Source organism: Homo sapiens, chromosome 22, assembly GCF_000001405.40.
Source record: "Homo sapiens chromosome 22, GRCh38.p14 Primary Assembly".
Classification (NCBI taxonomy): domain Eukaryota; kingdom Metazoa; phylum Chordata; class Mammalia; order Primates; family Hominidae; genus Homo; species Homo sapiens.
The window spans coordinates 44,239,218-44,378,819 of NC_000022.11; the positions used below are offsets into that span (position 1 = coordinate 44,239,218).

Below are 139,602 nucleotides of genomic sequence, written 5' to 3' on the forward strand. Positions count from 1 at the left end.
AAGACTCACACTTCCCAGTTTTAAAACTTACGACAAAGCTATGCTAATAAAGAGAATGGTACTGGCATAAGAATAGACATATTAAAGGAACAGAATTTAAAGTACAAAAAAAAAAAACCCCTCACATTTATGGTCAGTTGGTTTTTGATAGTGGTGCCAGAACAATTACAAATTGTACTGAGACAATTAGATATCCACATGAAAAAGAATGAAGTTGGACCTCTACCTCACCATATACAAAATTAACTCAAAGTGGATCAAAGACCTAAATGTAAGAGCTAAAACTATGACGTTCTTAGAAGAGAACATATGGGTAATTCTTGATGACTTTGGATTAGGCAGTGGTTTCTTAGATATGAAACCAAAGGCACAAGCAACAATATAAAAAAATAGATAAATTGGACTTCATCAGAATTATTTGCCCTTTGTATATCCTCTTTAGTAAAATGTCTCTTTGTGTCTACTTTGTTTTTGTCTTTTACTATTTACTTTTGAGTGTTTTCTTGTGTCTAGCTACTAGTCCTTTGTTGGATATGTGGTTTGAATTTTTTTTTTTTACTGTCTGTAGCTTGTCTGTTCCTCCCTTTAACAGGGTCTCTCACAGAGCAAAACATTTTAATTGTGATTAAGCCCAATTAGTCAATTTTTATTTTAAAGAATATTTTCCCCAAATTTTATAGTTTTACATTTAACATTTAAATTTATATTCTACCTTAATATTATTTTTACTTTGTATATAAGACTTAGGTACTTATCTCAAGGGTCTATTTTATCTTTTTCATATGAATGTCCAATTGCTCCAGCACCATTTGTTGGAAAGCCTATCTTTCCCTTATCAAACTGCTTTTGCACCTTAGCCAAAAACCAATTTGGCAAATATGTGTGGGTCTATTTAAGTTCTCTATTCTGTTCCATTCATCTGTGTGTCTGTCCTTCTAACAAAACCACGTAGTCTTGATTGCTATAGCTATATAAGTAGTAAAATTAGGTTGAGTGATTACTCCCATTTCTCCCACTTTATTCTGTTTCAAAATTATCTTAAGCTATTCTTGTCCTTTGCTTTTCTGTATAAATTTTAGAATAATTTTGTCTGTCTTCAAAAAATCTTCCTGGGATTTTGGCAGGAATTGGAGATAATTGACATCAATCTGATTTGGGGAGAATTGACGTCTTTACTTTGTTGAGTATTTCAGTCTATGAATATGTCACATCTCTTCATTTATTTAGATTTCCTTTGATTTCCTTCAGCAGTGCTTTCTCTTTGTATAAAAATAATTCATTTACTTATTTATTTATTTTTTTCTTTTTTTAAGCAGTGTTTTGTAGTTTTCAGGATACAAGTGTGAACCCAAAAGTCTCTGAGACAGATCTCAATCAATTTAGAAAGATTATTTTGCCAAGATTAAGGACACACCCATGACACAGCTTCAGGAGATCCTCACGACACGTGTCCAGGGTGGTTGGGGCACGGCTTGGTTTTATACATTTTAGGGAGACATGAGACATTATAATCAATATGTGTAAGGTGTACATTGGTTCGGTCCGGAAAGGTGGGACAACTCAAAGTGGGGGAAGGGACTTCTGGGTCATAGGTAGGTAAGAGACAAATGTTTGCATTCTTTTGAGTCTCTGATCAGCCAGCCTTTCACCAAAAACACAATCTACATGTGGGGTGGTGTAGAGGAATAGCCACTTCTACCTTAGTTTGGCTTAGTGAAACAGTAGGTCAGAGGAAGCAGATCAGACATGCATTTGTCTCACGTGAGCAGAAGGAGGATTTTGAGTTCTGTCTGTCCTTTGTCCACAAGGAATTTCCTTGTAGGAAAATCACAATTTCAGATTGGCTTCTTTCACTTAGTAATATGCATCTGTGTTTCCTCCATGTCTTTTCATGGCTTGATACCTCATTTCTTTTTAGCATTGAATAATCTTGTATTGTCTGGATGTACCACAGTTTATATCTATCCACCTACTGAAGGACATCTTGGTTTCTTCCAAGTTTCGGCAATTATGAATAAAGCTATAAACACCCATGTGCAGGTTTTGTGTGGACATAAGTTGTCAACTCCTTTGGGTAAATACAAAGAAGTGTGAATGCTGGGTCGGATGGTAAAAATATGTTTTGTTTTGTAAGAAACTGCCAAACTGTCTTCCAAAGCGGGTACCATTTTGCATTCCCACAGCAGTGAATGAGAGCTCCTGTTTCTCCACATTCTCATCAGCATTTGTTGGTGGTGGTGTTCTGGATTTTGGCCATTCTAATAGGTGTGTCATGGTATCTCATTGTTTTAATTTGCATTTCTGATGGCATATGAGGTGGAGCGTCTTTTCAGATGCTTATTTGCTGCCTGTGTATCTTCTTTGGTGAGGTGCCTCTTAAGGTCTTTGGCTTATTTTGTAATCATGTTGTTTGTTTTCTTTTCTTTTCCTTTTTTTTTTTTTTTTTTTTTTTGAGACAGAGTCTAGCTGTGTCACCCAGGCTGGAGTGCAATGGCGCATTCTCGGCCTACTACAACCTCTGTCTCCTGGGTTCAAGCGATTCTCCTGCCTCAGCCTCCCAAGTAGCTGGGATTGCAGGCATGTGCCACCACACCTGGCTAATATATATATATAATTTTTTTTTTTCGTATTTTCAGTAGAGATGGGGTTTCACCATGTTGGTCAGACTGGTCTCGAACTCCTGACCTCAGGTGATCCACGCGCCTCAGCCTCCCAAAGTACTGGGATTACAGGCATGAGCTACCATGCCCAGCTTGTTTTCTTTTTTGAGACAGGGTCTCACTGTAGCTACCAGGCTGGTCTTAAACTTCTGGGATGAAGTGACCCTCCTGCCTCAGCCTCGCAAATGGCTGGAATGACAGGTGCAAGCCACTGTGCCTGGCTCTGTTTTCTTATGGTTGAGTTTTAAGAATTCTTTGTATATTTTGGCTAATGATCCTTTATCAGATGTGTCTTTTTGCAAATATTTTCTCCCGTTCTTTGGCTTGTCTCTTCATTCTCTTGGTAGTGTTTCACAGAACAGAAATGTTTAATTTTAATGAAGTCCAACTTATCAATTCTTTCTTTCATAGATCGTGTCTTTGGTATTGCATCTAAAAAGTCATTGCCAAACCAAGGTCATCTAGATTTTCTCCTATATTATCTTCTAGGAGTTCTGCAGTTTTTTTTTTTTTCCACTTAGGTCTATGATCCATTTTGAGTTAATTTTGTGGAGTGTAAAGTCTCTGTCCAGATTTGTATTTTTCCACGTGAATGTCCAGTTGTTCCAGCACCATTTTTTGAAAAGACTATTTTTTCCTCCATTCTATTGCTTTTGCTCCTTTGTCAAAGATCAGGTCACTATTTTATGTGGGTCTATTTCTGAGCTGTCTGTTCTGTTCATTGGTCTGTCTGTTCTTTTGCCAATACCACGTTGTCTTATATAATCTGCTTTTAAACTCATTTACTGAGACCTTAATTTGGGTTATTATGTACTTTAAAAAAAAATTCTACAGTTTCTAATCGGCTCTTTAAAAAATTTCCTGTATCTTTTTTTTTTTTTTATGGGTTTCAGATGTGATTTTATGTATTTGGAGCACAGTAAGTGTGGCTGTGTGAAGACACGTGTCTGACTGCTCCCGGGCTTGTAGCCTCTCTGCCTGTCTCCTAATCCTTGTGCCTCCCTTGCTTCTTCACATTGCTGCCTTGTGTACCTGGTGATCTCTGATTGTGTGCCAGGAAAGATACATTTGATACATTGTTGGCAGAAATATTCTGAAGCATCGGACGATGAGACCTCTCTGGAGGAAAATAGCATTTGCCACCATCCATTGTCTGGGGGTGCCAGCAGTCTGGTATCCCCACCATCAGATTTCAGGTGTTGGGGGCCTCTGGGCCCCAGGTGAAGTGGGACTGGGTTGCAAGACCTGGTGCGGCTTTTCTCCACGGTGCAGCCTGTCCCTTCTCCTGCATCCTCACTCCTCCTGCTGGCAGGTGGGGCCAGAATTGACTCTGTGTCCAGCGTGAAGGACACACGGTCCCAGTGTGAGGGATGGTAGCTTTTCAGGAGCACAGTGCTCGTTAAAGGAGCTTACTCTGTCCCCTCGCCAATGAGATGACAAACAAGAGGCACCTGGCATGTCACACCAGGGGCCACGGATGGCATGCCATCTGCAGTGATGCCCGCCCCCCCCACCCTCCACGTGCTTTCAGCTCTGTCTTGTTGGGTGCTAGTGCCAGATTCAGGGCTCTGTCACTCCTCTCTGACCTTGCCCCTGCCCCTTTGGAGGTGGCGTCCACCTGCCATTGGCATTGAGTGTTCAGGATGGACTCGTGTGTCCAGCTCCCCCTAACACCACGTTGGCTGGGACCCCAGCCCCTGGTCCTCCACCCGCCCCAAAAGAGTGACAAATTATGCGGGCACAGGTTCCCTTGAGCTCATTTTGAAACACTGAAGCAAACGTCAATCTAGGGAACAGTTGACATGACACTCCTTTATTAAAACCTAGGGACATTGTTATAAAAACTACTGTATATAAAGACAAAAGCAGAGCAACAGCGGTCAGTGAAAAACACATGATTATTCTTACATTCTAGTATTATTATTAGGAATATTATTGGTTTTGGTTTTCCCGGTTATCAGCTCTCAGGGAGACCCCATGCCTGCTCACATGAAGTCAGAGTTTACGGGAGAGAAAATATTTCCATCCCCCTACCCCTGCGCTGCATGCCCTTGTCCAGCTGGCCCTGGGGACGACACATCAGCCTTTTGTGGGAGGTCTCCTGCCTTGTTAAGGTGACTGAGCCCCTCACCCTTGCAGCCCCCACCTCGTTACTGCACATTGTCGAGACACTGACCACTTGGTTATTTGACTGTGAGGTATGCCACTAGCTTTAAAACGGGAAATGGGAAAAATAGGAAGAAACTGCGTATGAGAAACTGACATGCAATTCCAAGAAGAGGCTCTCTCTTGGGCCACCAGCTTGGTTCCAGCTGTGGCCAGGGTGGCCATATCATCTATAGTTTTAGATCCTGTGCTCAGGGTTGGCGCTGACCAATGTGGGATCCTGCACATTTTGGAGGCTGGTTTAGGGTCATTCAACAGGGTACCTCATTGTACAAACCTAAGGGTCACCGTTCTCAGTGCAGTCTATGTAAACAGTATCCCTGGGAGCCCATTACCATTTATGGGACAGTGTCGTGAATGGTGCCTCCTGGAGGTGAACCCTGCAGCAGCCCCGGATTTCAGTCTGTCAAGGGCAAATCTGTCAGGGCTTTGATGTAAAGATAGGAGTTTTAGGTACAGAGTAACTAACAGTCAAATCTGCTCATTCATCAAGCATCTATCTAGCACCAGCTGTTGGCTTGGACTAGAAACTGGGGTGGTGGGGGGCAATGACACCTCCAAGGTCACTTTCACGGGTGGGACAGGTAAGTGTTCTGAATTCATTTTGTGAATCTGAGCATGTCTGTTAGGCACAACTAGCCGTTTCACAAGTGGTCCCAGCTATAGCAGGAATGGCTCCCAGATGGGCCCTGGGTACAGGGCCAGGCAAGTGGCAGGCACTCGGCAAGTATCTGAATAGGTGAGGGAAGCGCGTGTCATCGAATGAGTTTTCTAGGAGGCTCCTCACCTCTTCTAGCTTGCCTGACTGCTTAACTTTAACATTTGAGCTTTTCGGGCCACAACCACCAAAGTTGTTTGCGTGCATTTAAGCACCAGCGTGGGACGTGTTGGTGCTACAGCAAGGAACTAGGGCACTGTGCATGGCATCTGGCACATAGTAAGTGCGCAGGCTTGTCTTCCAGAGGGCACAGGGTATGGCCCCAGCCCAGTGAGGTATTCCTGGACTGCAAAGGGCAGTGATCAGGGCGTCATCCACTCATGGCCTCTCTGACTGTCCCAGTGCTGTGGGGGCCAAGCAGACACCCTCTGATGCCCACCACGTGAGCAGGATGATTAAGAATTCCTGCAGTTTGCTTCCATGATTCCAACCCTAGATTTTCACAGCAGACGAAAACAACCCACGTGGATGTCTCCCTACAGTGATAGGGGGCCCTTCAACATTGATAAGACATGTTCCCAATAACTCCATCCAGGTCTGTTCTTCCTTCCTTCCTTCTTACCTACCTACCTAGACAGAGTCTCACTCTGTTGCCCAGGCTGGAGTGCACTGGTGCGATCTCAGCTCACTGCAAGCTCTGCCTTCTGGGTTCATGTTATGTTAATTTCAAACATGGGAGAAATCTGTAAATTCACTTCCGAAGGCTTTTCCTGTTGATGGGGACCAGTTCAGCCAAGTTGAAAAATTAAAAAATTTTACAAGTCTGCACCCCCGGGGACCCCGTCTCCTTGAATGGCACAGTCTCTAATAGACAGACATGGTGATTGTGAAAGCAGCCGAGCCAGCGGAGGGGCCTGCCTGGGGATGGCAGCTGGAATCCTGAGCCAACCTGGACAGCGGCCTGTGGGGGAGTCAGTGCCAAGCACAGCCACACCCACAGCCCTGGTCTGTTTGCCATGACCTGAAGAGAGCTTTTGGGTTGACGGTGAACTGGAAACCATCTCCTGGCCAAAGAAGCCTGTTAACCCCTAGCCCTGTCATGTTTTCCCTGACATTCCCAAGTCCTCCTCTTCAGCTCTGGGCCAAAATTTGACTGAATCTTTCTGATGATGAGGGGAGATGCCACTCACCCTGGGAACACTGTCAGCTGCCTACTTGCTGCTTTCTAGAGCATTGGAGACAGCAAGAGGGACCAGATCTACCTGTGAAATCACCTGTGTGTGTGCGCGCATGTGCATGTATGTACTTGTGTGTTTTTTCAATTAAGGCCTGTTGCACATCAGCAATGGTCATGGTCAGGTGGCTGGCCTGGCCGCTGGAGCAGCCAGGTGAGGCGGGTGAGAAGGCTGCTTCTCTAGGTGCAGGGCACGTTCAGAGGCTAACTTGAGGGCAGCGAGCCAGCAGGCATTACCAGCTATTGGTTCTGAATAGAGATTCTGAAACACACAACAATCACACCGTACACAGACGAGAGGGAAAGCATAAAACTGCTCATTAATTACACACAGTTCCCAGTGGGAAACAGTCCTTACAAACGCGGTAGTTCTGCAAACAGCCTCGAATGCAGATTCCTCTGTGGACATCTTGTCCTCTTCTCTCTCTCGTTTTTCTTTTTGTATTATTATTATTACAAATTACATGGTGATGGACAGAAGCTCACAGTAAAAAGTAAAAGTAGGCAGCTTAAAAAATCAGGTTGAGTTGCTAAAAAACAGTAACTCTAGCTATGCTTGAACTCGTCACTACCCTGCATCCATCTTGTTCTCAGGGACAGTCTACTCCTTGAGGGACCTTCCAGCCACAACCACAGCAGGATGGGGACAGTGTTTATCACAATGACCTGGGGACCCATGGCATTTTGAGGAGCCCTTGACACCATTGGGGGATTGAATACACACACACCTGCTTTCCACACTGAGTGTTCACACCCACATGCACACTGTTCTCACCTGTCGGCTCCTCTGTGAGACAGCAAGTACCGTGACTAACTGGTACCCTACCTCACACACTTGACAGGTGAGAAGCAGAGGCTCTGAGAGGTTAAGTGGCTCGTGGGGGTGACCTGCAGGAAGGAGGATGCCGTGGCTGTCTGCACCAGGTGTGCTGGGTCTTGGTGATCTCTGCTGAGGCCTCCTGCTTGCCACAGAATGTTCCAGTCCTCAGCCCAGCTGCCCAAGAGGGACTTGGCAGAGCAGCAGGACCACAAACCCCATGGGTTTTTCAGTTATTCCTGAAAAGACCTCTTGCGGGGAGGGGGGCAGGCAGGAGGAATGTCCTCCTAGAAGGTTGTACATCTCAAGGGATGCTTAGGTGAACCCCAGTTCTAGCTGTCTATTTGGCAGTGACCTTTGACCCCAGGTGTCCAGGAGAGGGAGGCAAGGCCACCAGTTCCTTTTTGGCAGAGGAAGCACCTACAGAGCATTGTCCAGGACAGCAGGACACGAGGGTTGCAAACTCCTTAAATACCCATCTGACTCCTTCCTCTTACCGATGGGGAAACTGAGGTAACAGACCTTGCCTGAGGTCACGCTGTTCTCAGTGGCAGAGCTGATGTCAGAATCTGGGTCTTGGGCCCCCACCTCAAGGCTTCCTCTGCCTTCTGAGGCACTGCACGTGGGACACAGCTGTGGCTTCCGCAGCTGGGCTAGTGGACAGGCTGTGCACCCCCTTACGGCAACATGGCCCTGGGACGGCTCACATCAGGGGAGAGGAAGCCATTCCTTTCTCCAATCGAGACCCCAAGCAGAGGTTCTCCCACTTTGCCAAGCCATATGCCTGGACACTGGCAGCACTGCCTGGAGGAGACAGCTGGACCCAAAGACTGAAGCCAGGGGCCTGGGTCTTCCACAGCTGACCTGTGTGATCCTGGGCAAGCCACTTGACCCAGCTGAGTCTGTCTTCTTGTCCATAAAATGGGGAGAGCCCCTTCTTCATGGGGCTGTTGAGAGGATGGACAGCCAGGCAGAATGGAGGATGCTTTATACCCTAGCAAGTTTGTTCTGCTTTTCCAAAGGCAGGACATTGTGTTTGCACAGCTTGACTCACAGCAGAGCCCAGAGCTGGGCACTATCACCCTCATCTCCTTCTGCCTTCCCTCTGGGTCCCCAGCCACCTGGCTTTCTTGTGCCACCTGGCTTTCTTGTGCTTCCTTGAAACCACCAAGCCTGTGGCTGCCGCAGGATCTTTGCACTAGCCGTTCCTTCTGCCTGGAATGCTCTTTTCCTATCTTTAACGCCCATTACTGGCTCCTGTGTGTCATTCAAATCTGGGCTTCAATCATCTGCTCAAGGCGGCCTTCCCAGACCACCCCAGGTCCACAAGGGTCTCACTCACGTGTCCCTCGAACTGAGTTCCTGGCACTGAGTTCCCGGCAGAGCACTCACTGCCTTCGCCACCTTCCTTCTTCACTGTCTTCCTGCCCCAGCTAGAAAGCTAGCACAGTGAGCAGGGACCTGCCTTGCTCACTGTCGTGTCTGGTGAATGGATGGGTGGTCAGTGTGAGAACACTAGGTCTGATGAAATGAGGAAACTGCGTCAGAGGACACACACATTGATCAAGCAGGGCCTCCCGAGCTAAGAGCTGGGGGAGATTTGGTATCACTAACACCCATGGAATGAGTGTGTCTACACTGGCAGCATGGCCTTTGGAGATGTTTGTGATGATTTAGGTGATGCCATCTCATAGGTGTCCCAGGGCAGCGGGGCAGGAGTGGGGGTGATTAGCTCGGTGGGTGGATGTTACGGGCATGGAAGTCCTACTTGAAAGTGGATGGATTTCTAGAACGCTCCTGCCTGGGTTTCCATGGCCTTGTTACCCTTTCCAGCAAAGATCCACGTGTCTGTGTCTCCCACCAGATGGGAGGCTCCCCGGGGGCAGAGATGAGATCTAACTCATCTTTCATTCCCATCACTGCCCAGCACGGGGCCTGGCACACAGCAGATGCTTAGCCAGAATGTGCTGAGTGGATCAGCGCTCCAGGCGGTGATGGTGGAGGCATCAAGGAGATGCTCCCAGCATTGTGCAGGGTGTACCCCGGCTGGCGAGCATGTCACGTCCAGGGAGTTGGAGCCTGGACTTTGGGTTCCGGCACCGCTTCCCCACTGTGAGTTTTTCTGCAGGGGGTTAATCATACCTGCCTCCCAGGTGGTGAGAGAGGGAGTGCATGAAAACACTTAACTTGGCACCTGCCCTGTGGTCAGCCTGAGATGCAGCCCTTAGTATTACTATTGTTACAGGAACGAATTCTGTAAGAAACAACCCTGACTGGCATTTTCAAATCCCCAGTGCTCCCCGAGACACAGAGGGGCCGTACCCTGTGCTTAGCAATAAGCTTGCGGCTCGGACATTGACACGGATGAGAACCCCCAGCCGGAGGGTGACTCATGCCCATCAGAGAACTTGAGGGGGGAAGCCCCAATAAAAACCAACCAACCAAGCAAACAAAAAGAACACCCCAAATCACACACACGCACACACACACGCACATTCAATATTCTGACACAAATAGCCCCAAGGGGCCACTACTGGAGGGAGCAGGGGCAAGGGAAGCTTCGGTTTTCAACCACAGGTATAACTCACAGGCCTCAATCCTCCTGGCTGGAATCAGCCAGAGTTGCTTTGTCTTGGTCATCCTGAGTCCACAATGAGTCACCTCTCAGAAGCCACCAGCCCAAAATAGGACTATTGCTTGCGGACAGGTGGCTCAGAATCCCCTCCCCTGCACCCCCAGCCCCTACCCCTGAGTTTGCTCCTAATCTTAGAAGTCCGCGGAAGGGGGCTTTGGGCACAGGCAGCATTTCCTCCTGTGCCACCGCCGCTACCTCGGCTGTCCCTGGCATCTCTGTAGAAGTTGTTCTTCTCGGAGGCTGCACCGGGTGCTTCAGATCTCATCTCCCCCATCCTGAGGCACAGCAAAAGCGTTTTCTGGAGGAAATACAAGGAAAAAAAGTATCACATGGTGTCTCCTCCATGGGGACATTTCTCTCTGGCCTCAGTGCCGGAAGAAGCCAGGTTTTCTCTGAGCATGTGGGTTTTGTCTTCTGAACATTGCGAACCATGTGACTTTAAGACTGGAAGAAAGAAAAAAAATGTCTGCTATCATTATAGCTCCATATAGTACTAGAGCTCTGGCCCATGCAATAAGACAAGAAAAATAAGCATAGAATAGGACTGGAATAGAAGAACCAAAATTACAGTTAATTGTGGATAACTTACATAGAAAATTTAACAGAATCAACAGGTTAATTAGTAGAATGGAGAGTGCAGACATAGACGTATAATAGTCAACCTATAAGACATCAGATCAATTTATAAAATGCAACAGTGTGCACTGACCTCAGCAATTACTAGGGTAATTATATGTCATGGCTTGGGACAGTCTCAGTTAACACTTGTTCTGACATAATTTTTAATGTTGTTCCCCTTTTATCCTCAAAAGTATTCTGATTTGGCTGATAAATTATATGGTCACCATTGCCATAACAAACTAAATATTAAACACAGATACAGATACCATTCATATTGACAAAAACCATTATGTATTTTGGAATGGCACTAATATATGACCATGTCATACAAAGCTATAAAGAAGAGACCAAGGTGCTCCTGGAATAGGGAAAAGCCAGGAGACCAGTGGAACAAGATCTACAGTGTGGAAACAGATCTGCGGGGCACTTACTTATAGCTTTGATTGGCAGAGTCAAGTTGCAAACAAGACAATGAGGAAAAGAAATACAGACTCCATCTGTGGAAAGCAGCATGAACCCCACTGCCCTGTGTCTATTATAAGAGCAATTGCCCAGTCACAAATACTTACCTTCCCCGACTCCCTTGCAAGCAGGGGTGGTCACATGACCCAGTCTGGCTAACGCTGTGTAAGTGGGAGTCTATTGGGAAGGGGACATGAATCCAGGGGGAAATGAACTATCTTGCATGCATGAGAATGAAAGACGCTCACTAACACAGGTGGAGTAGAAAGCAGGCAGAAACTTGGTTCTGGTGGCAGCCCTGAACTACCCCCTTCATACCATTGCAGTTGAATTTCTTTTACTTGCGTAAATTGCATCTGGTGAGTGTTCTTAAATGATAAACCATCTTCAACTAAATGGAGAAGTCAAGGGAGTGGCTCCGACCAAGCCAGCAAAGCCCACCTCCCCAGAGTGAGTGATACGCCAAGAGGCAGAACCTACTCTCCACCCTTTGCATTAGTGGGAATGTGTACAGGGGCTAAGGGTGAGAGATTCTGTGGGGCCATCTCCTCTGCTTCATAGAACTAAGCCAGGTCCAGGTACTCTCCATCACCCACTTTGTTTTTCTCCATAGCACACACCTCCATCCAGCATACCACCTATTGTACTTACTTGAATAGTTTATTGTTTGTCTTCCCCAAATAGAAAGTTAGCTAAAAGAGGGTTAAGGTGATTGTGTGTTTTACACATCGCTGCATTGCCAGGGCCTAGAACAGTAACTGGCATACTGTAGGGGCTTAATAAATATTTGTCAAATGAATGAATAAACCAAGAATTTAAAGCCCAATGAACCATCTGTCAAGAATAAAGTCAACAGAAAAACATGTTGAACAGATTTTTGAATTAAAGTTCCCATGACCCCTTCTTAAAAAAATTATTAAGGATACGCTTAGGCAAATCAAGAATGATTCAGAAAGGTTTACTATAAAAGGATGGGCAGATGATTTTTTAAAAGTTCTGTGGATGGATGGCAGTGATGGCTGCTGTATTAGTCCATTTTCACGCTGCTAATAGACATACCCAAGGCTGGGCAACTTACAAAAGAGGTTTAATTGGACTTACAGTTCCACATGTCTGGGGAGGCCTCACAATCATGGCAAAAGGCAAGGAGGAGCAAGTCACATCTTATGTGGATGGTGGCAGGCAAAGAGAGCGAGCAAGCTTGTGCAGGAAAATTCCCATTTGTAAAGCCATCAGATTCGGTGAGATTCATTCACCATGAGAACAGCATGGGAAAGACCTGCCCCCATGATTCAATTACCTCCCACCAGGTTCCTCCCATGCCACATGGAAATTGTGGGAGTTACAATTCAAGATGAGATTTGGGTGGGGACACAGCCAAACCATATCAGTTGCCTTACAGTGAGAAGGTACTTATTGCCCCTGAACCGTATACTTAAAAATGGTTAAAATGGTAAATGTTATGTTATGCGCACTTTACCACAATTCATAAAAAGGATGAGCAGAAGCATAACAAATGCAATGAAGAGAAATTATAAATGGAGCCCTGCCAAGAGTGCCAGCAATGAGCGTAGAATTTGTGTAACTGTAGGACTATTGCAGCCAATCTAAAGATTATGACCATCACAGAGAAGAATGAAACAAAACAGAGAACTGGCATAAATAATAAAAAGTTGGAGGGGTGGAGATGAGAAGCAGGGAGGTGATATAAGTAAACTATGACATATTCATGTATAGTTGGGGGTCTAAAGAATTGCTTAGAAGTTTAAAATTAGAGGCATCAAGGTAAACAAAAAATATAGTCAACTAAAATAACTTGATAGCAGGGAGACAAGAGGAGGGGAAGTAGAAATATTCTAATTTTGATACTTTTCACAGTAGGGAGAAAATAAATGTTGTCTAGAGAAATAAAAGGATTAAAGATATCATGTCATGTTATAATTATGAAGATAACCATGGGATCAAAAACGCAGCTTTCCAAATTATCTAGAAGACATACACACAGAAAATAAAACAAAGACAACAGAGACCATATGGTAAAAATTGACAACCCCCACAAAACTATAAAAGCAGAAAGCCTATCAAACAATGATGACAGAACTAAGACCAAATGCATCTGCCATATCAGTAAATGTTAATGAGCCATACACACTTGCTTAAAAAAAAAAAAAAAAGACTGATCACAAACAAAGGCACTGAAGGTAGAATGATTCAGCAAGGTTTCATAGAAAAGGATGGGCAGGGCCGGGCGTGGTGGCTCACACCTGTAATCTCAGCACTCTGGGAGGCTGAGGCAGGTAGATCACGAGGTCAGGAGTTCAAGACCAGCCTGACCAACATGATGAAATCCCGTCTCTACTAAAAATACAAAAAAATTATCCGGGCGTGGTGGTGGGTGCCTGCAGTCCCAGCTACTCAAGAGGCTGAGGCAAGAGAATCGCTCAAACCCCGGGAGGCAGAGGTTGCAGTGAGCCGAGATCACGCCACTGCACTCCAGCCTGGGTGACAGAGTGAGACTCCATCTTAAAAAAAATAAAAAAAATAAAAAAAAAGGGCAGATGATTTTTACAAAGTTCTACAGAGGGATGATGGTGATGGTTGCACTATAGTGAGAAGTACTTAATACCCCTGAACTGTATACTTTAAAAATGGTTAAAATGATAAACGTTATGTGCATTTTACCATAATTTTTAAAAAGGATGAACAGAAGCATAACAAACAAATGCAAATGAAGATAAATCAGGGGTCATAATCTTAATATCAGAAAAAGCTGAAGTCAGGGCAAAAAATACTGAATGAGAAAAAAGAAGGGCACTGTGTGAGGGTGAAGGATGAGAGTCACCATGAAGATCTAACAGTAATGAATGTTCATGTACCAAATAGCATAGCCTCAATATTCATAGAGCAAGACTGGAAATTTAGGGAGAAAAAGCAGAGTATGCTAGTATTAGTGCATGTTTTTTTTTTTTTTTTTTTTTGAGACAGTGTCACTCTGTCGCCCAGGCTGGAGTGCAATGGTATGATCTCAGCTCACTGCAACCTCCATCTCTTGGGTTCAAGCGTTTCTCCTGCCTCAGCCTCCTGAGTAGCTGGGATAACAGGTGCTCAACCACCATGTCTGGCTAATTTTTTTTTTTTTTTTTGTATTTTTGGTAGAAATGAGATTTCACCATGTTGGCCAGTCTGGTCTTGAACTCCTGACCACATGTGATCTGCCCACCTCGGCCTCCCAAAGGCCTGGGATTACAGGCATGAGCCACCATGCCCGGCCTAGTGCATTTCAATTCACCTTTCTCAATCCATTCCATATGCAGTTGGCAAAAACTAAAGTAAGGATATACGGAGCCAAATAATCTAACAACTGTGTGTGTGTGTGTGTGTGTGTAAAACACAGTCTACCTTCATTCTATTCAAATGCTCTTGAAAGTGCATACACCAAAAGTGACTATCAGGCCACAAAGAAAGTAAATTCCAAAAAACAGAAATAAGACAACATTCTCTAATCACAATATACTAGAATTTGAAAATACTAATAATGAAACCACAGACCAAACCAAACTTTGCCACCAAGAGGTCTATAAACACTTAGATAACCTTGAGTTAGAGCAAAAAATAAAAACTGCAGAATATCTAGACAATAACAAAATATATATTTAAGGACCTGTGGGATGCAGCCGAGCCAATGCTAAGAGGAACATACATAGCCTTAAAACACTGATCTTATTAATAAATGAGAAAGAATGAATTGCCCAACTCAAAAAGTTAGAAAAGAAAGACAAAATAAACCTAAGAAAGACATACAGTAGCAATAAGTAAATGAAAACAGAAATGGAGTTAACAGCAAAAGAAAGGAACTCATAAATAACTCCATGTTCTTTTTTTAATGTTTAAATTATTATTTTTTTTTAGAGACAGGCTCTTGCTCTGTCACTCTAGCTGGAGTGCAATGGTGCAATCATAGTTCACTGCAACCTCAAACTCCTGGGCTAAAGTGATTCCCCTGCCCTAGCCTCCTGTGTAGCTAAGACTACAGGTGTGCACCACCACACCTAGCTAATTAAAAAAAATTTTTGCAGGGATGGGGTCTTGCTGTGTTGCCCAGGCTGATCTTGATCTCCTGGCCTCAAGCAATCCTCCTGCCTTGGCCTCCCAAAATGCTGGAATTACAGGCATTAGCCACCATAACTGGCCCCAACTACTTGTTCTTTGAAACACAATGAGACATGTTCACTGCTGAGGAATCTAATGAAGCAGGAGATATAATATGTAGAAGGTGGAGGTGACAGCTTGGGAGGAATCTAATGAAGCAGGAGATATAATATGTAGAAGGTGGAGGTGACAGCTTGGAATGATTCTCTGCACTTTTGCTCTCCAGTTTCACTTCTCACCATCACTTAGCCCCTTCCCAACAGGCTTTTCTTCCAACTTCCCTGCAGAATTTGCCCTTGTCAGGGTCACCAAAGACCTCTCTGTTAATAAACCCAGTGGTCAATTCTCAGTCCCCCTTTCACTCATCCTCCCAGCAGCACTGACTCAAGTGATCACCTGCTTCCAGGACACTGCAGTCCCCTCTCCTGATCCTCCTCCTCCTCCCACCGCTCCTGCTCCAGCCCTTTGCTGGTCTGCCCACATCTTCCTGACCTTCTCTTCTCCACAATTTCTACTCACTCATGGATCTCTCCTTCCAAGAATCTAAACACTGTATGTTGATATATATATATTTTTTTTGAGATGGAGTCGGAGTTTCACTCTGTTGCCCAGGCTGGAGATATGTTGATGACTTTTGACCCTCAAACTCTCACCTAAACTCCATTCTGATGGCCAACGTGTCTACTCGATGTCACCAAATGGATATTTAATAGATACCTCAAACTTAATATACCCCAAACCAAAATCCCAACCTTCCTCCTCCACCTAGCTTTTCCCACAATTTTCCTGACCTCAGGAAATACAACTCCATCCTGCCAGTTGCTCTCCTCAGAGGCCTGGAGTCATCTTTGACCCCTCTTCTTCCTTTCATACCCCATATCCAACTCAGGAGCAAATCCCGTTGGACCTTCCTTCAGAATCTCAATAAGCCTTACACTTCCCTGCTGCCTCCACTGCTCCTACTGTGGTCCAGGCTGGCAGGATTCTTGCAGTGGTGTCTGCGCTGGTCAGCGCTGGTCAGCCCCTTCCATCTGCTCTCAACACAGCAGCCAGAGGAGCCCTGAGAAAACCTAAGTCCAATTACATCACCCCTTTCCTCAAAACTCTCAGTGGCTCCCAGATTCACTCAGAGCAGAAGCTAAAGCCCTTCCCACCCCATCACCTCCCTGTCCTATTCCTCACTCTTTTCATTTTCATTCTCTCCACTCCAATGGTAATGGTTTGTTTTGTATCAACCTGACTGGGCCACAGGGTGCCCTGATATTTGGTGAGACATTTTTCTGGGTGTGTCATGAAGGTGTTTCATGATGAGATGAACATGTGACCTAGCAGATGGAGGAAAACTGTGTCCTCCCCTGTGCAGGTGGCTTCATCCAACCCGCTGGAGGCCTAAACAGAACCAACAAGTAAGGGGGAATTCATGCTATCTCTGCCTGCCTTTAAGTGGGGACATTGTTCTTCTCCTGCCTTTAGACTCAGGCTGGGACGAATTCACACCATTGGCTCTCCTGGGTCTCAGGCCCTTGACTCATAGTGGAACTCACACCATCGGCTCTCCTGGGTCTCAGGACTGGAACTCACACCATCAGCTCTCCTGGGTCTCAGGCCCTCGACTCACACCATCAGCTCTCCTGGGTCTCAGGCTCTCGACTCAAAGTGGAACTCACACCATTGGCTCTCCTGGGTCTCAGGCCCTCGACTCACACTGGAACTCACACCATTGGCTCCCCTGGGTCTCCAGCTTGCTAACCCAGACCTTTGGAATTCCTCAACCTGCATAGCTGCAGGAGCCAACTCCCTACAGTGTGTGCCTTCATGTGTGTCTATATGCGACTGGTTCTGTTTCTCTGGAACACATTGACTAATACACCATCCATACCAGCATGTTCCTGTCTCTTCTCCCAGATAAACCCAAGGCTGAATCCCTGATCTCCTTTAAGTCACCTTTTTAGTGATCCCTTTGGCCACCTGTTTAAAATTATCCTCTATCTCAAACGCATTATCACCATCTGACAGTCCACATATTTAACATATACATTTTAAAAATTGTCTGCAGTCTCCATAAAAGCAGGCTTGTTGCTGCTTTTGGCCCATGACTGTATCCCCAGGGCCAATAACGATGCCTGGCACAGGGTCTACACTCAATTAAGATGAACTGAACAAACAGAAGAACAAAAGCGACTGCCTGCTCAACTCTACAGAAATCAGGAAGCCTCCAAGAAATGGATCAATTTCCAAGAAAAGAGAAATTACCCAAAGGATCTGGGAAGGTAGAATCTAAACAGACCAATTGCCAAGAAGAGAAAGAGAAACTGTCAAATAGCAAATCCAAAGTCTAAAATAAGAGAAATGCAAATTAAAGCCACAATGAGAGAGGATTTCAGAGCGCAGACAAAAGGGAGCATCTGCATTCCTTCACTTGCCACCCTGACACAGATCAAAAAGGCTGAGCGCCCGACGCGTGTGCTGGTTTGGGTTTCTGCTTCACTGCTAGTTGGGGAGATGCTGGGGTCATTTCTGTGGAAGGCAATTTGACACATGCCTATGGTACAGATGCCCACATCCTCTGACCCAGTGGTCTCACGTAACGATTATCCTACAGACATGCTCACAAGGGCAACATAGGTACAAGCACATTAATCACAGAAAGGTGGTTAACAGCAGAAGATTCGGATCACTGAAGTGTCTATCAGCAGGATGCCAGGTCAAAAACAACAGCTCCCACACAATGGAGAGTCACACAGAGACCAATCAGGCTCAGACAGCTGTCCTCAGCCACCTCCCATACCGTGCTTTCCTTCCCTGGGCATTGGTCATTGAGATTCGAAATTCATGATTTGTGGCATTAATGCCACTTACACATTGAGCCCTCTGCCCTGAACTTTAGTCTTGAATTTCCACCTTCCTCCCCTGGGCAATTTCTGTACTTTCCACTCAATTTTTCTGTAAACCTAAAACTGCTTTAAAAAAATAAAATCTATTCATTACCTAGATAACAAAATTTGTAAGACAGTGAGATGTCACTTTAAAGCCATCAAATCAGCCAAACTTAGATCAGATGATTTGAAAGGTAAGTGAACACCTGTGAAAGGGACTCGCCACCGTGCTCAGCAGACGATCCAGCAACCTCTCTCTGCATGCACTTCCCGAAGAAGCTCTGGAGCTGGTCTTCAGGGGCAACCCATCACCTTCCTAGGGAACTGCATTAGCGTGAGCTGCTTCTTTTTAAAAAACTTTTAAGGCCAGGCACGGTGGCTCACGCCTGTAATCCCAGCACTTTGGGAGGCCGAGGTGGGCGGATCACCAGGTCAGGAGTTCGAAACCAGCCTGACCAACATGGTGAAATCCCATCTCTACTAAAAATACAAAAATAAGCTGGGCATGGTGGCACACACCTGTAATCACAGCTACTCGGGAGGCTGAGGCAGGAGAATTGCTTGAACCCAGGAGGCGGAGGTTGCGGTGAGCTGAGATCATGCCATTGCACTCCAGCCTGGGCAACAAGAATGAAACTCCGTCTCTAAATAAATACAAAAATTAGCCAGGTGTGGTGATGGGCACCTGTAGTCCCAGCTACTTGGGAGGCTGAGGCAGGAGAATCACTCGAATCCAGTGGGGTAGAGATTGCAGTGAGCCAAGATCGCACCACTGCACTCCAGCCTGGGTGGCAGAGCGAGACTCTGTCTCAAAAACAAACAAACTTTTAAGTTCAGGGGTAAATATGCAGGACGTGCAGGTTTGTGACACAGCTAAACGTGTGTCATGGGGGTTTGTTGTACAGGTTATTTCATCACCTAGACATGAAGCCTAGTACCCATTAGTTATTTTTCCTGGTCCTCTCCCTTCTCCCACCTTCCGGCCTCCAGTGGGCCCTAGTGTGTATCGTTCCCCTCTATGTATCCATGTGTTCTCATCATTTAGCCCCCACTTATAAGTGAGAGCATGTGGTATTGGGTTTTCTGTTCCTGTGTTAGTTTGCTAAGGATAATGGCCTCCAGCTCCATCCATGTCCCTGCAAAGAACATGATCTTGTTCTTTTTTATGGCTGCGTTGTAGTCCATGGTGTATACATAGGCTTCCATACAGTTCTCAGAAGTGAGGGTGCAAGAGCCCCTATGGCAAATGCAGAGGTCTTGCACATATAATGTTGGGTCAAAGGTAAGAAATACTATACATGAAAAGTGAAAACACTTCCATGTTCCCAGCATTGTGCATAATTTGAGCATCACACTCAATTAACATGTAAGAGTGGGGTGGATGGAGTAGGCGTGGAGGGTTGGGGGGTCAGGGGGCAGGTACAGTAAGGGGCCCATCACAGCCACTGATGTGGGAGCTATGGACCAGAAGGTGTGACCAGCTCAACATTCTGGACCCAAGGGTTGGAAACCAGAATGAAGCCTGGCTGACTCGACCATGAGGCTGAAAACCTGAGAACATCACACAAGGCTCGTGAAAAAGGGAAGTGCATCCTCACCCGCCCTGCTATGTTCTTAGGTGGAAATTTGCAACAGGGTGGCCACATGGTAGAAACGGCCAGAAGCGGGCCAGGTGCGGTGGCTCATGCCTGTAATCCCAGCACTTTGGGAGGCCGAGGCGGGCGGATCACGAGGTCAGGAGTTTGAGACCAGCTCAAACATGGTGAAACCCCGTCTACTAAAAATACAAAAAATTAGCTGGGTGCAGTGGCACACACCTGTAATCCCAGCTACTCAGGAGGCTGAGGCAGGAGAATCACTTAAACCTGGGAGGCGGAGGTTGCAGTGAGCCGATATCGCGCCACTGCACTCCAGCTCGGGCGACAGTGCAAGACTCTGTCTAAAAATAGAATAGAATAAAAATAAAATAAAAATTATTAAAAAAAAAAAAAGAAACAGCCAAAGCCCAGGGGAGCTGGGAAACAGCAGGATGGGGGCTGCTTCCTGGGTGGAGCCCTCGGTTGCACAAATGGGTTCCGAGAAGCACTTCCTGCCCCTGGGCTTGTGCATGGCATGGCTGCATGTGGGGATGGGCAGACATTCTCACATGCCAAGGGGAGCTGAGAAGGAAAAGGACTTTGGGTTGCATTAATAGAAGTATATGCGCCAGAATAGAGGAGATGACCCAAGGTTCTGCTGATCTTTGTGGTGGCTGGACCACAATGTCAGAATTTCAGCTTAGGGGGGCTTGCAATCGAGCGTCCAATTTTCCTAGAACTTATCTTTACCTTTCTTCTTTTTCCCTGTGTGTTCACCTCTTAGCTCTTCAGGAGTGCAATTATAACGTTTACCTCCTCTCCACCAGGCGCTCCCTGCACTGCAAGCATATCTAACTACAGGTCGATTTGTTTAGAAATTCTCAGGACAAAATGTTGAACCAAACCAGGCACCCTCTGGGATTCTCCCCCACCAGGAGATTACTTCAAGACAACGGTGAGTTTACAGCCTAGCTCTGTCCACCACGGCGCCCTCCAGACTACCCGACTGAGAAGACATACAAGCAAGTCAGGTGGACCCTGCACCTCCTCACTCCCTCCCCTGCATGCCTTTCACACCAAGTTCCCCTTTAAAGACCCCACTTTCCTCCTCGAAAGCTGAAGTGATTCCCTTAAGTCAGGAGCCTGTACTGTTTCCTCTTAACCAAGCTCTGGAATAAAGTCACTTTCTTTCTACTAGACCTCGTTCTGTTCATTGGATTCTGCAAGAGGCTGGACTTGTGTTCGGTTACGGCCTGATTTGAGAGCCCATCTCGAACCTCCGTGCTGCACAGGAAGGGAAGAATGTGACATGGACTCATTCTCAGCCCAGGACCTGGTGACAATTCAGTCTCTGGCCTTGGAGACGCTGTCTGCAGGTGCGGACAGTGCCATTAGGCTGGTAAAGGTTGGGACAGAGGGAGCCCAGGGGCTGAGGGAAGAGGGACAGAAAATCAGAGGAGGCTTGGAGAGGAGGTCCAGGTGATGGTCGAAGCCTTTGCTTGGTTTCCCCGGGAATGGTAAGCTCACTCCTTTACAAGCCATTCCCTTTTAAGCTGCTCAGTTCCCTGGAAAACTTAAAATGCAGAGCCAAACGCTTGCCTGTAGGCCACAGTCTGGCCTTCTTGGCCCGTGGTGGCCCTTCAGGGATAAGGGTGGCAGCAGCCATGCCCCTCCTCACTCCTTTTTGCTGCTGCAGGCTGACATGGAAAAGAGGTTGTCCATTCTGGGGTGGGGGCAGCGTCACTCCTGACTTTGGCCGAGGCCTCCCCATGGTTGCCCCTGCATGGCAGTCTTTGCACTCCCCAGAGTGGTTTCCCTGGAGGGCAATGTGGCTTCGGTCACTCCCTGGGGATACATCTCTGTTTGGGGATGACAAGCACAAAATTCAGGCTGGTGGACCCGGGAGGGAAGGGGTGCCACTGGGGCATGCTGAGGGCCTCTATGGCATTGACGCAGCTCTATTTCTTGTGCCAGTGGTGAGAATGTGGTGTTTGCTTCATTACTTTATATATATATATATATATATACACTATATGGATTCTCTTGCAGAAAATGAAATATTTCAAAATCAATGACTTTTAAAAAAAAAAAATTCTACTTATAGCTTCTTCGAGGGTAAAGTTTTGACGCCTTAGCTGGGCCTCAGGGCCTCTTAACAACAGAACTGTTACTTTCGGTTTTGTGGTCTCCACTCCAAAGTACTCTCTTTCCAGAAAGCCCAGTGTGCTCTTCACACTACTGGGAATACCCTCCCCTATCTCCACCTAGAAAACTCCTACACATCCTTCAAGACCTCACTCACTGGGCGCCCCTTCTGTGCAGCTTGTCTGACTCCCACAGGCCTTTTGTAACACCCTGTACCACACAGCACTGCAGAGTCCCATGGTAGAGATGACCATGGCCTCAATGTCAGACAAGCCCGGGTTCAGGTCCCGGCTCTGCCCCTCAGAAGCTGTGTGACCCTGGGTGAGTCATTAACCTCTCTGGGCCTTATACCACTCTAGGCCATCCTCACTGCTGCCCAGTGGGGCTATCGCTCCTGTGGACACAGCCCAGCTCATCAGCCCACAGTAGCCCCGGGAATGCTTCCTCATTGCACAGCCTTCTGGAAGGAATCTTTGGCAAATGTCAACTCTTGTTCTGCTCTCACGGCAAACACGCCTTGGTCACATACCCGTGAGTGCAGGAAACTGTTCCTGTGTGGCCACTGACTCCTGCCACGGAGAGCACTCGCCTGCCCTGATGCGGGGGTCATGTGTCCTCCTAGGCACTCTGCAGGTCACCTTGCCCCTCATGGCCAGTTCTGTGGACCCCAGGCTCAGGCCCACCAGTGCTCCCCTCACTCAGTGGCAACTTGTGGCCCCTCACACTAGGCCTTCCATAAGCTGGAACTATAGCACCTTCGGCCAGGGCCTGGGCTGGGGGCTCAGAACTGAGTCAGGTGTGGGCCCTGCCCTTGAGGGCTCGAAGCGGGTAGGGGAGCCACACCAGGACCCTGAAACAAGAGCAGCAGACCCACACTGTGTCAGCGGCGAGTGTCTGGCAGTCTTGGGGTCCTGGCCAGGGTGGGAATTGGGGGAAAAGTTCTTGGGAGCAGCCACAGAGCTGGGCCCTGGACAAGGCTTGTTGGGACGACAGGGAGGGCACTCCAGGCGGACGGAACAGCCTCAGCCAAGGTCATTCAGAGGATCACAAGGAGCATGGCTGTCATGGCACAAGATGCTCCTGGCAGGGGTGAGTCTGCAGAGGCGGCAGCCACAAAGCCTTCATCTGCCAGGAGAAGGTGTCTGGACCTGATCCCAAAGTTGTGGGGAGCCGACATGGAAGATCATGCCTAATTCTCATAGCAGCAAGATTAGGGCTGCAGGGTACTGATTATCTCTTCTGTGCCGGGCACTGTGCCAAGCACCTCCCATGCGTGTGGAGCCTCAGTTCTCTCAGCAGCCTCAGGGGTGGGGACCACTAGTCCCTGCAACTTGCTGATGAGGAAAATGAGGCTCAGAGAGACAATGTCACTAGCCCAGAACTGCATATCTAGCTAGCAGTGGAGCTTGGCCTGTGCTGCTGACCGCAGGGCCACACGGCCAGCCCCTCTCGTCTGGGGCAGTGGCCTGGGCAGGCTGGGGAGTAGCAGGCTGCCCTGCTGGCCCTAGTGGCCCTGGCGAGAGAGGAGCTGAGCCTGGAACCAGGAGCAGGGCCCACGGGGTGAGGAGGGTCTGCAGCTGGCAGGCCTGGTGGGCTGGTGCCTGCAACCTAAGTGGGAAGATAACAGAGCACCTGGTAATTTGAATAACAATGAAAGCTTCCAGAATGTGGAACATCTGTGACAATAACCCTTCCCGCAGACGAAAGCAGAGGAGTCATGAGGCACAACACGCCTCATTCCAGGTGAACTGGAGACAATGTGTTCCCCAGCAGCAGCAACAGCTTCTGTTAGTTAGTTGGTGCTGACGGTATGCATGTGGGGTGTGGGGCTGGGAGCCTTCACGTATTTTTTTCTTTCTTTCTTTTTTTTTTTTTTTTTTTTGGAGATGGAGTCTGTGTCGCCCAGGCAATAGCGCAATCTTGGCTCACTGCAACCTCCGCCACCCGGGTTCCAGCGATTCTCCTGCCTCAGCCTCCCGAGTAGTTAGGATTACAGGCACCCACCACCACGCCCAGTTAGTTCTTGTATTTTTAGTAGAGATGGGGTTTTGCCATGTTGGCTAGGCTGGTCTCGAACTCCTGACCTCAGGTGATCTGCCCACCTTGGCCTCCCAAAGTGCTGGGATTACAGGCGTGAGCCACTGCACCCGGCCGCCTTCACATATTTTTCTAAGGGATTCTCACAGGGACCTGAAAGGGGGAGATGCTATTAATCCTACTTTGTAAATGTGTCCCTGCAGACAGTACAGGGACATCAAGGAACCTATCTGGGGCAAGATGGCCATCCCAAGGAACACTGCCTCAACAAGGAGAAAGAGACTCTGCTGACGCGATGGAGTTGAGGGTTTTGGGAGAGAGAGATGAGCCTAGATTAACTGGCTGGGCCTGATGCCATCACAGGGTCCTAAGTGAGGAAGGCAGCAGGCTCAGAGTCAGTGGAGGGGATGTGGCCATGGGAGCAGAGGTTGGAGAGATGTCCTTGCATCTGGAAGGGGCCACAAGCCGAGGAATGTGGGCACCTCTGGGAACTGGAGCAGACAAGGAAACAGACTCACCCCCGTGGCCTCCAGCAGGGCCCCGTGCTGCTGATGCCTTGACATGAAGTGTTCATGAGTCTCCTTTCCAACTGCTGTCCTCTGGATCTGTACAAGACTAAATCCGTGTTGCTTTAAGCTACTGCATTTGTGATAGTTTATTACAGCAGCTACGGGACACTCACACAATACCCAAGAGAGATGTGTGCATTCACTTCACCAAGAGACGTGGATGTGAAGGTTCATAGCAGCTTTACTGATGACGGCCGGAAGGTGGAAACAACCCAAGTTTCCTCAAAAGGTGATGGAGAAACACAGTGTGGTGCGTCCACACAATGCAAAGGGCACAGATCCAGGCTGGGGCCAAGATGGGAACCTTCATCTTTTGCTTCCTGGCCCAGAGTGCTCTGCCCCAGCACCTGCCTTGTCAAAGCCCTGGTGGACCCATGGGATTGCCCAGTTCTTGCACCTTCACTGGGAGGAAAGCAGAGTAGATGACTCCATTTTACAGTTGCGTAAAGTGAGGCTCAGAGCCATGCTGCCCAGGGAGGAGCTGAAGAGAGACCCGAGGCCTGCTGGGGACCAGATCTTCTCAATGGTGGTTCCTTTTGGCAGCCTCTCTCCAAGCCCAGTGCAGAGCCTGGCATATGGGAGAGCTTTATGGGAGAGTTTGCTGAATAAATGACAGAGAGCAGGTGTGGTGTGAGCTCTGGTGGCTGGACATACCTTCCCATCCCCTGCAAACCTGTCCTCCTTGCAGGGTCCAATGTGCAGGGGTTTGGGGCACAGGTGGGGTGTCCTGACGGATGTAGTCACTCTCAGGGGATGTCAGTCCATGGGGCACCTCGGGCATGGCATGGGAGGCCTCTAATGTGGCCCAAGATGTTTAACCAGAGTCCTACAGGCCCCAGCCTGAATTGGACCCAGCAGTTCACAAGCTGTGTGACCTTGGGTGAGGTCCCCAACACACACACAAGAGCCCCAGCAATTCACAAGCCGTGTGATCTTGGACGAGGTCCCCAACACACACACCACAGCCCCCAGCAATTCACAAGCCATGTGACCTTGGACGAGGTCCCCAACACACACACCAGAGGCCCCAGCAATTCACAAGCCACGTGATCTTGGGCGAGGTCCCCAACACATACACCAGAGCCCCCAGCAATTCACAAGCCACGTGACCTTGGACAACGTCCCCAACACACACCAGAGCCCCCAAAACACAACCAGATCCCTTAACACACACACAACAGAGACCCCAACACACACACACCAGAGTGTTGACTTTTCCCTTCTGCTCTCAGTCCCCCCATCTGTAAAATGCGGCTGCTCACAGCCCCCTACTCTGATTCTACATTGAGGCCTGTGGTACGCAGCCCTAAGATGGCCTCCAAAGAATCTACCTTCAGCTACTCACACCCTCCCCTTTGGTACCAAGGGAGACCAAAGGATGGGGACGGAGGCAAGTGGCTCGCTTGTAACAAATGGGTAGAAGTGACAGGGATGGGATGTCCCTTCCAAGGTTAGGCTCCAAAAAGACTGTGGGTTCCACCGGGCTCTGCACCTTGAACTCTCTCTCCCAGAGCCCTCTTTTTGGGCAGTCAGCTGTCATGCCATGAGCTACCCTGTGGAGAGGCCCACCTGGTGAGCAACTGACACCCCCAGCCAACACCTGAACCCGCTACCAGCCACCTGAGTGAGCTGAGAGGTGTATCCTCTCCAGCACAGCCTTGAGATAACCAGTCTCAGCCAATGCTTTGATTGCAGCCTCCTGAGAGACCCCCAAGCCAGGAGACTCCAAGCCAGGAGACCTAGTGAAGCCACACCCTGACTCACACCTTTCTGACTCACAGAAAGGGTTAAATAAATGTTTTAAGCTGCTGACTTGTGGGGTAACTTGTTACACAGCACTAACTAGCTAATACAAGGCTTCACAGCAGAGCTAGAGATTCTGGGAGAGGGAGGATCTTGCAGATTGTGCATCTGGACATCCCTCTACTCTATCCTCAGGGAATGAGCCTCTGACCTCAGCTTGCACACCCCAGCGATGGGGAGCTCCCTGCTTACTGAGGCCAGCAAATCTGCTGTAGAGCCAGGCTGCCTGGGAAGGTCTTCCCTCTGCCTCCTGCTTCCTCTTCCTACTGGTGCCAGTAAGCCTCTGGGGGTTCCCTGGCACCAGTCCCATCCTTCAGGGATGTGTGGGTTCCCCCAGAGTGAGCTGGTGTCTGGATCAGGCTTCTCTGCATCACAGCTTCATCCCCTTCTCTGCTTCAGGGGAGAGTTGCTGGGAGGCAAGTGAGGGCTCAGACCCAGCCTTGCCATTCAGTGTGCACCTGGCAGAGAGGACCCCAGGATGTACCAGTCTTCACTCAGCCTTAGCTCCAAGTCACCATCTCCACCCACCTCAGTTTACTCATCTGCTACATGTGAGGACATGAGACAGTACATGTAACAACGCTTGGCACACAGAAAGCACTCAAGAAATGTATATCCTATTGAGTCGGGAGAAAACATATTCAAAGCAGGGCTGCGGAGATGCTTAAGGGAATTTTTATTTTGTCTTCAGCAAAATATCTTGATGGGCCACCTAGATGGATGGGGATGGGGAGTGGACGAGGCAGTGGGGTGTGTTTGTGTGTGTTTGTCGGAGGGCTTGTTGTTTGTTGGGGGGCTGTGTGTGTGTTGGGGGGTTGTGTGTGTGGGGCTGTGTGTGTGTTGGGCTGTGTGTGTGTCTGTTGGGGGCTCTGGTGTATGTGTGTGTTGGGGGCTTTGGGGTATGTGTGTGTGTGTGTGTGTGTGTGTGTGTGTTGGAGGGCTCTGGTGTGTATGTGTGTGTTGGAGGCTCTGGTGTGTGTGTTGGGGGGCCAGGGCACATTGTAGGTGCTCTGGGAGAGCCTCTCCCTGGCTGTTTGACTTTGGACACATGCTGTGGCCTCTCTGAGCCTGAGTTTCTGACAAAATGGCAAGAAAAACGCCACTGGCGAGGTGGTGCACAGGGGAAATGGCCGTGCTCTGCAAACTCCCTCATACCCCACTCAGCTCCACGCCCGTCAGCTCCCCTGGTCTCCAGGAAAAACCAAAATGAAGATCCTGCTTGAGGGCGATGAGAATTATTTTGTGCTTTATAGGGCGCCACATAATCTAAATAATGAAACATGGAACCTTTCTTTGCTTCAGAAAGAAGCTGGCGGGCATCCCAGCTATGTAAAAGGCAGGCAGTGGGGTGGGGATGACAAAGCTATTTGGTGCCAGCTATGCCCAGCGGCTTCTGGCAGACAGGACGGTGCCTGGTATGTTGTTGGAGCCCACGGATTGCACCTGGGATGGGGACGTGGGCACTGCAGGCAGGGGACATCGCAGGAGCGACAGGCAGAGGGCAGGGCACGCAGCCCACATCCGAGGCCAGGTCCCATGCCCCTCAGCTGTCCTGATCCTCTCGCGGCTTCCAGACCCCATTTGCCCTGGAGTTCTTCCTGCCACAGGTGGGAGCGCCTCCTCCCCAGGCCCATTGCAGTGGTCTCTCGGGGCATCTCAAACTCAAAACACTCCATGCTGCTGAGACCAAAGCCACAGCCGCCCCAAGGTCCCCATCTTGGAAAATCTCCCAGGCTACTCAGCCCAGGTTCCCAGACATCCTCCTTGGACCCCCACCTCCTTCTCAGCCCCCACCCCAGGCCCTGGCCAATCTCACGGACTCCACTCCCTGGTGCCGGCCCCTCCCCACCACCACCCTCAGCCAAGCCACAGACATGGCTGCAGCTCGTGGGAGAGCGGCAGCCTCTCTGGTAGACCCCCAGCTGCCTTCCCAAAGGCAAATGCGTCCTGTCACTCTCCTCGAGGGCACCCCTGTCCCTGGACCGAGAAGCCCACATCTTACCATGGCCCTGCACAGTCAGACCTACCTGCATCTCCCACCTGTCCCCTCCTGCGCTTCCTTCCTCCCCCACACTCATGCCACCTGGCTGCTCTTCTGATGGATTGATGTGCAGCTGTCTCTGCCTCAGTGCCTCTGCACGTGCTATTTCCAGTGCCCGGACCACTCCCCACTTCCTCCCCTGGTCTCTTCCAACTCCGACAGACTCATTCCTTTCCATCCTACAGATCCCAGCTGCCCAGAGAGGCAGGGCCAGGCCATGGAAGGCTGTGGATGCCCAGCTGAGGGCCTGTCCTTATCCTGCAGGCCCTCTGGGAGTCTCCGAAGGGCTGGGAGCCTCTGCAGAGACACGGCCGGAGGCTGCCCTGGCTTTGGGAGTGGGGTCAACAGGGAGCTGTGTTGGGGGACCTTTGGGGGCTTCCATTATTCACAACCCGCTTGTAGCCTTCCTTCCTGTCACTTTACCCTCCTGATGTTCGGTCACTTCTCAGGGAACTTAGGGCCTTTATACATCCCCATGGTAAAGGTTAATTTTTAATGCTGCTTTGGTAAATATTTGATGCCACTGCTTTAATGGGAGGAGGCATTAGACATTAAATGCCACAAAGTGCTCTGAGATGCTGTCCTTTTCATCGACAGCCTCTGTCCATAACTCCTCCTGCCTCCCGCTCTACGAAAATAAAGACTCTTTCTCCTTTGCCTCCTGCTATGAATTTTTCAAAGCGTTTTTCAAATCCCTTCTTGCCCCTGGTCAGCACCTCCATTAGCCAGATAGAAGGTCAAAGAGGTTTTAAGCTGAAAGATGACTTAGAAGGCGCAGTCCCTTCCCTCATTTTACACAAGGGGAAAGTGAGGCTGAGGAGGGACACGGCCTGCCTGAGGTTAAACAGCGAGGCTGTGGGTGAGGGAGTGGAACGAGGTGCCGGGACTCCCAGCCCAGGGTTCTGCTCTGCACCAGCACCCCCCAGAAGACTCAGTCCAGTGGAAACAGGCCACGGAGCTCTCTGACTGTGCTGCAAGTGGGCAGCAGGGAGAGGGTGTTTTAGAGGATGGGGAGAGGCCTCGGGAAGGAGCGTGACCTCAGCGACGTTTTGAGGAATGAGGAGGAGCTCGCCAAGGGGCTGGGGTGGGGAAACCTGTGAGGTGAATGGGTGTGGGTAAGCACCTGGGGGCAGGGATGGGGACTGATCCACTCTGTATCCCCAGTCCTGGCCTGGGGCCCAGCCTTGGCCCATGCTTTTTAATCCTTGTGAAATGAATATGTCCTTTGCCTCCAGGGCTGTGTGCACTGTGGCCTTGATCATCGGCTCTTGGTTCCATGGGCCCTGGCACCCTTGCATCTCTGTGCTTCCTTCATCCCGGGCTCCGACCTGACCAGCTTCCATGCATTCTGCACTCCTGGCCTGTCCCTGATGCTGGGGCTGCTTCCCCGACGTCCTTTCTACTGCCCGGGACAGTAAACATCCACAATACACACACGCACAGCATGCCACACAGACACCCACAATACACATAAACACACATACCATGCCACACAGATCCACACAATATCACATACATATGCCATACAGACCCTCACAATATATACACACACACCACGCCACACAGACCCTCACAATATATACACACACGCCACACAGACACCCACAACACACATACACACACCCCATGCCACACACCATACTGCACAGACACCCACAATATACACATACACACACCATGTCACACAGATGCAGAGTACATATGCACACACACCATGACACACAGACACCCACACAATACACACACACACCATGCCACAGACAGAAGACACACACACACCATGCCACACAGACGCCCACAACACGCGCACACACACACACACACACTCCATGCCACACCATGCTGCAGACCCACACAATATACACACACACCATGCCACAGATACAACACTACACACACTACACCATGCCAGATACCACACCATACACACACACACGCCACACAGACCCACACAATATACACACACATGCCACAAACAACACACACACAATGTCACATAGACCCACACAATATACACACACCAAGCCACACACTCACAACACATACACACACCCATGCCACACAGACATCACACAATGCACACACCATGCCACACAGACTCCTGCTCACTTCTTACCTGTCCTAGCCCCTCAGGACCCACCTCTGCCCTCTCCGCCTCTCCCCTGGTGCTGGCGTCCCATGGTGGTAACGATGCACCACCCTGTGCCCAGCTCCGCCCCTCCAGCACTGTCCTTCCTGGTCAGCAGCAACACCACGTGTCTCTTGGGTCAGACCTCTGAGTTGTCCTTGTCCTCAGTGTGCCCCTCCAACATCCAATTCCTTTGTGGGTCCTGCCTGCACTACCTCCAAAATACTGCTTTGTGTCCCCCCACTGCCTCGGGCACAGTGATAGCCTCCCCCTGGGCCTCCCTGCCTCCATTCCTGCTGGTTGGCTGCTGTCAGCTGCGTGGCAGTGGCCTCTCGCCAAAACCCCACCTGACGAAGTCTCCACACTTCGCTGGCTCCATATTTCCCTTAAACGAATGGAACCACTCTCTCCTATCTCGACAACCCTGCAGACTTGAGTCCCGAATCTCCCTCCCTCTTGGATGCCGTCAACGTTGAGATGTCCCACAGACTGACTCATGGCTTTGGGGAGGAGGTAAGCGGCACTCCAGTAAGTGTACACATTGATCAGGGGACACATCTGGGCTCAAGGCCCTGTGGGGTGACAAGGACGTGTCCCTTAGAAACATAAGTGACAACAGTATTGGTCAGAGTCCAGGCAGGGACACAGCAGCCATGGCTGTCATGGAATAGGGCATTTATGATAGGGACTTGAGTTTCCACACTTGTGGGAGGAGCTGGGCAGTGAAGGTCCAGAGGGGGACCTTGGAGGCTTACAGAAGGGACACTCAGCAGTGCCGGGCAGGGAGGCATCAGGGCCAGCTCGCATGGAGGCTGAAGCCAGGCCCATCCTGCCTCTGTGAGACCACAGAGAGGGTCACAGGGATCTGCCAGCCTAGGGTGGATGGTCGGAAAGAAGAGCCGGACACAGACGGAAAACCCAAGGACGCTGGGGGCCCTGGTGCACCCCTGCAGCTGTGCTTCCCTGGCTCTGCCCAGTGAGACCACCAGCACCACTGACGGCTGCTTCCACCTCCCAAGTCTCAGACAGCTCAAGCCAGCTCACCGGGAAGCAGATCCTGGGATACAACGAGCCCAGAGCAGCCAGGCTGGCAACAGAACCACGTAGCACAGTATCTCCTTCTTCTTGTCTGGCTAGAGAAGCTGTGAGTAAGCCCTGAGCAACCTCAAACAAGGGGTAGGTGAAGGAGGCACACTTAGCAGGGACCTCTTTCCCCACTCAGAGTGGATAGAGACAAGAAAAGAGGATAGATTTTGGGGGTTCTTCCTATGAGTGGGGTACTGAGCTAGGCCCTCCCCACATCCCCTTTGATTTCATCCCCATGATCCCCTTGCCAGGTGGAGCTCATTTACTCCCTGTGCCTATATCCACATGACAGCCCAGAGAGGTGATGCAACTTGCCCAAGGACACACAGCTGGGCAGCACAGAGTCCAGTCCAAGCCCAGCCCAGGCAGCTCCAGAGCCCATTGTTCCTGCCTGCCCCCACCTGCAGCACCCAGCTATTCCTGAAGCCATAGGCCCCAGCACACAGGGTGTGACAGGCTCAGTCCCAGAGCTCACAGCTGAAGCAATCAGTTGACAAGTGCCCCTCTCCCCCAGCACCCTCTGGGGCACCTTAGAAGCTACAGGAAGTCCAAGCTGGAGGGTGCTTAGGAGGAACAGGGAGTGAGCACCCTCCAGCCCATGGGCAAAACTCAGTTTCCATCATTCTGATGGGAGCCAAAATGCCCATGTTGGGAGACATTTGCCAACAAGCATCTATTCTTGGAAGGAAATATTTTAGCAGTTAAGACCAGGGTTTTAATAGCAGGGGAAATAAAGTAGAATCCATGGTCCTCCCTGACCCATGTCGATGGAGATAAATTCCTTCTCCACTCGCTCTGCCCTGCAAAGCCTAATCTGGGAGCCGGGCCTATTAAGGGCCCCTGAACTAAATTGGTTTTTTGGGAACATTACTGCCACCGGCCCAACCACACTTCTCTCTGTAGGGTGATCTCGCTTCTTCCATATTACTCTTGCTGCAGCCCGGAGGGTGATTATGTGGAATTCCTGTCAAATCAACATAAAGGAGCATCCTCTGAGCTGGAGGCGTATTCACGAGCCCCCAGATTCGCCTGGGCCTTTGTGGAAGTGTCCTTTTGTTAATTACTCACGCAAGCTGGCATCTTTGTTTGCACAGTAGTTGCTGCGTTAGGGCATTTTAATTAAGATTCCAAACTAAAGATTCCAAACTGGCTGGGTGAAGCCGTGTGGGTCTCTCCCGGGGCAGGATTATAGGAGCCACCTCTGAGGAGGGGGCTTCTATAAGATGCCTGCTGCAGGTAGCACGTCCCCAGAAACAGGTGTGTCATGTTGCCAAGCTCCTAATGGGAGCAGTTGCCTTTCTCCCAACAGCTGCACCCTGGGCCCAGAGACACACAATCTCCATCTGAACTCCAGATAGCTGTGCTAGGTCTAGTTCATTCCAGAAGTGTGTCTTCAAAATGACTTCCAAAAACCTTCCCTAAGGAATATTCACCCTTTGGCTGAAGACATTGATTTTTCCAAGCAAAGCCAGGGCAGGGTCAGAATGGATTTTCTACACATCACTGGACAGAGTTCCTTAAGAGCAGGGGCCCGGCCTTTTTCATCTTTCTGTTCCCAGCACTTAACACGGGGCATGGCCTGCAGCCAGCCCTCAATAAATGCTTGCTGAATAAATGAGTAAATTAATCTTGTCTGGGCTGCATCCATGCAACAAACACGGATTGTTCCAGAGACAGAAAGGGACAGGGCTGGAGGCTTTGAAAGAGGATGCCCAAGACGTTTCCTTGGGGGGGACTAAATACCCAGATGTGTGGCACAGACCAGTCTTTCTGCCTCCTCATCTGCCCTGCTTTCTTTGCCTGGGGAAGGGCCAGGAGCTGCAAAGGGCCGATGAATTGGCCTCCCAGGACCACCTTGCCCCTTGTCCTGGCTACCATTGCCCTGGGTGCCTGTCTGTGGGTGTCCCTGGAAACACTAGATTGCTGTTTCATGTGCACATAAGAAACACATTGGCTGTAATCCCAGAACTTTGGGAGGCCGAGGCAGGCGGATTGCCTGGGCTTAGGAGTTCAAGTCCAGCCTGGGCAACGTGGCAAAACTCTGTCTCTACTAAAAATACAGAAAGTTAGCTGGGCATGGTGGCACATGCCTGTAGTCCCAGCTACTCAGGAGGCTAATCAGGAGAATCGCTTGAACCCCAGAGGCGGAGGTTGCTGTGAGCTGAGATCGCACCACTGCACTCCAGCCTGGGCAACAGAGCAAGACTCTGTCTCCAAAAAAAAAACAAAAAAAACCACATTGGCTTCCCACAGTAAAGTTCACAGATCAATGGAGCAAGTGAGATTATGTGAGGAGGTAAATATACTAGCATTTGGACCATTATGCACAGGGGCAAGCTGGTAAACATTTAACAACCTGTTCCCCAGGGGAAGAAAACCCTGATTTGTAGCACGTGCTGTCAATTTCCCGAGCGTAAATACTGGTGCTGTCACTGAATCAAAGACAGGAAGAGATACAAGTAGCCACCACTGATAGATTTCCACCATACAGACACAACAGATGCAAATACCGTCACCGGCACAGATGATGGTAAATGTAGCAAAAGAACTAAGAAGTGATACTTTTGAGGATGTATTATCTCTGTGTTTAATACAATGTATTTAATTGCATGTTTATCTAATTTGCAATAGTGGCTGTGTTTAACAACAGGCTCCCAAAATTCCTACACCCTAAACTCTCTTGAGCCAGTGTGATGCAGCCCCATCTCATAATGGATATGTTTACTTGTTCGTTTTAATGCAAATTAGGAAAAATACAACTCTTAAACTAGCTATGGTATTGCTTACAGCAAATCTGAGTTTTCTACAAACATGACTTGATTTCAAGTCAATTAAAAATGTATTAAGTAAACAGAATGAGGGATGTATACAGACAAGAACACCAAGGAACTGAAACGTGGGGGATAAATGTTGCTTTATGAAAATGGCTTCAAACCTCAACTGTCTTGGGGGTGCAGTAAAACAAATGGGCAACTCACAAGAGAGGAAATACAATTAATTAACAAATGAAAGGACAGGTGTTTTATCTCAAGAACCATCAAAGAAATGCAAACAGACTGGGCGCGGTGGCTCACGCCTGTAGTTCTAGCACTTTGGGAGGCTGAGGCAGGTGGATTGCTTGAGGTCAGGAGTTCGAGACCAGCCTGGCTGACATAGTGAACCTCCCGGCCCCCCCCTCCCCCCCACCCACCCTGTCTCCACTAAAAATACAAAAATTAGGCGGACGTGGTGGTGGGTGTCTGTAATCCCAGCTACTCGGGAAGCCAAGGCAGGAGAATCACTTGAACCTGGGAGGCGGAGGGAGGCTGCAGTGAGCCAAGATCACACCACTGCACTCCAGCCTGGGCGACAGAATGAGACTCCATCTCAAGAAATGCAAACTGTATAGAAATAGGGGCACCCCATGCTGGAGAGGGTGCCCCAAATCCAGTGCCCTCAAAAGCTGCCTCACTGCACCAGCCCTTTGGGAATGAGGCTGGCGCTGGAATCGAGACCCATAAAACTGTCCACCCCCTGGACTCAGGAATCTCCCTGCCTGGCATCTATCTGGAGGAAATCATTCCAGAAAGGGAAAGGCCACAAATTCACAAAGGTGTCTGCTGTTTTCTGGAGTATGTCTCCTCCTCCTGCCCCCAGGAGAGCTGGGATTGGTGTTATTTATCATCGTATTAATAAAAAAAATTATACGTTGTATAAACGCCCCGCTGTAGGGAATCCCACACATGGAATCTGGACAACTGGGTGGCCGCTGAAATGGTATTTAGAAAGGTCGGGTAAAATCGCAGGGTCATCGCTGATTCAATAGGAGAACAAAATCAGAAGGCACATCATCATTAGAGACACACAAAAGCAGGTGTGCATTAGAAGGGAGAAAAACGCAAAGCAGTCCTATCTGTGTGTGAGCGGGATCCCGAGCGGCTTTTCTTTTCCTATTTTTTACTCCTCAAATAATAGTCGCAATAATAATCACAGTTAGCATTTCCTGAGGCATCTGCCATGGGCCGGGCTCTGTTCCAGTCCTAACAATCGTCCCACAACCTAAGGCCACTTGTGGCCATTGTACTGACGGGAACACTGAGGCTCAGGGGAGCTACTGGCTTACCTGCAGTTGCCCACTGGCCCGTAGACAGGATCTGAACTCAGCTCTGATTCGAAGACTATGCAGCTCACCCCTCTGCGGGTTTGCTAGAGTACAGCTAGGTTTTCAACGTAAACTTGTATTAAAACTAAGCGTGGGTGTTGCGTTTTTACCTTCTGTTCTGCCGGGCCCTCCTCTGGTGGGGAGTGGTTTGCAGAGGGAGGTGGGGAGCTGCCAGGTGGAAGAGAAGAGTACACCTGCCACCTCCGGAAAGATTCCCAGGGCTGGGAAAGACCTTCACAAATGGTGCAGGGGAAAAGACAAACCCCGAAAGCAAACAAAACCAACCACGCACCCCAACCGAGCACACACCAAGCTGGCACCATCACCTCAATTAAACCCCTGCCTGGCAGCCCGCGAAGGGGCCGACGGCGGATCAGAAGCGAGGCTGAGTTTCGGGAAGCTCCTGGGCCCAGACCAGAGAGGACTTGTTTCACTGACACCTGTGGGCCAGATCTCAGGTGCTTTGGGGGACCCCTGAGGTCCTGCCTGGGGGATGGGTGAGGCCTACCTTGCACAGAGAACCCACAACCATAAGGCAGCTATGCAGCCGGCATGGGGTGGCATTATCTCAGGGTTAGCTCTTACAGGAAGCGAAGTAAAGGCGGAGACGTTGCTCTTCCCAGTACAAGGATGTGGGCTTTGGAGTCCACCAGACCTGGGTTCCAATTCTGACCCAGCTGCCGTGCAGTTCCCAGCAATCTCTCTCCGAGCCTTGGTGTCTCCTTCATAAAATGAGGCTCGGGATGGCCAAGCTGCAGTGCAGCTGGGGAGGCTCAATGGCACAATTTGTTGCAGCTGCTTAGCTCAGCAAGTCCTCAATAAATGGGAGCTACTGTTACAGTAATAATGCAGCTCATTGATTGGACACTGTCTAGGTGCCTTCTGTGCACAAGGCACGGGGCAGGAAGATTCATTCATGCAACATGGATGTATTGAGCACCTACTATGTGTCAGGCCCTGTTCTATGTGCTGGGGTCACAGCTGAGCACAAGAAACACCAATCCCAACTCTCCCGCGTTTTCCATCCAGTGGAGGAGACAGGCACAAAGCCACAAAGCAAACGTGATGTCAGGCGGCGGTGCACATGATGAGGCAGCTGAAGGAGGACAAAGGGACAAAGTGACGGGGGGAGGTGGCTGCTTCTATTTTGTAAACCTTGGCCAGGGAAGGCCCCTCTGATCGGGTGACTCTGAACAGGGGCTGTGGAAGGGAGGAGTGAGCCCTGCTGGGATCCAGGAGGAGAGAGGTCTGGGTGGAGGGAACAGCAGCGGGGCTGGTGTGGCTGCAGCAAGCGGCAGTGTGGGGAGATGAGGACAGAGGGACAGTGGGGTGCGGTGGAGTCAGATCACATTGTTGGCCAAGGAAAGCATTTTGATTCCTAAGTGTGAAGGAGGCCATCGGCGGGTCTTGACTTAATGTTTTTAAAAGATCACGCTGCTGCTGTCGGGGACAAAGGCTGGTGTCAGGGAGATATGTGGAGGCAGCTGCCTCCATCCTGGCCAGAGAAGATGGACAAGGAGGGCTGATCTCAGTGGAGGGGTGGGTATGGGGTGGATTCTGGCTTCATTTTCAAGGTATTGCTCATGGAACACGTGAAGCAGGAAAGAAAGGGAGGAGCCAAGGAGATGGTGGGAGGCAGCGGGGATGTGGATGTGCCGGTCCCCCACGTCTATGGGACATCCAAGAGCTGCCCTTGAGGACTAGGCTCTGCAATGACCAGCAGATCTGGATTCAGGGGAGAGAGACCAGGGAGAAAGAACGGGAGGTGGACAGGATTGGAGCTGTGGATCCGGGTGGGGTCCCCAGGGGTGGGTGGAAATGAGAGAGAAGTGAAAGGGAGGAGCGCTTGTGTCTAAGATCAGGCAGATGATGAACGAGCTGCAAAGAGGAACAAGAAGGGCAGCGATGAGGGGCCAGGAGCCAGGACCCTGCGGTGCAGAGAACCCAGGGCTCCCCAGTTCCCCTCAGCCCCTCCCTCCTCCGAGGCTCTGCCTAAGCTGCTCTCTCTGCCGGGATGCCCTTTCCCCACTTTGGCGAACTCCTATTCATCCACTGAAACCCTTTCTTTGTGTTAGCTGCTCCTCCCCTGGCTGACCAGTGCTTAGTCTGGTGGACCGTGAATGCTGGGACAGCTGAGCACTGTCTTGGACAGAGCCGTGAACAGTGGGGAAGGCTCACGGACGCGATGCCGGGAGAGGGATCCAAGCATTTGCAGAGCAGCTGCTCCGTGCCAGGGCCTTTCCGCGTTTCCTCTCATTTAAGCAGACAGCACCTGAGAGGCCAGTTCTGTCACCCACTGTCCTGGTGAGGAGGGGCAAGCTGCCTGCTGGAGGCCCTCCAGGTACCTCAAAACAGGGGACCTGGGATTTGAACCCAGTTCTGTTTGCCTCCAAGAGCCTTTGCTCCTAACTCAACTACTCTGCCTCCAAACAAAACAAAACAAAACAAAACAAAACAAAACAGCCTCATGGCAGGTGGGGCTATTCAAACCGAGGCCAGCTTCCTGGAGGGTGAGTGAGTGCTGGATCGCTGGGCCGCACCTCCTAGGCAGGGATGTGGAGGGGATCCCTACAGCAGGTTCCAGGCAGTGCTGGAGAGCTGGAAACCCTCTCTCCCTGGAGGCCGAAGGACCCTGGGCGTGAGACAGAGGCGTGCTCACAGAGGCTAAAAGAGAACCATTTCAGGCTAGAAAATTAGGAACCCCCATGGCCTGAGGTGGAAGTGGATCACTGGGTTATGGGCCACCGCCTGCTCCTTGGACAATTAGCACAGCCATTGCAGGGTGGTTATGAACACTTTTCCATCACACGAGAGGCTCGACGGGACATAATGTTGAATTAAAAACCCAAGACACACCATTTTATGTGCAGGATGACAACACTGCCCTGATGACCGGCCAGGCTGGAGGGACACGGAGCCCTGCGGGTGATGGTGAGGTCACTTGGTTCCCACACTGGCAGTGTCCTTGTGATGGTTAATACTGAGTGTCAACTTGATTGAAGGATGCAAAGTATTGATCCTGGGTGTGTCTGTGAAGGTGTTGCCAAATGGGGTTCACATTTGAGTCAGTGGGCTGGGGAAGGCAAACCCACCTTCATCTGGGTGGGCACCATCTAATCAGCTGCCAGCGTGGCCTGAACATAAAACAGGCAGAAAAATGTGAAAAGGTGAGACTGGCCTAGCCTCCCAGCCTCCATCTTTCTCCTGTGCTGGATGCTTCCTGCCCTTGAACATCAGACTCCAACCAAGTTCTTCAGCTTTAGGACTCAGACTGGCTTCCTTGCTCCTCAGCCTGCAGACAGCCTATTGTGGGACTTTGTGATCGTGTGAGTTACTACTACTTAATAAACTCCCCTTTATATAGCTCCTGTTAGTTCTGTCCCTCTAGGGAACCCTGACTAATACAGTCCTCCAGCAAGCAGGGGCACCTTTATGGTGGAAAATGAAGCAGAAAAACAGAGGAAACTGCGACTGTCCCTTGGGGGAGTGCTGAGGAGAAGGAGGTAGGTATTAAGGCAGGGAAAAAGAATAGCAACATGACCGCAGCCCCCAGGGGCGGCCTGTGTGCTGGCTCCGGGTGAACGGGCCTCTCCACGCATCTTAATGCCCCCCTGAACCTTTGGGGGTACAGAGAGGGGTCAAGGAGTTGTGTTCCCCAGGAGAAGGGGTGAGGAGAAACTCTGCAGCTGTCACAGGGGTCCCGATGCACCTCAGGGGCCTCCGTGGGTCGTGGTGATGTGGATCCTAGCTGGGCCACAGTCAGCCACATCCAGGATGCGGCGGGAGGAGCAGCATAGGCTTCGGCTTGAGGAGGGTTCCTAGAGGCTGGGACTGTAGCCTGCACTCTGGGGAGTCTGCACAGTTGGGCACCAGGGCGTGGGTAGGAGGAGGAGATTCCCTGCAGTCCCACTGTGTACCCTCGGGACCTCTCATCACCATCATTGTCCAGGGCAGGCTCTCATCACCATCACTGTCCAGGGCAGGCACTGAGACTAGGGAGGGCCAGCAACTCGTCCGAGGACACACAGCAGGTGGAGTCACTGGTTCTGAGCCTTTCTGTCACCACCCGCCTGCCGCCCATGGTACCCACCACCGCGGAGTGACACTGATGAATGGACAGCCTCCGGGGTTTTAGCCAAGCTGTCCAAACAAACGGAAAGCAGCCCAGAGAGCCAGCAAAGGAGGGAACGCGCGCCTTCTTGAGCCCCAGCTGGGAAAAGACAGGAACTGGAGGGGACAGCCCAGTTTCCTGGTCTAGCTGGAACCCCCAAGGAGCTGCAACTCCATCCCCACTCAGGACATCAACTGTCTTCTGAATTCCAATCACAGAAGCCTCCTTGGTATTTGATGTTACGCCAAGGAAAGAAGATATTTGGTCATCTCCCTTTTCAGTCTCCTCATTTTCTGGAATTTCTTGCTGTTGGCTGGCACCCTCCCTGCAGAAACCACACGCCAAGGACCCTGGCTGCAGAGCCAGGAAGAACATGATGCTTGGGTTTCAGCAGGAGAAGGTTCTGGGGTTGGGTGAACTCTGGGACCTCACAGGGGAGGACGAATGAGTTTTGCAAAGAGCTTGAGGGGTTCTAGGCGCAGGGAGAATAAGGTGAGAAACGGTGGTACTGGGGCTTTGCTGGTAGGCAGAGGCCAATGGATGGAGAGGAACTCTGGACATCCCCCCGCCCCTGCTGGGCTCCTGTCTCTTCAGGTGGCCTGAAGTCCCCAGGGTCCAGGGTGACGGAGCCAGCACTGTAGAGGTGCTCAGGCTCTAATGGCTGCTCTGCCCTGTCCCTGCATGCCCCACAGGCAGCATCAGCATCTCCCAGGAACTTGCTATAAATGCAGAATCCTAGGCCTACCCCATCATTAGGCATCAGAATTTGCAAACCCAACAAGACCCAGGGGATTTGGATACCCCTTAAGATCTGAGATGTACACATGATCGATCCCCTTGAGCCAAGTTGGGAATTTTTCCCTGAACTCTGACAGCCTGCGAGGGCTTGGGGGCTGGGAGGGCTGGGGCTAGGCAGCCTCCTCTCTTCCAGCCACTCCCCATCCCCCATCCCCACTCAGGCCCCTAGACCTCAGGGCAGGTTTTGAAGGATGAATAGGAGTTCCCCAGGGAGATGTGGGGCAGAGCACATTGGGAAGAGAACTGAGTCAAAAGCAAGGAGGTGTGAATCTGCAAGGGATTTGAGGGGTCAAGGCTGGGTTGGAAGGCATGGGCAGTGAGGTGGGGGGAGGCTCTGAGATAGGTGAGGCCCAGGTGGCAGTCGGCTCAGGATCTGACATAGGCTGGGAAGACCCTGGCTCAAAACCATGGATCTACTGTGTGGCCTTGGGCAAGTCACTGACCCTCCCTGGGCCCAAGTTCACTCATCCACACAAGGTGATGAGGTGTCCTGCTGAGCCCAGTCCCCAGCGTGGGAGTGACAAGAGTCCATGGAAATACCAAGGGGGGCAGTGTCTAAAGTCAAGCACTAACCGTGGTTCCCAGCACTCTCTGCTGGGCCCTGCAGGTCTTACAGGGTGTTGAACAGCAGCCTGAAGCTTCAGGAGGGGGCCGCTCAGGTAGGGAGGCAGAGTCAGGCCACCAAGGGCTAGGGAGCAGGCTAGGAGGCAGCCGAGGCCCTCTCTCAGAGATGGGAATGTGGATGCATGGGGGAGGGAGGGAGGTGGGGACAATGGGGAGTGGAGCTGGGTGTCCCAGGAGGATGTCAGCCCCCATCAGGTCCTCACAACTGCACTGAGAGGCCAGCCCTGCCCAGTTTACAGATAGGGACACTGAGGCTCAGGCAGGGGAGGCTCGGGGCAGGCAGGTTGTGCGGCACTGGCGGGGCCAGGTGGGTGTGTCTGACTGGGAGCCACTGCCTGTGCCCCGGATTTGAGACAGCAACAATAATGACCATCACAACCATGAGAGCGGCACCTCCCAGGACCCAGGCCACAGCCTCAGTGATGATGACAGCACAGCATGTGGCAGGAACGTGGCAACATCCTCGGGCCTGGCTTAACCCTGGGGGCACAGCAGCTTCCCTCGGTGCCCCCTCCACTGCTTGCTCCTTTAGCCTGAGGTGGGCCCTGGCTGTACAGAGGTGAGACCTGGGCTGTCAGGGTGAGGGGACCAGGGCCCGCCACCTGAGGGGAGAGAAGGCTCAGCCCAGACCCTGTCCCAGACCCCTAGTGCTGATGCTCCTGCTGCATCCCTTACACGGGATTTGCTGAGCAGCTACTATGTGCTGGGGCCCTGAGTCGGGCTGAGGTTCTGGTCGGGGGAGCTGCACACCACTGCACAACTGACAAGGGTAGGGAGTCCAGCAGGAGGACGGAGGTCCAGATAGTGAGGTCAGGTCGGGGATTGGTGGGAGGGCCTGGCTGGGCTGAATACTGGTGGAAGTGTGTGTGTGTGAGTGTGTATGTGTGTGTGTTTGTGTCTGTGTGTGTAGGGGGTAGTGCTGCCTCCTGCCGCGCTGTGAACTGAGTGTGCAACTGTGCAAGGAGGGCCAAGGTGCTTAGAGAGGCTCTCTACGCCTGGGAGGAAAACCCAGGACCTCCACAGTGCGAAGGAGACACCGTTAGGTGACGAAGGCACTTTGTCGCAGGTGCGGTGTCCCTGGGGTGCCTGCTGGGTCACACTGGGCTCTGGGCCCTCAGGGGTTGTCCTGACTACTTTCAGGAGGAAATGACGGGTGGAGTCTTGGGGTCACCAGAGAAGACACAGTCCAGAGAATCTGAGCAAGAAACTTCACAGTCTGAGTTCAGTAGCTACTAAGCGGAGGGAAAGCCCCGCTTCTCCGTGAAATTAAACGAAGGCAGCTGAGCATTGTGACCATTGCACCACTCCTGACGCCCCTGCTGGCTCCTAACTCAGTTATAAATCCCACGGGCGGGGGACGGCACAACGCCCCACCTGCCTGGCCACGCGATTCGGCAGCACTTGGATTTTGCCCAGCCAGCTGGCAGGAAAATCACATTTCTTATGATTGATGGAGTGCGTGTCTGTGGGGACCAAGAGGCGGGGGCTGTGTGGGGCTGAGCCACTGCCGCCAGGGCCTTCAATACTGCTGTTCAGCGGTGGCCTGGGGGCTGCCTCGGGGCCCTCACCCACCAAACCCAAGGGGTTTCTGAGAGGGGAGGCTGTGCCGGCCTCCGCTGGGGAGCCGAAGGCCTTGAGGCTGGGCCCAGCAGTCGCCCAGCTTACTCCTCTGCCCCAGCTCTGGGATCTGCTCCCCGCCCACCGTGGGCCCTCCCGCTGCAGCAGCCAGGGTGGGAGCCAGGGGCAGGGAACTCCTGGGCACTGAGGCAGTCCTGGCCCCCAGCACAGCTGCCCCTTGCCTCCACCTCCCCTGGCATCACCTGACTGCCCTGTCCTGGCAGTGCCTTGGCCTCCTGTCTCTGTCCCCCCTGCGGTGGTCCTTGACCCACTGCTTGGGTCCCACTAAGCCTCCCCAGAAGTGGCTGGCCTCATTAGGAGACTCCAGGAGCTCAGGGGATGTGGGTGTGTCTGCAGCTGTCTTCCTCCTGCTGCCCCTGCACAGGGAGCCCTGAGGAGCTGGAGAAGCTGGATTCATTCGCAGGAGAAAGAGCTGGGGTGGGCAGGGGAGAAAGGCAGAGAAGCCACAGAGGCTGGGCTCATAGGAGACTTCTGGAGGTGAAAGCAGAAGTGAAGAGAGATTTTGAAGAGCAGCGGCACTCAGCAGGAGGCTCCTGAGAGGGCTGTGAGGGGAACAGAAGCCTTTCCAGGGGCTGATGAGTGTTCAAGAACCTCCCTGGTCCACACTCCTTGCCTGGACATTCTCCAGTGTGCCCGAGGAGGGCCGCAGAGGGCGTTTGTAATGGCTGTTTGGGTGCCAAGTGGTGTTTCATTGACTGGGACACCACATGGAGGCTGGGCCACCCGGGGACCAGGGACCTAGTCGGGTTACAGTCAGAGCTATAATGCTGGAGATGTCCTGGGTCACACAGCTGGGAGGACCTTGGAGTGGCAGGAAAGGAGGCTCCTCCCTGATCTCCAAATGAAATCCCCTCTCACGTTGGTTCCTCAACTGGCAAAACTGAAGCCCAAAAAGGAAGCTCCTCACCCAGAGTCACGCTGCGTGTCAAAGAGCACAGCGGGAGTGGGACGGTGCCCGTGAATCCAGCCAGGGACTGGCTATTCCCTTATCCTGCACCACACCTTTGTGGGTTCTGACAACCTTTTTTCACGCTCACAGGGTGATGGGAACACCTTCCTGAGCCTGCACTCAGGACGGTCAGGAAAGACGAAGAGCCTCTGAGCTCCAAAAGGAAAAGTGTCCCACCTGGACCTGGAGCTCAGCTGCCCACTCAGGCTCCGTGCACAATCCCTGCAGGCTTGGCAAGCTCTCTGCATCCTGATGGCATAGCACAGTGCCTGGCACACAGCAGGTGCACAATGTGTGCTTGTTGGGGAAAAGCAATATGGAACAGGGGTAGGGTGGGAACTGCTGCTGAGACAGGCAAAAACGTTCTGGGCAGGATGAGATCGGGGAGCTGTTAGCAGCAAGCACAGTGACGTAGGAAATGGAAGACCTTGAGGCCGGGGCAGGAAAACAGCACCCAGGTGCTGAGTGCAGGGTGCTCACGACATCCTCCATCCCCTTGGCAAGTGTTCGGCGAGGTGTGAGCTATTTATTCCAAATGTATGTGCATGCAAAAGGTGCGGGAGTGGGGGAGGACCACCGTTTTAAACGGAAGATTCTCAGCTATCAAAAAGCTTGGCTCTTATAGACGTTTTCCAGTGCCTCCTGAGCTGTAGTGCCTATGAGCATCACCCTCAGAGATGCCTGGTCAGTAGGCTCTGGGTCTTTAGTTTGACAAACCCTCTAGGTGTGTCTGTTGCAAAGGATCCACATTTCAGAACACCCCACTCTTGGGTCCTGCCAACAGACATTTTATTGTCTGTAGCTCTCTGGAGTCCCCACTGCTCAAGGGTGGAGGCTGGCTTCTTCTCTACCCATCACCTCCACATCCCCCAGAGCCTGGCACAAACCCCTGCCCAAGGACCCACTCTGCCAGCATTTGTCAAACCGAGCCACACAGGGCTGTGTCTTTGTCTCCTGTGTGATGGATGGTGTCATTATTCAATCGATAAGCACAAGCTGATTTATGCATCTTATTAATTATTTAATAATAATTGAAAAGGTCACTACCTGCTAGCTATGTGAACGATCACTAACTCACGTCATTGCTGCCTCCAAAGAGGAGGCAGCAAGGATTAACTGAGGACCTACTATGTGCCAGGTAGGTGCACAGTTAATCCTTGGGAGGGGGCAGTCTTACCCACTCCTCCTTCACGAGGATCGGAAGGTTAAGAGGGGTGAAATCTCATGCCCGAAGTCAAGGAGCAGGTAAATGGCAGAGCCGGGACTCAGACCCAGGTTAGGTTACCTGCAAAGCTCCTGCACATGAACCCAGGGGTCACTGTGCGGCAAACTCCTGCACCCCTCCAGCAAGGGGGCTCTGGGATGGGTCTTGCAGCCTGGGCTTGGTATCATGATGTCCCTGGATGACGTGCCCTGAGCCCTGTGTGCCCATGGCTGCAGCTCAGCCCCCACAGAGCATCCGAACCTCTCACTCTAGCCCTTGACCTGGGAATCGACCCTCAGTCTGGCTCCTGTCCTTGGTGCTAGCCAGCCTCCCAGGGAGTTCCTGCTCCAAACGCACAGACCCTGCCTCTCCCCTTCCAACTCTAGATGCTGCACTACCCAGGGCCGCCTGGGATTAGGTCAGGCCCATCCCCACCATACTGGAACTGGGCGGAAATGGGAATTGCAGTAGACAAGCTCAGATCTGAACATAACCCTGGGGCAGCCACCCCACAAGGCCAACCCTTGAGATGCCACCTCTCTGCCTTCCTGCCTTCCTTCCTTCCTTCCTTCCTTCCTTCCTTCCTTCCTTCCTTCACAGCCTGCCTGAGTCAGAACTAGTACCCCTCATGCCATACAAGGCATGTACACATAAGGAACTAAGTAACATTTGTATTTTCTAACCTCATGCTGAAAAATCTGGCTGGACAGACTGATTTGCTTCCTTTGGCCAGATTTACAACTCAAAAAGCCATCCGGTTTTCCCCTTTGCCTTGGCAGCTAGGTAACCCAAAACTCCACTAAATGTTTAGTGGTTACCTCTCTCACACTGGGCTCTAAGCGCAATGAGCTTGCAAGCTTTGCTTCTAAGCTCTGTTTCCACCTCTCATTTTGACTTTCCTGTCTAGGCATGTGTTGTAGGCTACCCATAACAGTTTGAAATTTTTCTTGGCAAACAACAAGATAAGCAAACAATCAGGCAACCAATGAGCCAAACACTATGGCGAGAGTGATGGCGTATTCTCCAAGCTCTCCAAAGACAATGACCCAAATCATTCTGGGTCTCAATTGTAGCCACTCACCAGGCAGACGAACTCTGGAAGGTCATCAGCGGTGGGCTGTGAGCATCTCCCCGCAATGTGTGCACGGCCTGTGGGGCTTGTGGCAGCGGGCCTGGGGGAGGCTGCGGCTGTGGGGCCCGCTGACCCGGCCGAGGGGCCCGAGCGGGGTTCCCCCACCGCCGGGGGTCCTGTTTCATCCATCGTCCTTGGATGCCCCACCGTGCCAGGTAGACCTTGCAGATGTCGTAGTTCATTGCCGAGTAATACAAAAGGTCCAGAACCAGCAGCATCAACACGAAAAATCCATAGATCCACACTCCCAACAAGGCGGTGTAATTGCTGCGAACAAACAGAGAGGGAGTGAGCAAGCAGAGGGGAGCAGTCCAGCTCAGGCCGGCTTCATCAGTGGGGCTGATTAGAGAATGTGTCCTGGGGCTATGTTGGGGTCCCCGGGAGGAGGGTACTGAGCCCCTCTGGAGGGCGGGGCCTTGGCTCCCTCTCCTCTGCCTGCCTGTTCGCCTCCTTCCCTGGAATCCACTGCCCGGGCCTGGTCCCCACCTGGGCATCCTCCAGGACCCTGAGTCCTTGGGCTGGGATCCCTGAGGGTCCCACAGAGTCAGACACTTTGGGGGGAATTCTGAGCTGGCATCTGGGGCTCCCAGGACATGGCAGCCTCTTCCTTTACCTGGTGCTGTTTTGGTCTGCCCTCTCCCTCCTTCCTGCAGGTGCCCCTGCCCCACCTTTGCCTACATTGTTCCTGGCACCCGGGATGCTCTCACTGCCTCACCCCTGCTGTGAGGACGGAGGTCCTCCCCATCCTGCTGGACCAAGAGCAGAGGCATCAGGTTCTGCCCTCTAGACCCTCTCTCAGCCTCCCCCAGGGGTCCCCTTCACTCAACACGACCAGGCTGTGCATGGCTGGGGCTGTCCGGGCCCCATGACCTCACTTCTGTTATTCATTTGCCCAACATTTCCCCACCGAGGGCTGCTCTGCCTTCCTCAGGCAGAGGTGGCCAAAGTTGCGGGAGGGTTTGGAAGCCCGCTGTGAAGCCTGGCTCTCCCGGTGTCAGCCGACTCCACTGCAGACAGGGTCTGCGCTCCAGCACCCGGCCTTTGCACAGGCCGTGCCTTCTTTCCCTGCCCCCTTCCTCCCCTGCCTACCTCCCACCGGCCCTTTGTCGAAGATCACTTCCTCCAGGAAGTCTTCCGGACACCCTGACCCTCCTACGCAGCTGGGTCAAGCCTGTCTTCTGGCCCACAGCCCTGAGTTTCCCTCAAACCCAGCCCCTGTCACCCAGAGCCACATCTGTCTCCCACACCCTTCCCCAGGGCCAGGGTCCAAGTCTCCCCGACCTGTGCCCAGAGTGGATGGTGTCCAGGGCTTGCCACAGCAGCTGGAGCTGCCGAGCCCTAACAGTGCGTGCCAGGGGCTGTGGCTGCCTGAAGCCACCGATCTGTTAATCACTCCGGCGCCGCCTCCGTCTGCTCCCTGCTGCAGGCATGTGTTTGGGTGGGTGTGCGCTTCTGGTGTCGAGGAGGCGTGAATGGAGCCAGTGTCCGGCCTGTACACGCCACCGCTGCACATCCCCAGGGAGAGACTCACCTCGCTCTCGCCCAGACGGAGGTCTCGCGGGCAGCAGATCCTTTAAGACCCTGTTTGAGGCTGGGGGGAAGGGGCCAGCCCGGAACCCGGAGACCTGGTTCTAATTCTTCCTCTGCCTGGTTTGCTGTGTGGCCTGGGAAAACCCTTGCCTGTCTCTGGGCCTGGAGGAGATGAGCATGAGGCCTCTCCCAGTCTCGACTTCCAGGCTCCAGATCTTCCCAGGCTTAGGTCAGCCCTGGCGCCAGCAGTGGCCTCTGTAGGAAGATGGGGGCTGCTTCCCTTGGGCTCCTCTGGCCCTGACCAGGGCTGAGCCCAGGGCCGGGGAAGCTCGCTTTCGCTCTCTGCCTAGAATGCCTTCCCTCCTCTCACTTGGCCAAGTTCTTGGCCTGAAGATGCTGCTCGGGTGCCTGGGAGCTCCTGGCTGGGAGGTCTCTGCATGTCCTGAGCACATCCCATGAGCAGCTGTAGGCCAGTGCTTAGGCTTTGTAGCTGTAATCCCACAGCTCCCGGTCACTGTGCGTCCTTGCTGCCTCCTTGCCCCCACCTCCCAGCCCCCACCACCATGAAGCCTGCATCAGACTGATGGGCTCGCTCATGCTAAGGTGTAAATGACTGACAGCCAGGCCCCAGCGGCCTTATGTTAAAAAGAGACTGTTAAAGAGAGGCTAGCTTTTCCTGGAGGCATCTGGATATGGAATTCCTTCCAGGAATTCCAGGAAAAAGAGGCCTGCAGCCCCATCCAGTATGCTGGGGCAGGTGTCCCCGGGGTAGATGTCCATGTAGACCGAGGAGTCAGGCCTGGCTCCAGTTCCCAGGCCCTCCTGCTTTCCCCAGCACCCTCCCTGCTGCAGCCCCCACGGAATTGCTCTAAGTGCCAGGTTTTTCTTCGGTGGTTCCCATGGCAGCAGCCACGGGGGCTGAGGGAGGAGACGGGGAAAGGGGAGGCAGGGCAGCTGTGTGCAGATGCTGTCCGCAGAAGGGGTCCAGGATGCCAGCTGGGGGTGTGGCTGGGCCACAGGCTGGGCCTCGAACCACTGGGCCAAGAAATAATAGTACCAGAAGTGGCAGTGGACGCTCGTTCCCCTACCTGCTTCCCACGTTAGCCCATTTAATGCTCACGCAACCACGGGAGGAAACAGCTTTTTCATCATTGTCATCCCTGCTTTACGGATGGAAAACTGAGGCTCGGTGGAATTAAGAGACTTGCCTAAGAGCTCACAGCCATTAAGGGGCAGAAGCAGAATTTGAACTCAGCAGCTGAGCTCTAGAGTTGCGCTCCTCACCACTATAGCACACTGCCTTGGCTGCGGCCACCCGGGTTCTCAGGTAGAAAAGCTGCTCCAGGGGCCAGGCGCGGTGGCTCATGCCTGTAATCCCAGCACTTTGGGAGGCCGAGGCCGGTGGATCACAAGGTCAGGAGATCGAGACCATCCTGGCTAACACGGTGAAACCCCGTCTCTACTAAAAATTAAAAAAAAAAAAGTTGCTGGGTGTGGTGGCGGGCGCCTGTAATCCCAGCTACTCAGGAGGCTGAGGCAGGAGAATTGCGTGAATGCGGGAGGTGGAGCTTGCAGTAAGCTGAGATTGCGCCACTGCACCCCAGCCTGGGTGACAGAGCGAGACTCCGTCTCAAAAAAAGAAAAACAAAAAAGAAAAGAAATGCTGCTCCAGCCCAACATCTCTCTTGCCTGGAGGCCTTTGTCCATGCTGCACCTCTCTCCAGAACCCCTGCCTACCTCCTGCACACCCAGCTGGCCCTGGCACTGTGTCTTAGCCCAGATATCGCCTCCTCCAGGAAGCCTTCCTTGTCAGTCCAACCCCTACCCTGCATTCTCAAAGCCACTGGATTTCCCAGAACACACTGTTGTCTTTGTTGTTTTGTAGGACTGTCTGCCCCTGGAGATTGGGAGGGCCCTGAAGGCGGGGTTGGGGTTCAAATTGTCTTTATGAGCCCAGCACTCAGCCTTAGGCTGTAAATACTGACACCAACACATACTGACAGCTGAGAATGGGCTGGTGACAGTGGCTGCTTTGATACTAACTTCCCTGGAGTTTATAGGCTGCATGTCTTGTGCGCCAGCAGCTAATAAAAACACTGGCAATTGTTATGCGCCAGTGCCCTGTGCTTCTGAATCCGTGCAATGGCACCATGAGGGAGGAGCTAGTGTTCCCATGTCACACATGAGGAAATGAGACCCAGAGAGGCAAAGTCACTTGCCAAAGGCCACACAGCTGGTGAGTGGCAGCACTGGGAGCTGGACCCAGGTCCCTCTCTGACTTCAAGTGAGCTGATCTTGGGGGAATTCCATGGTTTAATCTAGGATAGATGTCCAAAGAGGGGTCCCCTGTACCTGCGTGGTGTGCCTGCTTGTCCCGGCCCACCCTCTACCAGGAACTGAGGGCGAGTCCCTGTCCTCCCTCCTTGGGGCACCGTGCAGATCAGTGTGTCATTGTAAATGTGTGTGTGTGTGTGTGTGTGTGTGTGTTTACTGCCGGGCTCCTGGCCTCTGCAGCCAGCTTGCTGCAATTGACACATGACATGACCCCCGGCCCTCCCAGCTCATCCTCCCTGTCAGGGAAGGGAGGGGCCTGCCTGCCGGGGGGTGTTGCCTTTGCTGATTCGCCCTTCCTTGTGAGGTGACCACCCTGGAGGTGGCAGGCGGGGACGCCCAGGCCATGGGCACTATGCTGAAACCACTCCCCTGGCCTGCCACGGCTGGCCCTCCCTGTGGTCAGCCAGCTGGGAAGATTCAGGTCTTTAAAAAACTTTTGTAAATGTAATGAAAAATATGTGACCTGGAAATTAATTCCATCCAGATGCAGGGGTCTTTGTTGTGTGGGTGTGTGTTTTGTAAATGGCAGAAGATAAAAAACCAAAGGCTGTTTTATGGAGCAAGATGTGAAGGCAGCCAAAGCCGCAGATCGCAATTTTTTCAGTGTATTTTGGGATATTTACTGATTCAAATTCTTTTGGTGTTTCCCAAGCAGTAAACAAAACCTCTGATGGAGGAATCTCACTGAACGTCTTCCCGGGGCACAGGAGCAGATCCGTCAGCAGGAAGAGCAGCTGCAGCCAGTGTGGGGATGGAAGTCCCCATCACCACCCCACCAGGCAGTCACATTTGAGGGTGGAGGAGGAGAGTTCCTGAGGCCAGCAGGCCAGAACGAAACATCAGCTCAGCTGGAAGATGGCCGATGGCCCCTCTGCTAACCTCGTCTAAAAAATGGGAGTATGGCCTGCTGGGTGCAGTGGCTCACACCTGTAATCCCAGCACTCTGGGAGGCCGAAGTGGGTGGATCACCTGAGGTCAGGAGTTTGAGACCAGCCTGACTAATACGGAGAAACCCCGTCTCTACTAAAAACACAAAATTAGCTGGGCGTGGTGGCAGGCACCTGTAATCCCAGCTACTTGAGAGGCTGAGGCAGGGGAATTGCTTTAACCCGGGAGGCGGAGGTTGTGGTGAGCTGTGATTGTGCCATTGTACTCCAGCCTGGGCAACAAGAGGGAAACTCAGTCTCAAAAAAAAAAAAAAACAAAAAACGGGAGTATGGAGCCCATTGGCAGGAGTGGCCTCGGGTCCACGAGACAAGGTGGATGACTCTGGCGACTAAGGTGTGGGCTCAAGACGTCAAGGCTGTGTGAATCCGAATCCCAGCTTGGCAAAATTCTCTCTGTGATTTTGGGAAACTGAGCTTCAGTTTCCTTGTCTGTGAAATGGGGATACCTAGACCTCCTACTTCATGGTGTAAGTGTGAGGCTGTGAGATAACACGAGGGCCTGGAGAGAGACAGACCCCTGGAATGCTGGCTCGTGTGATTAAGGCACAGAGAGAGTGCTTAATAGGTCTAGACCCAGAGGCAAAGTGCCTCGCCCAAGGTCACACAGCAGGATTGAGGTTGTCTAGGGCAGTGGCGGTGTGTGGGCTTTGGGCCTGGATATACCTGGTGAAGCAGAGTCTATTACTATCAAAATACCACTGCGCCTGGCTGAGGGTGTTCCCAATAGGGTCAATCCCTCTGTCTCTCCTCACTCCACTGGTAACAGGCTTGGACAAGTGACGTGCTTTGGCCAATAAAACATGAGCAAAAATGCTGTGGCCACTTCTGAGCAGAAGCTTAGAGACACGACGTGTGTGGCTTCACCACTGCCTTCTCCTTCTACAGCAGGGCCATCCTACCCGGGATAGGGGCTGCTTCTACGGCCTTGTCACAGAATGCTTTACACATAGAACCAAAGAGCCCAAGAAGGACCCAGAGTATGAGCCAAAAGGAAGCCTTCGCTTCTCAAGCTCCCGGGACCTCTGAGGGTGCTCCTCTCCTTGGCATAACTAAGCCCAGGATGACCGATACGGCTGACCCAAACCCTGTTGTGTCCCCTGTGTGCTGTGTGGCTGCAGGCAGGGCTTCACCCTCTCTGAGCCTCAGCCCTAGTGAACGGGGCTAGTGGAAGGTCCTTCATAGATAACAGATGGAGGGTGTCAGCATGAGTCAGGCCCCTTGTGTTGGAGGAAGTCCTCATAAGTGTTCATTCACTTCCTTCCCCTGGGGAAGGGCAAAGCTTTGGGGGTCAGAGGTTTCACGCGTGGCCAAGGGAGGGACCACCGTCCATGCCTGCACATGCTAGGCCTTTGGGTGCACTGTTCTGTCCTCCTAGAGTCCCTCCCCACCTCCCACCCCCTGCAGCCCATCTGCCTGGTGAAGGAATGCCCATGCATTGTGGGAGATGCCACTCCCAGCCACCTCCTCCAGAGAGACTTTCCCTGTCCCCAGAGAGAACTGACCACATCCCCTGCACGCCCTGGCCCACCGCGACCCCCACACGGAGGCTTCCACAGATCGCCCAGGGACCTGAGTCTGAGTCGCCATTGCTGGTGTCTGGCAGTGCCCTGGCATGGGAAGGAGGGCAGTACACTTCTCACCACGTCAGGGCCCCTGCCCCACCCCTCTCTCTGCAGTCTCTCTATGGCCCACGTGGCTGGAAGCGGGCATCTCGCCGTGGTAGTGGGCTTGGCGAGGCTGCTTCCTCTCACTCTGCCTTCCTGCCAGGCAGCCAGAACCAAAACAAACCATTCTGTTCCTCCAGAAAAATACAAATAAATAAATCATCAGAAGCGCTCTCCTTTTCCCTGTCACCAGCCCCGCCTCCTGGCTGTTTCACCAGCAGGGAGGGCTGTGGCGGGGCGGGGGTCGGGGGAAGGGCGATGGGGGAGGACCAGGAGCTCTTGCATCTGCATAAAGCCCCTTCCGGGAGTCACATTGTCCTAGTCCATCTAGACGGGCTGCTGGTGAGTGCTAACCTGTCTAGGATACTGGAACATCCAGCCTTTTAGCTGGGGTCTGGTGCGGTCCCCAGTGGCACACAAGTCCTGGCCTTCTAGATGCACCAAGGGGTGGCAGAACCAGGGCTCCAGAGCCCCTCAGATCTTGACACCAGTTGTTATCACCCATGTGGTCTGGGACAGGTGACTTCCCCAGCCTGGGGCCCAGCCCCTCCTTCCTCCCATGGTGAGGATTAATGGGCACCACAGGTGTCTTGCCCAGAGGAGCCTGTGATATCGTGTGGCCGGGGCCCCAAATACAGACAGGCACAGAGGTGGACTCTACCTGGGTCCCCGTGCACACAGAGGCCCTCTCCAGCCCATCCAATGACCCAGGACTTCAGCCCTGCATCCCGCTCCCCAAGGCTCATCCTCAAGTCGTCGTCTGCCGCTGGGCCAGCCCCGCCTGGACACCAGGCCCCACGTCAGCTCCCTGGGCTTGGGTCCTCTCCCCAAGGTCCTTGAAACTGGGCAGCTGGGAAGAGGCTTCCATGGCCCCTGACCCGAATTCTTGATCTCCCCTCAGTGGGGTCCAGGTCTGGCCTAGGCCACCCTCATGGCTCCTGCTCCTGCAGACACTCTAGGTCCTCTGGGGTCTTATCCCATGCATGGCCTATGCAGCCTCAAGCCATTTAAGGCCCTCCAGGGACGCTTGATGGCCTCAGAAGAAAGTCTATCCACCCTATCCCCTGGGCTAGACAGGGCCCCGGACCCCCTGCCTCCACCAGCTCTTTATTCCCCGCTTCCCCTTGCTCTTCCACTGGGCTGCAGAGAATTCTGCCCAAAAGTGCTCTTTCCTCTGGGCTGTGGGGCTCCCACCTTCTTAAACGCTGTCAGATCTCGAGAATCAAGCACCACGCCCCCCTCCGCAGGAGCACCTATGACAGGAGAAGCCTGGGGGAGGAGAAGGAGCTGCGTCCTCCTCTGTGTGGGCTCCATACTCACAGCTATGGAGAGGGAAGGCGGCGAGAAGATCGCTGGAGAATGACAAGGGATGGGATCTCCCCAGGGCAGCAGCTTAACTGGAGATGATTCTGTGCCCCCGCATTTGGCACTGTTAGGAGCCATTGCTGGTTGTCACCGGGGTGGTGGGGAGGAGGTGCACCGGGTCAGTGGAGGCCATCGGGATGCGACTAAACATCCCACAATGCACAGAGTGGGCCCCACCATGGAGGGTGACCTGGCCCCAGATGTCAGTGGTGCTGGGGTGGGATCTCCGCTCAGGGGGCCTCTCCTCAGTAGGATCTGCCTCTGTTGGTAGAAGCTCCAGAATGACTAAAGTGATTCCAGCCCATCTGGGTTGGCTGCTGGCTCCACCACGAACCGTTGCCTTCCTCAGGCAAGTGACTCAACTGCTCTGTGCCTCCCCTTCCTCATCTGTAAAATGGGCTGAGGATGGGCTGCCAGGTAGCTGCAGCGGCATGATGAGGTTGAGGGCAGAGACTCAGCTATATTATGTGCTCCATAAACACTTTCTAGGGCTAACGATTAAAAATGTAAGTTAAAATTCTGATCCTCGATACTCCCATTCTCCCCAGGGGAAGGCCTTTACTTTGCAGCCCAACTCTTCATCAGCAGCCGCCAGGACCCCCTGTGCTGCTGGAGTGGAGTGTTCCGTGTGAAATCCTGTGCAAATATGCAGATTATAGAAACTTGTGGGCTTCAAAATGAGGATCCCAGACACCAGTCACCAGACCTTGGAGAAGTCTGGTTGTTTTGCCAAGCCTTGTCTGGCGTTCAGCCAGAACTTGCAGCATGACAGGGTCCTCACCCAAGTCCTGGCACTACCCTCGTCTCTCAGGGAATTCGTTCCTTGTCTTATACAAGGCTTGGGTCAAATCCCAGATCTGATTGCAGCCCTGATATGATGGACAGGGCTTGCTGAGTGACTTCACACACAGAATTATTCTAAGGGCTGAGCAGATGGCGAGAGATTCAAGGGAAGCACCCGTGCATTTGAGGAAGGAAGGATGGGGAGCTGGCCTAGGTGGGAGGTGGGGAGACTTGGAACAGGCGGCTTCCCCCTGAGTGAATGCAGCATGGTGGCAAAGCCCTTCAGCCCCAACATCAGACAGAGATCGAGGCTCACACTTGCAACCCACCACCTCCCTTCAACAAACGCCCTGTTCAAAAAGATTTTTCCTTATCATGAAAAAATACATCTGCCCCAAAACTCAGCCTCATGCTTATTGGGAAAATAATTTGAAGGATCACATTAAAATTAGAAGGAGATAAGAAGCCTGACAATTCTAAAGATTGTTTTAGAGGGACTAGCCAACACAATCAGACAAGAAAAAGAAGTGAGGCACGAAAACAGCAAGGTAGGGTGATAAAATTATCATTGTTTACAAGTGGAATAATTGGAAACCTAAGAGAATCAACTGAAAAAAGAATAAGAAATTTCAGTAAGGTGGCTGAATGCAAAATTCCTATCTCAAAATCATTGCTTTTATCAAAATTCCTATCTCAAAATCATTGCTTTTAACAATACTCAGAGGATATAGTGGAAGGAAAGACCCAACAGCAACATAAAAAGAAATAACTCGAAATAAATGCAAAATATATGTCTAATATCTATATGAAGAAAACTCTAAAATGCTATGAAAGAAAATCTGAACAAATGGAACGACATTTGTATGGAAATGTTTGACATCATAAAAAGTCAATCCTTGGGTTAACCTATGAATTCAACACAATCTCAGTAAAAAATACTAACTGGATTTTTTTGGGGGGAGGTAGGGGTACTACACAGCTAATTCTAAAGTTTGCATGACAAAAGAGCCAGGAGGAGCCCATTAAGATATTAAAACATATTAAAAGTCACAGTGGTTAACACAGTGAGGCACTAGTGTATAGCCAGAGCAAGTGAAGCCAACTGCATATCACACTCTACCTCAATACTCAGATTTAGTATATTAAGATATTTGGTAAGTTTGCATTTCATCTCGGGGGAAAAGAGATGGCCAATTTAATAAATGGTGTTGGAATAACCAGCTACCCATTTTGAAAAAAGAATAATAAAGTTTAATGCCAACTTTAAAACTTTCATCAAAGTAAATTCCAGAGAGCTCAACTAATTAAAGACAAAATATTAAAACGTAAAATAATTAGGAGAAAACATGGTATTTTTAATGACCTCAGAGCAGGAAACACCTTTCTTAGTATGATGCAAAAGCCAGAAACCATAAAAGAAAAAAAAAATGATAAAATGTGATTACATAACAAAAATTAAGCATGAGGAAAAAGCAGTATAAAGTCAAAGTCACAGAGGAAACATTTGTATGGAAACATTCAACAAGGAGAAGATGGGAAGATGTTTGCAACTCATCATATTTCCTTCATATATAAAAAGCACCCATAAGTAAATAAGAAAAAAACAAAAACTTCAATAGAAAAATGACAGAAGACATAAACAGCTAGCTCACGGTAAAAGAAATACAAATGTCTCTCAGGCATGTGAAAAGACGGCCAGCTTCACTCATAATAGAGAAACGCATGCTGTTTTGAAACTCCATGACTCTACTTAGCGTGTTCCCATTGCTTTTCTAACAGCAAACTCTCTCTTTCTCCACACCTGTGGTCCCCTCCATCAGGCCCTGATCCCAATGTATTTTAATCACCTTAAGGAAAAGAACTGCATGGGATTAATCTCTGGGTCAATGGTGTCAATCAGTATTTGTTAAATGAATGAAGAATGAATGAAGGAACCCGGTGGATTACAGGCCCAGGCGCCTTCTACGCCTGAAAGCTTTCCACATCCTTAACCTCACTTAGCTTCTATGGTAACCCTGCAAAGTGAGTATTCTGTGTCCCTCCCTCCCTCCCTCCCTCTTTTCTTTTCTTTTTTGAGACGGAGTTTCACTCTTGTCACCCAGGCTGGAGTGCAATGGCGCCATCTCTGCTCACTGCAACCCTCTGCCTCCTGGGTTCAAGTGATTCTCCTGCCTCAGCCTCCTGAGTAGCTGGGATTACAGGCACCTGCCACCACATCCTGCTAATTTTTGTATTTTTAGTAGAGATGGGGTTTCACCATGTTGGCTAGGCTGGTCTCGAACTCCTGACCTCAGGTGATCCACCCACCTCATTCTCCCAAAGTGCTAGGATTACAGGTGTGAGCTACCGCGCCTGGCCTCTGTGTCCATTTCTCAGATGAGAAAGCTGAAACTTAGAAGGCACAATGGGCCGAAAACCCTGGTCATCCAAAGACTCTCCCAGACTCCTTCCAGGCCCACCCAACCTTATAGCGGTTACCCAACCGCCTCCCTAGGGGACGCGATTTTGGGAGGCAGGCCCCTTGCCTGGGGCCCGAGGCAGTGGGGTTGCACCCCCAGAGTGGCACTCACTTGTGCATGTAACCCTCGGAGCTGGCCGTGAGGTTCGCCTGCATCACCGCCTGGAACTCCGTCTCGTTGCAGCAGTATTTGAAGACCGTGTTGTTATGGTGACAACAGAGGATGAAGGTCTTGTTGTCCGAGAGCCGGGGGCAGTGGAAGCCAAAGTGGTAGCGGCCTTTGTGGTCTGTGTATGGTTCACAGACCCGGAAATGTGCAGACAAGACTGGAAGACAGAGTCACCAGGCTCAGAGGGGTCCCTCACCAGTCCACGGGTGCCAAGAGGCAGGGGGACTGGCCGGCCTCTTCTCAGGTCCTGCCTGCTTCTTCCCTCCCCTGGATGCCTTTGTGGTCCACTGTGAGCCTCACCTCTGGGTTCCCATTACCCCGAGCCTCCCAGCCCTGGTTACATTCTCTGTGTCACCCAGACTGGCTGGTCCTGGAGGGCAGGGCTGGCTCTCCTGCTTCGGTGAACATGCTTGACATGCAGCAGTCACTCAATTAGGAAATCAGCCTTAACTGAGCACCTACTGTATGCTTCACAGACCCATCTCATTTAACTCACACAGCCAAGCAAGTCTGAGATCCCACTTTACAGATGGAGAAACTGAGGCTCAGAGACCTAAGGTGACTTGCCCGAGCTGATAAGTGTTGGAGGGACAGGAATGGAACTCAGGCCTGGATTCAAAGTTTGGGGCCCTCTCCAGTCTTGTATCACTAGCTCTTTGTTCCCAGGTGGGCAGTGGTGGACCTGCTGCTCAGCCCAGGCTGGCCCGGGTGGTGGCTGGCATAGGTGCAAGGACCTCTTGGGTACCTCTTGGGTCAAAAACAGCAGACCCTTCGTTCCTTGGTTTCTACTAAACTAGTACCCTAGGCCCCAAGGTCCCCAAGGGCCTGCCTCAGTCACCCCCACCTCACGGTGGTAGCTCTGCCTTGGCCTGGAACCCTCCCACCACTCTGCTCAGGGGCGGAGGCCCCTATTCAGCCACCAATGCTACTGCAAACCCAGGATGGTATTTACGAGTCGTGCCGATGGTGATAAACAGGACTGAAAGTCTGAACAAATATAACAATGGAAAAAACCTAAAGCCCGCTCTCTCAGGCTTAATTAGTATCTTCATAAAAGAGATCGCTGTATCTAATTTGTATCACTGAAAAGGGGCTTCGCTGGCTGAATACATTCCTTTAACCACAAAGGCAGTGGCTTTGCAGGAGTTCCTCCAGCTCGTTGAAAGCTCTGTGTCTGCTGAGAGGTTATTAGACTGCAGCCCACACAGCTCCCCACCTACCCACCCGGGGCTGCTGCAGGGGAGTCCCAGCTGGGCTGGGCTGGGCTGGAAGATGGGCAGGCGGCCTTCATGTGCTGGGGTGCTGAGGCTGCCTCCGGCGGGGGGCATGAAATTCCACACCCCTTCCCCCACAGACAGCACCCTCTTCTGTGGGGATGGGCATGACCACTGCGAGAGAAAGGTCTCAGCTTTTGGGGAACCAGGGGAGCTCTCCAGGCCCCCTTCTCTTCCTCAACCTTAAGAAAGAAGAATACCCCCTCTGGGGATGTAGAGGTTATTAGAGAGCCCCAAGTAGACAGCTGTCTCACCCCATCTCATTTATTCCCATCGTACAGGGGAGAAAACTGTGGCTCAGAGCAGCAGTTCCCAAAGTGTGGCCCCTGATCGGCCTCGAGGGCATCCCCGGAGGGCTTGTCAGAAATGCAGATTCTCAGGCCACTGGGCTTCTGAATCAGAAGCTCCGGGGTAGGCCCCGCCGTCTGTCCTGGCAAGCCCTCCAGGGGATGCTGATGGGCTTGGGTTTGGGGCCCACTGGCCTAGCGGCAAGGGGCAGAGGCAGCTAGCCAGTTCCGGTCACTGTCTGGGTCACTGCCCAGGTCAGTGAGGAGGCCCTGCTCACGCTCAGTGCGTGGGCAGCTGGGGAGGAACCAGGCACACTCACGCTGCTGGGCAGAAAGTCTAGCTTAGGCCCTGGGACCAGCCCGTGAGGCTACCACAGGACTCAGGGAGGGAAGGGACAGAGCGGTAGGGCAGCATGGGGAGGCAGCCTTTGAGCTGGGCCTCAAGGGACTGGGAGGAGCCTGATATGCAGAGATGGGGGGCCGGGGAGGGCAGGCCCGGCGAGGTTGGGGGATGTGGAAGGGTCCTGCCCATTACCAGCACCCAGCTCACCCGGCCACCACTGGGCGGTCAGCGCCATGGGCTTTGGCCATTTGGTAACGATGAAGCCTCCCCGGCTGCCTTCCCGGAGCCAACAGAGCCCTGGGCTGGGAGCCGGGACAACCGGGTGGGAGTCCTGGCATGAGGCTGCCTGGGCCATCGTGACCTCTCTGGCCTCCTCCCCTCACTGATGAAAGACTCATGGTCTCCAAGGCGGGCTGGGGGCTCCCAGGAGCGTTTTGTAAACAGCAAGGCGCAGCCCCCACCTAGAGAAAGAGGCTGTGTGTGCACTAGGGGCCCTACGAGCACTAGAGGCTGTAAAGGGCAGTAAAGGGCAGCATCCGTGGGCTTCTGCTCTGGGGCATGGCGTGACTCCAGGCCGAGGGACACTCTGTTAGGAGGCCCCAGCAGAGCAGGGACGCAAAGGAGAGAGCCGCATTTCGGGCCCCGAAGCCTCAACCATGAACGCACCCCTGTGTGCACAGCTCCACGTAACTCCTGCATCTGGATGGCCCTGATTCACTGGCTGGCCCCTCCCCTGAAGGGGTGACCTCGGGCAGGCCGCTTTCCTTCTGAGTGTCTCACCTTCCTCATTTGTAAAATGGGCTGAGTGGGTCCGTCCTCCAGGGATGGTGAGGACCAGGTGAGCCAAAGCATGGGAAGCATCTGGGGTGGGGAGAGCAGCTGGGTAGCCCCCAGACCCCTGGCCTGGGCGTGGCTTTGGCTTTGCTGTCCGGGGAGCCCTGCCAAGCACCCCCAGACATCCTCATAGCCTCCCTCTGAGCTGCCCCCAGCAAAGGGGCAGGGGCTGAAAACCACCAGGCCAGTGTCAGTGACCCTGTTAGAGCATGCGGGCATGAGGAGGTACAGAGAGACACAGAGACAGAGACAGAGAGATGGAGACAGAGACAGAAAGACAGAGTCAGAGAAAGACAGAGACAGAGACAGAAACACAAAGACAGAGATAGAAAAAGACAGAGGCAGACATAGACAGAGACAGAGACACAGAGAGATAGACAGAGACAGAGAGACAGAGACAGACACAGAGACACAGAAAGACAGAGACAGAGAGACAGAGACAGAGACAGAAACAGAGACAGACACAGAGACACAGAGAGACAGACAGAGACAGACACAGAGACATAGACAGAGACAAAGACAAAGAGGCAGAGGACAGAAACAGAGAGACAGAGACAGACACAGAGACACAGAAAGAGACAGAGAGACAGAGACAGACACAGAGACACAGAAAGACAGACAGAGACAGACACAGAGAGACAGACAGAGAGACAGAGACAGAGAGACAGAGAGACAGAAACAGAGAGAGACAGAGACAGAGAGAGATAGAGATACAGAGACAGACACAGACACACAGAGAGAGACAGAGACAGACAGAAAGACAGAGAGACAGAGACCCAGAGACACAGAAAGACAGAGGGAGAGGAAGCCAGAGAGCCAGAGGGGGCTCCTTGCTGGGAGCAGGCCCTGGCTGGGGAGCAGGGCTGCCCTTGAACTTGGGCTCTCAGCTCTAGCTGGGAGGAGCAGAGGACTTAGTTTGTGCTCATCCTTGTAACTGGGAGAGCAGGAGCCCACCTGCGACCTCAACTGGGATCCCAGGGACAGCCCAGGAGGCTGGTCGGGCTAGAATCCGCTAACTGCCTTGTCCTAGGCAAGTCAGGTCCCTCTCCAAGCCTCAGTTTCCTCATCTATAAAATGGGATGACTAGGACACTGCCTAACCTTGTCTCGCAGGGGCAAAGGAGAGAATGTGAGTCAGGGCTTCTCCCGAGGGTCCTGGCAGCCAGCTGAGCTCCCATGGGAAGTCCCAGGGCTGCGGTGCACAGTAGAGATAGAGACAGAGAGACAGAGACAGACAGAGACCAACCACACAGCAACCAACATCAGCTGCTCACCAGAGGGGTGCCAGTAAGGTGGAGGACAAAAGGCAAGCCTCTGTGTGCCCCCAGAACCCCAGATGGGCCAGCACGAATCTCAGGAAGAGCCCACACCCCCACGTGCCGCCCCCGCCCCCAGCATCCACGGAGGTTTTACCTGCAGAAAACAGCAATGAGAAGAGGACGGCGAGCACGTTCAAGGACTGCTGGCCACAACTGGTCATCGTCTGGCTTGCATTGATCCGTCCAGAGCTGCCTGTTCAATGAGAGCCACGAGAGGCTGGGTGTGGGCTGTCTCGCCTGACACTGGCTTTCCTGCCCACAGCGGGGGACGGGCAGGCGGGCAGCGGGCAGGAGAGCGAGTTTGTCGGGAGCAGGGGCCGGGTGCGGACGATGGAGATGCCGCCATCCAATTTCCTTTCTGGAATGAATGACCTTCCCCCACAAGCCAACTGTCACCTCCTTTTCTTTTCATGGCAAAATGAGACTTAATCAAAGGAGGACGGATGGCTCAGGTGGTGGAAATGACCGGCCGGCAGAGGCTGGTGGCCAGGCACCAGAGCTGCAGGAGTGAGGATGCCCGGGCTGGCCCGGCCACCTCGAGGAGCTTACAGGACCCAGGTCCCCTGCTGTGTCGCTAAGGTGGAGGGTTTCATGGTGACTTCCATGAACCCCTCCACAAGTATGCACGGAGCCAGGCAGCTTCCGAGGCACAAGGCACACAGCAGTGCATGAAATAGAAGCAGTTCCTCCCTGGAGCCCCTGTGTTCTACTCAGGAAGGCTGACAACACGCAAACAAATGAATGTTTAAAATGCTCCGAGCTTCTGAGTACATATCCCAAGGCGCAGAAAACAGGGACTCGAACAGATACGTACACACACCCATGTTCCCAGCAGCATCCTTCACCTTAGTCAAAAGGTAGAGGCAACCCATGTGCCCATCGAGGGATGGATGGATCAACAAAAGGTGGCCCGTCACACAATGCACATTACTCTCCCAAAACAGGAGGGAAACTATGATACATGCTACAGCAGGGGGATCCCAGAGGGAATTATGCCTATGAACTAGGCAAGGCACAAAAGAACACAGACTGCAAGATTCCACCTACATGGGGTCCCTAGAGGAGTCCCATTCACAGAAGATTTGTCATCGGGTCAAAAGCAGAATGGAAGATGCCAGGGGCTTGGGGGAGGGGGATGGGGAGTGAATGTTTCATGGGTGCAGAGTTGCAGTTTGGGAAGATGAAAAAGTTCTGGAGGTGCATGGTGGGGAGGGTCGCACAACACTGAATTTACTCAATGCCACTGACTGTCCACTTAAAAAGGGTTAAAGTACAGTGGCCCACACCACCCAGGCGTTGTAATCCCAGCACTTTGGGAGGCCGAGGCTGGCGGATCACCTGAGGTCAGGAGTTCGAGACCAGCCTGACCAACCTGGACAAACGCTGTCTCTACGAAAAATACAAAATTAGCCGGGCATGGTGGTGCATGTCTGTAGTCCCAGCTACTTGGGAGGCCAAGGCGGGAGAACAGCTTGAACCTGGGAGGTGGAGGCTGCAGTGAGCTGAGATCACGCCATTGCACTCCAGCCTGGGCGACAGAGCGAGACTCCGTCTCAAAAAAAAAAAAAAAAAAAAGGAGCGGGGAGGAGTTAAAGTAGTAAGTTCTCTGTAATGTATATTTTGCCACAATAAAAAAAAATTTTTAATGTTACGAGGGAAAATAAAACAAGGCGTGTCTGGGGAGTGGTGCCGAGAATGGTGATGGGGGAGCTGCTTTAGAAGGGTGGTAAGGAGGGCCTCTCTGAGAAGGTGACATTTGAGCAGACCTTTGAGTGAGGCGGGAGAGGCCACGTGGCTGTCTGGAAGAAGAGTGCTGCACACGGAGGGATAGCAGGGGCAAAGGCCCTGGGGTGGGTGCGGTGAGGAGGCAGCAGGGGCAAAGGCCCTGGGGTGGGTGCGGTGAGGAGGCAGCAGGGGCAAAGGCCCTGGGGTGGGTGCGGTGAGGAGGCAGCAGGGGCAAAGGCCCTGGGGTGGGTGCGGTGAGGAGGCAGCAGGGGCAAAGGCCCTGGGGTGGGTGCGGTGAGGAGGCAGCAGGGGCAAAGGCCCTGGGGTGGGTGCGGTGAGGAGGCAGCAGGGGCAAAGGCCCTGGGGTGGGTGCGGTGAGGAGGCAGCAGGGGCAAAGGCCCTGGGGTGGGTGCAGTGAGGAGGCAGCAGGGGCAAAGACCCTGGGGTTGGGGTATCAGCAGGGCCACTAGAGACAGGGCTTTGGGCCCTGAGGGGACTAGATTACTTAGACTATGATCAACCTGTCTCCCATAGGAGTTGGAAACGGAGGCTAGGACAGGCCATCTAAGTGCTCTGTGTAACAGCGTCGTCCTCCCAGAGCCCCTGTTGCCTGCGTGTATCTGGTGGGAGCAGTAGAGATGAGAGATGGGAGTTGATTTGCTGAGCATCTACTATGTGCCCGGCTCTGGGCCAGAAGAGGTACTGTACCCCATCCTCTCCCTGGTGGCACCCTGTTATGGTATGTGAATTGTGTTCCCCCCAAATTCACATGTTGAAGTCCTAACTCCCAGGACTCAGAAGGTTGACGCTGTTTGGAAATAGGGTCATCACGGAGGTCATTAGTTAAGATGAGGTCATCAGGGTGAAGTAGGGTGGCTCCCTAATCCAAGAAGACTGGTGTTTTTTATAAAAAGGGACAATTTGGACACAGAAACACCTGTGCAGGGAAAACACTATGGGAAGATGGAGGCAGAGGTTGGGGTGATGCACATATAAGCCAAGGAATGCCAAAGATTGCCAGCGAACCCCCAGGAACAGATTCACCCCTACAGCCTCATAAGGACCCAACCCTGCTGACACCCTGACTTGGACTTCCAGCCTCCAGGCTGAGACAGTAAATTCCTCTTGTTGAAACCTCTTGGTTTGAGGAGCTTTGCTAGGCAGCCCGAGCAAACAGGTACAGCCTCTCATGTGGAGCCTGGTCCGTGGAAGGGCTGGGTTGGGTCCACACGAGGAAGCTCACCTGCATACTTGGGGGCAGGGTCTGATGTGAGGATGGTGGGGCCTGGAGAGCCCCGAATCCCACCCGGGTGGGAGACCCTGAGGACCTCCTGGCCTGGCTGAACCACCCTCCCATCCCCCAGCCCCACCTCCACCATCTGCAGAGCAGACTCCCTGCCCGCTCCATCCTGTCCACGCCAGGTGAGGCCCTCCGCCCCCCAGGAGGACGGTTTCAGAGTTGAACATGCAGTGCAGGGATCTGCTGCCAGACCACACGTTTCTGAAAGAAGAGATGGTGGAAGATGATGGGCAGTCCAAAGAAACAAGCCCCTCTGCATGCCCAGACTGTCCTGGCACCTGCTCTGGGCCCTGGGAGCCACCCAGCAGCTGCCTTGCCCTCCAGAGCTCACAGCCTGGTCAGGGAGAGCAGAGGGGACACCAACCTGGGTCCCAGGGCAGCTCTGAATGCTGCTTTACTGGGGGCAGAGTTAGGGCTCTGGGCAGGCAGAAAGGAAAGCCACTCGGGCCACCCAGAGGTTGGAGACTTCGGAGCGAGATGGGGCAAAACTCAAGGCCAAACGCACAGTGCTCATGGCCTGGCCCTGGCCTAGGCCCTGCTTCTGCAGCCTTGGTCTCCTCCCCTGTAGCATGGGCATCGTGGCGGGAGCTGGGACGTCAGGTGCTGACCTTGTGAAGTCTGGTTTGCCAGAACAAGGGAAGGGACTATCAGGATTGTAAAATGCCACTGAAACGCAGGCCTCTAACACTAAGCTTACTCATCTCTTCCTCTGGGGAGGGGCTGCCCCCATCCACCCGCAGGCCTCTCTGCTCCCACCACTGCCCTGCTCGTCCCTGGGAGCTGTAAGCTGCTTAATTGCTCTGAGCCTGGGCCTCCTCCCAGCCTCCTTCTGGCCCTCCTGGGAGGATAAGCCGAGGTCAAGCATCTGGGAGTGCTCAGGAATGGATTTCTCCGGGGGAGTCCTATGGATCAGCCCTGGAAAATGCGCTGTGGGAGTGGAGAGTGACGGGACCCCTGAGATGCCTCCCCCGTGCTCCATTCTACAGATGGGGAAGCTGAGGCCCAATAAGAGTTGAAACAGGTCCCCAGACTCCAGCTCCTCTGGCCCCCGTAGGGTGGGGCTGCCCCACTTCTGTGGCTGGGGCTCAGGTCCAAGAGCTGGTAGGTTTGTTGAGTGAATGAGGAGGATCTACCTTAGCCACAGGCCTGGCCCCTGCTCCTGGTGCTCCAACTCCCTACAAAGCCCTGAGTGTACTGGCTGATGTTGCGGGGCTGATGTTCACCCCTGGGGGGTACTCTTCCTTCACCCCTAGGAGTCCAAATCCTGCATCACTTTAGAAGCTGCTTCAGTACTACCTCCTCCAGGAAGCCTGCCATGATTTTATCAGCTGGAAAAAGTTTGCCCCTCCACTGAGGCCTATAGTATTCCATCTCTTCTTTCATTCATGTGTTAATTCATTTATCCATTCACTTATTCTCTCAACACCCACTTGCTGACCTGCACTCGGGGCCAGGCCCTGGGCTGGGCTCTAGGAACACAGAAGAGGTGAGTCCCTGCCCTCAGGGAGCACAGGCAAGGGTGCCCAGCAGCCTCCCGTTATGCGATTCTTCCCAGGACCTCTTCTACTAGGCCATGAGGGTCCTGGCCAGGGCTGGCCCTCAGCCCCCGATCTGCCTTCGCAGACCCAGGGTCCAGAGCTGGAGAGGCCTTTATGCCTCTGGGGGACAGTTCCAGAGATGAACGCACACTGCAGAGATTTGTTGTGAGACAACGTGGTTCTAGGAAAGGACAGTGTGCAGCCTGAAGGCGGGGGCTGGGGCTTAGGAGTTCCAGGGACTGGGTGGGAATCCCAGCCCTGCGGGACACCAGCCTTGGGCCCTCAGGCACACCCCGTGGTCATGTGGATTTGCACACTGCAGGTGTCCCTGCCACAGCACGCTGTGGTTGCGCTGGTCCCACGTCCAGCCTGGGCTTTCCTTGGGGGTCTGTTTGGCATCCATGGCCTGGCTGTGCCCCCAACCCCCCGAGTCTGGCCTGAGATAGGTCACCGTGCGATCAAAGCCGCAGCCCTGTATGCTGGACAAAAGCCCCAGGGGCGTGTGGGGAACTCTGGATGAAGGGGTCTGGGGGATTCTGCATGAGGAGGTAGGGGCTGCCCTTACTCCCCACGCCCCCAAGGCAGCTCAGGGCCAGAGCTGAAAGCTGAATCCTCAGTAGAAAGAATAACCCGCCGTGCGTCACGAGAAGTTACCTAAGTAAAAATTCCATTTCTAATGATCTGAGACAGCAAAGCTTAGAAGCCAACCTCCCCATTCCAAGCTAGGTCAGAAAGCTACTTTGGAAACCTCCCCAGGCCTTGGGGACCAGCCAGCTGCTGTGATCCCAGTCAGGCTTCCATGAGGCGGCCAGCCTCAGGGCCATGAGTTCAATAGCACTGATGTTCACAAGGCCAAAGTCATCACCTTGGGTCCCTCCGTGGGATGTGCAGAGGGGGAACTGAGCTCAAGGAGCTCTGACGACGATGGCGTGTGTGGAGGGGACCTGGGCTCAGGGAGCTGTGATGACGATGGCATGTGTGGAGGGTACCTGGGCTCGGGGAGCTGTGATGACGATGGCGTGTGCGGAGGGGAACTGAGCTCGGGGAGCTGTGATGACGATGGCGTGTGCAGAGGGGACCTGGGCTCAGGGGGCTGTGATGATGATGGTGTGTGTGGAGGAGACCTGGGCTCAGGGAGCTGTGATGACGATGGCATGTGTAGAGGGTACCTGGGCTCGGGGAGCTCTGATGACGATGGCATGTGTGGAGGGGAACTGAGCTCGGGGAGCTGTGATGACGATGGCATGTGTGGAGGGGAACTGGGCTCAAGGAGCTGTGATGACGATGGCGTGTGTGGAGGGGACCTGGGCTCGGGGAGCTGTGATGACGATGGTGTGTGTGGAAGGGACCTGGGCTCAGGGAGCTCTGATGACGATGGCGTGTGGAGGGGACCTGGGCTCGGGGAGCTGTGATGACGATGGCGTGTGCGGAGGGGACCTGGGCTCGGGGAATTGTGATGACGACGGCGTGTGTGGAGGGGACCTGGGCTCGGGGAGCTGTGATGACGATGGCGTGTGCAGAGGGGACCTGGGCTCGGGGAGGTGTGATGATGATGGCGTGTGTGGAAGGGACCTGTGCTCGGGGAGCTCTGATGACGATGGCGTGTGTGGAGGGGACCTGGGCTTAGGAAGCTGTGATGACGATGGCGTGTGTGGAGGGGACCTGGGATCTGGGAGCTCTGATAATGATGGCGTGTTACACCACTGGACAACATCCCCTGAGGGGCCCCACAAATGAGGTCTGTGGGACACCACTCCGGCAGCCCAAGAACAGGCCTGGAAGGGCGTCCGCCGTCCTCCATCCTCCTGTGGGCCTTGTGCTGCCTGCCACCTGGGGCTGCTGACCGAGGCTGGCTCACTCTGCCACCTGGGGCTGCTGACCCAGGCTGGCTCACACTCGCAGAGTTCTTGGTGCACCAGGCTGAACCCTGGTATTCACTGCACTGTCTCAGGTGACCCCCATGTCAGCCTAAGGAGGTGGATCACCAAGCTCCCATCTCAGAAGGGGGAAGCTGAGACTCAGAGAGGTGAAGTGACTTGCCCAAGGTCACACAGCCACTCAGCAGCAAAGCTCACTCTACCTCCTGGCACTGAAAAAGCTTCTGAGGCCTCCTGAGGACCCCCAGAAAGCACATTTACCAGAGACAGATTAAATTTATCCTCCCGGGTTCTATTTCTCTGAAAATTGGTAAACTTCCTAAGATGGTAGTCCGTGGCCAACAACAAAACTCAAACAACTGGAAGAACATTCTGGCTGAGTGGGACGTTCCTGAACGCTCGTTGTTTGACCATGGCCAGAATCACGAGTCAGGCATGCATCTCTGCGGGCCACCCCTCCGGTCAGCCTGGGACTGCTGCTCCGAGATTTGAAGGTTATTTTTAAACACCGAACTTGGCGAGGCTGGGGAAGGAGAGGAAGGAGGGCACGTGAAGAGAAACAGAGCTGGGAAGATGAATTAAACCCCACCAGGAACAGCAACGGATCTGTTTTTGTGTCAGCCAGGTTCGGCAGGGCAGGATGCAGGATGGCCTGCGGGGAGGGGCTGAGGCCTCAGGCTCCCACAGGCCTGGATGCTGGCCTGATGCCTGGAGACCCCCTACAGCACTGGGGGCTTCCAGCCAGCCCCTCCTCAGCCCACCACGCCCCACTTCTGGGCACGACCAAGCGCGACACCTCCAGTCCACTGCAGGACTGGGTCTAGGGCAGCAGGGCTTGGGGGTCGAGCCCTCTGCCTGGGACCAAGTCCTGGCTCCACCTTCTGTAACCACATCCCATGTGACCTGGGGTGACACCTGAGCCTCAGTGTCCTCAGCCCTAGAATGGGGACCAACATCGGCATCTAATTCACCAACTAAAGGAAGTGAGGCATGGAAGCCTTGGACAGGCCTGGCCACGTGCTTCTTGCTGCTGCTGTCTCTGACTCTGCCTCTTCCATCAACCCAAGCCCTAGGCGGCCCCCAGAGCCAGCTTTCCCAAGTACCCACCTAATCACCTACCTGCCCCCTTGGGTTCAAGGCTGCGCTCGCACCTGAGGCCCCTTGTGGCCTGGCACTGTGGCCATCTTGCCCTCCCTGTTCCTGGAGCTTCAGCCCTCTGGGTCTGTGGTGCCTCTGGGCCTTTACTCATGCTGTTCCCCTGTGCTAGGACCACCCTTCCCCTCTCCAAAGCCGTAGCCTGGAGGCTCATCCTGGGTGGCCACCTCTCAGGGCAGTTCTTCCCCCGTGATTCTCTCACTCCCCAGGCGAGCTTCTGACACTCTGACTTCCCCCGTCCCCAGGGTGATCTCGGGCTGTCTGGAGGCCATGCTAGGGCAGGGGCTGGGTGGGGTTCATCTGGGGCCAGCATGGGCAGGAGCACTCTGTGCAGCGTGCCTGGTTTGTGTCCTAACTTGAGAGTGAGCTGGGAGAACAGAGCATGGGCTGCCGAGGGTGGCAGAACCATGACCTCTGCCCCAGGGTTGGCCCTCCTTAGACAGGGGCCACGCTCGGGCCTGAACCCCACAGGATGGAGAACAAAGGACAAGTGGCCTGTTCCCCAAACACATCCCACCTACTCTACTGTCATGGGGGGCGGGAGGCTGACCTTGGGGTGAGGATGAGTCTTGCCCAGCATTCTGGGTGTGAAGCGGCTGGTGGCGGAGCTCAGGAGTCTGGGCCTTTGCCCAGCTGGTCCTGCCCGTGGGCATCCCTTTCCCCACCGTGTACGTCCAAACTGAACCTGCCCATGGGGCCTGGCTCAAGTGCCACCTCATCCACAAGCAGCCCCAGTTACCAGCCCTCCTGACCCCACTGGTCAGGGAGCGGTTTCTCTCCTGGTCGCCACTCAGGGATCACCTAACGAGTCTCTACTGTGGACCAACAGTTCTGGGCGTGGGGGATTCCCGCTGCCATAAGGCTTACAGCCTGGGGGGAGGCGGTCACAGACAGTAGATTACGTAATGATGAGTAATTCTATGTGGGCACGATGATTAGCAGTGGTAGCATTAGCACGGATTAGTAATTCAACAGGGCAGGGCTCTCTGGAGCCCCACCAACAGTCCTGCGGGTAGGCAGCGGCCCAGCAGAAGGGCAGGAAGTACAGACGAGGAGACGGGCTAGCAGCTGCAGATCACCCGAGCCCAGGGCAGAGCACGGTGCCCAATGCTCCCCATTCCTCACCCGTTCCCTTCCCACCCAGCCCTATGCTGCACCCTCAGTCTCTCTGTTACACAGATGGAGAATGTGGGGCTCGGAGAGGGGACTCAAACCCCGGGGTCTGCTCCTGTGCCCTGTCTCCACGACTCATAAGAGTGTTTACCCCTGCAGGCAGCACTTGTGTGCATGCCTGTCTCCACACAGCACACACATGTACACACGTGTGCACATATGTATCATCAGGGATGTTTAACCTCCACAAGTTTCCCAGTCTCCAGGGCCTTTCCTCGGCAGTGCAGACCTAATCCTGAGTTTGTGAACTTTTGTTTTCAGGACATCCACTTAGAGGTTATGAAATCTCACTCTGAAACGTGAAGTCCAGGAATAAACACTTCTCGAGGCTCCACGCCTGCATATGAAGTGAGATCAAAGCATGTCTTTGTGACCCCTTCATGCTTGCAGGGGGAAGCGGCAGGAGAGAACTAGGACATCTTTCCTCGCTGTGCTGGCCAGGACCGAGGCAGCCAGAGTGTATGGCTGGAGAAGGACAGAGAAGCAGCCCGTTCGCCTGCAGCTGGGGTGCCGGGCTCCACGGCTGACAGTGAGTGAGAAGGGCCAGCACCTCACACCCTAGTAACGGCCAATGTGACCTGAGCCCTGCTGACCTGATGCCTAGCCCTGCAGCGGTCACATCCCCGAACCCAGCCCTGCTGAGACCATTTCGTTTTTGCTCATCTCTATGGGCAGCACAGGCCTGACACGTAGTAGGCACTTTATAAACATGTGTTAATTGGTTGAATGAACATAAGCAATGATCATCTCCATTGCTGAGATAAATAAACCACAGCTCAGAGAAACTAAGTGATTGCCCAGAGCTGGAGGGTGGAAGGTTTGCAATCTGAACCCAGGTTTGCTCGACTCCAGACAGGGTGCTGGGGGCGACCACATAGGCTTTGCAGCGAGTCTCCTTGGCCTTGGATCAGAGCTTTATCACTAACTAGCTGGGTGATCTAGGGCAAGTTACTTCACGGGCTTCAGCTTCCTCATCTGTGAAACGGGAGCCGTGCCCCACACCTTGCAGGTATACCAAACATAGAAAGGACCAGAAGCTAGCAGGGCACCCAGAACATTAGCAGCTGATCCATAAACCGTTCTTATCCGATGTTGCCTACTCTACTGTTCCCAAAGCTGATGGTTTAGGTACCAGAGAGGGTCCTGTGTGCCCCTTGGCAAATGAAATTGTGTTTGAACTCCATGTCTACGTCTGATTTCCCCAGTTCATCTTTCCGTGCTTTGCTTGTTCCTTTAGTTGGCACGGATTTCCCTCTGCCTTACCTGTTGGTTTACTGCTTCCCTGCCTAGTACAAGCTCTTCAAGGGTGGGAAATTTTGTGCCTCTGCATCGCCCCACCATGCTTTGCACACAGTAGGTGCTGAATAAATGTCTGCCGGCCATAGAGTAGGAACTCCATTAGCACTCGTTGGCCTGGTTTGTTTTATTGCAAAGAGCAAACTTCCAGATGGGAACAGCAGAGATCCAGGCAGGAGATCTCCTTCAACTGAGACATGGCCTCAACTTTTACGGCCACCACCGGGAGTGACCTTGGGCCATCAGCCCTGGGTGGAAGTCCCTTATTTTAGCCTAGAAACCCAACTCCAGGGCTCCAGTGGGACAGGTCCCCCTAAGTCCAGGGGAGCTGAGGTGGGCCGGCTCACACCCCCTGGGCCCTCACTGTCTCCCTACCAGGCGGGCATACCACTTGCTCCATGGGGCTGCTCTCAGGGTCAGGGCCACGAGGAGAAGCACACTGCCACGAAGGGTGCTGGCCTGGGTGCTGGAATTGGGAAGGCACGCAGGTGACCTCCAACGTGGAAACCTCTCCTATCTCCCCAGATCCCTCCCTCAGTGGATAACCATTCCAGTGTATCCCTAATAAGGCTCTTGTCCCTCACTGACACCTTTCCCTGCTGAATCCACCATGCCCCAGCCAGCTGGGCTCTGAGTCCAAGTTACAAACTCAGCTGTTTCAATGGTTCCCCCTTTTGAGCCCCTGGCCTGGGCCAGTTCTGCACCCATCAAAGTTCTCTGCATGTGCTACTGTCTCGAATGTTGGAAGTAGGCACCACTGTGATCCCATTTTACAGATGAGGAAGCTGAGGCCTGGGGAAAGGGGGACTTGAGCGAGAACACACAGCTGAAAGGGGCTTAGCTGGAAACCCCAACCCTGCTGAAGGCCCTAGATGCCCCACTGTCCTCCAGGGGGCCACACTGGGTCACAGGGCGAGGGGCTCAGGCCAGACTCAGTTTCCTCCCCTATTAAAGGGAGAGCTTGGCCGAGACAATCATGGGCCTTCTTCAGCTCAACAACCCTTTGTTTCTCTCTGTCCTCCTGAGTTATTTGGTTGCACCATGGAGATAAAACAACCCCTGGAAATCCCAGAGGCATTTTTTTCCCACTGGAGAAACACAAAAATATCACATGAAGAATGAATCACTTAAAGTGTCAGGGCAGGAAGAGGAAAGACAGGCATGGCGCTCGCCTCGGGGTGGGGGTGGCTCTGGGTTTCTCTTCAGCTCCCTCAGCCTCCCTGGTCCCCAGAACCCCTTCCTCACTGGAGTGAAGAGAAGCCAAAGCCCTAAGCCTCAGTTTCCCAATCTGTAAATGGGGACAACAAACCTGCCTTGAAGGCGTATTCGGAGGGGCCAATGCATTCATTTGTTCGTTCATTCATTCATTCATTCATCTATTCACTTATTTCGTACCGGTGTGATGCTGGACTGGGACTGCAGACTCTGAAGTGGGTCGAACAGACCCACCTCACCCCCGTGAAGCCAACCAAATGCCCTCCAGGCCATGACTAGGGCATCCTGAGAGCACTCCCTAGGCCATGCCGGACCCTCCCCCGAGCCTTTGGCCTTCTCTCCAACCCCTCTCTATGCAAGGCTCTTGACACAAGGACACTGAGGCACAGAGACGGTCAGCAACTTGCTCAAGGTCACACAGCAGGTAGGTAGTAGCACCAGCATCTGTGCACCCCCACAGGGCTCCCACCCCTCTAGATCAGAGCCTGCTCCCCATCTTGCCCCACTGGCATAGCCGTCACCCCGGCCCCTCCCATTCTTCTGTGACTAGGAGTCACTTAGCAGCCTTGCCTGGCTTCTCCCTTAGACCCAGTGCTTAGCCAGGGCAGGGACCCCAGGGTCAGCGTGAAGGAACAGAGGTGCCCCTGCACAGTGAGGACCTGGAAACCTCCACAGGCTGCTCCTTACCTGCCGAGCCCTGTGACTGAGGGATCAGAAGCCCCCTCCGCTGGCTGCGGTCTCCCTGCAGCTGCTGGCCTCTTCCCCGGCTCCTGGTTGCCACCAACCTTAAACCCCAATAAAAGGAGAGCAACTTGGTCGAGCCTTGTATAGGCAAAAGAGTGTTTTCCAGCGCAGGCTGGCCTCTGTGTGCTGACAAGAATTCAGTGTGCTCCTCAGGGCGGGGAGTGGGGCTAGGGCGCTGAGTCAGCCCTGCAGGAGTCCAGCTCCCGCCTGGGCCTAGGGCCGCCACCTCCCAGGCCCAGGATGGCAGCGGCTGCTCCCGCAGTCCCCACGCACTCCAGCCTCTGGTCTTACAGCCTTGTGCATCCTCAGAGCACCAGCAAGAGCCCCATTTTACAGGTGAGCAAACTAGAGACACTCCCTGTGAGATCCCACAGCTAGAAGCAGCAGGGGCTTAGACCCAGGGCACCGGGCTCCAGGTCCGCACCTCAGCAGATGCTTGGCACAATACATGTGGGTTCCCTCCCGTGGCCCTCAGTCTCTGTTGGGCAATGGAGGTCAGTGGCACCACTGCACAAGCCCCTCTGGCCAGCATGGCCCGGGGAGGGGTGTGGGTAAAACAAACGGTCCCCACACCAGCCCGGGGAGGAAGGGTAGCTGGGACCCGAGAGCCCACAGAGGGTGTGTGGCACCTGCCTGACTCCAAGCTGGGCTGATCTTCCTGCTGTTGCCCCCCTACCCCTGGCCTGTCCCCACCCAGCAGCAGAGGGTCCTCCCTGCCAGTAGGAATGGGGTGGGGATGGGGCAGGAACAGGGCGGGGGATGCCCACACCTGCCACTGTTCGAAACACATCAGTGGCTTCCATGACTGTCTGGACACAGCCCAGGGGCCTGGCTGGCCTCTGCAGCCACACTTCCTGGGTGCCAGGCACCCCCCCAGCCCATGGCCGTCTCCCACCCCTGGGCCTTCGTGCATCGTGGTACCTTGGCGGCGCCCTTGGCTGGCTTCTGGGTGGCATTTAAACGCAGCCATAAAGGAGGCCAGCCCTCCTCTGCCTCCCACCCATCCCTGGAAGCCTGCCCATCCTGAGCCAGGCCAGAAATAAACCTCCTTTTTCCATTCCTTTCGGTGGACAGAGAGCGAGTTCAGACTGGTCTGGGTGCCCCTCATCTAACCACGGTCCCAACAATGGCAGCCCAGAGCGATGGGTGCCACGATGGGAAACCAGGGGGCTATGGGCGCCCAGAGTGCCTGATGCAGCCTGACGGGGTAGGGGCCGGGAGTGGGGGTGGTATTTATTTAATCTTCATGATTAGGAGGGGCTGTGATTATCCCCAATTTACAGATGCGGAAACTGAGGTACAGAGTTTCAGTAACTCGTCCTGGGTCGCCTGGCTGGGGACTCAGACCAGGGGGTCTGGTGTGGACACCTGAAGGATGAGTCGGGCGGTGGGGCGGGGGTGGGGGTGGGGGAGTGTTCCTGGCAGAGGGAACAAGGCACACAAAGTTCCTCCTGCCTCTTGTCTGGGGCTCAGCATAGCAGCAGAGAAACAAAAGGGCTCTGAGCTTGGGGTTTGAACACGGGTTCAAGTCCCTTGCCGCTTCTCAGCTGTGTGATCCTGGGCATGTTTCTCTGTCTCTCTGAGCCTGGACTGCCCTGTGGATTTTGTTATAGTTCAAAGCAGACCTCCTGTGCACCAGATCTGGAACACCTATGACATAGAAAAGTATGGGTCCGCCAATGACATTTACTCCTTGCGATCCACCCTACGAGGCAGGAATTTTAAAAGTTCACCTTTGACAGAGGTTGGAAGCACAACAAAGACCAACCTGCCTGGCAGACCGGGGTGAGGGCTGCCTGGAGGGAAGGTGACCCCACCTCAGGGAGGCCACTGTGACCACATCCTCTTGCACAGTGGGTCTTTGCCTCAGCAACTGTGGGGGAGGAAAAGCACCAACATCCCCTCTCGGCCGAGGGGACCAGGCTCTAGAAAGCTCACAGCGGCGCTATGGAAAAACCTGGAGACAGCCCTGGAGACGGCCCAGTGGATGAATAGGAAAATGCATGGTGTTATGGCCAAACACCGGAACACTCTTCAGCTACCCAAATGCACTGCAGCCGCACAGAACATTACGGGGCATCTCAGCGCTATGAGGCTAGAGAGAAAGTAAAGTCTCCAAAGATGAAGTTCAGCACAGTACGCTTTCTAGAAGGCTAAAAAGAACTGTAAATAAAATGTTCTTTTTGAGAGTGCATCTGGCTATAGCAAGGCATACAGCGGGACGTGGGGTGAAGTGGGCCCTGCTTGGGAGCGCACAGGCTGACGTTCCTGCTCTCAGGCTGAGGGATGGGTCAAGGATGTTTCTTATATTATTAACAAACAAACAAGTAAATAAAGAAGTCTTGGCAAGGACTGCCGAGGGCGAATACCAGGAAGCAGGCAGAGACATGGGCCTGACTCCATGGCCTGGAGTCTGGAAAATAGAATAGAAAATCAAGGTTCAAAATATATGTAAAGAAAAATAATGATTACAGTACCCCCCAGCCCCCATCCATTGCACACAGGCCCACCCCTCTGGGCAGCTGAGACCCACACAGGGGCCTGGGTGGGGACTGCAGAAGCTGCTTTGGCCTGGCTGGGGGTCCCTGAGAAAGGAGCGTTTTTTTCCGGTTCACAGTCCCAGGCTGCTGGGTGTGGTGCCGGAACTGTCCAATTCCAGTAGGGAATCGGTGTGAATTCCCAGCCTCCTCCTACTGAGCCCACATACACCTCGTCCCTTTGAGACCCTCCCAGTTATAAACTCTCTGTGCCTCAGTTTCCCCATCTATAAACTGAGGACACCAGGCCATATAACATCCTCCTATATTTCCATGTTTGGAACTGAGCTGGTGGCCCCATGTCACCTGGGCCACAGAATCCCAATGCTGCTTCTTACGCTGTTGTTACCTGCCTGGCGGGTCACCTGCCTCGAGGAGGCTTGGTTTCTTCCTTTGTGGATGGTGCCATGCCTCCATCCTGGCCCCTCCAGGTCAAGGGGAGGATGACTGAGATGAAGAACACGCAGGGCCCTGCCTGAGCCACTGCTGGGGAGTTGCTGCCTCCTTCATAGGCTCACAGGCAGCAGTTCCCCGGCCTCAGGTGATTCCGCAATGGCAGGATGGGTCTCCATCCTGGCCCTCAAAGGATTCACAGTCCGGGGCAGGGAGGGGAGAGGCATTGCACAGTGTAAACCGCCCATATCGATGTGGAGCAGGGCAATGATAACCCCCCAGGGGCCAAGTGCTCTCTGCAGTGCCCGTGACAGACCTGGTCTCCCACACATCATGCTCCTGCAACAGGACATGTCATTCTGTGACTTGCCCAAGGTTACAAATAGCAGGCCCCCACGTGGAATCCAGATTTGGAGCAGACCAAGCCAGGGAACCCAGTTGGGACGTGGTGCACCCTGGGGAGAGGGACCTGGGTCAAGGATGCAGGATGTGGTGGGAATCGGCCAGATCTTACTAGCTTGGGACCTCGGACAAGTGAGTGACCACTCTGAGCCTCAGTTTCCCCAGCTATCTAATGGGAATGGTACCCAGGGTAGGCCAGGATGAACAGAGAGATCCCCGGAAGTGGCTGCACCAGGGCTGCACAGACCTGTTGGATCAGAACCAGGGTGGGGGGTGGGGGGGCAAAGGATTTGCATCTCTCCCAGCTTTCCAGGGTGTTCTGATGCCCACTCAAGGAAGAGCTGCTGGGCCAGCTTTGCAAGCCACCCAGTCTTTGTCCACTCTGCAGTTATAGACAAAAAAGAGCTGTAGAGAATCCTACATGAATGAGTGATGGTGTGTTCCAATAAAACTTTATTCACACAAACAGGCAGCCCCAGTTTGCAAACTTCTGGGTGAGATCATTGCTACCCCAAGCACAGCCCACAAACCAGCAACCCTGGCATCTCCCGGGAGCTGTTGGAAATGCAGGCTCTCGCGCCACCCTTCCGGCTGAATCAGAGGCTGCGCGCTAACCCATTCCCCAGCACCTGCAAGTCTGAGAAGACCTGGGCTGGAGCATGTGGCAGGTTCTCTGGGCAGCTACCTGGCCCTGCCACTTCCTTCTGAAGCAGATTATGGGGCGGGCAGGAGGGGGAGCTGGGGGTTGCTGCCTAGAGAGTTATAACAAACCAAAGCACCAACGCGGCTAATTGGCAGCAGCTGCTGTTTCAACCAGAGACTTGTCAGCTGTGATTAAGCGAAGTTGCCTTTAGGCCAATCAACTTCAAAATTATGCAAATAGAGCTGCAGTGGAGACCACAGGGATGGTGCTGAGCCAGCTCCCCAACCCCTGACCTGGCACGCTTAACCCCCCATCGTCGGCTGGAGGGCCCCTGTCCATCCTCACCACTCCCTGGACCAGTTCCACTTCTGGGGGTTAATGAGCCTCCCACCCACACTCTGTGTAATTGGCATGGAAGCTGCTGGGCGGGTGCGATTCAGCTCCGAGAGCCGGGCCAGGATGGAAGGACGTGCCTCTCGAATGGATCAGCTGCTGCACCGACGAGCAGGGCCCGGCCAGCCACACCGGCCCGCAGCAAGCCAGGCCTGTCCTTACTCGGGGCGGTCCGCGCCCAGGAGGACTCCCTGGCGGCAATGGCTGGACAGCGAGGGAAACAGGTGCTTTCAAAGGTGGTAGGAAGTGGCTCTCGGCTGCCTTCTTGAGCCCTTGCAAACCCTTGCTGGCCCCATCAGCTTTCCTAGGCCCAGATGTGAACAGACAACAGCCTCCTCCCACCTCATCTGCCTCCATGCCTGTGGCCCCAACACCCCAAACCTGCTGTGCCGCCAGGTGGACTTCTCAGCTGCCCTGGCCCTGTGGTCTCTGGTCTCAGGTTTGCTGCCTTGCTCTGTGGGCTGTTCCCATGGGGGCCGAACCCCCAGGAAGAATAAACCACTGGATGGTGCATTGTTGGGGAAGGCAAGGAGGGCAGACCCCCTGACACCAGACTTAGAACCCAGAACTGTGTCCGCTTCAGACACAGACTCCCCAAGTCCTCTCCGTCCTCCCCCGCAGCATAGCAAGCACCAGGCTCCACTTTCTGTTGAATCCTTCTCTGCTTAGTCGTCCCCAAACTAGAGATCTGTTCTGATACTGAGTTTGCACTTTGGAAGCAACAGGATGGCTAATGAACATGTCTGCCCTGTCTGCTGAGCACGGGGCCCTCTGACCTTCCCGAGCTGGGCTCTGCCACTGCAGCCTCCTGACACCAAGGGGCCTGAGAGGGAGCAGGGACCGAGGGGCAGAGAGAAGCCCCTCCAGGGGAAGGCCCCACATTCAGGCTGGCTGCCCCCCGACCCAGTCCAGCCCATCCAGGAGCCCACCGTGGGGGCGGGGAAGTCCAGGGCAGACAAGCCTCTATCCCGAGAGTCCTCTCTGCAGGCCCGATGCCATGCACCAGGCTTCAAGAGAAGGCCTCCTGCTTTCCAAAAAGGAACATCCCTTATAACGGGGAGAAAACTGCTAAACTGCGTAGCATCGGTCGACATCTGGGTAAATGGTATTATGGAAGTCTAATTAGTGTGCTGTTGCTTTGGGGGAGTGTTGGCTCACAAATTTCTGGGGAATGGAGAGGTAACATCAAAAAGTATTTATGAAAGTGCTTTGTCAGCAGGAAAGCAATCGGGACTGGGATGGCAAGTGCAGAATGCCAGGGGGAAGCGGGTGCTGGGCCCAGGCCTGGCGGAGGCTGGCCACAGCCATAGCTAGAGAGAGGACAGGACGTGCAGGCTGGCCTGGGGGAGGGAACCCAGCTGGCCCTGTGATCCTGGACATGTGACTTAGCCTCTCTGGACCCTTACCTCTGAAGCAGGCTGCTAACCCCAGTTTTACTTCGGTGGTGTGAGGATTAAATGAGATGATGTATGTGAAACTCAGAGCCCACGCTAGGTGGTTAGGAGGGGTCAGTCACCAGGGCTGCCTTTTTCCCTCTCATCCTCTCCGGAGGCTCGCGGCCTGCTCAGTGCTGTCACACAGGTTCTTTTAGGTGAGTAGCACAGTGACCCTGAGAAGTGAGTAAGGGCTGTTCATGACCCTCGGGTGAGGACACAGAGCCCCAGAGAGGCTGTCACTCCCAGAGGGTCACACAGCTCATATGTGGCAGACTTGGGACTGGCACCCAGATCTCTCACTTCCCAGCATGGGGCTCCCTCCAGGATGCGGCGCTGGCCACAGCTGGCACCACCCACAAGTCCCCAGCGTGGCTAAGGATGGAGGCTCAGACACTTGGGGCTCAAAGGGTCCCGTTGTACCATGGCTTCGCCTCTCATTGTCAGCCAGGGAACCTGCCCAGGACAGTAGCCCGTGAAGACTCCAGGCCACGGAGGCAGAACCAAAGTAAGAGTGGAACTGTATAAGCCCTGGCCTCGCACGCGGTGGAGACAGGAGGAAAAGGCCATTCCTTGAGCACCTCCGATGTGTTCAGCACTATCCTGGGTGTTTCACAAGTATCATCCCCTCCAATGTTCCCAAAAGGAGGGGCTACTGCCCAAGTCTGCAGATGAGAACACAGCCTCGGAGAGATTGTGTTGCCTGCCGAAGATCACACAGCTGCTGAGCTTCTGGGACTTGGACCCGAGCTGGTTGGGTTTCCAAGTCAAAGTTCTTTCTAGGACTCAGGCTCTTGGCCTTGGCCCTTGGGGATGAAGGGGAAAGAGGAGGGAGCTGCCACTCCCTGAAATGAAACCACTTCCCCATTACTGGGAACAGCTCCCTCTCCCAGTGACAGGTGAAAAACACAAGAGACCATTCTGGGATCCACTGGTCCCATTTCCCACCAGTGCCAGATGTCCCCACACTCACGATGTCCCGGCAGACCCCGCCCCTGGGTGAAATCCTCCAGCCGCAGAAACTCCCCACACCACAGCGGAGAGGGAACTGCTCCCTTCGGGGACAATTCAGACCATGTGGAAGGAAGGCTCTGGCTTTCGGCTCTCCTGCCCTTCCCACCACTCCGGTCTGGCCTCACACTAAACATGCTTATTTTAAAACAATCAGCATTTGGCTCAAGTCGTGAAAGATTAAATGTAGGAGTTGTGTTAGGAGGAGTGGGATGCACTGTGCCGGGGAAAGAAAGGGGTCGTCAGTGTGGGAGGCCCCTAAATGTCTCAGACCTAGCTCCTGGCCCCAGGGATGGGCGGCGGGGTGGGTGGAAATCAGGTCTCGAGGGTGATGGATCTGATTCCAATCCCACCTCCATCTCTAACAGACCATGTGACTGTGAATGGGTCACTTCATTTAAAGCCTCAGTTTCCTTCCTTCCTTCCCCCGTCCCTTTCTTCCTTCCATCATTCAGGCAAGAAACTTTTACTGAGCACCTACTATGTGCCAGCCCTGATTCTATGGCCTGAACCCTGGGGGTATAGGAGTGAACTAGGCAGAGACACCTTAACCTTGGCATGGAGAGGCCTTGTCTGGCAGTGTGGGAGAGAGGGACAGAAGGACCTCCCTCAGGGTGCCTGTTGGAACACAAACGTCCGATCTTAGCCATGTCCATGTCTGAGTTCCTATACACTGTTGGTTCCTGGAACCAACAGGGATGCTGCCCCTCTGAGACCCCCTATTGCCAGCCCAGAACTGGGCATGGAGGAGAAGGCAGCAGGCATTGGGGATAAGTGGGCCAGGCCGTGGATCAGGGGGCAGGGAGGAGGTGCGAGGCCCTGGCCAGGGCCTTGGACAGTCCGCAAATAAACTCCAGCTCATCCCTCTGCCCAAGTGAGCTGAGAGGGAGAGAAAATAGCTTTCACACTATATTTTCTAATTTTTTTCCACTCCACTGCTTCTAAATCGATCCAGAACAGATTGTCCAATTGTTTGAATTTCAGGAGAGATGTCTCCTGATCTTTTCCTAGTTCTGCCTAAGATTCTGCCAGGCCGCCGCCCTCCCCCTGTGACCCCCTCTTTGGCCCAGCTCCAGCCGATGTCCAGGCTGTCCGGGGCTCGACCCCTGGCCTGTGGACCTGCAGGTGATGGAGGAAGGGCTGCACTCCCAGGTGGTGCTCATGCCCAGGGAGGCCCTGGCAGCAGCTCGTCCCTAGAGGGGAAGGCTTTGCTTTTGCAGGAAGAGCTGAACTAGCCAGCACTGTGGGGCAGTGGAGTCTCACCAGAGGCCAGCCACAACCCACCATCTTCTTCCATACGGAAAGTGCTTTGGGTTTTGGGCTGAGTCAAGACACAAGCAACTGGGAAGGGGCATCATCGTCCCCATTATTCACAGCAGCAGGAATAAACAGGTGTCATCTCGGGCACTGACATGCCTGGGGCTGCCTGGGAGACTGCAGGCCTCCAGGGTCCAGCCACGATGGTGGATTAGCAATGTCTAATGGTAGCAATGTCTGCCCCGGGCACAGCAGTGAGAGTGGCAGTGCTCCAGCCACACAGTTGCCATCCAGGTCCACAGGGTAATGTCCAAACCCAGTAACTCTCCAGCAATCCAGTAACTAACCCACCTGCGACGAGAGTCCTCCAGCCTTGGCTTCTGCTTAGCCTCAGCTTCTGCTCAGCTTTCCACAAGTGCCACGGAACAGCCATACGGAGCTCCCAGAAGTCTCCCAGACCCATTTCCCAGGCTCTAGATGCATGGTTCCCTCTGCCTCAAATATCCCCGCTCCCCTTGCTTGTCAACCTGGTCATCTCAGACTCCACCTCCTTGGATGCTGCCTCCTCTGGGAGGGTCCCCTTGATGCTCAGCCCCTTTCCTACTGGCAGAATTGCTCCCCATCCTCTGTCATCACCCACACCTGTGCATTATCTTACACAGGGCTAGAGTCTGGAGCCAGAACAGGTGACTGTGTTCACGAGTCCCTGCAGACTGTGAGCCTGTGAGGACGGGCCCTGGGTACTATCTCAGGAGTGAATAAACCCATGACATGCACCGGACAAGTGGCCGGCCCATGCCTGCCTGGCACCCACCCCCTTCTGAGGAAGCAGCAGGCAGCAGAAACCAGCCCCTGGTTGTTAAGATGCAGGGAAGCGGGACCAACCCCAGCGCAGCTCCTCTGTGGCTCCTGCAGGCCCCACACCTTCCCCAGGTGTCTCTCCTCCCCAAAGAGGAGTCAAAGAACAACCAAGGAGTGGAGAGGGCCGGCCCTTCGGAGCACTCTGCATGGTCCCTCCTGGGTTCAGACTCCTGCAGGAGGGCCTGCTGTGAACACATTTTACAGAGAAGGAAACCGAGGCAGACAGGAGGCAGGAGGCTGGGCAAAACCACATGGTGGTGAAGGGTGGACACAGGAGTGTGGTGACCCTGAGGCCCCACACCAGCACCCCTCCTGACCACAAAGTGTATTCAGCCTCCCCAGCAGAAAGAACAGAAGCCACCAGGTCCAAATCCTGGCTTTGCAACATAGTGGCTGCGTGCCCTTGGGGAAGTCCCTTTGCCTCTCTGAGCTCCTAGTGAGAATGGCAACCTGTCTCTTCTCACAGAAAGTTATGAGAATTAAACAAGGTGATGTTGGCAAAGTGCCCAGGATAGGGCTACGGTGAGCAGGTGAGGGTCTCCCCATCAGGTTGGGGCTCCAAGGGCCTTGGGCAGAGCACTCCCATCCCTGGGCCTGGTTCTGCCCATGAGTTGGAGGTGCTGCCTCACTGCCCCAGGTGCCCCCTCTACCCCTTCCCTGACCGTGTGCCTCAGGTCTCCTCAGGAGGGGACCAGAGAGTGCCCAGGCTGATGTTTCATGAGCTCCGCCAACTCCAAATCCACCTCTGCTCCCTGTCACCCACTGCATGGAGCCCAAACACCTCCCTTGACTTTCAGTTTGACTTTACAGGTTGCAAACCACCTTCAAATGTGTTATCTTTGCAAGCCAGTCCTCTCCCCACATTATGGAGGGGGAAACAGAGGTTCAGAGTGGCATGGGAACTTGCCTATGCTGAAGCTGAGGAGTCACAGCCTGAACTCGGCTCTGTCCAGCTCCAGAACCAAACTGTGAGGGAACCAAGGAGCCTGGGCCCCCAGACTTGGGCCACCATCCCTAGTCAACAAAGATTCATGCAGCAAAGAGAGAGATCATCCAGCTACACAACGCATCCCACCTTGTCGCTCTCGTCCTCAAAGGGAAGCTTCTGCCCCCAAACTTCAGCCTCTTCCTTGGCTGCCCTGATCTTAATTTCATTCATTCACTAATTCATTCATTTGTCCATCCACCCATCCATCTGTCCGTCCACCCATCCATCCATCCATCCACCCACCAACCTCACCCACCCATTCATCCATCCATCCACCCATTCATCCATCCATGCATCCATCCACCATCCATCCATCCATCCATCCATCCATCCACCCACCTCACCCACCCATCCACCCATCCATCCATCCATCCATCCACCCATCTACCCACCTCACCCACCCGTTCATCCATCCATCCATCCACCCATTCATCCATCCATCCATCCATTCATCCATCCATGCATCCATCCACCATCCATCTGTCCACCCATTCATCCACCCATTTATCCATCCATCCATCCATTCATCCATCCACCATCCATCCATCCATCCATCCATCCACCTCACCCACCCATTCATCCATCCATCCATCCACCCATTCATCCATCTATCCACCCATTCATCCATCCATGCATCCATCCACCATCCATCCATCCATCCATCCACCCATTCATCCATCCATCCATTCATTCATCCATCCATGCATCCATCCATCAACCATCCATCCATCCATTCATCCATCCATCCATTCATTCATCCATCCATGCATCCATCCATCAACCATCCATCCATCCATCTACCCACCTCACCCACCCATTCATCCATCCATCCATCCACCATCCATCCATCCACCCACCTCACCCACCCATTCATTCATCTATCCACCCATTCATCCATCCATGCATCCATCCACCCACTCACCATCCATCCATCCATCCATCCATCCATCCATCCATCCATCCATCTATCATCCCTTCATTCTCAGCAACCTGTCCAAAGCATGCCAAACCTGGACTTGATACTATCAAGCTAAACTAGGAACAAGGCGGCCTCCACCCTTCCAGGATAGAGAGAGGCTCTCTGACCCTTCACTGCTTCTGTGCCTCCTTGGTGTTTCTGCTTTTAAATGTAGCAGTGGTGATAATAATTCCAGTTATATTTACTGAGCACTTACTATATGCCCGTCTGCACCAAACACATTCCTTGGAGCAACTCGTTTAATTCCTGAAGAGGTGGATATCATCCCAATTTTTAGATGAGGAAACAGGCTCAGAGAGGTGCTGTAATTTGTCCAAGGCCACACAGCCAGGAGGAGTGGAGACTGGGATTTGAAATCTTACTGTCTCTCTAGAGCTTAGGGGTAAAACATAATGGTTAGCAATGTAACTGACCCAGCTGTCCCAAATGTTACAATCCCCGCCTCAAATCCTCACAAGCCACTCAGGTTATTATCATCATTATTAGCCCTATGTTGAAAATGAGGATGCTGAGGCTCAGAGGGAAATATGCAGCCCCCATTGGTCACTAGTAAGAGATGGGGCTAGATCAGAACCCAGGCTCCAAAGCTGGCTCCCCCCTGCCTGGTCTGCAGTTGCCATGGTGCTGGGTAAGAAACACCGCCACTGGTCTAACTGCTCACCTGATTCATTTCCTCATTCATTCAACAACCACAGGCTTGGTGGTCCCTACTCTAGGGGTCTGGGGATGAGCAGATTTGGTTCCTGCCTGGCTGCTTCATGGAAGGGCTGCAACAATGTCAACACAGTAACACAAAGTTGTTAACAGTATCAAAGTGAGAATACAGAGGCGGACAAGGCATTGAATGCACACTGTGCTAACTAAACCCTTTGTATGAATTTATTTTATCTGGTCTCACAATAACCCATTTTGCAGGTAAGGAAACTGAGGCTCCAGGGGTTATATAACTTGCCCAAGGTCACAAAGTGAGGAGCAAGCAGCGGAGACTTGTCTATGTGAAATCCCAGCATAGCCTCGGGAATTCCAGGCTGCTCTTGGGGAAGGAGGCAGCCTGCCTGAGATCAGCACCCGGAGCCTCCCTCTGGCCCGTTGTCCTGAGGATAGGGCTCATCTCAGCTGCACGGCTCATTCTCCAAAGGCCTTTCTGTCCTAGGGATCAGATTCCAGGCAGCTGCACCCAGCTGATGCTACACTGCCACACTCCAGCCCAGCGCCCAGAAGCTTGAACAATTTAAACAGCAAAGGCCCTGCTGGAGGGCTGGGTGCAGTGGCTCATGCCTGTAATCCCAGCACTTTGGGAGGCCAAGGTGGGTGGATCATCTGAGGTCAGGAGTTCAAGATCAGCCTGGCCAACGTGGCGAAACCCTGTCTCTACTAAAACTACAAAAATTAGCTGGGCATGGTGGTGGGCGCCTGTAATCCCAGCTACTAGGGAGGCTGAGGCAAGAGAATCGCTTGAACCCAGGAGGTGGAGGTTGCAGTGAGCTGAGATTGAGCAACTGCACTCCAGCCTGGGTGACAGAGAGAGACTCCGTCTCAAAAGAAAAAAAAAAAAAAAGACCCTGCTGGACTCTCACTGAGCTGAAGGCTGAACCTGGACCTTCTGGGACTTGGGATGATGCCAGGCTTCCTGCAAATGGGCAGAGAGAGGCTCCATCAGCACATTTTCTGGACGCAGAGACCGAGGCTCAGAGCTGGCAGCCCCAGCATGGGCATCACCGGGACCCAGGTCTTGAAGCCCAGCCCCTCTTGCAGCCAGGGAGTTCGGTTCCCGTGGAGGGAGAAAGGGGCCTTTCTAGACTTTGGAATTCATGTCTGTAGTTCTTTAAGTTTTAGAATTTCTATAGAATAACTTATTCTATTTGCTCTCAACCCGCACAGAGCCCATGAGATCCAGGGCCTTGGGTTTCAGAGTCCCGCCTGGCTGCGACTCTGGCCACCTTGCTTCCCATCTCTGGGCTCAGCTCTCTCCTTTAGGGAAACTTGGCCTGCCTTGGGCTACCCAAGGGCAGTGGAAAATAATGGATATGAAAGGGCTTTGTAAAAAGCCACATGTCCAGCCAGGTTGTCACAAAGGAACCTTCATAACGAGAAGCCACATCCGTGTGAGACCCACACCAAGAATTTCCTCAGGCTGCTCCTCTTCCCGAAATGCCCCTCTGCCTTCTTCTACTTGGCACGCTCCTACACACCTATCAAGACCCAAGCCGAAATTTACTTCTACCAGGAAGCCCTCCCTGACCCCTCTCAGGGGCTTTTCTTTAGTTCTCCTTCCCTTCCCCCAACAAACACACTGCAAAACTCACCAGGGAAGGACCCTGTTTCAAATCGCCCCTCCTCGCCCCAGAACTTGGTAGACGCTCCAGAAATGTGGAATGAATGAACACTAAATGCATTTCTTTCGGTCTGTAAATCCAGCTGCACACGTACAATTCTCCCGACAAAGGAAAGGAACCCAAAGTGAAAGCAAATCACCATCGTTTCCGTGACAAGCTCCGGGAGCCTCAGAGGAAATTCTCGCGCTGGATTATGGAAGGAATTTGCCTTTATTTTTAATTTGTGCCAATATCTAAGAAAACGGCACTTTATTTTGAGCCCATCAGGCGACAACGAGGAGCTTCGGAATCTGGCACGGGAGACAAACTTTCCCAGTCCAATTTCCCAATGCAAATCTCTCCTCCGCGGCAGAGCCGGCCATCCCCTCCCTCTGCTGGGCATCTCTCTGAGGCTTGCCAGGGAGGAATAATCAGATTATGTAGCTGGGTTTTCAAAGATCACGGTTTGTCTCATTTTCCAGGGAAGTGTGACCAAAAAAAAATTTTTTTTCCCTCCCAGGGCTCTGTTAAGAGCTTCCAGAACTTAATTCAGTGTTAAATGGGTGTAATTTGGGAAACTCATGCATTATTTCTTAATTTCTGGAGGCAGCCGTTTGCACACATCTGTTGGGGTAGGTGTGCGTGCAGGCAGATGGGTGGTGACTGGAGTATGTGCCCCAGATGGGAGGGGAAGGAGAGCAGGCTGGGGGGTATGGGCTGTCGATGTAAACGCCCTGTTCAGGTTGATGTCGAAAAATATAGGACTGGAGGCATTTACATTTCATCTCAGCTTCTGCTTCTGTGGATGGCTAGGCAGGGAGCGATTCTGAAGCCCTTTCCTAAAAGGAGTGCCTCGGTGGGCTTCAGTGTAAATTTCATCATCTAGGAAATGTTTGTACTCCTCCCCACACCCCCGACTCCCCAAAGCTCCTCAAGGCCTCTGGACAATGTCCACCATGTCTGCAATATAGGCTTGAACATCCTTGGCCCTCAAGAATCCCCAGTTCACTGTGTGACCTTGAACACGGTCCCAGCCCTCTCTGGGCCTCAGTGTCCCCATCTGAATATGGGGAAGCAGATCGGTTTCAGCCCCCTCCACCAGCAGTTCCTGGGGCCTCTCCCCATCACAGCACAGCACACGAGGCTCAGGCCTGCTGCTGGCACTGTCTCTGTCTACCACCCTGCCCACCCCCTTGAGGGCTGTGGAGAGTGGGGGGCGCGCACACACACACACACACACACACACACACACACACACACACGTGCGCGTACACCAGAGACCCTGCCTGGGCCTGGTCTGACGCTTTCAGAGGCACTGTGTCCTGAGGGGCTGAACGAGAAAACCTGGGCTTGTGGGAAGTGGGGACGGCCCGTGACTGGGGAAGTCAGGATGAACATTTCTGACCTGGCCACAGCTAAGAGGAAAAGGAGGAAGGGGCTCATGATAACTGGGGTGGGGGGACAGAAGGCACATCAGTAGGGCCAGTGGGACATCCACAGCCCCAGCTAGAGAATGATTTATTCATAGAGTCAATCGTTAAACAGGTTGGCTGGAAGCTGCCCGGGGGTGGGTCTCAGTGACCTTGGAGTCTCCTCCACCTCCCTAGGGGGTTCATGCTTAGGGGTCAAGGAATGTGTACCCTGGAGGAAGGCAGGAAGGAGGGAAGGGGTGCAAAAAGGGAGGGAGGAAGAGATGGGGCCACCCTCCTGCCAGGCCCTGTGCAGAGTGAGACCAGCGCCTATGGAATGGGTGTCCCCTGGTGTCCCCAGGAGGGCATAACCAGGGTGGGCAGGGCCTCGGGTCACCCTCCTCACTCATCCTGGCTCAGATGTCCAGAACTCTGCCTGTTTAGTGTTTAGGAAACAAGGCCCCACTATTCTTAGGGGTTGACAATTGTTTCAGTAACTTCTGAAAGAGCAGCTGGGCTGGGAAAAGCCTCTCTTGGGGGCGCTGGGGAAGGGGCTCTCAGTTCGCTCTAAGATCCTGTGAATCTGTTGTACAAGTCAACTGGGGAGAAGCTAAAGCAGCCAAGACTGGGTTAATAGAGGCAAAGCATCCCTAAGAAGGGAGGGGATAGCTTTCATCTAAGCATAAGGCAGGCCAGGCTCTGGGTCAGTAATATTGGAAAGTAAACAGGATAATGACTAGAAAGTGAGACTGCGGGGCCCCTGCCCCCTCATGGTTCCTGGTGCTGTGTCCTAGGAACTCTATATTGCCACCCCTCACTAGGTGGTATAGTGTAGTGGTTGGGAGCCTGGTCCTGGTGGGGTTATGTATTATTAGCCTCTTTGGGCCAGTTTTCTCATCTATACAACAGAATCCACAGTTGCCACTGACAAGATTGGCATGAGGATTAAGTGGGAAGCTGGGTTCCGAGTGTGCTCAGCATGGTACCTGGCTCGGGGCAGGCCTTCGGGCTGTCACTGCCAAGTGCAACCCTAGTGCTGTGGAGGGTGCAATTGTGAGCCTGTTCGGTGAAGTCCTGTACTGTGGACACAGACAGCTGAAGTGGCCAGACCTGCTGTCTACATGCCACCGCCCCCCAACCCGCCCCAGAAGCCAAGGGCCTGGGCATGAGGCAACCCTCTTGCAGTGTGGCCTTTGGGGTGGGGCTGGAGAGGGCTTGGCCAATTGTCCTAGGGAACTGGAAATCAGATTCACCTTCTTGGCCCAAACTGCCTCTCCCTGTGCCCACCTCAACCATGGGCAGCCCACCCAGAAGCTGTCTAAGCTCCGAACCTGGCCACCCTCCCCTCCTCCCTGCCCCACCCTGCTATTCAAACCCTCACTCAAGCTGGGGGTAGTGTTGTCTCCTGCCCTGGCCCTGCTCCATCCCCCAGCCCTCCAGGTCTGCAGCCACCTCCCAGACCCGCAGGTCCAGAAGGCTTCAGCCGCCCTGCTGTGTCTGCATCTCTGCCCACAGAGGGTCCCTGCCCAGAACATCTCCCCCTTCCTCTAGCTGATTCACGCCTGTCATTCTGGACCAAGCTCCCCTGGCCCCAACCTCTCCCAGGCTCCAAAGGACAGGTGCCTACCGCACGTGCACTTCCCCACCCCCAGGAGCTCCCCACTGCCTCATGACCTGACCTAGGGATGCCTCCAGCTCTGCTGGCTTGTCCAGGGTCACTTCCTCCTCTGCTTCCTTGAGAGTGCCAAGGGTGAGCCGAGGCCCTTCAGCACAGGCATGGGGGCTCGGGGAGTTGGCTGAAGAAGGGGAGTGAAGGGATGGATGGATGGATGACCGGTAACTGGGAGTGGCTCTCAGCTGGTCTCACTCTGGGCAGGTCCCGCTCGCTTTCTTTGTCACTCACTGACTCACAGGTCTGAGTGAGCAGCACTGGCCCTGCCCCCTACCCCTCTCATCTGGTCCACCTGCCCTGATAAGCTCCAGGCTGGGTGGCTCAGGAGAGCGAGAATGGGACACACACACACACACACACACACGCGCGGCTCTAAGCCAAACTGCTCCCCTCACCCCTCTTCATCAGTCCATACCTCCCAGATGCCTGAGACAGTGCCAGGAACGCAGCGTGAAGATGACATTAAAGAAAGAAACTGTCAGAAACCCTTGCCTGGGGCTTTCAGTTTCAGCCACAAGAGGGGCCGGGGCTGCCTGGTTGCAGAACTTCCTGGTCATCTCTTGCCAGAACAGGCACAGCAGACAGCCTCTCTGGGGAGACGAGGTGCTTGCAGAGAAGTGTCCCGCACTGAGCAGTCACAGATTCAGGGGATGGGGAGCGACCCCCCAATTCTAGGCAACCGTGACCGGCATGGAGATTGTACTGGTTGACACCAGGACCTGAAGGTTATTTGAATTCTGCTTTTGAATGACACTTCTCACCGAAGCTGAAGCCTACCAGTAGGTGAAAAGTCCCAATGGTTACCCCTGGACCATCTGATTCCCAGCAAGGTTTGGACAATCAGAACCAGGCGAGGAAACAAAGGGTGATGGAGGGAGGGACTTCTCATCAGTCTGGGTCTGAACAGAGCTGAACTTGATGGTATTTCAGGCACAGCCAGCCAGCAGCGAGATTCACAGGACATTACTGACAGAAAACACTTTAGACAATGCCCAGAGCAGGGCCCTCATTTTATAGTCTAGTAAACTGAGGTCCAGAGACATGTGGACAGCTGCCTGGGGTCACACAGCCACCAATGCTCAGTGGGAACCGACAGGGGTTTCTCAGAGTGAGCTCACAGCAGCCTTTGGTGGTGGGCATGGCTGCCATTCTATCTTCCAGATGAGGAAACGGGCTGGGAAGCCTCAGGAGCCTTGGTCAAGGTCACACAGCCGTGGAGAGGGGGCTGGAGGCCACCCCCAGAGAGTCCCTGTGTGGGGCACTTCGTGTTCTTCCCATCCTAGGCTGGGATGCCTTTAAGTGACAGGTGCAATCACTTAAAACAGGCTCAGGAGGCCCAGAGAGGTAGGGGAGACACAAAGAGGCATCCCCAGAGGTGCTCTCCCGCAGATTACATAACTCCCCTTCCCTGTCGGATGGCCCCAGGGGTGAGGCTGGGGCAGCTAGCAAGAGTGGGGGAGACCCTAGGGGGCATGGACCCGGCCTTGTTTGCCCACATCCTCTTGACTCTTTCCAAAGAGGTAACAGTTGCAGGCGCCAGGACGCGCTGGCTTTTTCCCCCTGTTTTTTTTTCCTCTGGCTGAGTAACAAATACTAATACTAATAATGATAATAATAATTAGAATAAATATAACCTCGAGACGCTTGGGGTCTCGTTGCCATGGCAACCACGGGCACTAATGAGCTTCCGAGGCTGCCGCCGGGCCGGGCCACCCCAGCCCCGGGCGCGGGATCAATGTTGATTCGGCCCCGGAGGCGACAGCGGTTCCGCAGGGGCCGCGCGGCGGACCAGGACCCAGGGGCACGCACTTGGGAGGGGTCCTTCTACCCGTCCCCTGCGCTGCCCAGCTGGGACCCCCAGGCCCCTCTGGGTCCGCAGCGTGGCCCTCAGTCCCCGTGCAGCCCGCACGGGGCTCCCAGCTCACTGAGCTCCCCGACTCTGTTCTTGGAAGCCAGTCCCCCCCTTGGACGCGGATTCCGGTCCCGGCCGCCGCGTCCCGGCGCGGTGCGCCCCGAACTGCTCTCTTCGGAACCCAGCCCCTTCCTCTCCAAGGTTCAGCGACCCCGACCTTGGTGAGCGCCGGCGCGGACCCCAGTGCCGAACACCGGCTGTCCCGCACGGTTCCTGCCCCCGGACCCTTCCCCGGTCGTCCCCAGCCCCTTTCTAAAGAGCCCCGGACCCCCGTCATATGCCCCTTACCCGCCTCTCCCAAAGCGCCCACCCTTCACCCCTTCTCCGGAGCCCCGCGCCGCAGACCCCGCCCCCCACTCGCCCAGACCCTCCTCCGCCAGGAGCTCCGCCCCGGCCCCTTTCCCCGCCGCTCTCGGACCCCGGCCCAGGCGCGCCCCTCCCCCGCGCGGCCCCCGCCCTGCCCGCCCCGGGGCTCAGCTCACCTCGTGCCCGCCGCCCGCTCGTTCCTCGCTTCGTAGCCGGGAGCCGGCGCCCGCGGGAGCCGCCTGCTGGGGTGCGGGGGCTGCCCACGCCCCCGCGATGCCCCTGCCGCCGCCGCAACAGTTGTCCGGGTTCTGGGGGCTGCGGGGACGCGGGGACTCCGGGCTCCCTGATCGGCGCTCGGAAGGCGCCCGCTCCTAGGCGCGCCGGGCGCGGCGCGGAGCTGGGGCCGGGGCCGGGGCTGGGGCTGGGGCCGGGGCTGCAGCTCCGGCTCGGCGTCCGGCTCGGGGTCCGGCTGGGGGTCCGGCGGCCGGCCGCATGCCCCGTCGCCGCCCGCGGCTACTCGGCGGCCCGCGCCGCCCGGCCGCCCGCCGGCCCCGAGCCCCGCGCCGCGCCCGCCGCCGCCGCCGCCGCGCTCATGCTCGCCGGGCCCCGCGCTCGCCGCCGCCGCCGCCGCCGCCGCCGCTGCCCACTTCACTCTTTGGCGCTCGCTCCGCGCCGCGCCCTCTGCTGCCCCCTCGCCCGGGCTCGCCGAGCTCCCGCCGCCCTGCCCGCCGCGTCCTGCGCCCTCCTCTCTCTCCCTTCCTCTCTCCTCCCTTCCTCTCTCTCTCTCCCTCTCTCTCTCTTGCGTCCTCCTCTCATTTTTTTTTTTTCTTTCGCGGTCTCTTTTCTCCCCCTCTGGCTCTTTCTCTCTCCCCTCCTGCTGTTTGCGGTGGCTTCTCACTTTCTCTCTTTTTACTTCCTTTCCGTCCGTTCTTTCACGCCTTCCTCCTCATTTTCCTTCCTTCTACTTTTCCCTTCCCTCTTTCCGCTTTCCTGCCCCGTTTCCTTCCTCCCTCCCTTCCTCCTTCCTTCCTTCCTCTGCGTTCTTCCTCTCTCCTTTGTTCCTTCCTCCTCCTCCCCACTCCCTTTTCCTCTCCTCTTCCCACCCCAGTCTCCTACTCCCCAGTCCTCCCATCCCCATGGAACATACACCTGCTTTGTCTGGGAGCCACGTTATTCCTGCCAGCCAGACCCTGGCCAGGAGGATCAGGGTCACGGTCAGCTTGGGCCGAGAACCCTTCACATGAGACAAGCTCCTCTGCCAGGGTTTCCTGTGGGAAAGGCCCCACTTCCCGACCCTCCTGGGCCACTGCATGGGGTCCCCTCTTCGGCTTCTTCTCCCCTCTCCACCCGGCAGCCCCCCAGCTCCAGTCTGCCCCCCATTTCGCCCCTCACCTGCGGGACAAGGCTGCGCTTGCCCTTCTGTGGCCTCGAAGCCAGTGAGCCCCCGTTTCCCCACCTTCCCCTGTCCCTGGCCGGGAGACCTCTGGTGTAAAGAGATCTCGTGGGGAGAAGGTTGCAGCCTCCTCGAGGGCCCCAAGAGAGAATGGAGATGAGGATCTTTTATCGATTCCGCATTTTAGGAGGGAGAAGGGAGCCCCTGGAGGACTGGCCCCAAGATCCTCCCACCTGGGTCTCCTGAGATGGTGGCCCTCATTTCATTTTTCTAAGCATTGATGGAACCGCACCAGAAACTGGGCTGAGCCCTTTATACTTGATGTATTCTTTATGCTTTATTTGTTCCTCACCACAGTGCTGGGCAGCGTCCTCCCCACTTCACAGCAGAGGTGCTGGGACTCAGAGAGGTTAGGACATCTGCTCTGAGCCACACAGCCAGCTAGGGGCAGAATCGGGGCTCAAGCCCAGGTCTGCCTGACGTCCAGGCCCAGTCCTCCAGCCTTGGCCCCTCACAGGTACCTTAGTAAACATCAAGAGAAGGCACCGAGGGCAAGTGCTGCACCCTCTCCTTACTGAGGAGGAACCAAGACAGCGGGAGGTGCCTGGCAACAGCTTGCGCGTGACCCACTGATGGGGCTGGGAATCCAGATGGCATTTCCGATGCCACATCCTGGGCCCCTTTCAAAGATAAGAGGGAGGCTCAGCCTCATGCCCGAGGCACCCAGCTGGACAGTGGGAATGGTGCTGGGGCGCCCACCCTAGGAAGCCTGCACTGTTGGAGTGCCTCAGTTTCCCCACCTGTCTCACAGGTGTCCATCCCTTCCTGTCTTCAGTGGACCTGGCTTGAGCAGCTGCCCAAGCAGGACACAATCTCCCTCCAAGGGAGCCGATGTGGGCCCTGCTCATGGGAGGGGCAGAGGGACCCCATGAATGCCCCAGCAGGGCGAGGTCAGGGTCACAGTGAGGGTTCAGGGAGGCAGTGCCTGCTCAGCCACAGGGGCAGGCAGTGTTGCCCAGTGGGAAGGCTCATGGGATTTGTAGCAAGGTGGCACTTTGTCCCTAATTGGCCAGGTGGCCTTGGGCACGGCACAGAAGCTCCCTGAACGTCAGTTCTCTTTCCTAAAGAGGTCACAGCACTGCCTCCCGCATAGAGTGTCTCGAGGACTAAATGAGACTGGGCCCATGAGATACTTCTCCTGGCGCCTGGCAAATATCCCAAGAGGGGGACGGAGGAAACTGAGGCCAAGAGAGGCCATGGAACAGGTAGAAGTGCCCGGTGCTGGTGGTGGCGGGGCTGGAAGGTGCCTGCCAGACTGTCCCGTCTGATTTTGGCTGTTATGCTGGAGAGGTGCCTGTCATCTGTGCCCTAGCAGGGACCGTGTCTCAGGCTCTCAGTGCCAGGGACACTCAGCGTTGAGGGATGCGGGCTGAGCAAGGGGAGGAAGTGTAGGGGTGTCACAGCAGGCCGCCTGTGTTGCTGGGATGGGGTGTGTTGTGTGTGTGGTGTCTGTGTGTGTGGTGTATAGTGTGTGTATGTGTGTGTTGTGTGTTGTGTTTGTTGTATGAGTGGTGTGTGTGTGTTGTATGTGTGATTTGTATGTGGTGTTTGGTGTGTGCATGTGCTATGTGTGTTCTGTGTATGCGTATTAAATGTGTGGGGTGTATGGTACATGTGTGAATATGTATGTGTGTATGAGAGAATCTGAATGAGTGGTGTGTGTTTTGTGTGTGTGGTATGTGTGTGAATATGAGAGTGTGTGAGTGCTGTGTGTTTTTTGTGAGTGTGGTATGTGTGTGAATATGAGAGTGTGTGAGTGGTGTGTGTGTCTTGTGTGTGTCATATGTCTGTGTGGTACTGTATATGAGGTGTGTGATGTATGTTTACGGTGTGTCTGTGTGTTATATATAGTGTGTGGTGGTGTGTGTGGTATGTGTGAGATGTGTATGTTTGTGAGTATACCTAGGACTGTTGAAAGTGTGTGCTGTGTGTGTGTTGTATGTGTTGTGTGTGTACGTGTGTATAAGAGTGTGTGTTGTGTGTTATATATGTATGTTATGTGTGTTGTGTGTCATGTGTGGTATATGAGTATAAATGTGTGTGTTGTATGTGTGCGTTGTGTGTATGTGGTATGGTTGGTGTGTGGTCTGCGCTGTGTATGGTGTGTTTGTGAATGTGTGTGTATGTGTGTGTGTATGAAAGTGTGAGCAGAGTGTGTTGTGTGTATATATGAAGATACGAGTGTGATATGTATATGTGAGTGATGTGTGTCAATGTGTGTGTCTCAGGCTGTGTGTGTGTGAGTATGAGTGATGTGTGTGAGGGTTTGAGTGGTGTGTGGTGGTTTGTGGGGTGTGTGGTGTGTGTGAGTGTGTGAAGGTGTGAGTGAATGGTGTGTGGTGGTGTTTGGGGGGTGTATGAGGGTGTGAGTGGCGTGTGTGTGTGAGGGTGTGAGTGCTGTGTATGGGGCCTGTGGTGTGTTTGTATGTGAAGGTGTAAGCAGTGTGGGGATGTGGTGTGTGTGTGTGTATGAGTGGGTGTGTGTGAGGGTGTGAGTGGTGTATGTGTGTGAAGGTGTGAGTGCTGTGTGTGTGCTGTATGTGGGGTCTGTGGTGTGTTTGTATGTGAGGGTATAAGTAGTGTGGGGATGTGGCGTGTGTGTGTATATGAGTGGGTTTGTGTGAGGGTGTGTGTGGTGTGGGGAGTGCCAGTGTGTATGTATGTGTGTGAGGTGCGAGTGAATAGTGTGTGTGGTGTGTGGTGTCTATGTGTGTGTAAGGATGTGAATGGTGTGTGTGGTTTTGTGTGTGTGGTGGGGGTGTGTGAGTGTGTATGTGAGTGTGCGTGAGGGTGTGAGTGGTGTGGGTTGTGTCTGTGTGAGATGTGAGTGGTGGTGTGTGAGTGTGTGTGAGGGTGTGAGTGAATGGTGTGTGTGAGGTGTGAGTGGATGGTGTGAATGAGTGGGGTGTGTGCTGTGTGTGCTGGGGTGTGCGATGGCTGTTGGCATGCGGGGGTGGTAGAATGAGGCATCTCCCTTTTTGGGGTGCGCATGTCTGGAATCTCCATATGGTGAGTGTGTCGGTGCATGTTTCCACGTGTATGTGTGGTGGTGTGTGTGTGTGCATGCATGTGTGATGTGTGTCTGTGTATGTGTGGTAAGTGTGGTGTATGTGTGGTTTGTGTCTGTGTATCTGTATGTATGTGTGGTGTATCTGTGTATGGTATGTGTGGTGTGTGTTTCTGTGTGTATGCGTTGTGTGTGTGGTGTGTGTATGTATGGTGTGTGTGTGGTGTGTGTCTGTGTGTGTGGTGTGTGTCTGTATATCTGTGTGTATGTGCGGTGTGTGTATCTGTGTATGTGTGGTGTGTGTTTCTGTGTGTCTGTGTGGTGTGTGTGTAGTGTTTGTGTGTGGTGTGTGTATGTGTGCTGTGTGTGTCTGTGTCTGTGTGTGTATGTGTGATGTGTGTGTGTCTGTGTGGTGTGTGTCTTTGTATCTGTGTGTGTATGTGTGTGTGTGTGTGGTGTGTTCAGGGCATGTGGAAAGCGTCATCATTTAGTGGAGCCCCTCCCCCTCATCCTCCCTCCCTCCGCCCTTCACCTGCCACTGGGTGGGGCTCTGTGCCTGTCCCAGGTAGTGCTGGACACCCACAGACCAGAAGAGGTCCCTGCCCCAAAGAAGCTCACTGTCGGGTTGGTGACGGCCCAAATGTTAAGGCTCTGTCACTCCATCTCCTACAGGATGAAACTCCATCCCCTTTTCCTGTGCCTGTGGCCCAGCCCACCTGCCCAGCCTCCTCTGCAGTGAGGTGCCGGAGCTCCAGCCATGTCAAACCTGCAAGGCACGGTGGCTGTCCTGGGCGGTCACTCCATGGCCTCCTCATAACCCCATGACAGGCCCACTATGTGCTGGGCTGGGCTGCCCTCCGCAGTGCTCCCAGGGCCCTGCACCTTCACCTTCTGTCTCTGGCATGGGCTCGCCTACCTTGGACAAAACTACTTTGCCTCCCTGAGCCTCAGTTTCCCCATTTGCATAATGGGAATGACCTCAAAGGGTCAATGTGAGGATTAGATGAGAGACAAGATCATAACAGGCAATGGTCCTGTTGATTAACCCAAAATAAATGAATGCTTGGCGCTTCGTGGGTACTTGGTCTCATCAACATCCCTTCTGCTTTTCCAGGAGGCCGAGGGGTCGGCAGGAAAAAGGGTGGACTTTGGAACTGAATGGATTTGGGTTTGGATCTCTGTTTGGCCACTCACCAGCTGTATGGCCTTGGCCAAGGCCGTTCACTTCTCTGTGCACTCGTGTCCTGTGCTGCCCCAACCAGATGACCACCCACTTTACAGTTCCAGAGTCTGAAATCAAATGGGTATCCCTGGGCCAAAATCCAGGGGTGCGCGGGGCCGCTCTTCCTGGAGGCTCCAGGGGAGGAGCCTCCTGTCCCCTTCCAGCCTCTAGTGGTACCCTCAGCTTGCGGCGGCATCACCCGGCCTTGGAGGGCAGCATCTTCAGATCTCCCTGCACTCCTCTTCCCACAGCCTCGGGGCGGATGCTCCCTCTGCCTCCCTCTTATAAGGATGCCTGTGATTGCATTAGGGCCCACCCTGATCATCCCAAATAATACCCCCATCTCAAAATCCTCCACTCAACCCCTTCTGCAAAGTCCTTTTTTCCCTGCTTGCCGTATAAGGTAGCACTGGCAGGTTCCAGGGATTAGGATGCGGATATCTTTGGGGGCAGGGGAGCACTCTTAAGCCTTCCGCCCTCCAGGCATCTGCCGAGGCAGGTGAGGGCGTAGGCTCGGGGGCTATTGTGTGAGTCCAGTGAGACGGAGCATGTAAGCATGTAAGCTGTCATCCACGGACCATTCAACAAATACTGCTGCGTCTCTGCTCCCGGCTGCGCTGGAGGAGGCATGTGCAGGTGACTATGCAGACTACCCTGGGAGACATTCCCCTGCCCCATTTCTGGGCACCTACTGCGTGCCAGGCCAAGCCCGACACCCCACATCTGTCGTGGCTTCATCCTCCATCCCTATTTACTATTTCTCTGACTTCGGGAGGCCTGCTCCCCCGCAAACGCGACTGCTCACAGGGCGGCCTGGCGATGACTCATGCTCTCTCCCTTGGTGGAGAGCAGCCTTTTCAAAGGGCTGGCTGGGGAGGGAGCTAAATTTAAAGCCAGGCTTCCCGAGAAGATCACCTGCCACATCAAAATTGCAGCCATTTAATCGGGAGTCGGGGACAGGAGGCATCGCACCCTCTTTCCTTTCTGAGAGGGTGGTGCTTGGAGGCCAAGACCCTGGGGCGGGCAGGGTGAGGGGGCTCCGGTTTGGTGCGACCAGCTGGTCCCAGGTCTCGACACGTTCCCTCACCTTCCCCCGCTTCCTTGCGGAGCAGCCCCCCACCCTCCCAAGGACCACCCCCAGCCCCTTCCTCCTCCAAGGGGTCCAATCCCCCAGCCCCCATTTCCTAAATTCAAAATCGAGGGCTCAGAGAGATTTCGATGCACCCTGCCCCCTCAAAGTCCTCCGGCAAGGGTGTGGCCAAGCTGGGCAGTGCCCTGGACTGGGTGGCTGCTCTGCTCCTTGGGTAGGGTGGACAGGGCGGGGTCAAGTTGTCACCTCTTTGAGCTTCTGTTTCCTTATTTATCAATCAATTCCAGGCAGGAGGAAGCACTTTGGTGGGCCCTGGAGGGCATTGTGTTCACTCCACCTGTCTACCTGGGAGGAGGCGGAGGCCGTGAGGTGGGGAGACTCAGCCCAGGATCCTGGGAGGGAAAGAGGAGCCAGCCAGCAGCCAGGCCTCTGCCTCCCAGCCCTGGCCTCCTCTGAGGTGTAAGGCTGGCTTGCTCACTGCCGCCCTTGTGCCTTTGCCAGTGGGTGAGGCTGGCTGGCTGCCTGTCCCTGCTCCTGCTCTCCCAACTGACCACAGGAGCCTCGTGTCACAGCAAAGCCATGGCTTCCCTGTGGCTACAGGGATGGGTCACAGGGAGGAAGGGCTGCCCACTGGTTAGGGGTGCTGGCTGTGGGGTCAGAGCTGAATCTGCATCTTGGCTGCTGCTGTATTGTGAGTCTTGACTGCTTGGGGCTGGGTACGTAGTAGTTGCTCTGTGTGCAGGCATCATCGCCATGGCTGACTGCGGTCCCACAGATTTGGAAGGTGTGGTGAGCTGGGTGCCGGGGTCCGGGAAGCTCGCAGGCCAGATGCACTGCACAGATGCCAGCAGTGGGGTTTGCCAAAGGCCATCATCTCATCCCTGGGGGTTCCACAGTCTCCCAGCTCCTCCTCTCTGGCCTGCCCACCTGCCTCTTGGTCACAAGTGTAAACACAGGTTTCTCTTCCAGGCCTGGCAAGGAGGCAAGAGGCGGCTTCTGTCTGCAAACAAAGTGCATGCAGCAGGCCCAGCTCTAAGCCACACCATGACCCCCCTCCCCAGTGTTTCCCTGTAACTACACTGCACTGTGAAAGGAACTTTGCAGGTGTCACAAAGGTGACTGATCAGCAAACCTTAAGAGGAGATGATCTGGCTCAGCTGACCTTGTCACATGAGTCCTTTAAAAGCAGAGCATTTTCTCTGACTGGTGACAGCAGCTGGGGCCCAAGAGACCCCGGGTGAGAGGGGTAGGCATGAGGCAGTGCGGTGCAGGGGTCTCAGGGCAAGGCAGTGAGGAGCTAAGAGCCCCCAACCAACACCAGCAAGGACACAGGACCTCAGTCCTACAGCCACAAGGAGCTGGATTCTGCTGACACCCCCAGATAAGCCCAGGAGCCTCCAGGCGAGGGCCCGGCCCTGCTGATACCTTGAGGTCAGCCTTGTGAGACCCTAAGCAGATAACCCACTGAGCCCACGCAGACTTCTGGCCTCCAGGACTGTGAAACAGCAGGTGGGTGGTGATTTAAGAGTTCAAGTTTGTGGCAGTTTGTTACATTTTGCAGCAATAGAAATACCCACGTCCTCAGCAACCACTCATGCTACTGCCTTTTTAAAGGGGTGCAGAGCCTTACAGCCCATCCTCCACTGTCCCTCGAGGGGACAGCCCCTGACCTCGCCACTCCTCTGCTTACAGACCTTCCATGGGTACCTTCAGGATGAAGTCTGAGCTCCCGATGGTTGGGCATTCAACGTGGGAAAGAAAAGACATCGTCTCCATCAGTTTGGAGAAGATTGGCTGCAGGGGCCCTGCTATGTGCTGGGGGCAGCTGAGTCTCACAAGGGACTGAGCTCCCAGGGAAATGCCTGGACTCCAGAGGCTGCTGTGCAGACCTGTCTGTCCCCCCGAGTCCTAGGGCTCAGGGCCCATGGAGATGCCCCTGGGTCAGGGACCACCGAGCAGCCCAGGCACACTGGGAGGACGTCGGCTACGAGGTGACACGGAGCCAGGAGGCTTGGGGGACTGGGGAGCACCAACTTCACTTCCCAAAGCTGAAACACAAGAGACCCCGGGGATGCAGGCTGTTCCTGGCCTCAGTTTCCTCATCTGTAGGCGATCACTGATGATAAGCCCCGCTCGGGTAGCACCGGGCTCTGTTCTCAGCGTGTGATGCGCATTACATCGTAAGGTGGGGTAGGTGCTATTTGTCAGTGCTGTCAATAGTCAATATCACAGTTTCCCAGGCAAGGAGCTGAGGAGACAGGTGTGGCTGGAACAGTGGCTCTCAGGCAGGGGGAGGGGCTGGTGAATGAGGGCCCTGGTTCTGGCTTTGTGGCTGTGTCCTGGGCTTGCCTCCTGGCACCCCACGTAGCAGCTGGGGACCTGGACCAGATGGACTGGCTACCTCCTGCCGCCCCATGTCCTCCTCTGTAAATCGGGGACAGTGATGACTGGCCTCAGCCCAAGGCTGGCTCACAGGAGGCAGAGGTTCTGTCCAGGGGAAGTGAGAGGTCCCCACCATAGCTCAGATGCTCAACCCCTCCCCACAGCTCTGTGGCATCAGGTTCATCTGGGGAAATGGCGGAATCCACTCCTGTTTCCCGGCGCTGTGCGTCTAACCCGGGCTTGGCATCTCTGCAGCTGGCGGCTGTCACAGCTCACTGCATCCTACCGCCAGGCATCTGAAACCCAGCCCGGGACGGCGAGAATTTAGATGGTGCCAATTGGCAGGTGGAGCTGAGCACCCAGCAATGAGCCTCACTTGCACAGAGCCCCGCCTACCCTGCAGCGGGCCCCAGAGTAATGCAGTAATAATAATAACAAACACGATGACAGGCAGGATCTTTGGTGTGTGCGGGAGTCCCTGAAGTTCACTGAGCGCCCTCCACACCTGCTCATGCCTTGCATCCATGCAGGGAATAGGGTCAGGTGCTACCCTCTTCTCAGAGAGGTTGTGCCATGGGCCAGAGGTCACACAGCCCGTGAGAGGCAAAGCTGGGCAGAAATCTGAGGACCCTGATGCAGATGCTCGTGCTACTGCTGGGGAAGCTCCTTCTCAGAGCTTCTGTCTTGGGGCACTAGGGTGAGGGCTCTGCTCTGTAGACCAGTCATTTTATATCCCCAAGGCGGAGGCAGGCAGCCCAGGCCAGAACAGGAGCCTCAACTTTGTAGCTGTGTGCCCTGCACGAGTCACATGGCCCCTCTGAGATTAAGATCTACCTTTTTTCTCTGACCAGGTCACCAGCTCCTTGAGTACAGGGAGTGTGCCTTCTCTCCCCATTCTTCCTGGGCTAGGCACAGAGTATTGGCAGAACACTCTGTTTAACTGAAGCCGAATGAAGGCCCCCACTTACCGGGGGCTCTGTGCCTCACGGTGTCACTCAGGTGGTTTACCTGAATCTTCACAACCATCCTAGGAGTCACTTCTATGCATTCCCTATTAACAGATTAAAAAATCAAACAGGCCCAGAGAGGTTAGGGGACTTGCCCAGGGGCACACAGCTGGCAGTGCACAGCTGAGATTTGAACTTGGATCTGTCCCTCCTTAGCCCCCGCCCTAAGCCTCTACTCCTGACCTCAGTGCAACAAAGAACAGAGTAGAGAGCTCTGGAGTGGGAGCTTATCCTGGGTCTACCTCTCTAGGCCTTGGTTTCCCCACCTGCTCCATGCTCATTGCTGTTCGGGCCCCTCCAGCTCACAGTGGGAGGCTCTGGTAGGCTCTGTACAGCACTGGCTTCTGGCTGGTTTAGCCCAGGCGCCGAGAGGCAGGTTATCTGGGATTAAACAGCTCAGGCCCCCATGGCCCAGGCTGGAATTCCAGGCCTCTTTGATTGTGCTGAGCAGCCTCTCCCAATCTTGTAAATTGTTTGGCTTGGCCTCACGGAGCAACCTTTGTTATTGCAAAATCTCATGTTTCCATAAAGCCCAGGGAAAGAAGAGGCTTTGGCGGCAGGTTCCAGCGACTGTCTGAATTCTGTTCTTGTGAGGCTCCCAGCTGTGGGGACGCCAGCCCGGGGCTGAGCGGCAGGGTGGAGGCCGTGGCCCTGGCCAGGTGGCCCAAGCCTGTGTGGGCACCAGCCAGCCGCAGCCTGGTCACCAGTCAACATCTGAGATGAACCAGAACTGCCACAGAGATGCCCAAGGGCCAGACGGGGTGAGACTGAGATGAGGAAGCCGGGGGAGGTGTTCCCATGGTCACAGGCCTGGGACACTCCACAGACCCTGTCCAAGGGCTCTCAGGCAGATCGGGACCAGCCAAGCCCTGGTTCCTTTGGAAGAGGAGAAAGGAAGGGAAACTCCAGCTTCCAGAGCTTGGATTCATAAACCTCCTGCCAGGCCTGGGCCTTTACAAACATTTCCTCATGAGCACCACCAGCCCACCATGAGCAAGGCACTATTATTTTTGCACTGTTACAGCTGAGGATAGGAAGGATCAGAGAGGTTAAGTACCCTGTCCAGGGTCACACAGCTGGTCAGTAGAAGATGTTGTCTGCGCTGGGTTGGATTTCCAAACCCTTCAGAATCATTTATGCCAACATTGCTTTCTCAGTTGGAGAAAGCCAGGTTTCAACTTGGTGTCCAGGAGCTGCCTCTGCCTCAGTCTCTCCACCCTGGATCCAGGCCCCATGAGGGACCAGGCCCTCTGCGGTTGGGTTTGCTGACATCCTGCTCTAGGTCCCCCAGAATGCCACGCCGGGTACTGGAGCCCAGGCCAAGAGAGAGGATGGGCTGCCTTCTGCCCCAGGGCACCATGGGAATATCTGGGAGCACTGCTTGCAAAGATGGATCCCCAGAACCCTGGCTTGCTAGAGCGACCTTCTAGGACCAGCAGCATGAGCCTCAGTTACTGATGAGAAAATGGAGGTTCTGAGGGTCCGGTGAGTTGCTCAAGGCCCCTGCGTAGTGAGCCTCCTTGCCACCTTCATGTTTCATTTCAATGTGACAGTTACAGATTTGCAGTCAGACTCTTGGGTCTGCCTCCTGTCTGTGCCCCCTTGGACAAAACACTTTCCTTTTGTAAGCCTCAATTTCCTCGTCTTTGAAACGGGGCCCACAGTTCCTCCCTTTTAGGGACCTGGGATGGTTGGTCAGTGGAGGCCATATAACTAACTGATTTACCACAAAGCCTGGCACACAGTAGGGCCTCTGCTTTGCAGTCCTCACCGCCTGCCCCCACTAGCGGTCAGTACCTATAGTTTGATATTTCACTGAGACACAGCAGTCACCGCTGCTGTATCTTAAGCACCTGCCGTGTGCAAGGTGCTCCGCTAGGCACTTGGTATCATCATCCGTGACAGTAACCACAACCGCTGTTTTGAGCCGCTCGTTGGGCGCAATTCTGTGCACTTCAGAAACATCTCAATGGCTGCAATGTGGGTGCTGTCATCACCACACCCATCTCACAAACGAAGAAACTGAGGCTGGAAAGTGACTTGCCCAAGGCAAAAGGCTAGCACCTTTGGTCAGTAGAGCGGAGGTCCTGTCCTTCTGAGCCAGCTCGGGGACCCTGGGGCAGAGCCTGGCCTGCCAGGAGAGGAGGGAGGGAGCAGTGAGGAAGGTTGGCGAGGGGGTTGGGTGCAGATGGGCAAAAATGGGAACCTGCAGGCTGCCAGGTGCCTCCCAGGGTGGAGTCAATAGGGCTGAGGACCCACAAACTGTCTTGGCCAAGGCCCCGACCTGGACTCTGGAGTATGGCGGTCAGCGCAGGATGGGTCTGTGCCACAGACATAGGGACCGGTCTGCATGGGACTCTGCCCTTGACAACGGGGGCTCACAGTCCCTAGGTGAGCTGGCTTCACTGGGCAGAGTCCCTCGGTCCTCTAGCTCTAGATACTCAGCCATTCCTCCTAGTACCCCCCTCTCAGTACTCACTGGTGCCATCTTGTCCAAGACTCACTGTCTCCTGCCTGGACTTAGGCAGTAGCCAACAATCTCTCTGACTCCATTCTCTGGCCCACTGAGCCATCCTTCACATGGAGCCAAAGGATCTGTGTGAAATCCACATCCAACAGCATCGCTCTCCCGCTCAAGACCCTCCTGTGGCTCCCTATTTACTTTCAGGCTAAAGTCTGGATTCCACCTGCCATCTTGCCCCTTCTCCTGCCAAAGGCCACCCTAGGCTTGCATAGCCTCTCAACTTTTCTGAAGGTACCCTTATACTCTCTGTTTTCTTTTCCTGGACTTCTCTCTTGCTCCTTTTTATCTCTGAGGACCCAGAACATTTGTCTCCTCTTCCTGGAAGCCTTCTCTGAGCCCCAGTCTGGGTCCCTGCTTCCTTTGTGCTTCCTGCCCATCACAGCCCTGGTCCCAATGAAGTGACACTGTCTATCTGTGCCTCTGTCACTGCCAGGAGCTCCCAGAGAGTCAGGTTTGGTTCTGCCTTGGCTCAGTGTCTCCAGTGTGACCCACGACAGGGTCCAGCCCAGAGGGGGTCTCCACGCCTGAAGTCGCATATGTGGTTCCAACAGGCCTGGCTTGGAGAGCCAGCCCGGGAGGCAGGCAGCGGCTGGTGCCTCTTGAGCTCCCCCGGGACACCTGGAGCAGTCTGGCCACGTCTGCAACTTGGCACTGATGTTTGATTAATAAGCATATTTGGTACTTGCCTCGTACCTCTCATCTCCAACCCTCTGAACGCGTCCCCAACTATAATTAATTCTCCCCACACCCCAATGAAGCTGCTCTTCCCACAGCAGATAATGATGTGCGAAGTCCTTTCAGTGAAGGTGTTGTGATTAATTCCACTGTGTAATTAGGATCGTCTCTTCCCGCCTCCCAGGCCCCTTCCAGTTCTCCCCCTCCCTCCCCCAGGCCAACAGGTGGACTCAAGGACTTCAGCATGGAGCACTGGTTTATTATTGTTACCAAGCCACACATGAGCTTGCTGCCTCAACAGCTTGGCTTGTCCTTGGAAAATATAATGGGATAATTTTTGCAGAAATGACAGAGGCAGCAGAGGAGCAGTGAGTGGAGCGCAGCCACACTGGAACCTGGTCTCTGCAAGCTTGGGGAGTGAACTGAGGTTGGGAAGGGCCCTGGGAAATCACAACTTTAGAAAGCTCTCCCTCCTTCAGGAAGCCTCCTTTGATTAGTCTGCTCAGATTGGCCTCTCACTTTTCTGTTTCCCTCTGGCCTTTAGAGCAGAGGCCCCTGTTTTAATAGATGATTGCTTGGTATTGGCCTGGCCTTCCCAAAGACACTGAGAGTCCCCGCATCAGATTCAAGTTTCCATGTCTTTGCATCCTGCGGGGTGAGCGGAGGACTTTGCATCCAGTAGATGGGTATGTGTGGATGGGTAGATGGATGCAGCATGAGTGAACAGATGGTAGATGGGGGGATGGATGGATAGATGGGTAGGGAATAGGTGAATGGATAGATGGGTGAATGGGTGGATAAATGGATGGATGGATGGATGGGTAGGTAATTGGTGGATGGATGGATGGATGGGTGAGTGGGTGGGTGAGTGAATGGGTGGGATGGCTAGATGGATAGACAATGGGTAGATGGGCAGATGGGTAGAGGGTTGAGTAAGTGAATGGGTGGGCCGGTGGATGGGTGAGTAGATGATGGGCGGATGGATGATGGGTGAACAAGTTTACGGCAGGATGACTATACAAATGAGTGGTTGGGTAGATGGAGGGCTACGTGGACAACTGAAGGACGGGCTGGGTTGATAGGTAGATGGGTAAGGTGGTGAGTGTGAGATGGATGGGCGAGGGGTGCATGGCTCGGGGGGTTACTGGGTGAATGATGGGTGGTGGGTCTTCAATAGACAATAACAATAATGGCAGTAATAATTTACCTCCAGCTAATATTTATTGAGGTACCAGGCACTGTTCCAAGCATTTTACATGATGAATTAGCCCATTTAATACTTGTAACTCTTCCAGGGGAGAATGCATGGTAGATTGAGAGGGGGCAGCTTGGGTGTCTGTGTTGTGGACAGGCAGGCAGTCAGGCAGACGGCTGGATGTGCATTTTGTGATGGGGGCAGATGCTTGATGAAACAGATAGGGAGCTGGGCAGCTTGGGAGGGGAGGCGTGCGGGAAACAGGATGATGAGAGGTCCTGAGGGGCAGGTGAGAGGCTGACATAAGAGCTGAGTATGTTTTATTTGCCCCCACCTCAGGGAGGGACATTTCCATCCACTGGACACCCACACCAGGAAGCTGGTGTCCCCTTTGATGGCCATCTCTGCCTAGGTCCCTCATCCTACCACCTCTTAGGGCTGCAGCCGTCTAATACCATCCATTCCAGATCCCACTGACTCCTGCTGAATTTTGCCTCGTAGGCCCCCTTAGCAGCCCTGGCCCACTCCCCTGTCCCCTACACATGGAAGCCAGAGGGATCTGGCCAAAATGCAATCTTTTTTTCTTTCTTCCTTTTTTTTTTGAGATGGAGTCTCGCTCTGTCACTCAGGCTGGAGTACAGAGCTCACTGCAACCTCCGTCTCCCGGGTTCAAGCGATTCTCCTGCCTCAGCCTTCCAAGTAGCTAGGACTACAGGCACACGCCACCACGCCCGGTTAATTTTTGTGTTTTTAGTAGAGACAGGGTTTCACCATATTGGCCAGGGTGGTCTCAATCTCCTGACCTCGTGATCCGCCCGCCTCAGCCTCCCAAAGTGCTGGAATTACAGGCGTGAGCCACCGTGGCCAGCCCCAGAATGCAACCTTAATCCTGCCACCTCCCTGCCCAAGCTCTTCTGTGGCTCCCAACCCCCATGGACAGCCAGCCCTGGTCTGCCATGTGTTACATGACCAGCAGCTGCAGACACACCTGAGGCCCTGGTTTCCCCCCAACAACAGGTTCCTTCAGGCTTCCAGGTCATGACTACAAGGTGCCTCTTCCCAAATGCCAGCCCCCATCTCAGCCCATTCAACTCGGGTCGAGGGAAACCTCACCTCCTCTGCAGCCCCCGCCACAGCCACCATCCCAGAATCTGCGCGGAGGTCTCCAGCCTGAGGTCTGGAGCCACTGCCGTGTGCAAACCTTGGCTTCTCCAGCCCAGCCTCCTCATCTGTAAAATGAGGGTGAGACTTGTTCTCATCTCCCCTGGTTGTCTTGTCGTGAGGACTCAATGAGGTGTGAAAAGTGCTGAGGACACAGCTGACAGAGAGTGCTTCGCGAATGCCTGGCTGTGATTGTTATTAATAAAGCGCCTGCTTCCCCACCAGGCAGTGCATTTCTCAAAGATAAGACTGGGGCTTCTTCATGGATGAATCATTTCTTTCAACAGATATTTATGGAGGCCCTTCCTCCGCGCAGGGCAGTGTCCTGGGTGCCAGGGACACGCTAGTGCACAGAGGTCCCCCAGGCTCAGCCTAGGCCCCAGGTGACATAGGAGAGTGGTGACCGAATGGTGGCATCACGTATATGCCTAAATGACAGCAAACGAGACAAGCCAAAGGACCTTGGGGGCTGAGGTCCCACCAGCTGCCTGCTGGCCTGTTCCCTGGACCACGAAGGGTCCTTGCCTTTCGGAGCAGGGCAGACTGGCTGCCCAGGTCCTCCATCTGCATAGCTGAGTCTAAGCCACTTCTCTCTCAGGGACAGGAGGGTGACCTTGCATCTCCCGGAGCCTGGGCCCTGAGGAGCTAAGAATAGTGAAGGGACCCCACCCCCCGCAGTGTGGCCAGCTGCTGCTGGCATCTGTGGGGACATGGCTGAGCCTGGGCAGCTGTTGGGGAGGGCAGGGGAGCCAGAGTTGGGGAGAGTTTCCATCTCCAAATGTGCTGAGCCAGCACTCTAGGCTGCCGTCCTTGCGGTCTCACCTGGAGTAGGGGAAGGCGTGGAACTCTGGCTCTGCCACTTACTAGCAAGTGACTTTGAACAATCTGCTTGTCCTTGCATCTCTGTTTCCCAGAGAAGAAAGTGTCAGGGCCCTTGCTTCAGGATGCGGGCTGCCTCCTGGCCCCCACTCTAATCCTGACCCCCACCAGGGGACTTGAGGATGGCAGCCCTTGTTGCCCCAGGCCCCTGTCTTCATCTTCAGCTTTGCCAAGCGCATGCTCTACCCCTGGCACCCCGTTTCCATATGAGGAGGCAGCAGTGGCTGAGAGCTCACAGCACTGCTCTGGAGTCTGCCAGCCTGAGGACAAATGCCACTGGGCACTCTCAGCCTATGACCTCAGTCAAGTCCTTTGCCTCCTAGCCTGCTTCCCCCTGTGTAAAATGGGGACAATGGCCCATCCTTGGGGCATGGTGCTGTGGGGTGAGCTATGCATGTCAATGGCATGTAGTGAGAGCTTCTGAAGCACACAGTAGGCGTTTGGTGTTGCTGTTATGCTTCCCCACGGGTTGGACTGCTGTGGTGACTTATATAATAGATTACCTCTGCAGAGCCAAGCTGAGGAGGAGAGAAAATGGCCAAGTTTTCTGCATCTCTGAGAGTCAAGGCTGGGACCAGCAGGGAAAGCTTTGGGGTGGATTGGAAGGGCCCCAACTCTCGGAGCTGGGAGAAACAGTCTAAATTGGCTGTCCATTCAGGTAGGGAGCTCCCCATTACTAGGGGCAATCAAATATAATCTGGTCCTCTGCTTTCCAGTGATTCACATATACGTGGGTCAGTATTTTCCCTGAGATTTCATGATGCAGTTGTTTATCTAGATCCTCGTCAGTAGAAACACTCTATATAAACTTTAGGTGAAAATCAGGTCTGACCCTGCCAGGCTCCTGCCACGGACCCTTCTATGCTCCCATTGCCCCAGTAGGCAAGGGAGGGGAGGAGGGGAAACCCAACAATGATGTCCCCACGCATGCCACGACCCCGGCCACCAGACCTGGAGTGGGAGGAAGGACAAAAGGCCAACACCAGCAGGTGGATGAACATGGACAGGTGGATTCAATCTGGGCTGAGGGCTCATCCCCAGGGGCCTGGAGAAGATGAGGTGAGAGGCAGCGATGGGAACAAATCAAAGCGATTCATGTGCCGCCCAGAGCTCCTGTCACGCAGTGAACTCGGCACAATCCTTGGGGTGTTCTTTGATGCCTGTTTCATAGAGGAGGAGTCAGAGGCTCAGATAAGTTCAGAGATCCTCCCAAGGTCAACTCCCAGCTGTGGAGTGGGAATCTGAGCCCAGCTGCAAATGCTACTGCCCATCGCTCCCTGGGGGGCGTCTGTGAGGCGTCATTGCCTCGCTCCCTGGCCAGCACAGGCCGGTTATGCAGCTGAATCCTGGGCTGCTGCTGGCCTCTGGCACAGGTGGCCCCTGCTGCACTGGGCAGGCCTGTTGGGTTCTGAGCTCTGCGGCCTGGGGTGGGCCTGCTGCCCTGGAGTGGATGCCTTTCCCGGGTTGCTGTCCAGCTCATCACTCCCCTGCCCCATGGCTGCACAGAGTCCTGAGCGGTCGGCAAATCACAGTGACTGTTTTCTCCCCCCATGGACCAACTGGAGGGGAGCGCTCAGGTGTCTGCTGTCCAGGTGTCCGTTGGCTGGCGCCCCTGACCTGCGGACTCCAGAGCAGGTTTCCAGCGGTCGGGGTGGCCTCTCTCAGGCTCCATTCGCTGGACCCCTATCCTATAACATCCTCCTGAAACCCAGCAGCCTCGGTGGAATGGAAGCACAGTCAGTGTAATGAGGGCGAGTTCCTGCATTTGGGTCTTACCTTCAAACCCTCCCACAGTGACCAGGAGTAAGGGTTCTTCCACTCAGCAAGGACACAGAGGGTGAAGGCTGCATTCCAGGAGTTGCTCTAGGTCACTCACTTGGAGAGGCGGAGGCAGAGAGAGCGGCTGGGAGGTATTTTTCTGGGTTACGTTTGTAACTTGACCCTTCCTCTTCACTTGTTCATCTATGGGCTGCCAAGTCCCCAATCTCCCTCTTGAGCATGAAACCCATGTCACCAACTGTCCAGGCCCTGAGGCTGCAGGCAGGTCTGAGCTGGAACTCTGCACCCTATGCCCAGATCTCCACCCTCACCCTCCAGTCAGATGCTTCCCCTTGGCTGGCACCAGGCTCTGTGGTTCCACCTTGTGAATTCGTCCACTTCCGTCCACTACCACACTGTTGGCACCACAGTCGCTGTCTAGGCATCATCCTGCTGTCTGCTCCCAGGCCCCCGCCTGAGTACCATCAGCCTGGCTCTGCCCAGCAGCCCAGCCAGCTGCCCGGAACGTCCTGCAGTGGGATGATCTGACCAAGGTACCAGGACACCAGCATCAGCGAGATATCACTAGTCAGGGTCCCCAGAAAGGCAAAGGAAGGGGATCCCCCTTTCCCAATCCTGACTCCTCACTCACATCAGAGACCAGAGAGGGAGGATTGTGGGGACACTCTTTCAGGAAGAGAGTGGGCGCAGTCCCACCCTGAGTCTCCAAAGGGGAGGAGACTGCTGCCAGCTTCTCTTCTGCCTGGTGGGACCGGTGAGAGAGGCTCGGTGTTGACTGGAACCAGGGGCTGCAGGCTCAGGGGAAACCCAGGAGAGAGGGCTGGGTTGGGCACGGCTATTATTCCCAGAGTTGGCCTGGCCGAGGTGCCTAAGTCAGTCTGTGGTTCAGACATGGGGCTCAGGGCTGGGGGAGTCCTGCCAAAAGACCCTGACAATAAGTCTTCAAGGTGTGAAGACCTTGAAGAAGAGACTCAGGGACTAGGCGTGGGAGGGCAGCAGCCTGGGGCCAGCCATCTGCTTTGGGAAACTCCGCCCAGTGGCTGCATCTTGCCGTCTGATCAGAGGACGAGATGGGCAGGCAGGTGGGGTGGGATTTGTGTTAGAGGCTTGGGGGGCTGTGGTTCAACTGATTTGCCTGTGGCCTCAGGGGGTGTGAGCCCCATCCCCATTTATGCGGGGGGCTGCCAGGTCCTGAGACCACCCCTGCCAGTTCCTCCCAGGTGATGGGGTTGCTTCTGAGGAACAAGTGGCCTCTGTCCAGGAGTCACGGGGGGTGGGGACACCCCAAGTTCACAGACACCCCTCCCCCACACTAGAAAGTATGAATGGAGACAAATTTCGTCAGCCTGGTGTTCACATGCATGGCACAGCTCCCCCCAGCCCACCTGCCCAGGGGCCCCAAAGGTCTCAGCCTCGCACGAGATCCCCCGACTTTCCAAACTTGTCAGCTTTCCAGGTTTGTCTTCCTGGACGTGTTTCTGCCCAGGGGTTTCTGCTGTGCCTGAGAGGTGGCCCAGGGTCATGTGACGGGGGTAGAAACTAGCCCAGCAGGCCTGGGTTTGCCTGCCACTGTGCTTCTCACTTGCTGTGTGACCTGAGGTAAGTTACCAGAGCTCTCTGAGTATGTTTTCCTAGTCAAGCTTTGGACAGATGCCCTGTGCGGGGGTGAGTGGTCAGAAAATGCTGTTTCCCCTGTCTCCCTTCCACTTTTGAATGTTTCCTCTTCTCAGCTGACATTTAAAACAATTCCCACAGGCCGGACGTGGTGGCGCACGCTTCTAATCCCAGCACTTTGGGAGGCCGAGGTGGGCTGATCACTTGACGTCGGGAGTTCGAGATCAGCCCGGCCAACATGGTGAAACCCCATCTCTACTAAAAATACAAAAATTAGCCAGGCATGGTGGCGGGCGCCTGTAATCCCAGCTACTCAGGAGGCTGAGACAGGAGAATCACCTGAACCCGGGAGGCAGAGGTTGCAGTGAGCCGAGATTATACCATTGCACTCCAGCCTGGGTGACAAGAGCGAGACTCTATCTCAAAAACAAAGCAAAACAAAACACCAGTTCCCACAAATGCCTGAACCTCCCCCTGAAACAATGACTCATCTTGGGGCGGGGGGTGCCATAAAGTATGTGATCAATTTAACCCTGTCTCAGCCACAGTGTCATCACCCCAGCCCCCGTCACCTCACTGATATTAAGTAGGCAATGAACACGGCAGGTGGAAGCAGTCCCTGCCTGATGGGGGAACCAGATGGCGAAACCGATGGCAGGGCTGCAGTGGGAACCTGGCTTTGCCTGCATCACGGGGGAAGAATCTGAAGAATTGGCTGAGGGCCATTGAGAGCCTGCGGCTGACGGAGACTCGGGGAATTTAATGATGGGTTAGTTGCCTGCATACAGGAACCTGCTGACATGGCATTTTGTGGGCAATTCTGGGAATTTTGGTGACAAGTGTTCCTGACCCCTCAACCTCACCCTCACCCCCACTGTGGTTCTCAGTTTCTGATTGGGTAAGGACAAACCTCAGTGGAAACTCAGTCCCAGGTGGAAGGGGCCCCAGAGGCTCTCTGGTCAGGGAGGCTCCCTTTGTGTGAGTGTGTGCATTCACATGTGTGCGCCTCTTGGAAGAGAGGATTCCAGGTTCTTTCAAAGCTCAGAGAGGTTTGTGATTCCCAGAGACCAAGAACTGCAGGTCTTGTTCATTTTACAAGCAGGAAAAGCCCCGGACAGCCTGGCTTGACTTACAATGTGGCCAATTTGCTTGCAGTTGAACCATTCCCATAGTTTCCTTCAGGAAGCAGGTCTGGCGGGCTGGGGGTGGTGGTGAGGGAGGTGTCAGGGACATCTGTCACTGGTGCCCCTCCTCCTGGGGTTTTCAGGAGTAGGCCCAGGGCTGGTACCCCCTCACGATGGCCCCACACCCAGTCACAGCCAGTGGAGACCACAGTAGAGGGGAGGGGACTCCTCTGGGCTTGGTCCTCATTGGTCACTACCTGTGGCCCAGGTGCCCTGGGTACTTGGGCCTCAGGAGAGGACCGCTTTGGCCACCACGTCCACCGCACTGCCACAGCTCCCCTCACTGTCCTCACCCCCCTCCTCAGTTTCCTCTTGATGGTCAGCTGGCCCGCCCCCTCCTTTCTTGCAGAAGAGGAAACACAACACAGCCCTGTGACTCTTCAGGGCTCCCAGTTTTCTCTGTCTCCGCCAGGCTGGTGGGGCTTGCTGCTGGGCCCATTGGGGTGAGATGTGTGGGCCCCACAGCCTTCTTCCTGCCTGCCCCGGGCTCTGAGGCTCAGGGACCTGGAGACCCCTCTTTTCTATCCGCCTCTAACAGGATGAGTTGAGCATGGAGGTTTCTAGACTGGGCCTCCTGGCAGTGTCTCTTCCCAGCCCCAGGGTGCTATTGAAGGGATGCGAGGCAAGGAGAAGGATTCGAGCCAGGAGCCCCGAGGAGGGAGCTGCTTGAGGGACCTATTGCTTGCAGGTAAATTCCTGGTTTTGGAGAACCCAGGTGGCCCCCAATCGCCCCCACTTTCTGCGCCTTCCGACAGGTGGCAGGCGGCAGGTGCTCTGTGCATATATGTCCCTTTTTGAGAATTCGCTCTGAGTCAAGGTGGCTCATCCCAAGGCTCCTTAGACCTCAGGGAGCACCTGCGATTTTACAGCAAGTACCCATGCACTCTCCCGCTTAGACCCCACGACAGCCTGGCCGGGTGGCGATTTCAACTGACATTTTGTATAAGCCTTCAGGGGGCTGAGTGACTTGGCTGAGAACACCCAGTGGGACAGCAACAGAGCTGGTGAGAGCACTCACTTTCCAAGCCTTATTCCAGCACTCTCTTCCCAGCCCTGGGGAAGCTTTCAGGTCATCTGGTAATGGCAGAAGCACACAGCCAAGACGTGTGTGGAGAAGCTGCGGGTAAAACCCCTCTCCCCCTCTCTATTCTCAGCAAGCAGCACAAGGGACCCCTCTGAAGGTGGGGAGACCACGACCCTGCTCACCGTTCAGCCCCTCTGCAGTCCCTACCTCACCAGAGCAAAGTCACTCACCACCCTCTTTCTGGAACACACTTGCCCTAAGATACCCGCTGGGCTAATGGGCTTGCTTCTGTCACATTTTTTGTTTTTTTGAGATGGAGTCTCACTCTGTCACCCAGGCTGGAGTGCAATGGCACGATCTCAGCTCACTGCAACCTCCACCTCCTGGTTCAAGTGATTCTCCTGCCTCAGCCTCCTGAGTAGCTGGGATTACAGGCGCCCACCACCACACCGTGTTAATTTTTGCATTTTTAGCAGAGACGGGGTTTCACCACGTTGGCCAGGCTGGTCTCAAACTCCTGACTTCAGGTGATCCGCCTGCCTCGGCCTCCCAAAGTGTTGGGATTACAGGCGTGAGCCACTGCAGCCGGCCATGTCACATGTTTTCTAAAGCACCGACTTTTCTGTAAGGCCTTGGCCATCTCACTGTTCAAGATCTCTACCTGCCCTCCCCACTTTCTCCCTATCCTGATTCCCCTTTCCCTGTTCTTTGCAGTTATGTTTCCTGCCACGGCTCCCCACCTCCGGAACATCTGTGCAATTTACTATCAACCACGCTGTCACCCATGCCCCTTTGATCTGGAGCTTCAGCCACACGAGGGCTAGGTCTGCATCTGCCTTACCCTCTGCTACGTCCCAGGGCCTGGCACCTCTAGGACCTCAATACTAATCTGCTGAATGAATGAATGAATGAATGGGCTCTTGGGGAAGCACCTTTGGGATCAGCAGCTGCCCAGGACCCTGGGAACACTGGGCAGACCCCGGGCGGGGAGTTGGGTTCTGTTCCCAATGAGCAAGTGGCTCATATCTTTGTTTCATCCATCAGAAACCAAGCCTGTGCCAAGCACGGTGACAGGTCTACATGGGCCCATTAAAGCCTAAGGAAGAAGGAAGTACTTTGTGGCAATTCAGCCGAAGCAAGGAGAAAATTCAGAAAGATTGTGATTCCCCTTTGCAGTTTTTGCCAATTTCGTTTCTTTTGGTAGTGAGCTTATGGTCTTTATTTCACTATTTCTGGGGATTTTCTTCATGGCTGTACTCATGGGTTTGTGTGTGTGTGTGTGTGTGTGTGTGTGTGTGTGTGAGAGAGAGAGAGAGAGAGAGAGAGAGAGACGGAGTCTTGCTTTGTCACCCAGGCTGGAGTGCAGTGTCATGATCTCGGCTCACTGCAACCTCCGCCTCCCGGGTTCAAGTGATTCTCCTGCCTCAGCCTCCCGAGTAGCTGGATTACAGGCACGTGCCACCACGCCTGGCTAATTTTTTTGTATTTTTAGTAGAGACAGGGTTTCACTATGTTGGCCAGGCTGGTCTCGAACTCCTGACCTCATAATCCACCTGCCTTGGCCTCCCAAAGTGCTGGGATTACAGGTGTGAGCCACCGCGCCTGGCCTGTCCCTGTGGGTTTTATGATAGCATTACACAGAGTGATTTCAATAATGAAGATCCTGCCTGTTTGTTCTTGCTAGCTTGGGAGCCAGGCTCATTACATAGGGAGGACCAGCCCGGGGGCCTGGATGTGATCTAGGACTGGAATTTGGACATGGGAGCTTCTCCTGGCACCAGATGGGGAAGTGAAGGGAAAAAAGCTGGGCCAGAGACCAAGTTCTGTGTCAGGGGGTGCATAGGATGACCCATCTGCTTCTAAACTCCTTTCCCGAGTTCTCCACCCACCTCTTCCTCCCCCAAGGGACACTGGCCTCCTTGCTGCTCTGGGGCCACGTCAAACACACTCCTGCTTCGGGGTCTTTGCACTGGCCGCTCTCACTCCCAGAGAGTTCTGCTGTCCCCAGAGATGCCCGTGGCTGCCTCGCCTTCCTCCATGCCTCTGCTGACAGGTCGTTTTCCAAGCATCCTCACCTCCTGATGCTTCCCACTCCCCTTCTCAGCTCTTCCCCTGAGGCATTCATTGCCATCTGTTAGATTATACACGTGCTTGCTTATGTGCAAGGAGTGAACGGATTCTGTTCTTTAGAAGATGGGGAGGGAGGCTCGAATCTGCAGGCCAAGGAATGCAGAGGGGCAAGGACATCCTAGGTTTCTGATTTGAGGATCTAGCTGGGGGTGGAGCCATTTGCTTCAATGGGGCACTGAGGCGACACTTCCCTGAGAAGCTTCTGGTCTCCCCACTTGCATTGCTGCCCACAGTGGCCCCCATCGGCCCCCTCTGTAGCAGCTAACCCATTGCCAGTACCAAGCAGTGCTTGGCCGGGCCCCACTGATTCTGTGGCTGGCTCAGCTCACTTGCAGCCCCCTGGATACTGCCCTGAACTTACTATTAGGGGCTGAACTGTGCCCCCACCCTTCATATGTTGATGTTCTAAACCCCCATCCCTCAGAATGTGACTTTATTTGGAAATAGGATTGTTGCAGCAATAATTAGTTAAGATAAGGTCGTACTGGAGTGTGCTCTAATTCAGTATGACTGTGTCCTTATAAAAAAGGGAAATTTGAGTCCAGGCGCAATGGATCATGCCTGTAATTTCAGCATTTGGTGAGGCCAAGGCAGGAGGATAACTTGAGTCCAGGAGTTTGAGACCAGCCTGGGTAAAATAGTGAGACCCTCATCTCTACAAAAGTAAAAGTAAAAATATTAGCTGGGCATGGTGGTGCATGCCTGTAGTTCCAGCTACTGGGGAGGCTGAGGTGGGAGGATCATTTGAGCCCAGGAAGTTGAGGCTGCAGTGAACCTTGATCCAGCCACTGCACTCCACTCCAGCTTGGGCAACAGAGCAAGACCCTGTCTCAAAAAAAAAAAAAAAAAAAAAAGAGTGGGGCAGGCGGACCTTGAAGACAGGAAAAACACCACATGAAGAAGGGGAGGCAGAGATTGGGATGATGCATCTACAAGCCACAGAATGCCAAAGATTGCCAGCCAAACCCCAGAAACCAGGAGAGAGGCCTGGAACAGACCTTTCCCTTGGAGTCCTCAGAAAAACTAACCTGCTGACACCTTAATCTTGGACTTCCAGCCTCTAGAACTGTGAAGGAATACATTTACATTGTTTTGTTTGTTTGTTTTTTGTTTTTGAGACGGAGTCTCACTCCATCACCCAGGCTGGAGTGCAGTGGCGTGATCTCAGCTCACTGCAACCTCCACCTCCCGGGTTCAAGTGATTCTCCTGCCTCAGCCTCCCAAGTAGCTGGGATTACAGTCATGCACCACCACACCTGGCTACTTTTTTGTATTTTTAGTAGAGGCGGGGTTTCACCATGTTGGCCAGGCTGGTCTCGAACTCCTGACCTCAGGTGATCCACCTGCCTCGGCCTCCCAAAGTGCTGGGATTATAGGCGTGAGCCACCGCATCCAGCCCATTTCCATCACTTGAGCCACTCAGTCTGCGAAACTTCGTTAGGACAGCCCTAATGTCATTGCCAAGCACAAACTGGCCAGTCCCCAGCCCTCACCCTGTGCCCTCCGCTGTTCTGACCTGTCTCATTTGCCAGTGGAACCTTCATTCCTCAAATAAGGAGTCGCTTCTCTGAGTCTCCAGTTGATCACTTGAAAAATTAGGATAATAATACCCACCTCCTACGGCTGTCACGCTCCTTCAATAAAATATGACAGAAAATGCACCTGGTTTGTAGCGATGCTCAGTAATTGCTGGCGGCAGTAATGTGACAGTTATTTTTACTGTTGTTTTTATGAATCGTGTTATTTTAATTAGCTGTCAGTTTCCAGGTCTGAGCTGGCCATCCTGGAGATAAAAGAGCCTCGTGGTTAGGGGCTCTGCTCACCACTATGTGCAGGGGAGGAGGCCACCTTGAGGATAAGGGAAAGATCTGCATGCATTGTGCAGACATTCACTCATTCACCACTTGTTGCTGCCTCTGTGCCCACACAATACCATGTCTGCCCCAAGGACGCAGCTACATTAAAAGCAATTGCAATGCTGCACGATCAGGGCTCTGAACTCGGGGACTTCGGGGGTCCAGAGGGCACCTGGCCCAGCCTGGAATAAGGTGGCATGTGCAGGAAGGCTTCTTGGAGCACGTGGCTTTTGAAATAAACATAAAAGGAAGAGAATCCAAGCTTCTGGGCTCCCAGCTTATTTGCTGTGTGACCTCGGGCCAGCCCCTTGCCTTCTCTGAGCCTCCTGAAATGAAAAACCAGGAGCAAGAGTTCACAGGCCACCAAGGCCTGCCCCCAGGAGAGACTCAGAGTTGTCACATCAGTTGAGCCTCAGGGTCCCCAGACTGTGCTGTCAAAGCCAGCTGAAGTAAAGATACTGGTTCCCCTGCAAGGGAGTCAGGCGGGTCATGCTTACATTCCAGCCAGCTCCCAAAGCTACATGCGTGAGGATAAGAAAAGAAACTCCAACAAACATCTGAAACATTTCACGGCTCCCTGCCCCGCTGTTCCAGTTGGAGAGAAAACAGAACGCTGAGCCAGTCTCGCTGACGACCCACACGCTGCCGCGGCCGAGCCTGGACCATCCAATGGCATCCTGGTTCTTTTCATTCAATTTAGTCTCTGCGGTTGGCCACCTGCCTGTCCTTTTGAGCACTGAACTCGAGGGATAAATGGGGAAGCTGGAGCTGGGCAGATGTCACCGTTTCTGGGAGTTGCCGCTCGCTCACCACCTGGGATTTTGTTTTCCCCGTTGGAAGACAGAATATCCCAGCAACGTGCAATCCTTCTTTGCTGGCAGGTTTAAGGCCTCTTGTAAACAAGAGCCAAAGAAGGAGAGAGAAACACACTTTTGCCGTGTGCCTGTTCTGAGCCAGGCTCTGTGCGGCGCCTGATATCCTTTCAATCCTCTGTACCTATTTTACGAATAAGAAACGAAGAGGCAGGGAGCTGAGAGAGCCCCCTTGGGAGGTGAAATTATCACTTGGAATGTCAAGCTTGCTCTAAACCAGGACATGGACTGAGATTTCAGGGCTGAGCAGTTTCGGGGGGATGGTTAAGCTGGTGGAGGGCTAAGGGGTATGTGTTAAAGAGAAAAATTGCACCTGACCCGTGTTTAAAAATGGCAAAGAAGACTTTACCAAAGATGATTGTAACAGCGAACAGAGTTTGAACTCAACCTTGAAGACAGGAAGGACAGCTGGAAATTTATGGCCAAGGAGCAGAGTGAGGGGCAGTGGATGGAAAATTACTCAGAAGGACTAGATTTGACATCAAGGGTAGAGGACTTCCTGCTACCCAGGCCCGGTGGGATTCTTGCTAAAGGGACAAGGACTTAACGATCAAGAGTGGGAGAGAGGAACTTGATCTGAGATCAAGGGTGGGGGATTCTCTCCCTGAACTGACTTAGCGGGATTCTTTGCCAGCCAAGGTCAAGGCCTGTGCCAGAAGAGGGCTCAGAGACACCTGGCTAAAGTTTGGTCGAGGACGGCGCTCTGTCACGTGGAGGGGGAGACACTTAGGAGCAGGAGGTTGCGCACCACAGTGTGAATGTCCAAGTCTCCCCAGGGACGTGGCAGGGCTTCGAGGTATCCTAGGAGGTGGTGAGGGGCCGGGACAAATGCCCAGAGCCAGGGGGAGGTGGCGGGGGCACGCTGAGGATCCAGCAGGTACTGGACCCAGAGGTCTGGGGACCCCAGTGTGTGTGACAGACCCGAGGTTCTCAGTCGAAGTTTGGGGTCAGCAGGGGAGGAAAGAGATGCTGAATTAGGTTGGCAGGGTGAGGGCGGCAAAGGGCTCAGTGCTGGGTGTTGCTGAGGCAGTGGCTCAGGCCCCCTTGGTGTCCAGAAGGCATCCTCTGGGTGTCCATCAGGGACAGTACCAGTCCTCCGCTGTAACTGTGTGCACCTTAATGGGAGCCATCTCCCCAGTTTCTTGCTAACAGAACACAGATTTGGTTAGGCGGCAATGTGCCTAGGCCCAGAGGGACCCCAGGATGAGCACCCTGGATGAGGGGTAGACCACACGTGTGGGGACATGCGTGTTACCTGGGCCCCCACCTGCGGTCCAGCAGACCTTGGTGAGGTTGGTGCTTGGGACTCCTCAGCTGCAGAGCTGAGTCCCAGTTCAGCCGCTTCCTGGTGGGGTGAACTCAGCCCTTGCTCAACTCAGCTTCCTAATCCTGAAAACAGGTAGTGAGGACACTTACTCCCCAGAGAGAGTCATGAGGATTTCATGGGCCCAAGCTCGGCCCATGGGGTTAGCGATGATGGCATGCTGCGGGGCTAGCTGGAGAGGAGCCATCCTCCCCATGGGGCTGCATGGGCGTGTGTGCAAAGGGCCAGGGGCAGGCTGGCTGAGGCAGCCTTCAAAGCTATCCGCTGGCCGGGTACAGTGGCTCACACCTGTAATCACAGAACTTTTGGGGGACAAGGAGGGCGGATCACAAGGTCAAGAGATCGAGACTATCCTGGCCAACATGGTGAAACCCCATCTCTATTAAAAATACAAAAAGTAGCTGGGCATGGTGGTGTAAGCCCGTAGTCCCAGCTACTTGGGAAGCTGAGGCAGGAGAATCTCTTGAATCCAGGAGGTTGCAGTGAGCCGAGATCGTGCCACTGCACCCCAGCCTGGCGACAGAAGAAGACTCCGTCGCAAAAAAAAAGCTACCCTGCTTTGCAAAAGCTCTCTCACCTTGGCTCCTGCCAATCCCCTCACTGCCTGCAGGACACAGGCTTCCCCCAAGCCTATTCTCATTCCACAGATGAAGAAACCAAGAAAGCGAGGCTCAGAGAGGCAAAGCAGCCCACTTAAGTCTGGCAGCCGGTGAGGAGTACAATGGAGACGCAAGTGTGGGCCTTGCCCTGCCCCACCCGGGGCTGCAGCAGGGTGGGCTGGGAAGGGATTTCTGAGACTGAGAACGGCGTAGGCAAAGGCTCAGAGGCAGGAAGGGGCCTGGAAACCCAGGGCACGCGAATGTTGGGTAGCATGGTGCCGAGCTGGGAAAGGCGCCTCTGGGGAGAGCAGGTCATGCCCAGACTGTGGCCCAGGGTTTCTGTAAATGGAGCTTCGCACAGTAGGCCCACGGCAGCCAGTGTAATTTGGAGAGAAAATTCCAACCGGATGAAAACAAATGTTCTTTGCTACTGCAGCTCCCTGCCCTGCAGGCCATCTCAGGCTGTTACAGCTGGCGGCCGGCTGGAGACTGCGAGCGGCAAGGAATTCGGAGCCAGGGCCAGGGCAGTGCTTCATTCCAGTGGAAACGTGTGCTAGCTGCGGATTTCTGGGTGGTGTGGTATGGGCTGGAGCCGGCTGGCATGGATGGAGGCACGCAAGGACGTGTGGGGGCTAGATCTGTCCCCCCAGGAATCCCACCAGCTTCCGTCATGACTCAGTTCTGGGACAGCCGAGGGCTTAGGAATTGGCTTGGGCTTTGCAGAGCAGACGTGGAAAGGTCAGCTCCACACTGGCCCAGTGTGGAGGCTGGCAGGGCCCAAACCAGAAAGGAAAAGTGGCCTGGCTCTGGCCTCGGTGATCTTGGTGTTCGGGTGTGTGCCGGCGAGCCTGCCTTCTCATCGGGGGGTGTGTGTGCCCCCAGGGCAAGGACTGTGCCCAAATGTGTCATTGTCGAATTCATCCAACAACTTCCGAACAGCAGTTGTGTGCCAAGCCCAAGCGGGCACTGCGGGTGCCAAGGTAAATAGGTCTCAAGTTCTGTCTCCTCCCAGCTCCTTCCAGCACTGGGCTCCCGACTGGCACCGTCAGGCTCTGGAATGAACCAGGCCTGGGTTCAATTCTGCCTCAGCCCTGACTGTGAGAGCCTGGACAAGTCACTGTCTCCCCTAGACCTGGCTTCCCCTGAGAAGGGCAGGGGTAAGGGTGCTGTCGCAGCAGTTACTGGGGTAGTGATCCTGGAGTCTCGAATAACTCAGGCTCTTTAAATCCTAGAACTCTGATGAATCACCCATGCTATGGGCTCGGTTATGGCCCCCAAAATTCATGTGTTGAAATCCTAACTCCCATACCTCCACATGTGGCTGTACCTGGAGACAGGGCCTTTAAAGAGGTGACTAAGTTAGAATGCAGTCAATGGGGTGGGCCCTAATCCAGTAGGACTGGTTTCCTTATAAGAAGAGGAGACTGGGACACAGACACCCACAGAGGGACAATCAGGTGGCCAAAGACACTGGGAGAAGGTGGCATCTACGCACCAAGGAAGAGAGGCCTCAGGAGGAACCACCCAGCTGGGACCTTGGCCTCCTGAGTGGTGAGAAGATGGCTGTCTGTTGTTGAAGCTGCCCCGTCCATCGGTGCTGCCTTGGTATATGGCAACTCGAGCAAAACACAAGCCGCACTGCAGACCTTCTCAGGCTGGAGTCCCCCTGCAGGGTACCCGCCGTGGGCCCCTGGCTGGCAGTTTTACTGGGGTTCAGTTCTAGAGGAGGCAGGGCTCCCAGCCCCAAGCCTGTCCAAGACGATTCTCTACCCAGAGGATCCCAAATGTTTCTCTCAAAGGAATGCCTTCCACCGTCCCTGACAGAGCACAGCCAGGGGTTAGTTATAGCCAGGGGTTAGTTACAGCCAGGAGTTAGTTACAGCCAGGGGTTAGTTATAGCCAGGGGTTAGTTATAGCCAGGGGTTAGTTACAGCCAGGGGTTAGTTATAGCCAGGGGTTAGTTACAGCCAGGGGTTAGTTATAGCCAGGGGTTAGTTATAGCCAGGGGTTAGTTACAGCCAGGGGTTAGTTATAGCCAGGGGTTAGTTACAGCCAGGGGTTAGTTATAGCCAGGGGTTAGTTACAGCCAGGGGTTAGTTACAGCCAGGGGTTAGTTATAGCCAGGGCCCGGCTTCTGCCTCCAGGGACTGTTCTTAGGGACGCTCTAGTTCCAAAGATACTTTCGGCCGTAGCATCCTGGTTGAAAAACCACATAGAGGAACAAGCAGTTGAGTGAGCCCTGGTGGGTCCATTCAATGGAGTCCAAAGTAGCTTACACCAGTTGGTCTGAAAGTTACACCCAGGGAAATGCAGAAGGTGACCGATGCCTATTGAATGACCCTCCAAGCAGCGCCTGGCTCCAAGAAATGCTTTCTGTAAGTTATCTTGTTTATTTTTCTTCCTAAGGAAGCTAGATATTTTTGTCCCTATTTTACACACAAGACTAAAGAACATCTCAAAGGCAGGGATTTGGTCTCCCTCACTTCCCTTCCCAGCACCCAGGACCCAGCACAAGGCTCCATCCAGTTGACCATAGCAGCAAACATGGGCACCCACTGGCTGTGTGCTGGCCACACCCTGAGCCCTTGACATGGGCTGGCTTATACCATGCTCAATGCCCATGGCAAATACTGTGTCAGACCCATTTCACAGATAAAGAATCTGAAGCCCAGAGGGGCTGTGACTTGTCCAAGGTAAACGCCTAGAACGTGGGGGTGCCAGGAGTCACCCCTGGCACTGCTGGGCTCCTAGCCCAAGTGTGCAGACGCTGGCTATCCTGCCTCTCAGCCCACGGTAGTTGAAGGACTGAATGAGCGAGTGGCCCTGCTACGTCCTGGCTGCGGGGTCTGCAGTAAGTCCCCTAGACCTGCTAAGCCCCAGTGTCCTCATCTGTAAAATGGGCTTCCCCCGCTCCCCACCAGGAGCTGCCTTGTGTTGCTGAGAGAGATGTGGCCTGATTCCAGAGACTCGGCCTCGTTGGGTGGACTGCCGGCTTTGTGGGGGCAGGGAGGGCGGGGAGCATGGGGCCATCTGCAGCCCCTGGTGCCTGACTATGAGTGTCTGATGAAGGACCTCACCCTAGGACTTGGGGCCCTCAAGGCATGGTGACTCACCCCGGCTCCTTCCTTCCTCCATGGCCCTGTGTCACTGGCTTAGGAGCCCCCAGCTCAGCAGCCTGCGTGAGCGAGCCCCAAGTGCTCTCAGACCAGCCCAGGCTCACACCCAGGACATGAGGCCACGACGACCACCTGGCACATCCCTCTGCTCGCCACAGCCCCGGCCCTGATGGCTCCCAGCCCTCTGGAAGGGCCAGCCCGGCTGGATCAGGAACGCCAGTCCGGAGAGTAATGAGGGTTCCCTGTGGAATGAGAGAGACTCCACATGGTTGGCGGCGGCGCCTGGACGGTAGCCAGCACTTTTCCAGGGCATTCCGGGAATCCCGCTCTGGCCCCTTGTCTGACGCACTTTGAGTCAGCACTTGAGCCAGACGGCCGCTCTGGGCTGGCCAAGAGACAGGCCAAGCGTCCCCACAGGAGCGCTAGTTGTGTGAGGGAGCCCAGAGTCCCCTGACTTAAACGGGCCTGGCTCACTGCCCCCATTTCACAGATGAGAACACCAAGGTCCAGAGGCAGGGCAACCTGTCCACCCTGGATACTCCCTGTCAATCATCAGAGTGGCTCCCCTCAGCCCCTGCTCACCCCATCCTCCATCCTGCCGCATTTATAATTGCAGTGGTGGGATCATCCTGACCCCACCTCCCCCTGGGGGGGCTCGCCCTGACCTGAGGAAGGAGGGGCTGGGCCTCAGGCACAGGGAAGAGGCCCTGGGACTGCCACATCCCAGGTCACACACCCCCATCCCCGGGGGACAGAGGCTTCATCTGGTTATTTATGGAACTGCCACTCTGTGCCAGAGCCTGCCCAGGACACGGTTTCTGCCTTTGAAGACATGCATGGAAGGAGTGACCTCCAGGCCAGAGCGATAAATGCCGAAATGAGGGGAGCACAGTGGGAGGACGGAGCACAGGGATGGAGGCGCTGGGGACAGCCTCCTGAGTCAGCCAGAGAAGCCAGCCCAGGGCCCGTGGCTGCTGGGGTTCAAGCAGAAGTCCCTCTAGGCAGCGGCCCCTAAGGTTGTCAGTGGGGCCTTGGCTGGGGTGCGAATGGGGGTAGGACTGAGCCATCCCCCACAAGCCAAGCCAGGAGGTCACCCTGGAGGAAGGGGCCTGACTGTAATTGGTACAAGGGTGCAACATGAGCTGGTAGCTGCTTAAGGAGAAGGATGAGGGGTGCCAGCCAGCCAGCCAAGTGCTTAACAACTGTCCCCTGGGGACATCTTGGGGTTTATGCTAAGGTCTGGGAACAAACTCTGGGCTACTCTAGGAGCTGTGGGACAAAAGGACTTGTTCTTTCAGCCAAATTGGACCCAGAAGAAAGGGTGGATCCTGGAAGCTGGAGCAGGGGGCGGCATTGCCAATCAGGAACCCATGGGGAGGGTCTCCAGGACCACCCAAGAGGCCCAGCCTCAGCTCACAGCCGTGTCTGTCCAGGGAGACCCGGCGCCCCCGCTCCCCTGCCAAAAAAATCCTTCCTTGCTTCCCTGGGCAGGCCCAGCCCTGGAGGGGCAAGAGCAACACCCAGCAAGAGGGAGGGGACAGAGGAGAAACTGACCGCACCCCTCCCCGATCCCTGGACTATGCGGAGCTGAGCTGAGCTGAGCTGGCGGAGGAGGAAACTCTAAATTCTAAGAGTCTCAAATTTAATACAAGAGCCGCCTGGACTTTGCATTACCCAAAGCCCCTGGAAAAACGACGTGAAATAGCTGCAGTTCCTTGCAAGGGGGGAGAGTGAGTCTGCCAGACAGGAGTGAAGGGGGGAATTGAGAAAGAATGAATAAAGTGCTGTATGGATGTTAAACTTGTTGAATTGTCACAGGCGCCCTTTGAGTGGAGCCTGTTACCATGCTTGCTTTCCAGAGGGAGCCACTGAGGCACAGAGAGGCTAAAGGATGCCCCAGGGTCACACAGCCAGCACACAGCAGAGCTGGAATCGGATGGGGCAGGCTGGCCCCAGCGGGTACCCTTCCTGGCCTGTGGTGCTGCTTCCCAGCAGACACACTTGCGTGTCTGTTGATTCATCCCCTCCCCGTCTCCATGATGCTAATGCCAGCTGCATGGATGGAGGACCTGCTAGGAGCCCCGCGCCCCGCAGCACTTTGCAAGCATCACACGTCATCTGGTGGAACTCCCATTTGCAGGTGGAGACAACTTTGATCTCAAAGGAATTCATCTCAAACAGTGAAACCAGAATCCCAAGAAAGATGTGGGAGGGATTTTCCGAGAAAACCTCCCCACGTTCCGAAGACAGAGACCTGTCACACAGGGCCAAGGAAAAATCATGGAGCTGGGAGCAGGAGGCCTGGGTATGAGTAATAACAGTCTAACCAAGTATCCCCACTTTTCTAAGAAAAATATAATGAGTTATTATTTTTTATTATCTTTCTCTTTTCTCTGATTCCCCTTATTCCCTACTTCCTACTTATCCCTTTAGAAATGCAATTATAACCTTTTGCCTCCCCTGCACCTGAGGCTTGCTACAGGCCAAGTCCATCTAGCTATGTGCTTAGACACTCCAGAGTGGAACTCTCACCCACCAGGAGGTTGCCTCGGGAGATAACAGTCCATCGACGATCCAAAGGATGTCCGTGACGAAACTCTCTCCCACCTGGAGAGTTTTCAGCTGCTTTACAACCTAGTCCTGCCCATGAAGGTGCCAGCAGTCACCAGTTTTACCACCGCCTGGTAGATAAAGCACCAAGTTAGCGCACAGACCCCCCAAACCTGCTCGCTTCCTCCCTGTGTGCCGTTCATGTTAGGCCCCCTTCAAAAAGCACTTGCCTTCTGCTCCAAAAGTCAAGCCTTAAGGCAGGAAGCCTGTACTTCTTCCCCTAAGCTAGCTTGGGAATAAAAAGTGACTTTCTTTATATTGGACCTCAGTCTTGTTAATTGAACTCTGCAAGGGGCAAGCAATGGAACCTGTGTTTTGGTTATGACGGCGACAGCTGTTGTGTGCCAGGTGCACACTCTGTGAGCCACCCATGGTTTTCAGTGTTTTACACACATTATCTCATTGAGTCTTCCCACAACCCCAGGATGGAAAGACAGCAAACAGACCCAACTTACAGACAAAGCCACCGAGCCCCGAGGGGTCAAGCATCCTGCCTGAGGTCACAGAAAGTGAAAGCCAGCCAGAGGACAGAGCCCACCCTCCCACATCCCCTTGGCTGCCCTGGTGGGGCCACAGATGCTTCCCCTGAAGGCATCTGTGACTCAGCTCCCCATTGTGAAGCGGCTGTGGGCTGCATCCTGGGTTTCAAGGTCTCTCTGGTCTCTGGCATCCTGGGACCCCACCCTCCAGCTTCTCCATCCTATTTCTCCTCCAGCTTCTGCTCACCTGCTTTGGCCCCCACTGTGCAGTGCAGCCTTGTCACAAAGTGCTGGACACCCTCTTGGGGTAGAATTGGCGGATTTTCATGGCACTTTGGCTGGTACTAGCATGTGCCCCCCTAATACCAGCAAGCAGCAAAGATAGTGAGCCCATAGCCACTTGTGACAGCTGTTCCCTTCCCGCTTCCCCTACCTCCCCCAACCATATCTTCCTTAAATAAACAATAATTTCCATAGACTAAAAAAGGCCACAGCCCTCCCTCCTTCTCTCCTTGGCCTGTGCTGTCCCCTCCCACACTGACCCTGGGCCTGCCCATGTGACCGGCTTCGGTGTGATGCAGACAGAGGCTTGGAAAGCCCTAGTGTGTTAGGGTTTGTCCACTCAGTACACTGGGAACATTGAGGCCACCAAGTCAGTGAGCCTGAGGCAGTCTGCTGCACAGGCCACAAGGGGAAACTGAGGGGCCCCAGGCTACCATCTGCCAGGCACCAGACAAACAAGTGAGCCCACCTGAGATCATGTCATCACCAACCAACCTTCCAGCTGACCACAGAGCATGATATTACCCTGCAGATAAGAGTTCAGCCCAGCCAGCCCCCAAAACGGCTCAGGCAGCCCACAGAGTCATGAGCTCAAGAAATCACTGATTTTAAGCTGCAGAGATTTGGGCTGGTTTCTTACATGGCAAAAACTAACTGACACAGCCACTAACGTTTGATTTGAGGATTGGGTATTAGGTGTAAGTGTTCAAGACTTCTGTGCATTGGAAAAATTGCTTTCAGGGCAGACTGGCCTGAAAATTATTCTTTACACCAAAAGCTTAAGTTTCTAAAACCTGCTCAGAGCTCTAGCACGGACCTCAAAGGGTGGCTGATGGAACAGCAGAGGTGTCCTGATGCAGAGACACAGGGTCATTCCCAAGGACTTAGGTCTGGGGACAGGTGTTTTACAGGCTCCTTTAGGGGTGGCAAGTCTCCCGGAAACGTGATTAGTGAAGACACATTAACAGCGAAACTGACAGAGAACCTCAACATTCTCTGGTAGGAAAAGCCAGGATCCTGGCAGAGGAAGCAACGATTCGAGCAGGGAACTGTGCAGGACAGAGAACAATGCGGCCCCAATTTTGATCCGGGGGTAATTAGCTTAGCTAAGGAGTTCCCCAGTCCCTAAGTGGAGAGGGGATCCAGAACCCCACAATTTATTTTTATATCTTAGTGTATGTATCTATGCATCACATATGATAAGACAGAATATTTATACAGATATTTTAGTTAATGGCCTAATAAAACATATACATAATTATTATTCCAGAGCAAGGTTCTGCAAAACACATTTTTCTCCTTTCTTTTTTTTTTTTTTTTTTTTTTTGAGATGGAGTTTTGCTCTTTTAGCCTAGGCTGGAGTGCAATGGTGCGATCTCGGCTCACTGCAACCTCCTCCTCCCGAGTTCAAGCCATTCTCTTGCTTCAACCTCCCAAGTAGATGGAATTACAAGTGCCCACCACCACGCCCAGCTAATTTTTGTGTACTTTTAGTAGCGACAGGGTTTCACCGTGTTGGCCAGGCTGGTCTCAAACTCCTGACCTCAGGTGATCCACCCGCCTCGGCCTCCCAAAGTGCTGGGATTACAGGTGTGAGCCACCGCACCCAGCTGCAAAACACTTTTAATTTTCTTCATAAAGTCCTGACAGTCCCCAAACACTGTGACAGACAGATACCTGCTCTGGGGACCAGTTACATCTTCCTGAAGGTGTGGAGTCCCTTCGCTGGATGAGGTTGTTGGGTTTCATCTGACTGTCCAGGCAATGCAGTGAGGCAGGTGGGAGCCCATTTTACAGACCGGGAAACCAAAGCCTAGAAAGTTGAGATGGGTTGTTCAACGTCCTCCACCTGGTACACGGCAGGCCTGGGAGTCCAACCGAGCCAGCCCCTCTGACTGCACACCCAGCAGACCTTTCCCAGCGTCATAGGCACTAGAACCAATGCCATCTCCCTTCTTCCTGCTGATGGAGGGACAGACCCTTGCTCTGGTGGCCCCACAGCCAACCCTCGGGTCTTCCTTGGAGCTCTTCCCTGCAAGTGAGCACCTAGATGAAGGCCCTGGTCAGCTGCAGGGGAGTCGGGGGGAACTCCTCCAGGGTGGGATCCACATTCAGCCTGGCTTCCAGGGGTGTCAATGAGAACCCAACCTCCAAATGTTCCTTGGCTAATGGTAGGAAGATAACTGGGTGTCAGCCGGGGGCCCTCTTGGGAGAGGCGGGGTTTAAGCGCGTCTTTATTTCCAAGGTTGCATCTGCCCAGAGCAGGAGATTGGGTTTGTTTGTACTGCAGCGGGTCTTTTCAGCCGGTGGGTACATTTGGCAGCAGCTTCCAATCTGATTAATTCTTCCATGCCTTGGAGGGGCCCAGAGGCTAGGCAGCAGCCGGGGCTCTTTCATTTGTCTGGGAGGAAAACACATGACTGCTTAGCTAGGGCAGGTAGCGGTGACGAATTTGTCCTCCCCAGGTGGGGGCTTGGGGCCAGAGACGGAGAAAGCAGTCTTCTTCAGTGCTTCCCTGCACAAAGCTGGTGGCAGGCAACACCCGGGCAAAGTTGGGACGCTCACGTCCGGCAGAGGCAGCGGGCCAGCACTCTGTAGGGCATTGGCACCTTGCCGCCAGCCCCCGCCCGGCATGTATGCCCACAGTGGTCTGCCTGCTCTGCCGGCCTCGACCCTCCTGCCTCCAGGCCTTTGCCCTTGCTGGTTCCCCTGCCTGGAGCGCTGTACCTGCAGCCTTTTGATGTTATTTCCAAAGGCGGTTACAAAAGCAGGCTGCCAAGAGCACCTCCTGCAGGGGACGACCCGCATGGCACCTTCTCTGGAGACTGCCAGCCCCTGCCTGGTGTAGCTGCCTGCAATCCCGCCCTGGCCACCTTACCTGCTCTACTATTATTTCTTCTCTCTGCACTTACTGTCACCCCTTATGTGGTTGTTGATTGCCTGTCCTTCCCTCTCCAGGATGTTAACCACAGGGACAGAGACTTTTGCGTATTTTGTCGGTACCGGACGAACCCTTCACAGGGGGATAACTGTGCTCCACCATTATCAGCTAAATGCTTGAGGACAAGGAGACGGCTTTGAGCCTCATCACCATCTTTTCAGGTGGGGCAGACAGGCCAGGATTAATACCCCATTTTGCCAGCAGGAGAAACTGAGGCTCAACAAAAGGAGATTTGCCTGATGTTACCGAAAAGGTGACAGGCAGAGTCAGGCAGAAGCCCAGGTCCAAGCCAGCCAGCACCAGGGACCCTCACACAGGGAATGTGGTGGGGAGCAGCTCTCTGCAAAGCTTGCCGTCCCTCAGGATGGGGGGTACAATGTGGTCATCACCAATAACGTGCCGTTGCAAACTGAGGAGTGTGTACTTGAAGGGTGGCTCACAGGTGACCTAGCCTGGCCCTGGCATAGGCCACATTTGGGCTGAGACAAAAGGGTGGGCAGGAACCCTCAACTGGCTTCGGGGAGAGAGTGGGGGAATATTCTCAGGCTGGGGGCAGTTTGTGCAAAAGCCCTGAGGCAGGACCTCAGCATGCATTTGAGGCAGTGACAGATGCTCAGGGGGGCCCATACCAAGAGCGGAAGAGCTGCTGGCCCATCATGGGCTGGGCCAGAGCCTGCAGGGCCTTGTGGGCTATGCTGAGATGTTCGACCTTTACCCGAGGGAAAGGAGGCCCTTGAAGGTTTTATGTGGGGTGATGTCACGAGGTCTGAGGACCCAGACTTAGATGTTGGGGACTCTCTCTGGCCACCAGCCCCGGTCTCCTGGCAGCCCAGGCCCCATCGGGTGTGGAAGCACTTCGGGCATTTCTGCAGCATCCAAACCAGATGTCGCCGGCTGCCTTAATGACCTGTTGATCCTCCAAATGCCAGGAATCAATTTCCTGCTGCTCTGTTGCCAGGATCTGGCTGAAGATGCCCCTTGCGAGGGCAGCGGCACACATGGGCCTCAAGGGTGGCCTCTGGGGAAGTGGTGGGGTCGGAGACACAGCTCAGATTCTTGGGGCACAACAGCGGATTGGGGGACCAGTGTAGGACCCCGTGCAGAAGGCACAACATTTTTCTAGTAGGTTTCGATGTGGCAGCACATTTCTGTCGCCTCCATCACAAATACTCACAAAGCTCCTGCACCGGGTGGACTACTGTCCCTCAAGCCCGTGTCTGCCTAGAACCCCAGCATGCGATCTCATCTGGAAACAGCATCGTTGCAGATGTAATTCATTAAGATGAGGTCATGCTGGATTAAGTGGGCCTTAAGTCCAGTAACGTGATCTTCTTTTTTTTTTTTTTTTTTTTTGAGACAGAGTCTCACTCTGTCACCCAGGCTGGAGTGAAGTGGCACAATCTTGGCTCACTGCAACCTCCACCTCCAGGGTTCAAGCAATTCTCCTGCCTCAGCCTCCCGAGTAGCTGGGATTACAGGTGCATGCCACCACACCCAGCTAACTTTTGTACTTTTAGTAGAGATGGGGTTTCACCATGTTGGTCAGGCTGGTCTCGAACTCACAACTTCAGGTCTCAGGTGATCTGCCTGCCTCAGCCTCCCAAAGTGCTGGGATTACAGGCATGAGCCACTGTGCCCAGCCCCAGTAATGTGATCTTCTAAGAAGCCCTGGAAAGACACAGCAATGCGCCCAGAGCCGGGAAGAAGGACAGGCGGCAAGGGAGGCAGGACAGGAGTGAAGCCACTGCAAGCCACATGCCCAGGGATGCCGCAGCCACCAGGAGCTGCAAGAAGCAAGACAGCATCCTGCCCAAGAGTCTTCAGAGGGAGCACGGCCCTGTCGCCACCTTGGTTTTGGACTTCTGGCCTCCAGAATGGGAGAGAATAAAAGTCTACTGTTTTTTAAGGCCCCATTGTGTGGTCTTTTATTATGGCAACTCCAGGAAACCTGCTACAGCCCCCAGCTCTGGCTCTGGCCGTGGGAGATTCCTTGAATTACTATGACAAAGAGCCCTCTCAGTGGAACTGGTTGCTTTGGGGGCCACCAGACACCTGCACCCTGTCCTGTCCTGGTGAGTTCACCATTGTTTGACTCTTCTACTAGGGAAGTGCCCAGGCCAGGAGGCTGAGGTCATTGGCTCCAACTGGGTCAGCCAATCAGAGGCTCCCCTGGGACTTTGCTCCAGCTGGCTCAGCCAATCAGAGGCTTCCCTGGGACTTTGCATCTAGAGCTTGTGAGGCAAAGAAGCTGGTGCCATCAGGGAGTGATCATGGTAGAGACTGTGCCTCCAGTGTGGCAGTGCCAGCACCCACAGCAAGGGCTGCCTGGCCACTCTATTCCCACAGCTGGACCTGCTTCTGTCCTGGGACACCAGGCTGCCCTCGACTCCTGTCCCCTTTCTTGGCTAGGATTTGGGCTCCTGTAGATTCTGAGAACCCTCACATAGGCTTTCTATGAGATTTCTGCTGTTTGCCACTGAACCTCCTGATGACCACCTGCTCATGCAGGCTCTGCCTACTCACAGAGGGTGGGAACAGAGGCCGTGCTGTGACCTATTGGAGTCTCACAGTAGCCTCAAGGGAATGGGTCATTACTCATTTGTAGAGGGGAGGGGACTGAGCCTCAGAGAAGTACAGGGACCTGCCCAGGGTCACACAGCACCTTCCCAGGGGGCAGGTTTGCATCCCAGCTGCTGCTGGCTGGGACGGTGAGTCAGATCTCCAATGACAGCTGGCAAATTCTCCCATTGCCCTGTGTCTCCTCCAGCCCCTCTCTTTTCTACAAGGTTTGTGACATTTCTCCAGTCATAATCACCTCCAGAGAAGAGCAGCTCTTAGCCTGACCCTGTGTTGGCTGTGGTGCTTGGAGCTGGGGGGATGAGGAGGGGCAAGGCAGACTGTTCCCAAGATACTCACGAGCCTGCACAGGGATGAGAGAGACCGAAACAACGACAGCCCATCCAATGTGAAATGGAGTCAGGAAGTCATTCTAGAGAAAGAGTGTTTTCTTCTTTGGGAGGTGTTGGGGAAGCTGACAAAGGCTTTCTGGAGGAGCCAGCCTCAAAGTTTTGAGGGATGAATAGGAGTCTGTTGGGTGGCCAAGGTCCATGGGAGGCAGTGGGTATTGGTTAGGATCTTGGCCAGGAGCCAGAAGCTTCTGGGCCTTCAGGAAAGAACCAGAATCCAAGGTCCAAGACCCTAGCCCAGTTACCCTCAGCCCACATGACGATGCATATCAGCTCCTCTGGCCTCACCTCCCAGCTCTCCCTGCCCTCCCAAACCCCTCCAGGGCGCTCTGAGGAAATCTGTCTGATACCAATGAAGAGGGAACACCTGAGACAGGAGTTTCTCTTCTTTTTTTTTTTTTTTTTTTTTTGAGACAGGGTCTTGCTCTGTAGCCCAGGCTGGAGTGCAGTAGCACAATCTTGGCTCACTGCAACCTCTGTCTCCTGGGTTCAAGCGATTCTCATACCTCAGCCTCCCGAGTAGCTGGGACTACAGGTGCGTGCTGCCATGCCTGGCTAATTTTTGTATTTTTAGTAAAGACGGGATTTTGCCATGTTGGCAAGGCTGGTCTTGAACTCTTGACCTCGAGTGATCTACCTGCCTTGGCCTCCCAAAGTGCTGGGATCACAAGCGTGAGCCACTGCACCCAGCCCAGAGACAGGAGTTTCTGTGTCCCTTGGCCTCTGCCCTGCAGGGGAGTTCTGTGCTACTTCACAGACAAAACAAAGCCAGTTGGCAGTGTCAATGGCTTGGCTGGCCAGCTCTTCTACAGGTGATGTGGTAAGAGGAGCCCTGTGCAGCCCAGAGTGGGCTGGCCTGGTTGGGTAAGGTGTAGCAAGCCCTGCAGGAGAGCCCCTCTTTCTTTGTTGTTGCTGATCTAAATTCTGCATCCAAAGGAGAGGCCAATGGAAGGGCCAAGTCATCTTAAGTGGTGTTTATCTTTTAGCTTCCTCCAGGCTGCTATACATGCTATACACACACACTTCCCACAGCCCTCCCACTGCCAGGGAGAGGCCTCCCTTTGGCACCCACCCCATCTAACCTGAGAAAGGGGAGACGGTAGTGAGAATGTGGTCTGCCTAGGGCCCAGTGAGGACTGGGGACAGCCAGGAGCCCAGGGAATAGCCTGGGAATAGCCTTGGGACTCATCCAGTGGCCCAGGTAGAGCCGGGCCCAGGTATGCCAGCTGCCAAGGGGGACAGATGTGCTGGGACCTGGGACCTGTCCAGCTTTACCTTTCTACTCAAGCCCTGGCTGGGAACAGAGCTTGAAGTCCCAGTTGCCTTTGGACCCAGGAGACCCTGGTTTCATCACGGATCATTGTTCAACAAATTCACATTCTTTCATCCATTCATTCCCTCAATGACTCATGACCATCTCAGTGCTGGACAACACCAGGACTAGCAGATAAAGCCCCCTCCTTTAGGAGCACCTAGCTGGTGGGAGAAAAAGACAAGAACATATAGAGTGACTACAGAGAGTGATCAGGGCTGTAATGGGGACCCACAGGGCAGAGGTTGGGGACCCAGAGGAGAGGCCCGCCTAAGCCTGGGGATTGGTGAGCATGTGCCCAGCATCTCAGAGAGACAATCCATCTACATTCATTATTGGTTCCTCCTCTCCCATCTAATTAATCGCTGTGACTGTATCTCTCTCAACCCACCTATTGCTACCACCTCCACTGTATCTGCCAAGTTGAGGCCAGCATTGCCTCCTACCTGCCCTCTATCCTGATCTCCAAGAAAGGAGAAAAGTGATATAAAATACAGGCAATATCAGTTCAAAAACACAGGAGAGCTATGAAGGCAGCCTGGACTTGAGGGCCAAGATCCCAGAGAGAAGGAAAACTCATTAAGGTGAGGCTGATATTCTACCCTTCTATTCCTGTCATGACATCTGCCAATTTGTAGGTAGCTGTTCCAACAGGCTGAGAAGCCAAGAAAAAGCCAAGCAGAAAGTGACAGCTAATCAGAACTCCTGGAAGTCGCAAGGGACCAGGAAGATAAATCTTGGAGTTGAGGGCTATCAGAGCATCCAAGACTTGAAGATGTAAGTTCCAGGAGAAGAGAAGCACAAAGAAGTGACCCCAATACTCTCTCCATCTCCCCTTTGAAAAATGTGCCAATTCCTAAGCAAAATAAACCTAGCAGAAAGTGGCTGTTTAGACTGAAAATCTAAGAACTTTTAGCAGATTTATGGTCAAGGAGGAAAAATTGGAGTTCAGGGATCACCAAGGAGGAGGGACGCAAGAAAACACCTGAGACACCACAGTCTCAGATGGACTCTGAAGGTGTCAATACCCTACAAGTAAGAGTAAATCACAGAAAGCAGGCCTTAGAAGTCTAAAACCCAGCTTAGAGTCAGCTCAGGCCCTGATTAGATTGAAATTATCTCCTCATAATCTAAATGCATTTAGAAGTTAAACTAAACCCTCTCAAGGGGATTATATTATATGAAGATGATATAGGCTTTTAGACGATGTTCAATATGTATTTAAAAATTACCAGGCATACCAGCAACAGGAACAAGAGAAAAAAAAAACAGACATAATAAATGACCCATTGGTGATCTAAATATTGCAGTTATCAGACACAGACATCAACATTATTGTGATGAATATGTTTAAGGAAATAAATAAGAAGATGAAGAATTTCAGCTAAGAGCTGGAATATGCAAAAAAGAAGCAAATAGAAAATCTAGATGTGAAAATGCAATAACTGACAAGAATTCAATAAATGGGGTAAAGAGCAAAGTAGACTAGACTGAATGAGAATTAACTAACTGGAAGATCAATGAGTAGAAAATATTTATATTTATGCATAGCATAAATACATCAAAAAAGGAAAAATACAGAAAAGATAATTTTAAAAAAATACTTATGGGAATCAGTTAAAGATCCAACATACATATAACTGGTGTCCCAGAAAGGGGAGGAGCAAGTGAATTAGGCAGAAACAATATTTGAAAAGATCATTTCCAAGAATTTTTCAAACCTGATGAGATCTCAAGTCAAAATTCAAGAAGCATAACACACTCCCAAGCCACACTGAGGCATATCATAGCATAACTGCTGAGAACTAAAGACAAAGAGAAAGGCTTATGAGCAGCCAGAAAAACGACACATTACCATCAATGAAACAACAATAAGACTGGTAGCTGACTTCTCAAAAAAAGAATGAAAGCGAGAAGTCTGTAGAATGGCACCTTTAAAGTGCTAATTAGCTTGATTTTATCATTCCCTTTGTGTGTGTGTGTGTGTGTGTGTGTGTGTGTGTGTGTGTGTATATCTCTCTCTATATATATATATAATATAAACACATATATACAGACATCACACTGCACCCCACAAATGTATACAATTAACATTTGTAAGAAAATAAGACAACTCTCAACCTAGAATTATAAACCTTATGAAAAATACTTCAAAAATAAAAGTGAAATAAAAATATTTTTGGACAAATAAAAACTCAAGGAATTTATTCCTAATAAACCTTCAACAAAGGAAATACTATAAAAGAAGTTATTCAGGCAGGAAGAAACTTGTTTCAGACAGAAACATAGGCACATGGGGGTTACCATATGAAGAGCCAGAGAAAGGGTAAACGTGAATCTGTGGGTACAACAGAACAACAAGAAAAATGTATGGAAGAGGAAAATCAAATTAAAATGTTCACAGACCCTTGCATTTTTGCATTTACTGTGAAGTGTAAAGTGGTCATTTCAATTAGACTATAATATATCAAAGATGCATGTTGGAATCTATACAGTAATTGCTAAAAAATAACTAAAAATGTATAACTAACAAGTTAATCAGGGGAGAAGTGAAATAATAAAAATATTTGATCATTCTAAAATAAGTAAAATAAGAGGGTGAAGAAATATAGAACAGGTGGGACAAATAGAAAAGAAATACTTTTATTAAAGACAAAATTATCTCATAATTCTAATTGATTTAATTAGCTTTTTAAATCTCCACTATATGCTGCTTCAAAGAGACAGGTTAAATAAAAGGACTGGAGAGGCTGAAAGTTAAAAGATAAAGATCACGCAAACTCTAACCAAAAAACAGGAGGTTTAGCTATAGTAATAGCAGGCAAAGTAGATTTTAAGGCAAAAATCATACCTAGAGATAAAGAGGAATATTTTATAATGAAAAATTGTCAATTGCCAAGAAGATAAAACAATTTTAAATTTCTATAGACCTAATAACATAATCTCAAAATAAACAAAGTAAAACATGGACAGAACTAAAAGGAGAAATAGGCAAAGCAGCAATCACAGTGGGAGATTAATGCATTTGTCTCAGTAACTGATAAAATGAGCAGACAAAAACTGTCTGGACATAGAAAACTCAGACATGATTAAGAAACCTGACCTAACTAGCGTATATAGAACATGGTAAAACAACAACAGTGGGATTCATATTCTTATCAAGTGTGTATGGAACACTTACCATGATGGATTATATGCTGACCCATAAAGCAAGTCTCAGCAAATTTCAAATGATTAAAATCATACATTCTTTAACCACAGTGAAATTAAACTGAAAATAACAAAATGGCAACTAGACTATCGCCACTATTTATAAAGTAATATACTTCTAAATAAACAATGACAAAAAAATTACAATGAAAATTAGAAAATAATTGTGAGCTAAACAGTAATAAAAATGAATTATCAAAATGTGTGCAAGTTAGCTAAAACAGTGCATAGAAGAAGACTTACAGTCTCAACATTTTAGGGGGGAAAAGGCTGAAAATAAGTTATCTAAATATCCATTTCAAGAGGCAAAAAGAAACCCCCCAAAACCCCCAAAACAGCAGCAGCAACAACAAGAATAAAGTAAACCCAAAGAAAGTAGAATAAATAAAAGAGAGATCTGAAAATAAAATAGAAAATGAATATATGATAGTGAAAAATCAACAAGGTTTAACGTTTATTTTTCAAATGCATAATAAAATTGATAAATCCCTAGCATGACTGATCAAGAAAATAGAAAGCAATATCAAGAATAAAAAGGGGACATCGCTACAGACCTTACCATCATTAAGAAAGGATATTATGAACACCTCTTTATTGCAATAAATTTCAAAATTAGTTGAAACGAACAAACTCTTAGAAAAACAAAACTGACCAAGAAAAAAGTTAAAAGTTTGAATAGTCCTCAAAGCATTTGCTTTATAATTTAAAACCTTTTCACAAGGAGATCTCCAGGCCCAGATGGCCTCACAAGTGAATTCTCCCAAACATTTAAGAAATAAATAGCACCAACTGGATACAAATTATGCACATAACAAAAAAAGTGGGAATATTTTTCTACTTGTTTTAGAGGCAAAGCATAGCCCTCATACTTAAAGCTGATAAGAACATTACAAGAAGGGGGCCAGACTGTATTCTCCAAAGGCAGACACACCCATAGGTTTATCCCATCCCACATGCTCCTCTTGCAATGGGATTGACAGTCTTCACTCATTCTGAGTTTGGGAGGAGTCTTGTGACTTCCCTACCAATGAAGAGCTGTAGAAATGATGTTATGTGATTTCCCAGGCTAGGTCTAAAAAAGATAAAAGAACATATACCTCTCCCTCTTTCTCTCTCCCCCTCCCTCCCTACCTCCTTCTCTTCCTCCCTTCTTCCCTCTCTCTCTCCCTCCTTCCTCTATCTTCCCCTACCTCTCCCTCTCTCTCTCTTCCCCTCCCTCTCCCTCTCTTCCCCTCCCTCTCCTCTCTCCTTTCAATCTTTCCCTCCTTCTCCCTTTCTCTACCTCCTTCTCTCTCTCTCTCTCTCTCTCTCCTTCTTAGGGCACTTGCTTTTGGAATCCAGCAGCCATGTTGTGAGGAAGCCCAAGCAACCTGGGGAGCTTGCATGTGGTGTTCATCTGAAAGCCCTGGTTAGGGACCCAGTCAACAGTCAGCATCACCTCCAGGCATCAAAGTGAATGAGACTTCATGCCATTCCTGCTCTCAAGCCTCAAGCCTTCCAGCTGAGGCCCCAGAAAGTATAGAGCAGAGGCAAACTGTCCCTGCTCTGTCCTGTCTCAATCCCAATGATAGATCCATTGGAGATAAGACTATTGTTGCTTTAAACCCA

At 53.4% G+C, this 139,602-nt stretch overlaps 1 protein-coding gene and 1 long non-coding RNA gene across 3 annotated transcripts, besides 12 other annotated features; one reads left to right on the top strand and one right to left on the bottom strand.

Moving 5' to 3' along the window:
• Positions 1-4,447: 4,447 nt before the first annotated feature.
• SHISAL1 (shisa like 1) lies at positions 4,448-92,497 on the bottom strand. 2 transcript variants are annotated; one of them, XM_005261790.4, is made up of 5 exons: positions 92,278-92,497; positions 61,662-61,760; positions 57,455-57,668; positions 46,211-46,528; positions 4,448-10,468 (listed from the first exon to the last, which is right to left on the bottom strand). In XM_005261790.4, coding segments are annotated over exons 2-5 (600 nt in total). In that variant the 5' UTR covers positions 61,729-61,760; positions 92,278-92,497; the 3' UTR covers positions 4,448-10,467. The 2 variants fall into 2 exon arrangements, with proteins under 2 accessions (XP_005261847.1, NP_001092764.1); NM_001099294.2 differs by lacking the exon at positions 92,278-92,497 and adding an exon at positions 73,534-73,734.
• Positions 23,850-24,365: an enhancer, noted in NCBI's record as "H3K27ac-H3K4me1 hESC enhancer chr22:44658947-44659462 (GRCh37/hg19 assembly coordinates)". NCBI's record gives its function as "activates a minimal SCP1, AML or CMV promoter by ChIP-STARR-seq in naive H9 embryonic stem cells {active_cell/tissue: H9 hESC(naive)}" and the evidence as "EXISTENCE:reporter gene assay evidence [ECO:0000049][PMID:30033119]".
• Positions 41,498-41,998: an enhancer, noted in NCBI's record as "H3K4me1 hESC enhancer chr22:44676595-44677095 (GRCh37/hg19 assembly coordinates)". NCBI's record gives its function as "activates a minimal SCP1, AML or CMV promoter by ChIP-STARR-seq in primed H9 embryonic stem cells {active_cell/tissue: H9 hESC(primed)}" and the evidence as "EXISTENCE:reporter gene assay evidence [ECO:0000049][PMID:30033119]".
• Positions 42,910-43,409: an enhancer, noted in NCBI's record as "H3K4me1 hESC enhancer chr22:44678007-44678506 (GRCh37/hg19 assembly coordinates)". NCBI's record gives its function as "activates a minimal SCP1, AML or CMV promoter by ChIP-STARR-seq in naive H9 embryonic stem cells {active_cell/tissue: H9 hESC(naive)}" and the evidence as "EXISTENCE:reporter gene assay evidence [ECO:0000049][PMID:30033119]".
• Positions 50,667-51,610: an enhancer, noted in NCBI's record as "H3K27ac-H3K4me1 hESC enhancer chr22:44685764-44686707 (GRCh37/hg19 assembly coordinates)". NCBI's record gives its function as "activates a minimal SCP1, AML or CMV promoter by ChIP-STARR-seq in primed H9 embryonic stem cells {active_cell/tissue: H9 hESC(primed)}" and the evidence as "EXISTENCE:reporter gene assay evidence [ECO:0000049][PMID:30033119]".
• Positions 53,498-54,439: an enhancer, noted in NCBI's record as "H3K4me1 hESC enhancer chr22:44688595-44689536 (GRCh37/hg19 assembly coordinates)". NCBI's record gives its function as "activates a minimal SCP1, AML or CMV promoter by ChIP-STARR-seq in primed H9 embryonic stem cells {active_cell/tissue: H9 hESC(primed)}" and the evidence as "EXISTENCE:reporter gene assay evidence [ECO:0000049][PMID:30033119]".
• Positions 59,900-60,432: an enhancer, noted in NCBI's record as "H3K4me1 hESC enhancer chr22:44694997-44695529 (GRCh37/hg19 assembly coordinates)". NCBI's record gives its function as "activates a minimal SCP1, AML or CMV promoter by ChIP-STARR-seq in primed H9 embryonic stem cells {active_cell/tissue: H9 hESC(primed)}" and the evidence as "EXISTENCE:reporter gene assay evidence [ECO:0000049][PMID:30033119]".
• On the top strand, positions 73,794-75,782 carry LOC101927499 (uncharacterized). The gene is made up of 2 exons (XR_244444.3): positions 73,794-73,926; positions 75,204-75,782. It is a non-coding gene; the product is annotated as an uncharacterized LOC101927499 (long non-coding RNA).
• Positions 77,594-78,095: an enhancer, noted in NCBI's record as "H3K4me1 hESC enhancer chr22:44712691-44713192 (GRCh37/hg19 assembly coordinates)". NCBI's record gives its function as "activates a minimal SCP1, AML or CMV promoter by ChIP-STARR-seq in naive H9 embryonic stem cells {active_cell/tissue: H9 hESC(naive)}" and the evidence as "EXISTENCE:reporter gene assay evidence [ECO:0000049][PMID:30033119]".
• Positions 78,096-78,595: an enhancer, noted in NCBI's record as "H3K4me1 hESC enhancer chr22:44713193-44713692 (GRCh37/hg19 assembly coordinates)". NCBI's record gives its function as "activates a minimal SCP1, AML or CMV promoter by ChIP-STARR-seq in naive H9 embryonic stem cells {active_cell/tissue: H9 hESC(naive)}" and the evidence as "EXISTENCE:reporter gene assay evidence [ECO:0000049][PMID:30033119]".
• Positions 98,350-99,113: an enhancer, noted in NCBI's record as "H3K4me1 hESC enhancer chr22:44733447-44734210 (GRCh37/hg19 assembly coordinates)". NCBI's record gives its function as "activates a minimal SCP1, AML or CMV promoter by ChIP-STARR-seq in primed H9 embryonic stem cells {active_cell/tissue: H9 hESC(primed)}" and the evidence as "EXISTENCE:reporter gene assay evidence [ECO:0000049][PMID:30033119]".
• Positions 99,114-99,877: an enhancer, noted in NCBI's record as "H3K4me1 hESC enhancer chr22:44734211-44734974 (GRCh37/hg19 assembly coordinates)". NCBI's record gives its function as "activates a minimal SCP1, AML or CMV promoter by ChIP-STARR-seq in naive H9 embryonic stem cells {active_cell/tissue: H9 hESC(naive)}" and the evidence as "EXISTENCE:reporter gene assay evidence [ECO:0000049][PMID:30033119]".
• Positions 113,432-114,361: an enhancer, noted in NCBI's record as "H3K27ac-H3K4me1 hESC enhancer chr22:44748529-44749458 (GRCh37/hg19 assembly coordinates)". NCBI's record gives its function as "activates a minimal SCP1, AML or CMV promoter by ChIP-STARR-seq in primed H9 embryonic stem cells {active_cell/tissue: H9 hESC(primed)}" and the evidence as "EXISTENCE:reporter gene assay evidence [ECO:0000049][PMID:30033119]".
• Positions 130,828-131,329: an enhancer, noted in NCBI's record as "H3K4me1 hESC enhancer chr22:44765925-44766426 (GRCh37/hg19 assembly coordinates)". NCBI's record gives its function as "activates a minimal SCP1, AML or CMV promoter by ChIP-STARR-seq in primed H9 embryonic stem cells {active_cell/tissue: H9 hESC(primed)}" and the evidence as "EXISTENCE:reporter gene assay evidence [ECO:0000049][PMID:30033119]".

Excerpts from the sequence above, each read along its gene's own strand:
- SHISAL1 (XM_005261790.4), bottom strand. The coding sequence starts at position 61,728 with ATGACCAGTTGTGGCCAGCAGTCCTTGAACGTGCTCGCCGTCCTCTTC. Across the intron at positions 57,669-61,661 it reads CTCATTGCTGTTTTCTGCAG|TCTTGTCTGCACATTTCCGG; the intron begins GTAAAACCTCCG and ends TCTGTCTTCCAG. Across the intron at positions 46,529-57,454 it reads TCCGAGGGTTACATGCACAA|CAATTACACCGCCTTGTTGG; the intron begins GTGAGTGCCACT and ends GTTTGTTCGCAG.